At 36.3% G+C, this 140,104-nt stretch overlaps 10 protein-coding genes and 1 pseudogene across 12 annotated transcripts; 5 read left to right on the top strand and 6 right to left on the bottom strand.

The window, feature by feature from the left end:
* Positions 1-5,942: 5,942 nt before the first annotated feature.
* Positions 5,943-9,142, top strand: LOC133871812 (glycine-rich RNA-binding protein 2, mitochondrial-like). Its single transcript, XM_062309239.1, has 5 exons — positions 5,943-6,084; positions 7,625-7,758; positions 7,856-7,924; positions 8,474-8,580; positions 8,689-9,142. The coding sequence occupies exons 2-5, from the start codon at positions 7,635-7,637 to the stop codon at positions 8,839-8,841; spliced, it is 453 nt and encodes a 150-aa protein (XP_062165223.1). The 5' UTR covers positions 5,943-6,084; positions 7,625-7,634; the 3' UTR covers positions 8,842-9,142.
* Positions 9,143-26,108: 16,966 nt separating this feature from the next.
* Positions 26,109-27,457, top strand: LOC133858604 (glycine-rich RNA-binding protein 2, mitochondrial-like). The gene is made up of 4 exons (XM_062294083.1): positions 26,109-26,236; positions 26,334-26,402; positions 26,939-27,045; positions 27,117-27,457. Exons 1-4 carry the CDS (start codon positions 26,113-26,115, stop codon positions 27,276-27,278), a joined length of 462 nt encoding a protein of 153 aa, XP_062150067.1. The 5' UTR covers positions 26,109-26,112; the 3' UTR covers positions 27,279-27,457.
* Positions 27,458-35,190: 7,733 nt separating this feature from the next.
* LOC133871804 (UDP-glucuronate 4-epimerase 6) lies at positions 35,191-36,966 on the bottom strand. Its single transcript, XM_062309231.1, has one exon. It carries the CDS (start codon positions 36,691-36,693, stop codon positions 35,329-35,331), a length of 1,365 nt encoding a protein of 454 aa, XP_062165215.1. The 5' UTR covers positions 36,694-36,966; the 3' UTR covers positions 35,191-35,328.
* Positions 36,967-43,565: 6,599 nt separating this feature from the next.
* On the bottom strand, positions 43,566-49,881 carry LOC133858574 (3'-5' exonuclease). Of its 2 annotated transcripts, XR_009898527.1 has the most exons (7): positions 49,471-49,881; positions 49,157-49,339; positions 45,400-45,530; positions 45,089-45,250; positions 44,101-44,211; positions 43,826-44,039; positions 43,566-43,740 (listed from the first exon to the last, which is right to left on the bottom strand). XR_009898527.1 is itself a non-coding variant. In XM_062294053.1 (6 exons), the coding sequence occupies exons 1-6, from the start codon at positions 49,682-49,684 to the stop codon at positions 43,962-43,964; spliced, it is 879 nt and encodes a 292-aa protein (XP_062150037.1). In that variant the 5' UTR covers positions 49,685-49,881; the 3' UTR covers positions 43,785-43,961. The 2 variants fall into 2 exon arrangements, 1 of the variants encoding a protein (XP_062150037.1); XM_062294053.1 differs by lacking the exon at positions 43,566-43,740 and having other exon boundaries at positions 43,785-44,039.
* Positions 49,882-51,246: 1,365 nt separating this feature from the next.
* On the top strand, positions 51,247-71,534 carry LOC133871796 (DNA repair protein RAD50). The gene is made up of 27 exons (XM_062309219.1): positions 51,247-51,510; positions 51,617-51,703; positions 52,269-52,436; positions 52,741-52,916; positions 55,153-55,267; positions 55,708-55,936; positions 56,102-56,280; positions 56,370-56,540; positions 56,751-56,855; positions 56,949-57,056; positions 57,157-57,368; positions 57,469-57,561; positions 61,732-61,859; positions 62,086-62,200; positions 62,312-62,441; positions 62,609-62,818; positions 64,460-64,668; positions 64,912-65,113; positions 66,787-66,956; positions 67,034-67,358; positions 68,053-68,178; positions 68,266-68,318; positions 70,447-70,597; positions 70,719-70,781; positions 70,861-70,994; positions 71,078-71,206; positions 71,353-71,534. The coding sequence occupies exons 1-27, from the start codon at positions 51,388-51,390 to the stop codon at positions 71,390-71,392; spliced, it is 3,951 nt and encodes a 1,316-aa protein (XP_062165203.1). The 5' UTR covers positions 51,247-51,387; the 3' UTR covers positions 71,393-71,534.
* A 3,759-nt stretch (positions 71,535-75,293) lies between these two features.
* On the top strand, positions 75,294-80,896 carry LOC133871781 (disease resistance protein RPV1-like). Of its 2 annotated transcripts, XM_062309206.1 has the most exons (6): positions 75,556-75,661; positions 75,749-75,869; positions 77,329-78,430; positions 78,589-78,867; positions 78,966-79,877; positions 80,001-80,896. In XM_062309206.1, the coding sequence occupies exons 2-6, from the start codon at positions 75,787-75,789 to the stop codon at positions 80,595-80,597; spliced, it is 2,973 nt and encodes a 990-aa protein (XP_062165190.1). In that variant the 5' UTR covers positions 75,556-75,661; positions 75,749-75,786; the 3' UTR covers positions 80,598-80,896. The 2 variants fall into 2 exon arrangements, with proteins under 2 accessions (XP_062165182.1, XP_062165190.1); XM_062309198.1 differs by having other exon boundaries at positions 75,294-75,869.
* Positions 80,897-84,452: 3,556 nt separating this feature from the next.
* Positions 84,453-87,548, bottom strand: LOC133871771 (serine hydroxymethyltransferase 4). The gene is made up of 4 exons (XM_062309193.1): positions 86,791-87,548; positions 85,583-85,973; positions 85,387-85,488; positions 84,453-85,020 (listed from the first exon to the last, which is right to left on the bottom strand). Exons 1-4 carry the CDS (start codon positions 87,466-87,468, stop codon positions 84,776-84,778), a joined length of 1,416 nt encoding a protein of 471 aa, XP_062165177.1. The 5' UTR covers positions 87,469-87,548; the 3' UTR covers positions 84,453-84,775.
* Positions 87,549-103,509: 15,961 nt separating this feature from the next.
* Positions 103,510-106,067, top strand: LOC133871762 (adenosylhomocysteinase 1). The gene is made up of 2 exons (XM_062309182.1): positions 103,510-104,291; positions 104,975-106,067. Exons 1-2 carry the CDS (start codon positions 103,581-103,583, stop codon positions 105,719-105,721), a joined length of 1,458 nt encoding a protein of 485 aa, XP_062165166.1. The 5' UTR covers positions 103,510-103,580; the 3' UTR covers positions 105,722-106,067.
* A 7,597-nt stretch (positions 106,068-113,664) lies between these two features.
* On the bottom strand, positions 113,665-114,448 carry LOC133858506 (protein RALF-like 24). The gene has a single exon (XM_062293981.1). It carries the CDS (start codon positions 114,419-114,421, stop codon positions 113,867-113,869), a length of 555 nt encoding a protein of 184 aa, XP_062149965.1. The 5' UTR covers positions 114,422-114,448; the 3' UTR covers positions 113,665-113,866.
* A 3,857-nt stretch (positions 114,449-118,305) lies between these two features.
* Positions 118,306-122,230, bottom strand: LOC133871752 (heat stress transcription factor A-5). The gene is made up of 2 exons (XM_062309172.1): positions 121,893-122,230; positions 118,306-119,915 (listed from the first exon to the last, which is right to left on the bottom strand). Exons 1-2 carry the CDS (start codon positions 122,127-122,129, stop codon positions 118,698-118,700), a joined length of 1,455 nt encoding a protein of 484 aa, XP_062165156.1. The 5' UTR covers positions 122,130-122,230; the 3' UTR covers positions 118,306-118,697.
* A 10,115-nt stretch (positions 122,231-132,345) lies between these two features.
* On the bottom strand, positions 132,346-138,738 carry LOC133858585 (disease resistance protein RPV1-like; annotated as a pseudogene).
* Positions 138,739-140,104: the final 1,366 nt, after the last annotated feature.

The following is a 140,104-nucleotide window of genomic DNA, read 5'->3' as shown; positions in this document are numbered from 1 at the left end:
ATCGAATATAATCGACCACCCCTAAGTTTTTTTTTATTTATTTATTATTATTATTATTATTCTTGAGTTGGGTTAACTTTTTTTGAGTTGGATTCAAAACGAGTTAAGTATAACCTAAGTACAATTTTAACTTGAAAACCGACTTAAACAATTTTTTCAAACATAATCAAATATAAAACAAAACCTAAATATAAATCAAATCACAACCTAGGGGCTAGATATATTTTTTCCCTTAAAACTACAATCAATATATGCAATAATTGTTTTACAACACTTAAAGCCAAATACATCATTAAATATCCAAACACGAGGAACTTTTTATCCATTTCAACTCTCCTTCACCCATTCTCCCAAGAAAAAAGACTCATTTGTGCAGGTCTCTAGAGATATGGGGTGAGATCCATGTGGTGGGACCTACCCATGTCTCTACAAAGGTGCACAACAGTTGCACAACTGTTGTGCACCAATAAGGTCTATTCTCCCAATCCAATATGTATGTATTTTTATATATATAAATACTGAAATTTAATCCAAATCAAAAATAATTTTTCTCTATTTTACATAAAATTTAGGGGTAATTACCTTTCCCCCCATGAACTACCGGCCTGTGTCATTTTGCCCCCACGAACTACCACTTCGACAAAAAAAGAGTATCAAACTACCATCTTTACATATTTTGCCCCCTTCCGTCAGAAAATCCCGTTAACTTTGATGGAATATGCCATTTTTTATCGTTAAGTTCGATTTAAAGACCAAAATGCACTCTACAGTAATTAATAAAAAATATTAAAATTAATATATTTTTTTAAAAAAAAAAAAAAAACTGAAGGAAAAGGGGTGGCGGCAGCCACCCCTGAGGTGGTCGGGTGGCTTGCGAGCCACCCTAGGTCTTTTCTAGGGTGGCCGCGCGGCCACCCCAGAGGTGGTCGGAGCCACCTTTAGGGGTGGCTTGCGGGCCACCCACGGCCTTTGGGGTGGCCACGCGGCCACCCTAGAAAAGACCTAGGGTGGCCGTGCGGCCATCCCAGGTTATGGGGAGGTCGTGCGGCCACCCCTTAGGCCGGGGTGGGCCACGAGCCACCCCCTTTTCCTTCAGTTTTTTTTTTTTTTTTTTTTTTTTTTTTTTTTTTTTTTTTGTTTGTTTAAGATGATGATATTTAGGTAATTTTTTAAATTGAGTTAGGGCATTTAAGTCTTTGCATGAATTAGACTGACGGAAGGTGTCACGCCCCCGTTTTGGGATATAAGGGAAACGCGAACTTGAGTGCTAAGAACATTTAAATGGAAGCGTACATTTACAACATATAAATTTAAATCTCCTACTTTATTAAACCTTTCTATTAATAATTCTTTACAAGGTCATGAACTCCAAAAAGAACAAAACATACTATACAATACTAGGGTTTGGCCGGTTCATCACGAACTAATGCTCTTAGCGAGGTCTACACCCTTACAAGGAAAAGACTTCGTCTTACTGTTTGTCATCTGGAAAGGGGTGAGTTCGACAACTCAGTAAGGAAAATACAACACTAGGAAAATAAAACATGCTGTAAAACCTTCTTGACATACTCTTTAGTCATTGACATAATGACAGATTTATTCTACTCACTGATAAGAATTAATTTCATATATGATGAATTGCATAATGTAAATTGATTTACAACCTAAACCAATAGTATGTTGATTTTAATTTATTTTAGATGATTTAAGTGTTTTTGAATATATTAAGATTACGATGATGTTTAGAAGTATGAATATGATATGTGATTTTGGATTGAGTATAAGTTAGAGATTCAAGTTATGAAAAATTGTCTGAGAAGTGATATACTAGGCTGTTTATGTTTTATAAGAAAACACATATTAAATCATGATTCATAAAATGAAATGTATTGTTTTAGGACAGGTGGCATAGCATATGAACAATTAAATAGAATTTGAAAAATATGAATAATGGTATAAGAATGACAGTTTATGCAGATTAACAAGATGAACAATTAAACAGATTTTCTAATGATTCAGTAAATTCTTTTTATCAGTTTTCTCTTTAATCCTTTATCTGTGGTTTATCCCTTTATAGACTCTACACCACCAGTTCCCGTGAGCGGTGCACGTTGGCTTTGTCCAAAAGACCTATAGACTCAGCCTGTCGTCACAGAGAAGAGTCGCCGGGTTGGGGATCTTCCCTAGGTGAAGGCCAACCCCGGCCAGTAGCACACACCGTATTTTAGTATGCTTGCCATGCTACCCTATATGGTACCGAATCTAACTATAGTAGTGCCTCAGGGTTAAACAATTACTGCACATGAACGTTTTCTGTAATATTGTAGGCTCTGTTATAACTGTAAACTTTATTTCAAAACTGTAAGAGCCGCCTTTATAACTGTAGTCATGTGCAGAATTTAACTTTAGATTCTCTTTCCTTTCAAAACTGAATTCATGAATAGAATCATATACTTTGAAATTCTCTGTAATCATATCTTTGAAATGCTCTTTATTATCTCTATGAGTATGCATAATTCATAATTCTTAAAAATGCTCTTAACCATAACTGTGATTTATGCTCAAAATTATTAAACAATATCATATGAGTAATAAAGCTTGGCATTAAAATCACATGAGCAACGCTTTGTAAAATTCCCTAACACTTTTTCAAAAGATTTATAGTAAAATCTTGTTGGGGGTTTTTCGGTGTTGTATCCCCTTACCTGGACTTTCCATTAGCATCGGGATCGAGCTTTTACCTAATAAATTGAAAGAAGAAGCTTAGAAGAATATTCTAAAATTCGAAATATCCTATATAACATCCTACGTACTGCATAATCATAATTATTCAGATACTTTCTATTAATACAAAATCTCTACCCAAATTACCACAGATATCTGAAATTATAACTTATGACTTTTCTTGAAAATCAGAGTAATCTAACTAACATCACTACCTTAGTGAACTAAATCTTCAATAGTTAGCAATTCCAACCTATAAGAAGCAAGAAATCATTTGGCCTATTCACATAAATCCCCAAAAATGAACTTTCTTAAATCATCAAATCCATAGTCCAAAACTCCATAATTCAAACCAACCAATATTAAACCGAACTCATAAAAAAAATCCACCCAAACATCAGTCCATACTCACGGCCCTCCACAGTGAACACACCAACACTAACCGGCCAGCACCTCAACACAGAAAATCCTCCACAGTAAAACACACCCACTCAGCTACTCCAAATAAAACATCTCAAAATAATTCTAGCAACTAAAGTTCAACATGAAATATTACAAGTCTAACAACTACACACACTGCCAAATTAGGAGAGTCTACCCAAAATTAAAGCATGGCCGAACACCTCCAATCAGTCCATCACAGTCACAACAGAGACAATTTTAACCTCAAAACCATTTGTCCAAAAGCATCATAAATCCAAACACTACTTAATCGGTTAAGACACACAATAACTCAAATCTGCCAAAGCACTCATACACCCACTGAATCAGCCAAGAGCAGAAAACAAAGTACCACAAACACCCAATCAACCTATTTAAACACAATCATTTGAAAAGCCCCAAATTAATCAAACCCTAATTCCATAATAAGCAAATTAACCCCTAAAAATAAAACATCATAGGCTATAAGAAATTACCCCAAGGATTTTCATAGAAAATCCACCGGAAAAGCCATTGATTTCGCCGGTAAAGTCGCCGGAAAAATGCACAAGAAGAACCGGGTTCTCCTCTCGGGTCTGGCGGGTCACCGGGTCGGGTTTTGGATAAGGGGCTTCGGGTCTTCTTGGATCGGCCGGAAAAATCGCCTTAGCCCGCCGGAAATCGGCGTTTGGCTGCCGGACATGGAGAATCGGACCTCCGGAAGGTTTGGGTTGCACGGTTTCTCCCGGATCCGTTGGGTTTGGCTGGCGGGTCGCACGGGTCTCGGTCACTCGAGTCCTCCACGATCGGCCTGAGCTCCACCGGAATCGCACTGCCTCGCCGGTTTTTGGTTCTGGCCATCGGTATCGCACACCTGGGTCGACGGGTCACGGCCTCTTCCCACTTCGTCTCTCTTCCACTCAATCTCTCTCGGGTTCTCTCTCTCCCGTCTGCATCTCTCATCTCTCAGCTCTCAACTCACTCTCTTTCTCTCTCAATTTCTTGATGGGTCTGGCGAGAAGAAGAACAGAAGAGGAAGGAAGAAAGAAGAAGAAATAACTAAATGAAGAATGAAGATGATGAGAAAAGAAAGAGAAGAAAATAAATAAAAGAGAAAACAACTTGCCGTGCAAGTTGTGGACTTTTTTTTTTTTTTTTTTTCTACTTATTGAGTAAGTTACTTACTTAATAAGTTATATATATATATATATTATTACTATTTGTTTTATAAATATATTGTCTAATAAAAATTTGGGGTATTACAGAAGGGGGCAAAGTATGTAAAGATGGTAGTTTGATGCTCTTTTTTGGTCGAAGTGGTAGTTCGTGGGGGCGAAATGACACATGCCGGTAGTTCATGGAGAGAAAAGGTGATTACCCCTAAAATTTATCTAATGCTCAATTTGTTTTGAGTGTAAAATAAAAAATATTTTATGTATTTTCCAGTGTTTAGTGTAACCGAAAATGATGGACAACGAAAATCATTTTTAGTGTGACCGTAAAAGCTTATTTAATTTTTGGAAAACAATTTACAGCTTTGGAAACTGTAAATCGTTTTCTGGATATAAACTATTTTTTATTCTTGCATGAATGTCTGTGGGAATGCACCATCGCCAAATATTGAAGTTTGTTGGTAGCTCAAGTCTACCGCCGAAGGTCCTCGAATTTTGTTATCCGATTGTAGGAATCTGGCGGCATTGACTGGTTGCTGGAATCCGAAAAGCCAGATTCTTGTAAAACAGGCCGGAATCTGGTAATTTGTGCTGAAATCTAACGACGTTCGACCACCGTTGCCAAATTCTGACCAAACTGGCCGGAATTTGACCAGTACGATGGGAATTCGACTGTACTGTGCTAAAATCTGACCAGTACGACCAGATTTCGGCGAAACCATTGCCGCTCGATTTTTGGCCTCCATCGCCGAAATCCGGCAACAGTAGCCAGAATTCTGTAAAAGTGGCCAGAATTATGCCGGTCAATGATAGAATCTCGTTACCGGTAATTTTTTGTTGTTGGTATTTTTTCGTAAGAGCCAAACACCAAATTTTTTTTCTTCAAAAATATCGTTTTACATCGAAACAATCATAGCACTAATCGGAAAATACTCTCTCTCGTTCAATTTCTCTTTGAAGTAAGCAAAGCATCCTATAGTGCCATTTTATTTTGGGATAATTGCACCGTTGGTCCCTGTAGTATGCCATAATTATTTTTCACTCCCTATGGTTTAAAGAGTTCATGGGAGGTCCCTGTGCTATGCAATAATTACAAATTGATCCCTAACGTCAAATTCTGTTAAATTTTTTAACAGATTTCATCAAATGCCATGTCAGCGCCACGTGTCGCCAATAAGATGGCGACATGTGTCCATCTTAATAAAAAATATAAATTTATTAATAAATAAATAAATAAACTTTTTTTTTTTTAAATAAGTATTTTTATTTATTTTTTAATAAATTTATATTTTTTTATTAAGATGGACACGTGTCGCCATCTTATTGGCGACACGTGGCGCTGACATGTAGAGCTAACAGATTCCGTCAAAATAGTGGACGAAAAATCGACCTAGGGAGTAAAACATAATTATTGCATAGCACAGGGACCTCACATGAACTTTTTAAACCATAAGGAGTAAAAAATAATTATGACATACCACAGGGACTAACGGTGCAATTACCCCTTTTATTTTTGGGGGCAATGGAGACACTTCGCTACATTTCAATTCATACATATCCCACATCAAAATTCGTAGCTCGTACATCTGAGAAATGTGTCAAATGCGAACGATTACATGCGAACCAAACCCCCACAGGCCACAACTTCACCTCTTTAAAACCCCAAGACATATTTAGCCGTCTCTCCCTCGCTCGGGTTTTCTCTTTCCTTAAACCCTAGCCGCCCCCGCTCTTCTCCGTCGTCTCTCTCTCTCTCTCTCTCGCTCAGGTAAAGCCTTTTACTAAAACCTAACCTCAATCTCTTCGTAAATGGACATATAAGTATTTACATTTGTGGATTTAGTTGTTCGTTTGGTATGTTTGGCTCTTTTGTTTGTGGGATTTTGTTCACTCTTTGTTTGGTTGCCCAGAAGCCTTGGGGGAAATGGAAGAAATTAATGCTCTGTTTGGATGCCGAAAGAAATCAAGTAGAAATGATGGAAATGAAACCTTAAGCTGTTACCTTTGTTTTTTCTTCGTTTAGCTTATGAAAGATGGGAAATCTATGTGTTGCCGTTTTTATTTTCTTCTCGGGCGATTTATATCTCTCAACAGGGAAAAACATTTTGTTTTTCTTTATGTGTTTGCATATATTTATATATACATGCATGGCATACACGTATTCATATTTGTGTGTGTGTGTGTGTCTTTCCTACAAAGAGGAAATTGAAAAATCCACCGCGGATAGGTTGGCCCTCTCAAAACGGTGTCTCCATGATTTATCGTGGATGAACCGTGTTAACTACTTGTAACAAGCCGCCTGATGCTTACTTAATAATAACTTTTTAAATTGCTGCCCTGTTCTAATAGGTTGAAGTTTTAAGACTTGGTTTCCAGCTCAGAAAATCAAGGAGAAGAATGGTTTTGGAAATTTTTAAAAGCTTGTCTTTACTATGATGCGTTGTGTTCATTAAATTTACGATTTTGCCTTTTTGGAGGTGTTTAGCTAACTTAGCTGGTAATGTCTGTTGTCAATATAGTAAAGATTTGAGATTTAATTATGTCTTCACCATGGAAATAACTACTACTGCTGGGATCAAGTGACCTACCCAACAATCTGTTCTCGTTTTCTTTTCTGTGGTTCGCTCACAAGTTGAAGTTGAAGTGCTGTTATATTGATCAAGTCAAATAGTTAAAGTGTGTTTGAAATCTTGTTAGGCTACACAATTAACCATAAGATACAATAACTAATACTTCTTGGGATTGTGTTTCTTTAACCTTGTTTGTGCTGTATGGAACTCCTAATATCCTGCTTGTTAAGCCTGATCCTTTCTGGGTTTTTAAAATTTGTTGGTAAGGTTAATTGATTCTTTGCCAAATTCAGGGTCTTCTGCGCTGGAAAATAAAATTTGGATAGCTTGATACTTGATAGGTTCCTGTTTTAATTGGCTTGCCTGCTCACGTTGATAGGTTCTGACTAGCCTATCTTTACTGATTTAATATTGACCCTATTTCTTGTCAATGTGTCTCAGTTAACTCATTCTACTCTTTGCGGCAATGTTTGTCGCTGAATTGTGAAATTTCATACTTAGTACTTGAGGTGGATTGAGATGAGATGAATTATAAAAAGTCATTTATTAACTCTTAAATGAATGACCCTGTGTTCATGTCTATCAATTAGTTTTTCTCTATTGGAAGCAATATTTAGAACTTTGCATGATTTGGTGTATCTATTTTCAGTTTGCTTTTCTTTGTTTGATATCCCTGTCATGAGTTATTAAACTGATTCTATTTTTGTTGCTGCTGTTGTATGTGGTACCTGAGAATAGTCAAATATATATGGCATTTTGTAACAAAGTTGGGAGCCTTTTGAGGCATAGTGTTTCTCAGAATGGACAAGCATCCATCGCATCTATGCTTAATTCTGTTCGCTACATGTCATCAAGCAAGCTTTTTATTGGAGGTATTAGTAAATGTTCTTACAGCATTTTGATTATAGATTTTAGTAGAGTTATGATATGAAGTCTTTGAAACTTGTTCTTATAACGGTGGTTTTTAAGGTCTTTCATACTCAACCGATGATCAGTCTCTTAAGGATGCATTTGCTGGCTTTGGTGAGGTGGTTGAGGGTGAGTTTTTTTATGTTCTGTGTTGGTAGTTTTTTCATATAATCAACCGATGATTAGTCGCTTAAGGCTAGGTTCTATTATATCACAACATGCATCAATTCTTTAATAGTTTTTCAAGCCCGGCTTGTATTTATTGCTTGGTTTTGGTAGTAATAATATATTCACTTAAATGCTGCATGATATCTAAAATATTGACTTATGTTGGTGATTACCTGTCAGAAAAAAGAATTATTATTCCCAACTGGTAAGAGTGTTGCCTTTCTTATTAATGAAAATTTATTGAGTTTGTGCTTGGCTGCATGATATACGTGATTGGTGCCGACTTCCATAAAAGAAAACAAAGAGCTGGTTATTCTGATTTCATGCTCCATTTACTTTTGTTTTCTTCAATCTTTATGTGGGATATACAAAAATAGTAGGCAAGAATCTTTCTTTCTTCCCTTCTCCCGCTCTCTTTTTCCCTCTACCCTGAAGTTAAATTAGGCTCTGTTCTATTGTCAATAGTGGTTTCCACATCCTTGTATTCTCAGTGGTGGTTTTGCTGTGCAGCAAGGGTTATCATCGATAGAGAGACTGGTAGGTCTAGGGGATTTGGGTTTATTAACTACTCCAGCGATGAATCTGCCACCTCAGCACTGTCTGCGATGGATGGCCAGGTCCGAAATAAAGTCTTTAGGAGATGTTAGCTTTTGCCTAATTATGACTTACATCTGAAACTACTTATCAAAAAAAAAAAAATTATGACTTACATCTTAAACTTTCAGGAGCTAAATGGGCGAAACATTCGTGTGAGTTATGCCAATGACAAACCGTCTGGCCCTCGATCTTTTGGCGGCGGTGGTGGTTATGGTGGTGGTGGTGGTGGTGGTGGTTATCGTGGTGATAGAGGTTTTGGTGGTGGTGATGGGGGCTATTAAGAGGTTGTGGTTATGCTGCAAATGTGCTTGTTTTTGTTGCTAGTTGGTGCTCCTTCAATATTATGGTTTCTTGAATTTTCAATTGGATAAGTTATCTAAACTTTTGAGTAGGAGGGCTGGTTGATACAATTTGTCTTGGTTATTGCTTATTACATGTATGAGCAGGGTAAGTTATCATAGAGCTGTGCATTCTGGCTTTAGTTTTATGTTGCATGTGATGCTTGTGAAAAGCATAATATTGCACTCTCTTTACTGCTGGTCAAAGTGGCTTTCTTTGCAACAAAGAAATTTCTTGTGGTCTTGTTCAGTTCCATCTGCTATTTTTTCATCGCAACTGTCATCCACCTATGAATCATTGCGGTTTGAAATTAGTTTGCTTGGCTCGGGATGCCCCTCTGTTTTTTATTCGTGTGTTTGGTGGGAATACTGCCGCCTATGAGCCTTACTGCTCTCAGGCATCATGGTTGATTGAAATTACAGTGTCTGGCTTGTACTTCCCAAAAAAAATTAGAGTCTCTAGCGTGTTTCATGGAGTAAATTAATTGGTCTATTTCTAAAAAAAAAAAAATCCTGCTGCTGATTAGCTGCTCCATTCATATTTATGCATTTTTTTGCTCATTTGTCGGGAGTCAAAATTGTTTTGCCAGGATTTGTGAAGCTAAATTTTGTGGCCTTTCACCATTACCCAGAAGCTGAGTACTATGTTGGTTGTGTATTTATCTTTTGAAGAATTTTATTTTTCCAGCATTTCTTTTTGGTGGTGAGGGTTTTTTTATCAGCTGCACTCTTAAGGGGTGTGCAGTCTCGTTGCATCCCAGCCATACTTTAATTGGACCGGCGCCCATTGTAATTGGCTGTGTCAACCTATAACCTCAACTATTGATTTTTTTTTTTTTAAAAAATAAATAAATCTTCCCATCGTCTTCTCTCTCAAACATTGAAAACAATGAGAAGTCCAGAGAATTCGAGCTTAAACTGCTAAGATTTTTTATGAGGCCAAAGCTGGCTTGTAAAGCTACATGAGTTTCTTGAAGCTCGGGTAGCCGAAACCCTAAGCTCATTGACTCATTGTGCTTCTGCGTTATTCGAGCTTTAAATCGGTCCAGAATCAACACTGTACAGGCTTCCACCTTGCGATCTGTATGGTCCAGGACCAGTGCATAATGCATTCCATCCTCAACTACTTGCAGAGAAAAGGATATTACATGCTCAACATGCAAATTTTTGTCAGCACACATCTTTTGACATATTATCTTTGAAATTATAATTCCAAAATGGATTGGACATTGTATTTGATAAGCTCATTAGATATTAATTACAAATAACTTCATCCAGGCTTGTGATGATTATAGCTTCTTAATACTGAGGCATTTTTACCAGTCCTAGCAGAAACAACATCCAATGTGGATGGGTTGAGGGGAAGTATCCCACTAGCTTTGAGTCCGGCAAAATAAGATCGGTTGAACTATTAATCAAGCCAAACAAATTTTTAAATCCCTTAATGCATCTAGCGAGTAACGAAGACCAGATCTGGTGAGATAGAACAAAACAAAACACTAAAAAGTAAAGTGACTGACCTCCGGCGAGAGAGAGATTTCTCAGCGATATTCCGGCGAGAGAAAGCCTGCTCTAACGAGATCCGTAGAGAGAGAGAGAGTTTTCGGCGAGAGAGCGTTTGTGACAAGAAGAGAGAGAGAGAGAGAGAGAGAAAAGAGTGATTTTTGAGTTACTGTAGCAAGTTGTTTTTTGAGTTACTTTTGTGAGATGTAGCAGAGAGACTTTTGCAGATGAATAATGTTTCTTACACAATTTTTGTTTAATTTTTGTACAACTTTAACAATTATTTGTTAATATTAACCATTAGATATTTATAGTCCACATGTAAAAAAATAGATCCAATGGTTGATCATAAAAAAAAAGTTTAGAATTGTACAAAGTTGTACAACTATCATTTCTCTTTGTAGAGAGAGTGGGATGGCCCGATTTTTTTTGCGATTTTTTTTTGCTTTTCTTTAGTCCACGTAGGAAGGGGTGAGATTGTAGTGTATACACAAGCATTTCTCTTTTTGGTTTGCTTCATATTAATTTTGAGGTGGTTAATCCACCCCTGGACACCTAGGGGTGGTCCGGCCACCACGGGGTGGTCCGACCACCACCCTTAGATGCACATTGGGTTTTTATTTATTTATTTTTATTTTTTAGTTGAGTTAGTTTTTTTAGTTGGATTAAAAAGGGTCGGGTAAAACCCGAGTACAATTTAACTTGAAAAACTAACCAAACAAAATTTTCAAAATAAATATAAAACAACACCTAAATATAAATCAGATCAAAACCTATTGGCTAAATATGTTTTTATCCAAAAGACTACAGCACATATGCTGTAATTTTTTTACGGCACTCATTAAATATCCAAACATGAGGAACTTTTTACCCATTTAAACTATTCTTCATCCGTTTCTCCCAATCCAAATCATTTTTTTTTTTTTTTCAGTAAAAAATATCAATAAATTAGAGATGCAGTAGTAATTTAGTAATTCTTAATTGACATAAGTTTGGTAGACTAGGTTTTAGTTTAGACCATCTCTTTAAATATGGTAGTAGTCGCACATTTCTCTTGGTTTTATATCAGTGATTTTAAAATATAATCACTTCTATCAAAAAGTACCAACAAGTGGGGATCGTCAAATCACCCCCAAAAACATCCTTAAGAATGCATGGCTCGACACTTCTCCCCACTTTAATAGGGATAGTTTGACTGACCTCAAAGGTTTCACCGGAGGGAGTGGGCCAAGTGGCAACCACTTTCACCCCACCCTACTTTGGCCTAGTTTTGCCCCCACCCCCCGGTACATAATGTGATCTTGTTAGTAGGTGTAATGTGACAAATTGTCCACATTGCAATTGTGCTATCAATTATTTAGATAGTAGGTTAACAAAATGGCCGATTTGAAAGACATAAACTTTAAGAACATAATTGTTGAAATTTATAAAAGATCATAGTCATAGGTCCTTATAATTTATAAAAAATTGTTTATAGTCGTAAATGGAACTGACAAATCCATATAGATTATAATATGCCAACCTTAACGATCTATCTTGATTAGGAAAATAATGAAGGGCTTCGGGTTAATATTTTGGTGTAAGAGCAAGGTAGTGTCATGCACCAAACAGACTACGTGAGTCATCATTATTTCAATATTGGGATAAAGAATGATGTACGTGCACGATGACTTATAACAGTTACCCTAAATCTTGAGAAGATTGTGAACTTAGATGTAAAGTGTAGATATCTTTGATGCTTAAGAATGAGATCAAATCAGTGGTTGACATATCTGTGCATTGGGTGATTGCATGTAGCATTGTATGAACGCTTTCTTCGAGAAGGAATCCAAATCCTTTGTCATGGAACAAATCAATAAGGAATATTCATCTTTATGTAGATTTAATGGAAGTGATTATCCTAAAGCTCGGGCTGAGTGTTTCAATGATATTTACTGAAACTTTGTTTTGAGCAAAGTGAGATGAAATCTTACAAGGTATAAAAATAATATATCATGTAATTAATTTAGGTTATCAAGGAAAAGATGTAGTGAACAAAATAACAATGTATTGACTTTAGTTCGATTACGAAATGATTCTATAGAGGAGTAATATGTAATAAATACATACGTCACGTGGATTGATTAATTAATTTGAAAATACATATTAGAGTGCAGTCACATTTGTTTAGTGGAATCAATTGTGATTAAAATTGTGTCGTGTGATATTGTCACAGACCTATTTGAAACTAATTGCATTTTTTCCTTTAGGTTCTTCTTTGAGCTGATATAAATTGACTATTTGTTTTGAGCCTCGGCTATGCATTTATTTATTTGGATTGTTTTATTTAATAAAACATGGGCTAAAGGAATTTGATTCTTAAGTGGCTCATTACTTAGAGAATATTGGGTTTCTGAATTTATTTCCCAAGGGCTTAAGCAATTAAAGAGTTTTGGGCTCGTAGAATTAATTCCAAAAGGCTTAAATAAAGTTAAATGAGCATTTGGCCTTATGGGATAAAACCCAAGCCCATGCTTGAGAGTTAGTAGCAGTGGGCCTGTAATGACCCACCCCCAATGACACAATACTGTCCGCTTTTGGCTTTCCAAAAACAGACTTCCTAGGAGGTTACCCGTCCTTGTACTACTCTTGCAGAAGCACGCTTAATTGCAGAGTTTTGCCCCCTTGTGCTTCGTTTTTGTCACAGTTGGTACCTGGACTATAGAAAAAGACGGAAATAGTACATTCGTTCAAATTTTCGTCAAAAAACTAAAGGTTGTTCACGTCAGCGCCACGTAACACACATAAAAACGCGACACGTGTCTAGATGCCACGTAAGTCTCCACATCTACACTGACTTGGCTGCTGCATATATATCTTTTTATTTTAAGGCTTAAAAAAAAAGATTGAACAAATCGTTAGGAGCCACCCCTTTGGGCAAGAAAGCCACTCCCAATGGCAAAAAATTAAAAAATTAAAAAATAAAAGGGGTTTAGCCCTTGGAGGTGGCCGAACCACCCTCAATGACTGCAAGAGTGGTTCGGCTACCTCCAATAACCAAAGAAAAAAAAAAAAACAAAATTTAGGGGTTTGGCCCTTTAAGGGTATGGGTGGGGTGGTTCGGCCACCTCAAACAACACTCAGCCACCTCCATTGCCAAAATAGGGGTGGTTGGCCAACCCCATCTTGCCCAAAAGCCACCTCTAATGATTTTTTCCATTCTTCTTCTTCTTCTTCTTTCTTTCTTTCTTTCTTTCTTTCTTTTTTTTATATTTTTTTTTATTTAATTTTTTTAAAGCCTTAAAAAAAATGTGGTAGCCAAGTCAGCATTGATGTGCATCTGGACATGTGTCGAGTTTTTATATGTGTTACGTGGCGCTGACGTGGACAACCATTAGTTTTTGGATAGAAATTTGGACGGAAGTATCATTTCCGTCTTTTCTCATGACACAAGTACCAACTGTAATAAAAAATGAAGCATAGGGGTAAAAAATAAAAAAATGAAACCACATGTACCAATACCCTATTTAACCCCCCAAAAAAGAGAGAGAGAGAGAGAGAGAGAAATGAAATTTTTTATATTTTTTTAATAGTTTGGTGAGTGAACAGTACTCATCAAAATTGGCGAGTACTGTTCACTCACCAAAATCTTTTGGCTAAATTGGTGAGGCTGTTAGGAGTGATTTTTGTGTATTTTCAGCAAATTGGCTCACCAAAATAGCCAAAAACTATTTTGGTGAGTCAATTTAATTTGTTAAAATAGTTCAAAATGAGTCCCCAACAATTTAATAAAATTTTCTCTCGCTTCTTCTTCTTTCTTTTTTTTTTTTTCTTTTTTTTTTTAATTTTTATTTCTTTCATCAAACAAACAACACCCCCCCCTCCCCCCAAAAAAACTTCACCGCTTTAAAACCCCAAGATATTATTAGCCGTCTCTCTCACTCGGGTTTTCTCTTTGCTTAAACCCTTGCCGCTCCCGCTCTTCTGTGTCATCTCTCTCTCTCTCTCTCTCTCTCTCTCTCTCTCTCTCTCTCTCTCTCTCTCTCTCTCTCTCTCTCTCTCTCTCTCTCTCTCTCTCGTTTAGGTAAAACCTTTTAACTAAACCCTAACCTTAATCTCTTCCTAAATGGACATATACGTATTTACATTTGTGGGTTTAGTTGTTCGTTTGGTATGTTTGATTCTTTTATTTGTGGCATTTTTTTTTTTTTTTTTTTTTGGTATGAACTAACACTTTATAAACCAAACACTGTACGTACAATCTCTCCAGTTAAAACTGGAATCTCACCAAAAAAAAATCAACACAAGCTAAACTAGCCTTACAGTAAAGCAGCCAGCAATCTACCAACAGCTCAAAACAACTACAAAACATCTACAATCTCCAAATTTGCATCAGCCGAGTAGCCATGGCCGATCTCCCACCCTTCCGTCGAAACAAAAGTCTACTTCTCACTTCCCATTGAATTTGGGCAACAAGAGTTTCTTCGGTCCTTGGGGTATTCCCATGACACAAGTCATTCCTCAACCTCCGCAAATGATAAATAACAGCCGCCAATCACAACTTACAAACTAGAACCTGCAAGCTACGACCTTTAAGGGAACACGACCAACTCACAACATCGTCCCATTCGGTAAAAGGCTGCTGAACCAAGCACAAGGCCATCAAATTTCTCCAAATACGCTGACAAAAGCTACAATGGAAGAAAAGATGATCCATAGACTCTTGCCCCCCATAACAGAATCTGCATAAAGTGTTGCCCTCATAACCCCAACAACACATTCTCTCCTTGGTAGCGAGAGCACCCCTGAAAACAAACCATAAGAGAAACGCATGTCTAGGGCTTGCCAAGGGAAACCAGACCACATGACTCCAAGCAACTTCCGTAAACTTAGTCCTAAGACGGTTCCATGTTTCATAGCAGGAGTAGATCCCTTTAGAAGTCTTCCATACCGGAATGTCTCTTTCCCCAATAGCAACATCAAACAACCGGTTCTGAGTCTCCACAAGGAGATCAGACCGAGTGGGAGGCCAAACCCAACGCCTATCAATAAGAACTGAGGAAACACGAGCATCTAGATTACTACCAGTGTCATACACAATGCGGTAGCCATAAGTGTCCAACAATCTCCCAGCTGGATGCCAACAATCAAGCCAAAGAAAGATGGAATGACCCTCTCCCACTTTGAAACTGATGAACTCCTTAGCCAACTCACGGAGATTGAGCAGTTTTTTCTAGCTCCAAGAACACACTTTGGGGATAGCTATATTCCACAAGCTACTCCCCTTAAGCCAATAAGAATGCACCCAAGCAACCCAAAGAGATCCGGATTGAGCAAAAAGACTCAAAATATGTTTCAACATAGCACCCCTATTCCATTCTTCAAGCCTCTTGATGCCAAGAACCCCCTCAGTTTTAGGACAGCATAGGTTATCCCAAGCCACTTTAGCCTTGGCCTTAGAATCTTTTCCACACCAAAGAAATCTATTAAACTTCTGTTCAAGGAGCCGGATGATCTTCTTTGGCAGAATAAAGATTCTAGTCCAATACACTTGAAGGCTAAAGAGCACCGAAGAAATCATTTGTAATCGACCTGCAAAGGAAAGATGCCTCACCAACCAAGAGTCAATCCTCCCCGAGATACGGGCTACTAAAACCTCACAATCAATAGCCGATAACTGCTTAGTAATGAGAGGAACCCCTAAATACCAGACAGGAAGAGATCCCTCCGGCATTTGCAACACCTCTAATAAAGCAGCTTTATCATCTTTTGATACACCCGAACAGAAGAATGAGCTTTTAGAAGGATTGGCTTTAAGTCCAAAAAGTTCTTCAAACTCACATAAAATACTATGAATAGTTCGAATGGACTAAAGCTCAGCAGCAGAAAAGATCAAGAGATCATCAGCAAAGCACAAGTGTGTGAGCTTCAACTTCTGGAATTTAGGATGAAACCTAAAACGCTCCACATCCATAGAGGCCTCAGCCAACAGCCTAGATAACACCTCCATGGCCAACACAAACAAATAAGGTGAGATCGAATCACCTTGTCTAAGCCCTTTCCTTCCTTGGATATTGCCTACCAAAGAACCATTAAGAGCAATAAAAAAGAGGGGTTGGAAATGCAAGCTCTCACCCAAGTAACATACTTTATAGGGGCACCAAAACAAGACAAACAGTGAAGAATAAACCTCCAGCTAATAGAGTCATAAGCCTTCATGAGATCAATTTTTAAAGCACACCTAGCCTTACCTTTGCTTTTATGATAGTCACTCACGAGCTCCTGGGCAAGGAGGATGTTTTCTGCAATACTCCTCTGAGGAATAAACGCCCCTTGATTCCAGCTGACTATATCATTCAGACCTGGACGTAACTGATTGGCAAGGATCTTAGTAATCACCTTATACACAATGTTACAGCATGAGATAGGCCTAAAATCACCCATCACAGCAGGCTATTTCCTCTTAGGGACTAAGGTGATAATTGTAGCATTAGCCTCTCTCAGTTACCTCCCTGAGTAGAAAAACTCTAGGATTGCATCAGTAACATCCCTACCAACAATAGGCCATGCCTTCTGAAAGAAACCAGCAGAAAAGCCATCCAGGCCCAGGGCTTTACTGGCCTTCATGGAAAAAACAGTCCTCCGCACCTCCTCCCTAGAAACAGCAGCTTGCATGCCATCAATGCAAAAAGTAGAAAACCTCTTCTGGATAAGTTGAAAGACTCTGTCAGCTTTTGAATCCGAAAAGAAATGAGAAGAATGACCAAGGAGTTTCTCATAAAAGCGAACAGTAAGCTCCTTAATAAGATGAGGCTCCGAGACAGTAGAACCTTGATCATCCTTAAGGACTTTCACAAGATTTGAAGCATTTATGACTTTAACAAGATTGTGAAAGTAGGCTGAGTTACCATCCCCCAAATTTAACCACTGATTCCGGGATTTCTGTTTGAGAAAATTCTCCTCAACATTTACAAGAGAAAGGTATGCATGAAGGCAATCCTTTTCTCTAAGAGACCAATCCCTGCTCCCATGAGAGTTAATGAAGCCTGATTGAGCCAATGCCAACTCACACCTAGCTCGATCAACCTTTTGACGTCACCCCCCAAAAACCTCAAGATTTTTCAGCCACCCAATCCAGGAAAGACTCATGATCAGCCCAAAAGTTAAAAAATTTGAAAGGCTTGGGATTTGTGGGATTTTGTTCACTCTTTGTTTGGTTGCAAAGAAGCCTCGGGGGAAATGGAAGAAAATAAGGCTCTGTTTGGATGCCGAAAGAAATCAAGTAGAAATGATGGAAATGAAACCTTAAGCTGTTACCCTTTGTTTTTTCTTTGTTTAGCTTATGAAAGATGGGAAATCTATGTGTTGCAGTTTTTATTTTCTTCTCGGGCGATTTATATCTCTCAACAGGGAAAAACATTTCGTTTTTCTTTATGTGTATGCATGTATTTATATATACATGCATGGCATACATGTAATAATATTTGTGTGTGTGTGTGTCTTTCCTACAAAGAGGAAATTGAAAAATCCACCGCGGATAGGTTGACCCTCTCAAAACGGTGTCTCCATGATTTCTCGTGGATGGTGTTAACTTGTAATAAGTCGTCTGATGCTTACTTAATAATAACTTTTTAAATTACTGCCCTATTCGAATAGGTTGAAGTTTTAAGATTTGTTCCCAGCTCACAAAACCAAGGAAAATAATGGTTTTGGACATTTTTAAAAGCCTGTCTTAACTATATGATGCATTGTGTTTGTTAAATATACGATTTTTCCTCTTTGGAGGTGTTTAGCTAACTTAGCTGGTAATGTCTGCTGTCAACATACTAAAGTTTGAGATTTAATTATGTCTTCACCATGGAAATAACTACTACTGCTGGGATCAAGTGACCTACCCAACAATCTGTTCTCGTTTTCTTTTCTGTGGTTCACTCACAGGTTGAAGTGCTGTTATATTGATCAAGTCAAATAGTTAAGTGTGTCTGTAATCTTGTTTAGGCTACACAATAAACCAGAATATACAATAACTAATACTTCTTGGGATTGTGTTTCTTTAACCTTGTTTGTGCTGTATGGAGCTCCTAAAATCCTGCTTGTTAAGCCCGATCCTTTCTGGGTTTTTAAAATTTGTTGGTAAGATTCATTGATTCTTTGCCAAATTCAGGGTCTTCTGCATGGGAAAATGAAATTTGGATAGCTTGATAGGTTCCTGTTTTAATTGGCTTGCCCGCTCATTTTGATACGTTCTGACCAGCCTATCTTTACTGATTTCATATTGACCCTATTTCTTGTCAATGTGTCTTGAAAATTGAAATTGACTTCTAAAAATAAAGTGTGTGCATAAGTGTCAACAAAAATTAAAGCACAGCGGAAAATAAATGACACGCAGATTTTGTTGACGAAGTGGAAACTCAATCAAGAGAAAAACCACTCCGAGGCAGCCAAACTCAGGAATTCTACTATTCAGAAGATAAAGCTAGATACAAGATAGTAACACTCACATATACCGATGCAGTGGTCATACCTTGATCTCTGACGTGTAACCTAACACGAACGCTTCCCAACCAGGTTCTTTTACCTGAAGGGGTCTTCAATGGAATCCTTTATCTTAGAGCTGACCTCTAAGATAGACTTCGGTTTATAGCACAACACATTTGTAAAACAGCTTCAGAGGGATTGATGACTTCTCTGAGCTCTAATGGAATTCACACCGAATTCTTGCAGTTCTCAATGCCCAGGGGCCTCTATTTATAGGCTGGGGGCTCAAATGAGCGTCAGGCAAAATATACCTGGGCGCCGTCCGAACGGTGGACATGGGCCGTCCGGACGGACAAGAGCTATATTTACTGAGTATTGTAGAGATGTAGCAGGTGGTTGAGAGAGAGAGAGAGAGAGAAAAGAGTGATTTTTGAGTTACTGTAGCAAGTTGTTTTTTGAGTTACTTTTGTGAGATGTAGCAGAGAGACTTTTGCAGATGAATAATGTTTCTTACACAATTTTTGTTCAATTTTTGTACAACTTTAACAATTATTTGTTAATATTAACCATTAGATATTTATAGTCCACATGTAAAAAAATAGATCCAATGGTTGATCATAAAAAAAAGGTTGTTAGAATTGTACAAAGTTGTACAACTATCATTTCTCTTTGTAGAGAGAGTGGGATGGCCCGATTTTTTTTGCCATTTTTTTTTGCTTTTCTTTAGTCCACGTAGGAAGGGGTGAGATTGTAGTGTATACATAAGCATTTCTCTTTTTGGTTTGCTTCATATTAATTTTGAGGTGGCTGATCCACCCCTGGACACCTAGGGGTGGTCCGGCCACCACCCTTAGATGCACATTGGGTTTTTATTTATTTATTTTTATTTTTTAGTTGAGTTAGTTTTTTTAGTTGGATTAAAAAGGGTCGGGTAAAACCCGAGTACAATTTAACTTGAAAAACTAACCAAACAAAATTTTCAAAATAAATATAAAACAACACCTAAATATAAATCAGATCAAAACCTATGGGCTAAATATGTTTTTATCCAAAAGACTACATCACATATGCTGTAATTTTTTTACGGCACTCATTAAATATCCAAACATGAGGAACTTTTTACCCATTTAAACTCTTCTTCATCCGTTTCTCCCAATCCAAATCAAAATTTTTTTTTTTTTCAGTAAAAAATATCAATAAATTAGAGATGCAGTAGTAATTTAGTAATTCTTAATTGACATAAGTTTGGTAGACTAGGTTTTAGTTTAGACCATCTCTTTAAATATGGTAGTAGTCGCACATTTCTCTTGGTTTTATATCAGTGATTTTAAAATATAATCACTTCTATCAAAAAGTACCAACAAGTGGGGATCGTCAAATCACCCCCAAAAACATCCTTAAGAATGCATGGCTCGACACTTCTCCCCACTTTAATAGGGATAGTTTGACTGACCTCAAAGGTTTCACTGGAGGGAGTGGGCCGAGTGGCAACCACTTTCACCCCACCCTACTTTGGCCTAGTTTTGCCCCCACCCCCCGGTACATAATGTGATCTTGTTAGTAGGTGTAATGTGACAAATTGTTCACATTGCAAATGTGCCATCAATTATTTAGATAGTAGGTTAACAAAATGGCCGATTTGAAGGACAAACTTTAAGAACATAATTGTTGAAATTTATAAAAGATTATAGTCATAGGTCCTTATAATTTATAAAAAATTGTTTATAGTCGTAAATGGAACTGAAAAATCCATATAAATTATAATATGTCAACCTTAACGATCTATCTTAATTAAGAGAAGAATGAAAGGCTTCGGGGTCAAAATTTTGGTGTAAGAGCAAGGTAGTGTCATGCACCAAATGGACTACGTGAGTCATCATATTTCAATATTGGGATAAAGAATGATGTACGTGCACAATGACTTATAACAGTTACTCTAAATCTTTAGAAGATTGTGAACTCATATGTAAAGTGTAGGTATCTTCGATGTTTAAGAATGAGATCAAATCAGTGGTTGACATATCTGTGCATTGGATGATTGCATGTAGCATTGTAGGAATGCTTTCTTCGAGAAGGAATCCAAATCCTTTGTCATGGAACAAATCAATAAGAAATATTCATCTTTATGTAGATTTAATGGAAGTGATTATCCTAAAGCTCGGGCTGAGTGTTTCAATGATATTTACTGAAACTTTGTTTTGTGCAAAGTGAGATGAAATCTTACAAGGTATAAAAATAATATATCATGTAATTAATTTAGGTTTTCAAGGAAAATATGTAGTGAACAAAATAATAATGTATTGACTTTAGTTCGATTATGAAATGATTCTATAGATGAGTAATATGTAATAAATACGTACGTCACGTGGATTGATTCATTAATTTGAAAATACATATTAGAGTGCAGTCACATTTGTTTAGTGGAATCAATTGTGATTAAAATTGTGTCGTGTGATATTGTCACAGACCTATTTGAAACTAATTGCATTTTTTTCCTTTAAGTTTCTCTTTGAGCTGATATAAATTGACTATTTATTTTGAGCCTCGACTATACATATATTTATTTCGATTGTTTTATTTAATAAAACATGGGCCAAAGGAATTTGATTCCTAAGTGGCTCATTACTTAGAGAAGATTGGGTTTCTGAATTTATTCCACAAGGCCCAAGGGCTTAAGCAATTAAAGAGTTTTGGGCTCGTAGAATTAATTACAAAAGGCTTAAATAAAGTTAAATGAGCATTTGGCCTTATGGGATAAAACTCAAGCCCATGCTTGAGAGTTAGTAGCAGTGGGCCTGTAATGACCCACCCCCAATGACACAATACTATCCGCTTTTGGCTCCCCAAAACAGACTTCCTAGGAGGTTACCCGTCCTTGTACTACTCTAGCAGAAGCATGCTTAATTGCAGAGTTTTGCCCCCTTGTGCTTCGTTTTTTGTCACAGTTGGTACCTGGGCTATATAAAAAGACGGAAATAGTACATTCGTTCAAATTTTCGTCAAAAAACTAAAGGTTGTCCAGTCAGCGCCACATAACACATTTAAAAACACGACACGTGTCTAGATGCCACGTAAGTCTCCACATCTACACTGACTTGGCTGCCTCATATATATATATATTTATTTATTTTAAGGCTTAAAAAAAAAAAAGATTGAACAAATCGTTAGGAGCCACCCCTTTGGGCAAGAAAGCCACTCCCAATGGCAAAAAAAAATAAAAATTAAGGGGTTTAGCCTTTGGAGGTGGCCGAACCACCCTCAAGGACTGCAAGAGTGGTTCGGCTACCTCCAATAACCAAAGAAAAAAAAAACAAAATTTAGGGGGTTTGACCCTTTAAGGGTATGGGTGGGGGTGGTTCGGCCACCCCAAACCACACTCAGCCACCTCCACCGCCAAAATAGGGGTGGCTGGCCAGCCCCATCTTGCCCAAAAGCCACCTCTAATGATTTTTTCCAATCTTCTTCTTCTTCTTTCTTTCTTTCTTTCTTTCTTTCTTTTCTTTCTTTTTTTTTTTCTTTTTTTTTTTTTTTTTTTTTTTTTTTTTTTTTTAAGGCTTAAAAAAAAATGTGGCAGCCAAGTCAGCACTGATGTGGCATCTAGACATGTGTTGAGTTTTTATATGTGTTACGTGGCGCTGACGTGGACAACCGTTAGTTTTTGGATAGAAATTTGAACGGAAGTATCATTTCCGTCTTTTTTCATGACACAAGTACCAGCTGTGATAAAAAATGAAGCATAGAGGGTAAAAAATAAAAAAAAAAATGAAACCACATGTACCAATACCTTATTTAACCCTAAAAAAAAAGAAAAAAAAGAGATAAATGAATTTTTTTATATTTTTTTGGGGTAATTACCTTTTCCCTCCATGAACTACCGGCCTGTGTAATTTTGCCCCCACAAACTACTACTTCGACCAAAAGAGAGCATCAAACTACTATTTTTACACACTTTGCCCCCTTTTGTCAGTCTAATTCATGCAAAGACTTAAATGCCCTAACTCAATTTAAAAAATGACCTAAATATCCTCATCTTAAAAAAAAAAAAAAAAAAAAAAATGAAGGAAAAGGGGGTGACGGCAGCCTCCCCAGAGGCCGTGAGTAGCCCGCGAGCCACCCCTAAAGGTGGCTCTGGCCACCTCTGGGGGTGGCTCGCAGGCCACCCCGCCACCTTAGGGGTGGCGGCAGCCACCCCTTTTCCTTCAGGTTTTTTTTTTTTTTTTTTTTTTTTTTTTTTTTTTTTTTTTAATATATTAATTTTAATATTTTTTTATTAATTACTGTAGAGAGCATTTTGGTCTTTAAATCAAAATTAACGGTAAAAAATGGCATATTCCATCCAAGTTAACGGGATTCCTGACGGAAGGGGCCAAAGTGTGTAAAAATAGTAGTTTGATGCTCTCTTTTGGTCGAAGTGGTAGTTCGTGGGGGCAAAATGACATAGGCCGGTAGTTCATGGGGGGAAAAAGGTAATTACCCCTATTTTTTTAATGGTTTGGTGAGTGTACAGTACTCATCAAAATTGGTGAGTACTGTTCACTCACCAAAATCTTTTGGTTAAATTGGTGAGGCTGTTGTGAATGATTTTTGTGTATTTTCAGCAAATTTGCTCACCAAAATAGCCAAAAACTATTTTGGTGCGTCAATTTAATTTGTTAAAATAGTTCAAAATGAGTCCCCAACAATTTAATAAAAAACTAATAAAATTTTCTCTCACTTCCTTTTTTTATTTATTTATTTATTTAAAATTTTGATTTCTTTCAAACAACCCCCACCCCCCACCTTCACTGCTTTAAAACCCCAAGATATTATTAGCCGTCTCTCTCACTCGGGTTTTCTCTTTGCTTAAACCCTTGCCGCTCCCGCTCTTCTGCGTCATCTCTCTCTCTCTCTCTCTCTCTCTCGCTCAGGTAAAACCTTTTAACTAATCCCTGATTGGCAAGGATCTTAGTAATCACCTTATACACAATGTTACAGCATGAGATAGGCCTAAAATCACCCATCACAGCAGGCTATTTCCTCTTAGGGACTAAGGTGATAATTGTAGCATTAGCCTCTCTCAGTTACCTCCCTGAGTAGAAAAACTCTAGGATTGCATCAGTAACATCCCTACCAACAATAGGCCATGCCTTCTGAAAGAAACCAGCAGAAAAGCCATCCAGGCCCAGGGCTTTACTGGCCTTCATGGAAAAAACAGTCCTCCGCACCTCCTCCCTAGAAACAGTAGCTTGCATGCCATCAATGCAAGAAGTAGAAAACCTCTTCTGGATAAGTTGAGAGACTCTGTCAGCTTTTGAATCCAAAAAGAAATGAGAAGAATGACCAATGAGTGAGTTTCTCATAAAAGCCAACAGCAAGCTCCTTAATAAGATGAGGCTTCGAGACAGTAGAACCTTGATCATCCTTAAGGACTTTCACAAGATTAGAAGCATTTATGACTTTAACAAGATTGTGAAAGTAGGCTGAGTTACCATCCCCCAAATTTAACCACTGATTCCGAGATTTCTGTTTGAGAAAATTCTCCTCAGCATTTACAAGAGAAAGGTATGCATGAAGGCAATCCTTTTCTCTAAGAGACCAATCCCTGCTCCCATGAGAGTTAATGAAGCCCGATTGAGCCAATGCCAACTCACACCTAGCTCTATCAACCTTTTGCCGTAACCCCCCAAAAACCTCAAGATTTTTGAGCTTTAAAATGGCCTTGACAGCTTTGAGCCAGACATAGAGCTGATACATAGAGTACCCCTCAACTTCCGTAGCCCACCCTTCAGCCACCCAATCCAGGAAAGACTCGTGATCAGCCCAAAAGTTAAAAAATTTGAAAGGCTTGGGATTTGTGGGATTTTGTTCACTCTTTGTTTGGTTGCAAAGAAGCCTTGGGGGAAATGGAAGAAAATAAGGCTTTGTTTGGATGCCGAAAGAAATCAAGTAGAAATGATGGAAATGAAACCTTAAGCTGTTACCCTTTGTTTAGCTTATGAAAGACGGGAAATCTATGTGTTGCAGTTTTTATTTTCTTCTCGGGCGATTTATATCTCTCAACAGGGAAAAACATTTCATTTTTCTTTATGTGTATGCATGTATTTATATATACATGCATGGCATACATGTATTCATATTTGTGTGTGTGTGTGCGCGGGCGCGCCTTTCCTACAAAGAGGAAATTGAAAAATCCACCGCGGATAGGTTGACCCTCTCAAAACGGTGTCTCCATGATTTCTCGTGGATGGTGTTAACTTGTAATAAGTCGTCTGATGCTTACTTAATAATAACTTTTTAAATTACTGCCCTATTCGAATAGGTTGAAGTTTTAAGATTTGGTTTCCAGCTCACAAAATCAAGGAAAATAATGGTTTTGGACATTTTTAAAAGCATGTCTTAACTAAATGATGCATTGTGTTTGTTAAATATACGATTTTTCCTCTTTGGAGGTGTTTAGCTAACTTAGCTGGTAATGTCTGTTGTCAACATACTAAAGTTTGAGATTTAATTATGTCTCCATCATGGAAATAACTACTACTGCTGGGATCAAGTGACCTACCCAACAATCTGTTCTCGTTTTCTTTTCTGTGGTTCACTCACAGGTTGAAGTGCCGTTATATTGATCAAGTCAAATAGTTAAGTGTGTCTGGAATCTTGTTTAGGCTACACAATAAACCAGAAGATACAATAACTAATAATTCTTGGGATTGTGTTTCTTTAACCTTGTTTGTGCTGTATGGAGCTCCTAAAATCCTGCTTGTTAAGCCCGATCCTTTCTGGGTTTTTAAAATTTGTTGGTAAGATTCATTGATTCTTTGCCAAATTCAGGGTCTTCTGCATGGGAAAATGAAATTTGGATAGCTTGATAGGTTCCTGTTTTAATTGGCTTGCCCGCTCATTTTGATACGTTCTGACCAGCCTATCTTTACTGATTTCATATTGACCCTATTTCTTGTCAATGTGTCTCAATTAACTCATTCCACTCTTTGCGGCAGTGTTTGTCACTGAATTGTGAAATTTCATACTTAGTACTTGAGATGGATTGAGATGAGAAGAATTAGAAAGTCATTTATTAACTCTTAAATGAACGACCCTGTGTTCATGTCTATCAATTAATTTTTCTCTATTGGAAGCTATGTTTAGAATTTTGCATGATTTGGTGTATCTATTTTCAGTTTGCTTTTCTTTGTTTGATATCCCCATCATGAGTTATTAAAGTGATTCTATTTTTGTTGCTGCTGTTGTGTATGTGGTACCTGAGAACAGTCAATTAATATGGCATTTTGTAACAAAGTTGGGAGCCTTTTGAGGCATAGCGTTTCTCAGAATGGACAAGCATCCATCACATCTATGCTTAATTATGTTCGCTACATGTCATCAAGCAAGCTTTTTATTGGAGGTATTACTAAATGTTCTTACAGCATTTTGATTATAGATTTTAGTAGAGTTATGATATGAAGTCTTTGAAACTTATTCTTATAACGGTGGTTTTTAAGGTCTTTCATACTCAACTGATGATCAGTCTCTTAAGGATGCATTTGCTGGCTTTGGTGAGGTGGTTGAGGGTGAGTTTTTTTACGTTCTGTGTTGGTAGTTTTTTCATATAATCAACCGATGATTAGTCGCTTAAGGCTAGGTTCTATTAGATCACAACATGCATCAATTATTTAATAGTTTTTCAAGCCCTTGGCTTGTATATATTGCTTGGTTTTGGTAGTAATAATGTATATGCACTTAGATGCTGCATGATATCTAAAATATCAACTTGTTGATTGCCTGTCAGAAAAAGAATTATTATTTCCAACTAGTGAGAGTGTTGCATTTCTTATTAATGGAAAAATATTGAGTTTCTACGAGGCTGCATGATATAAGTGATTGGTGCTGACTTCCATAAAATAAAACGAAGAGCTGGTTATTCTGATTTCATGCTCCATTTACTTTTGTTTTGTTGAATCTTTTTATGTGTGATATACAGCAATAGTAGGCAAGAATCTTTGCTTCTTTCCTTCTCCCGCTCACATTTTCCCTCTACCCTGAAGTTAAATTAGGCTGTGTTCTATTGTCAATAGTGGTTTCCGCATCCTTGTATTTTGGTGTGCAGCAAGGGTTATCATCGATAGAGAGACTGGTAGGTCTAGGGGATTTGGGTTTATTAACTACTCCAGCGATGAACCTGCCACCTCAGCAATGTCTGCGATGGATGGCCAGGTCCGAAATAAAGTCATTATGAGATGTTAACTTTTGCCATTATAATTATGACTCACAGCTTAAACTTTCAGGAGCTAAATGGGCAAAACATTCGTGTGAGTTATGCCAATGACAGTCCGGCTGGCCCTCGATCTATTGGCAGTGGTGGCGGCTATGATGGTGGTGGTGGTGGTGGTGGTGGTGGTGGTTATGGTGGAGGTAGAGGTTTTGGTGGTGGTGATGGGGGCTATTAAGAGGTTGCGGTTATGCTGCAAATGCGCTTGTTTCAGTTTCTAGTTGCTGCTCCTTCTAAATTATGGTTTCTTGAATTTTCAATTGGATAAATTATCTAAACTTTGGAGTTGGGCTGGTTGATACAAATTTGTCTTGGTTATTGCTTATTACATGTATGAGCAGGGTAAGTTGTCATAGAGCTGTGCATTCTGGCTTGAGTTTTATGTTGCATGCGATGATTGTGAAAAGCATATATTGCAGTCTCTTCACTGCGCGCTGCTGGTCAAAGTGGCTTTATTTGCAACAATGAAACTTCTTGTGGTCTTGTTCAGTTCCATCTGCTATTTTTTCTTTAAAACTGTCATCCACCTATGAATCATTGCGGTTTGAAATTACATTGATTGGCTTGAGATGCCTGTCTTTTTTTTTTTGTGTTTGGTGGGAATACTGCCGCCTCTGAACCTTAATGCACAGGCAACATGGTTGATTAAAATTACAGTCTCTAGCTTGTTTCGAAGTGAATTAATTCTGTGTTTGTTAAGAGTCTCGTATTGCCAAGGTATGCCTGGGTTGTAGGCTTTATAAGCCTTGAGCAAACATCTTTCTTTAAGGTGCTTTTTGTGGAAGAGTAAAGTTCAATCGGCTTTATCAATTTCTACAAAAAAAAGACCTGCTGCTGCTTAGTTGCTCCCTACATAGTTATGCATTTTTTAGCTCATTTGTAGAAGTCAAAATTGTTTTGCCAAGATTTGTGAAGATAAATTTTGTGGCGTTTCACCATTACCTGTATTTGAGAGGTTATAATACTTGAGCCCCAGAAGGTGAGTACCATGTTGGTTGTATAATATTTATCTCTTGAAGAATTTTATTTTGTCCACCATTTCTTTTTGGTGGTGGGGGGGTTTTTCATGAGCTGCACTTTTAAGGTCTGTGCAGTCTCGTTGCAAGCCACCCATACTTTAATTAGACCGGCGCCCATTGTAATGGGCTGTGTCATCCTATAACCACAACTATTGATTTTTATTTTTAGTTTTTTTAGTCTTCCCATCGTCTTCTCTCTCTCTCAAACATTGAAAAGTCCAGAGAATTAGAGCTTAAACTGTAAGAGATTTCTAATGAGGCCAAACCAGCTACATTAGTTTCTTGATTCTCGGCGAGCCGAAACCCTAAGCTAGCTCATTGACTCATTGTGCTCCTGCTTCAGTGGAGTCTAAATCAGTCCAGAATCAACACAGTACAGACTTCCACCTTGCGATCTGCATGGTTCAGGACCAGTCCATAATCTGCGTGTTCTTTAAATATTTTTTGAGTGACATTTTTTATTTTTTATTTTTTGAGTAACATTTTTTTTTTTTTTTTAAATTTTTAACCACTTGCTATAAAGTTATAAAGCTTTCATTTTCTGTTAATTTATGTATAAAAATAGTTAAAGAGCAGATTTGTTTCCGAACAAACTAGATTTAAGACAAGAATATTCAAATAGGATAATACTAAAAAAACATTAGTTACATATTGGTTATACATCCACTCGCACATGAGGTGGGATTCATCACATGTAGGTTTCATCTCATGTGAGAGGAGGGGTGTGTAACCCGTATATAACTGATGTGTTTTTAAGATCCCATTCAAATATCATAAAAAAAAAAAAAAAAAAATTTATTAAATCATCATCTTTTTAGGAGTATTTGACCATATTTTTGGTATTTTGTTAGTTGAATAAACTAATAGTTTAAAGTAATGTTCTCCGCCTAAAATGCTGTACGAGGGACAGTTCAACCATTCAGGGTTTATTTGTATATAAATAAAAGTAATTGTGATAAATAAAATATAATTTACCATTATTTTTTATTTTCAAGAATTTTTTCAGTATTATATCAAATGTTAATTTTTACCATAATTCAGTTTCAGACAATTACTTAAAAAAACGTAATGGCATGTTTAGAGGTTCGATTTTTTAAATTTAAATTTAACTATAATTTAATATTCAAATTTCGGGATAAATAAAATTAAAAAAAAAAAAGTTTAAATAGTTTGACTTTTAAAAAATAAAAAAATAAATAAAACTTAATTTGTTTTTGAAAAACTCGAATGCTTTAACAAATAGAGTTAAAATTCTTCTTGTTTCCAAAGATTCTTGTTCCTCAATTCCGGAGTAAATAAACCGACAGGAGGGGCTCATGGGCCTTGAAGTCATCCTTTGCAACGGCTTTTCGTTTTTTTAAAGTAATGTCGCGTCGAATGCCAGCAAAAAATTTGAATAAAATCAATGGTTTTGAAAAATCAGCCGTCAACCTGGTGAGTGGTGACCTACGACGACGACGACGACGACAAGTATATGGTCCGGCGACTTGCTAAGTATAGATGGATCATGGATGGGGTAGATATTTATTCGCATTTTCTGGCAATTAATTTATTATGTTATAATATTTGTTTTTATTTTGTTCTTGCTTTATTGATACAATAATAATAATAATAATAATAATAAAAAGATACACGTAAGCTTGTAGCGGGGTCCATGTATAGATTGTCATGAAAGTTGTCTTATCCTATTGTTTTATTTATTTATTGAAATATGAAATTTAGAATAAGTTTGTAAATTGCATTAAATGAAGTGAAAAAAGAAGAAGACGACGACCATAGTTGAGTTGAGAGCTCGCTCATTAAATGAGTTATAGGCTATTGCCGGCCCCTTGAAGATAAGGGCAAGTTTTTCTCTTTTTTTATTTATTTGTAATTATCCGAAATTGAGCAATTTCGAATGGTGTCGGTGAGCATCCGAAACATGTTCGAAATGAGTGTGAATGTGGGGTCTGCATACGTGGAAACAAGTTGAGGTATGTGTGGACACGGTTACTGGTAGGTCTCCGTCAATCGTCCCACAAACTTTTATCCAATTATTTATTGCATTCAGAAAAAAAAAAAGAAAAAGAAAAATGAAGCAACCTTTTTCAGTGTCTTTTTCTGGTATGCTTCATATTAATCTGTGCAATCCTTTACTAAAAGATTGACTTCTCTCAGTTGCTCTTTGTGGTCCTTTGCATACACCGTACCTCTCGTCCTCTCTCTCTCTCTCTCTCTCTCTCTCTGTGTATGAAAACGTTTTAACGTGACTGAGACACGTTCACTGTTATCCTATTCCTACCCCCTCTTCAGTCTTCACAATCTTTAATTTTGTGTTCCATGTAAAAATTGACTTGGATTGATGATTGCAATTTTTGGCTGTCTGTAATACAATGCGCATTTTCACGTGCCAAATTACCATCTTTTCTCACTCAAAAAAAAAAAAAAAAGAGAAGAAAAGGAAAGATCAAGGGACAAGGCATTTTGATGACCTGTTCTTCTTCTTCGGAAGAATATGAATGTTCTTTATCTTTCTTAAAATTATATAATCATAGCAGACATGATTGGAAGAGGCCAGTAGGAGATTTGCAGCCCCATATGAAAAAGAGAGAGAGCTCTCGATCTCTCTGGATAGAGAAATGCCCCACCAGACCCCCTCGATCACATCCTCTATCCAATTACAACCGACATGTAAAATTTCGACCGTCAATTTGACATCCACGTACTAAAGTTTCTTTTTTTTTCTTCCATGCATCATAAAATGATAGACGAAACTCGATTTTAATATTTAAATTTAATTGTGAGTGAAAATCCAAGAGAAATTTTCTTTTGATGAATGAAGAGAATATTAATTATTATATATATATATATATACTCCCTTCAATTTATATATGCGTAGTATCGCCAATCAATCAATATACTTAATAATTTGTTTTCTTGATACGTACACTTTGTCCTTTAGTTTTGAAGAAAAGAACATGGTCCTTTGCTCCTGTTGTAAGCTTTTTGTTGAATAATTTGATAGGAGAGAAAGAAAATGATCGGACAGCTCAAACCGATTCCTTACAACACAATTATAAAATTAATATGCGAAATAATATTTTAAAGAGAAAGGAGAAAGAGAATATAAAGAGATTTGAGGTGGTTTAATCTAATTATAGAGAATTAATTATATATGTTATAAGACGATATATCTTAATTAATTCTATTATTTTGTATTTTATATAATATAAAGTATTTATAAAGAGTTTGGTATATAAGATGCATATGCATATATTATAATCCGCAGTTTTGTGCAAACTAAAACCTGCAGTAATCTTGGTGTATCTTTGGCACTAAATCAGTTTGACTTCCTTTCTTCAAATAATAATAATAATAATTCTGTTTGACTTTCTGTATATATCCTCACTAATAATTTCTTTCTATAAATTCTATTTTTGTGATTAAAGAAAAAAAAAATAAAAACCTACATTGACCAGAGGCCAGAGTCCACTTAGAATAGAAAAAACACGTACGCCATCCTTACCTGGATCTGTGGATCATACTGCTAAGTGCTAACCCACCCCGAATCTATCTAACAAATGCAGTGTGAGATTTGAAACACGGATTATTCTTAATTTGACCTTGAAATTGAAATTAATTACAAATAAATCTCAAATTTTAAAGAATAAATCAATTGATTTCAGACAAAATTAGAGTCTTCATATATATATATATATATATGATATCCCCCATCCACGGATTTCTGCAAAATTTGCGGGCTTAAAGTCAGAAATATACACGTCCAATTCAACCCAGTGTCAGCTCCAAGCTAAGCTAGCTTCTTCATCATTTTACTTTATTATATTTTATTTCATTTCAGTGCTACATTGTTGGCGAATATTCTGCACTCATATATGCGCATTCTCCTAATTTATATATATATATATATATATTTTCTTTTTTGGCATCACTCACTTTGTCATGTAAAAGAAGATTCATGAGTTTGATATACACGACCAAACATTTGTCGAGTTTGTTTAGATCGACATCGGAAATTGCCACAATAATGAAGAAAAAAAAAAACATAAAAGGTCAAGCTAGCATGTCCAAATTTTGGAATTAACTCAAAATTGACAAATCAAAATTTTGTATAACCTAATTACCAGTTCCATCCCCATCATAATTAAAGATATTGTATTATATATGATTTAGATTGGATTATTCTGGGCCTCAATTGGCAAGTACGTAGGTTGTTGGTTGAGGATCAAATCTCTTGACTGACCTAGTACTTGAGTTTGTGACAACTTAGGTGCTCAAGATATAGGGTAGATGTTTGAAGAGTTGTACGTGTTCGTAAGCTTTGCTTTGGGGCAGCTGTGTATCGATCACTTGTAGTAATTGTAGCTTCAAAGAAATGTTGTATTTGTTATAAATATATTTAAAACTAGTTTTATAATTTGATCTTAAAGTGTTTTGACCGTTTATTTTTTTTCTTCTTAACGAATTATGACAATTAGTCATAAAATCTCAAAATATAATTGATTTGTGTTTACAAATCATCAAATGTTGCTTTAACCGTTTGGCCATTAAAATGCATTAATATTTTAAACCTTTTTTTTATTAGTCATTAAACCCATTGATTTGTTTTTTACCGTTTGTGACCGTTTTACAAATTTGGCTTTACATTGTTTTACGTACCGTTTGGCCATTATCAAGTTTTATTACTCTCGATTTCTAACGGATATGACTGTTTGTCATTGATTCACCCTCATAATCCTTTGAAAGTCAACACTTATTTTGTTTATAAAAGAAACAAATTTTCTTCAATCACAAGTGGGTGAATGTACGTCTTACACTGTTACGTAGAAATTGTTTCTTCTTGTTTTTTCAATATCATACAGTGATCAAGTGATAAAGCTATTTGGTACATTTTGAAGCCTTCTATTCACTTTGATCAAAGGGTTATTCTATATGATTTTCGTTTTCAGAAGTGTGTCATTAACGAAGATAGACACTACAATCTAATCCTAGAAGGTTGCATGTCAAGAGATCCGATCACACAAAGTTATATACTCCTGGAGGCACGAATCAACCTTTAAGGACAATGCTATTGCGTGATTTTATAGCATTGTGGGATATTTTCTTGTTTTATTTTTAATCTCTTGCACTGTATTTATTTTATTATTATTACTTCGGATTAATATGGTCTACTATCAGCAATAATATTTTCAACCAATTATTTGTGAAACAATTATTTATTTATTTGTTCATTTTCATATTGATATTATTTTATTTCAATCAGAATTTTATGTACCATCCAAAATTATTTCCAACAAAAAATGCTATTCTTCATGGAAAAAACTCTTAGAACTGAGGAGCAGATTATTTCCAGAATTAGATGGGAAGTGAGGACCCGGGTTTTGGCCAAATTTTTGTCTAGAATGGCTCCTTTGGTTTAGTTTTGTCTGTTCCTGCTTTGGAGTTTGTTTAGCTCAGAAGCTGGTTAACATTGTATAATCTTAATTATGGTTAATTGTGCTACATATAAAACAATTTAATTGGTACGTAGGTAGCTAATTTACATTTTCCATTAACTAGCTAGCTTTGGGCTAGTTTGGAGAGTAGGAGATTTAATTTTCAGAATTTTAAAAAGCTCTTTGAGAAGCAACGTCCTTAATTTTTTGCTTCTTAAAACTCCCCGAAGTTGCACAAGCCGCTTTGTAAAGAGTACTTAATTATGAACTCAATTAAACTAAATCTTAATCCCAATTAAATTGGGACCGACTCGATCTGGCCGGATCCATATCAGTCAATCAGGCTCCATCATATGCATTCCTTTTTCTCATTCTATCCCGCCTATAAATATATATCTTAATTAAATCCTTTTTTACTTTAATCTTTCTCTTCTCTAATTAATATTCCTATATATCTATTTATCTATCTTATTTTCATTTTATCCTATATGCTTGTGTATATATTTTCTATAATACGCATCCCTCTCTCTCTCTCTCTCTCTCTCTATATATATATATATATATATAGGAGTACTGGCCGGGGGGACATGACATATATATATTACATGTAGTTGTCAAATTAAAGATGAAAGCAATAAATTATGACCGTTTGTATATATAAGACATATATTACATGTATAGTCTAATCACGTATACTTTTGGAAATCATTCTAAAAAAAAAAATTCCTAATTAATAAAGCTTACTCGTAATAGAAACTCAGGAATATTACTAAAAACGGATTAAAACTGCTATTTGTACGTATTAGTAATTTGATATGAGATTAATGCAATAATATTACCAATAAAAAGAGAAATTACTGTACGTGATCAGATAACTAGTTAATGAGAATTACACATCGCCTGTCAACTTAATTCAGTGAAAAAGATCGATTGACAATCACATTAACCAAATGGATCGATCGAGTTCATTTTACGCGTAAAAGTGGGGCCATGAAATCCAAATATCCAATCAATTCCATCTTGGTAGAAGGTTAATCCCCATCGCCCGCCCCTTTTGTATCCTAATTTGTTTTCCTTCTTTTTCCTAGCTCCCTATTTGGTTCTTTTAACCGACATCTAATATTCTAACGTACTGTAAACTACCTTCATAATTTGCCATCTTTTTACACCAAGGAGTTTGACTATATATATATATATATATATATATATATATATATATGTATATATATCACGAGAGCATCTTCAAAAGCAAATTGAAATTAGCTTCTATTAATTAACCAAGTTATATATATATATATATATATATGAACAAATTAACAAAGAACAAAAAGGCCACAGATATATATATATATATAAAGATATATAATAAACAATTATAAAAAAGCATACAAGATCCTTGAGGCCATCGATCGTTATCATTGTTGTTGTTCAATCACAAATTTCTTTCTTTTATATCAAAGCAACGGCTGAGATCTGCAACCTTTTTTAGCAGCTAGACCCCACCCACATTATTACACCACCCTCCCCACCCCCACCTCAGATCTACACCTCCATCGATCTCCCTCCCAACAAATTATTTCATCGATCATCTCCTATAACAAATTTATATCTCTATGTTACACCAAGAACAGCTTCAAGTACAATTTGATCCCCATGCAACAATAACTTAATTACCAAGATATATTTAAGAAGAAAAGAAACTGAAATTAATTCAACAGGAAAAACAAAAAGTCACCCGGCCGGCCATGTGATGATCGATTACGGAGATCGATCATCAATCGGATTCTTCCGGATGCTCATTGCTGATCCTGCTTGCCTTCTTTATCTTCGATTCAATCCCATAGTAATTGACATACCACTTGACGAACTTCCTCAATCCGGCGGCCAAATCCGTGGTGGGCTTGTACCCGAAGTCCCTTAACGCCAAGCTCACATTGGCATGGGTATAGGGCACGTCTCCGTTCCTCGGCATCTTGATCACGTGCTTCTTCGCCTTGGTGTTCAGCAAACTCTCCAATATGGACACCAACTTTCCGACCGGCACCGGCGACGTGTTCCCCAGATTGTAGACTCTCAGCTGCGCCGGGCCACGCTTCTTGCCACCGCTGCCGGTGCTCTTCTCCGCCGTGTCCAGCGCCCCGACGCATCCTTTCACGACGTCGTCGATGTACGTGAAATCACGCGCCACCTCCTTCTCATCTTGTGTCTGGTACACGTCAATGGTCTTACCTTGTAAGATGTCCTTTGTGAAGAAGAAATACGCCATGTCCGGTCTGCCCCAAGGCCCGTACACCGTGAAGAATCTCAGGCCGGTGAGGGAGAGGCCGTAGATGTGGTTGTAGGTGTGGGCGAATTCTTCGCCGGCCTTCTTGGTGGCAGCGTAGAGACTGGCGGGCTGGTCGGTCCGGTGCAGTTCGGAGAATGGGTTTTCGGTGTTGAGGCCGTAGACGGAGCTGGACGAGGCCCAGACGATTGCCGGTTGAGGATTCACAGCCTTCGCCACTTCCAGGAGATTCACAAATCCAGCAATGTTGGAGCTCACGTACGACTGCGGATTCTGCATGGCGTACCGAACGCCAGCTTGGGCGGCCAGGTGGAGGATGTGCGTGAACGGAACGACGTCGAATAGCTTGGTGAGCAATGGGCCGTCGTTCAAATCTCCCTCCACAATGAAGACTTGGTGTCTGAGCAGGAGCGCTTGCCTGGCGCGCTTCAACGAAGGGTCGTAGTAGTCGTTGAAGTTGTCGAGGCCGAGCACGCCATCGCCGCGCTTTTTCAAGGCGAGGGAGCAGTGGGCACCGATGAAGCCTGCAGCGCCGGTGACAAGGATGGACATGCCGTTGGGGCGGCGCGGGGTGGACGAGTGGCGCACTTGTTTCTCCCAGGCGGCGCCTCCGGATCGGCTTCCGTAGAGGGCTGTGGAGAGGAAGTTGTGGTGGGCGTGGACATGGTGGGGGTTATCGGAAAGTGGTGGGTAGTTGATTGTGAAGTAGAAGATGAGCGCAAGGGCGATGAGGAGGGTGGCTCGGAATAAAATCTTGGAGGAGGCGTTGAGGAGCTTTGTGCTATTCACTCTCCGGAGGTAGCTGTTGTACCGCTCTAGCTTTATGGTCTTGCTTGTGTCTGGTGGGGAAGCCATAATTTGCTAGCTGCTAGCTCCTCTGCTTCTTGTCTTTTCTTTTTCTTTTTCTCTCTTTTTTTTTTTTTTTTTTCTGCCTCTTGTTTTGTTTTTTGTTTTGTTTCGTTCCAAAGAGAGAAAGGAACCCAAAAGTATGTATGACAGTATGAGTGAGTGTGAGTTTGTGAGAGCTGGATTGAGGTTGAGCCCTGAGGCTTTGAAGGGTGTGGAAAGATTAATATATAAAGGAGAGAGAGAGGGAGAGAGAGAGAGAGAGAGAGAGATGGGTTGGTGTTGGTTGGACGCCACTTTCTTTTTCTTCTTCTTAACTCCCTTCGCGATCTGCTAATTACAGATGGAAAGTGCCCTATAAAACGTGCTCAACAAAATGCCCCTCATTCATACCCCTATTTACCATAATAACCCTCCATTATATATAAACAGTAAACTGATAGGGAGTGCTTCTTTTCTATTCCATGAAAGAAATTGTTGGGAATCCGGCCCAATATGCGGACCTAGCTAATTCCTTAGTTAATTATCCGGAGATCCACTCGGATAAACTCATTCATGATCGGAGCTCGTTAACTGCTCTCAATTATGAAAAAATAATCCTCTATCGTCGACCAAGGTCACGCCTCATCGATTAAAACTCGATCAACATGACTGATTGATACAGGCCCTGATATGCAGGGGACCGTGCCTCCTTTTTTTCATTAAATAAGTGTATTTTAATGTAAAAATGTCATTTGATGTAACATCAAATGACATTATCAAAGGACATTTTTGCATTAAAATTTATTATTTTAATATAAAGAGGGGGTTGGGGGACCGTTAGTTGTCCACCACAAATTATTTCCCTCAATATAAAGACTTATTTGTTGTTCGGTAGGTAAAAAACTCTTACAATGATTTGACAAGACTTTCATTATATACATATATATGATCTCAGGATACTAACATGTCACATATAGAAGTAGCTTATAGTGCTTGAGTGTAATCAGTCTACCTTGAGTTCTTTAAATCAAGGGAAAACGTTATCATGTTAGGTAAATATACCGAATTTGACCGCTTAACCACCAAACCTAAGTATAGGGAATGACAGGAAATAGCTAGCATGGCCACTCTGAACGTTTAACTAATACATATAAGCGAGGGAGAGAAAGATAAGAAATCTCTTTTTAAATATTCTAACTTCCTTTAATTCTTTACGCCATATCTCATACATCTGACTTAGGCATTAGAGTTATCTTCTGTCGGTCCTCTCCGACAAGCACTTTTATCTAATTTCTCTTCTTTTGCAAGACCTTAAAAAGTAAGGATACGCACCCCCTTCAAAATATCTTAGTCCAACACCTAAAAATTGTTTCAACAGAAAATGAAAAATACTAGCGAAAAAAGAGAGAGAGAGAGAGAGAGAAGGAAATATATCAATCTTACCAACTTGTGGGTAGTCAGCTGATTTGAAACAATGGGAAGTGAAGCTAGGTAAGACTAGTTGGAACAGCTAGTGTTAATGAATGTCGTAGAAAACAATAGAAAAACCACGTGTGCAAGTTGCATGGTTAATGGCTGCTACTTGAAGTCAATGTTAAAGTTTTTTGCATTATTGACTGGACGATTATCTCTCTTAACTTATTAAGGTTGTTAGTCTCTGCTGACTGTTTGTTACCGACATGGTTTTTTAAGGTTTTTGGATCAACTCGAACGGGGTCTTATTTTAAGCAATTTCTGACAATAACTTCTGCATTATTCTACGGCGCCATTTTCACCGTAAAATGAAATGTCCTATATTCTTTCCCCCTCCAGGTCTGTAAGAGATGAAACTCAAACTATAGACCTAGTAACTGCTGTCTAGACGAGGACCGGTTATTAATGGTCTTGAAAATCGGAATAAAATTACATTATACGAGATGTGTTTGGTATATTTTTACATTTTTTTTTTTTTACAAATACATCATTAAAGTTTAAATCTGTAAAATTTAATAATAAATTTACATATTTTAATTTCGTACGAAAAAGATAGACAACATAATAAAACCTAACATTTCTTTTTACAACAAAATATTTATTAGGTTCGTACGAAAAAGATAGACAAGATAATATAACCTAACATTTCTCTTTACGAAAGTATTTACTAGGTTTGTTAGAATAGTCTTTCATTTATATATATAAAATATAAGAATTAATGCAGTAGCTTTCAAGGCTTTTATTAATTGTTCCACCAATCACTCAAAATCTTAAGTTTGGTATATTCAAATCTAGATAGTGATTTGTTTCTTTTACTGATTTGCACCTACATTTGTCTCAAACAATCCAAAACTTCAATAGCCGTCGAAATGACTGATTATGATCCTTTATAATTATTTATTCAAATTTAAGAGAATTCGAGCAAATGATGATAAGAAACCACTTATGATCAAATAATAATTTAACTGTTTAACTATTTATTCGGTCAGATAAATTTCATAAATAGAGTATTTCACAATCATCTGTTTAAATTCTCTCAAATTTAAACAAATAATTTAAAAGGCTCATAATCTATAAATGTTGTAAACTCAAATGAATGAGTTAGCTATAAGAATTTAAAACCCTTTATTGTCATCAGAGCAATTAATTCTAAAATTGATAACAATTATTATTATTTTTTCTTTTTTACTTTTCAGAATAAATAATTGAATAGGACTTAAAATGAATGAGAAAAATTTGGAATATACACAATTATATTTCACATCACTCCCATCAAAATAATTACTACTTTTTATTTATATTATTTCTCCATCGCCATAATTGCCACGTCTGTTCCTGCATGTGATTAGATAAATCACATCTTCTCCATTAACCTCACCGACGACATCCCACATGCCAGTATAAAACAAAAACATGTAAGGTTAACTTTGTAATTTCCAGCAAATCCTAGGGTCTATTGATTTCTGATAATGCCACCGGGACCAAATCAGTCCCCCCCCCCCCCCCCCCCCCAAGGTTTTTTTTTTTTTACTAGTTTATTATCGTTATTATTATTTGTACTATTTGTTGGCACTCAACAATTTTTTTTTTTTTTTTTTGGTCTGTTTTTATTTAGATTATGTAATTTCTTGTAATATGTTCTGCTTATCTTTTTTTACAAAAAAAAAAAAAAAAGGACGATAATAAATAAAGGAAAAATAATTGGGGTTGAAGAGTTGGGACTTGGGAGGGGTCCACAGATGGTACCCACATCATGTGCTTTTCCAATTGGTGGAAGATGCCGGAAGGGAAACGAGAGGAAGGTTCATCGATAGCACGCCTTTCCTTCCTTTCTTTCTTGGGGGGGGGGCCTCCTGCCCTATCATTCCGTGAGAAGTCGGTCTCTCTGTCACATGGGTTTGGGGCACTTGGGGGGGAAACTGGAAAGAGAGAGAGAGAGAGACCCATTAATATTCATTATTCACTCACATTTTATTTGGTGATATTGAGTCAAATTGAAAATCTGGAGTTAAATGATATTGTACTTCCCATTTTGTTACAACCCCACCCGGACCCAGGCACTTCAATATAATTGGTTCACATCCTTTTCAAAAGCTCTAAATGGGAACAGAAAATGTTTAACTCTAATTTGTTTAAATATAGAAAATGTACTTTAATTACATTTTTAATGTTAGGGGTTCATTTCTTGCAAGCTTGAAGGGATATGGATTCGGATTGATTTTTTATTTTATTTTTGATTTTTTTTATTTATTATGCATGAGAGTGTTAGGAATTGGGAATAACTAATTTTTGACTACTTACATAATCTGCAGTACTACACTTTTATCCATCTCGATTTATTGGAGTGATGTGATTTTGTTTGTTGAGAATAATTCTAAACGTCATACTCATGTTCTTCTTATACTATTTTGATAAAATATTTGGTTATTTAAATTTATTTTTTAATATTAGTTTAATGGATTGACAATGTCAATTTAGCTTAATGATATATAACATTACTCGAAATAAAAGACGTCCATTAACCCTTACATGGGGTATGGGAAAAGAAGCAAATTTTTAATGGGTCAATTATAAAGGCAGATTATTCGTTGAGCTTATCATACTTATAAGGCAAAAGAATGATTAAAAAAAAAAAACAGATCCAATCGCTTATCCCGAAACAAAATTTCCAGACCATTCAGCGAAGGATTTCATTTGTTTTATATTTTAGCTATGGCTTTTTATTATTCATGGACACTTTGGAAGAACTTTATCTTTTACTAAAAGAAAAAAATAGGTTAATTTATTTTTAATTTGAAAAAAAGGAAAATTATGAATGACTTATATGTTAGTAGCATAAAGAAATAATTGAAATTCATATAGAATCTATGGAAATGTATAAGATTCAAGACCTTGTATTTGACTATTGAAAAAAGGGGAAATATTAATTAAAATTGGAATTGGGTCAATTACAAGGCAGATTATATGATGTTCATATTGAGAGGAATCAGGGTGCTAGTCTGCTAGATTAGATATGTGTGCCGCTTCCGAGCAGGAGGATTAATGTAAGGCATGCGTTTGTTAAATATGTACGATAATGAATCTGTCGTGCCTGGAGGTTGTCCTTCTATTGGCCCCCCACATATATATATGTACGTTATGCAACGGCAGGCTACGGAAATTGGAATACTTTTTTGTGATAAAAAGACCACAAATGAAGATGCCTGGCTGGTAGTGGTAGTGGCGGAGCCTCAATTTTTGACATTTTTGCATCTCCTTTTCAGACAATGCCACGTGTTAATCAATAATTAGTCCCCTCTCTCTCTCTCTCTCTTCCTCTCATATTGTCGGTAGACTGGCTTCGAGAGATGAGAAGCGTATCTGATCAACATTTGAGTGGGGTAATCGTGTATTAATTACCGTCAATTGCTAATTAAGCCATTAACCTAAGGCAAGGAGGCAGAATCTTTTGCCTATATATGTTCGCTAATTGTCGGTATCACGCGCGAAGAATTTATTAAAATATTTTTATTGGATAACTAAAATAGTTAATCCAGCTGTAAGTCTTTGGTGGACAAAATGGTTGGTTTGACTAATTAAATCCATGTAATTTCATTCTTCAGTTCAGTTGTCTTTTATTTATTTATTTATTTTATTTTTCAGTTCAAATGTCAAATATTCCATTTAAATATTATAAGTGGAAGCTCTCTAAAACTCATATTAAAAATTAAAAAAATGTCTATATTTAGTATTCTTTTTCAACTTAGTTATTGTTCTCCACGTCATGCATTATGTCACCACTATTTATAATAATTATTATTATTATTTTTTCATTATTTCTACTCATCTTATTTTTTAAAAACTCTGTTCATTCTTTACATTTTACAAAAGAAAATAAAAGACTATATATATATATATATATATATATATATATATATATATATATATATATATATATATATATATATATATATATATATATATATGTATATTCTTTTCATTTTTGGTTATTGAAAAAAGAAAAAAGAAAAAGGTTTGAGAGAATATGAAGAGTAATTAAAAGAGTACTAGAAAATGAACTTTAGTACTTTTATTCCTCGGGCCTATCCTTGGAATGTCTTCAATCGTATTCCTATGTAGCCCACAAGCACAAAGGGCCTCCAACGAACAAAATGAAAAATGAAAAAGAAAAAGAAATAAATAAATAAATATTAGTTTAACAATACTATACTTATATTTCCAAAATTCAATAATACTGTTGTTGTGTTGACTTTCTCGGTGGATAAACAACACTAAATGGCAGTGTTCATTTACCGATTCTAATATTTATAGTTTCTAGAATTCAAAATGTTACTTATCAGTAATCATCCTTAAAAAAGTACATTATATAGGAAGAAGACTTCAAATATCTTTACAACTTTTAATCTATTACAAAAATGACCTTTTTTTTTTTTCTTTTTATTTATTTATTTTATTTTATTTTTTATTTTAAGGAAAAGGGGTAGGAGGGACAACCAACCGTAGCTATTTTACCCCCTTCCCTCTTTTTTATTTTTATTTTTATTTTTATTTTTTTTTTGAGAAAATGGTAACTTCATTAAACAATCAAATAGTTCATTGCTTAACAAGGAGTACATTCCGAAAGAGTAAATGACAATCCTTCCTTCAAACTTCATTCAGAGACTGTGAAAGAGCTAACTTGGCCAAGGCATGGGCAACAGTATTTGCCTCCATTCTGACATGATGAAAAGAATAACACTGCATCCTATGAAAGCATGTCCTAATATCCCCAATTAGATGTCCAAAGCTGCTCCAACATGGCCAATCCTTCTTCAGAGCTTCCACTAACTGTAGCTATTTTATATGGGCAACAATATTTTACTTAGGCGTGTTAATGGGGTATAGTATTTAGCATTTCTCTTTATTTTAATGTTAAAGATTATGTAAATTACTATGCACGTAATTTTATAGTCTTAAGTATATAGGCGCGGTCATCATATTTTTTACCATACGGTAAATTCAAAACTATCACTCTACAAATTTGTGTATAACTTTGCCCCAAGCCATTTTTCATCCATTGTTGCCTAAACTGTGTATCCAAGGATTGGAGGACTCTGATTGGTTTCTATGAGGGGGAATAATAGCAGTAGAGCAGCTGGATCAAAATGCGAATATCTTATTGCTTTGGACCAAACTTGATAAACAAGCAACTTTTGGGGAAACAACAAGAATCAATTTTGATTTCTCTTTTGTATTGCTCTCAATTGGTTGAAAGTTGAAACCTAAAAAATTAAAAAAGTAGGAAGACCCTTTTGGGGAAACGACAAAATTGGTAACAAATAAATATATAGAATGGTAACAAATGTCATGTTGGATGTCATCTGTCCCATCACATGCTCACCGCAATACCCATGAGAAAACTGTGAGAGAGAGAGAGAGATTTGATTTAATTCAATGAGACGCCATCGCCATGTAGCGGCAGGCCCACGCACATGCAGAGAGGACTAATAGTGTACCTTTCCCATTAAGCTCATTAGTGCAGCATGCTACGGTCCAATTTGTGACATTTTGGAATGTTCATGAAAGAAGTTCAGATTTTGGATGAATCTGAGTTTCATTGACCTTGGTGGAAAATAAAAAGAAAATGAAAATACTATTCAATTGTTAATCAAAATCAATTTCTCATTTCAAAACAAGGGAAACTCACATCAAATTCAATACCAATCTTCTAAATAAGAACATGCATGCATGAACATGAGCCTCATCTGCTAGTCAATAAATGATTTGAGGCCATTCAAATATATGGCTGAGTTTGATAAAAGCAGAAAAGGTTTTGCTGAACATTATGATGCCACACTTTTCAAATCCTCAATTCCTTTGTCTGGAGCAACATCTTCTCTGTTTGAGAGGCCTTTTAAGACCTGTGTAATAAGAAAAATTTAGAGTTTTTCTTTGGTTAACATGAGAAGATGAAGTGGTTACCTGATAGAGATACCAAGAAGCAAAAGCATCAGTGGCAGCATACTCTAATTGCTCCTTCGACAGAAATTTAGTCTCCCAGTTTCCTAGCCTAATTTTGTCGGGCTTTTGAAGCTGCAATAGTTTTGAAACTCTAGTGAGATCCAACCCAAGCTGTTTACCTCTATCTGCAAAGCAGATTATGATGCTAATACAATGAAGGGGCTAGAGAACTCAAATGCATTTGTATACTATAACGGTTCGATTCGCTAGTTATGGTGGTGTCAACATGTCCACAAAATTCTTTCGACTAAGGAAAACCATGGGTTAGGTTAGGATTACAAATAACCAGAGAGAGAGAGAGAGAGAGAGAAAGAGGGCAAGATGGATATTGGAGATGAAAGAGTGGAGAACATTTTCAGGTGATTTGTATAGTATATCACTTGTCTCATAGTTTGAATTTTCAAAATGATCCTAAAATTTACTAAACTTGAGTCCTACTCATTTTAGAATTTCTGGTAAAACAGCTACCAACTACAACAAAGTGCTAGCCATAAATTTGTAATTTTATTTTATTTTATTTATTTATTTTTGTAAGTAGCCGTAAATTTGTGATTAATTGCTACATCAGCAAATACTCACATGTCCAGCTATCAAAACTTTCTCCTACAAACCCAATATACCCATGGCGGATGATCTGCCAGTGAAATTTTGCAGGAACTACCCTGAAAATTAAAAAAGATCCTATTTTAATTTTTCGCTTTTGGGATCTCAAGGTCCCAGGTAAAATTTTTCTACCAAAAACGAATGTGCCTCTTATTAATGATGGGCAAGAGTTTGTTCAAGTTAATAGTGTGGATGGGTCTTTTAAGAGAAATAAATGTGGATATGGGCACAATTGGTATCTATCTGTTCAGTAACTACTTGAGATTGCAAAAGAATAGAAAATATAATCAATGTAGAATTGCAGATAGTAAAGAAATCAATTCTCAAAGAAAACTAGAAAGATAACCTCTTTGGATATAAGCATCTCAGTTAGGGATGCAAGACTCCATTTCCGGGGATCGCCACCAAGCTTTTGGTTAGCGAGATAGGAAAGATCTTCCACAGCTTTTATGGATGCATTATAGTCTTTAAAAACCTTGACAGCATCATTGGCAATGCCGACTCCAACCTGTGCAGCTATCAAACGTTATATTATCCAACTATAAATTGCATATAATCCAGCCTCAGAAAATAAATAAAAAATGAAGATGGCAGTATTCATGAAGAAAATGCAGACAATTTTTGGATAAGAGATTAGATATGTTAGAACTTAGAAACCTTCAAAATAATAGGATCCTCAAGGAGAAATTGCAAACTTTGAGTAATTCCAGAATGAAAAATATGCATCACATGGCAATGACTAGTGTCCACACATATCTGCAAAACTGCAGCCTTCCCAGTCGAAACACCTGCAGGGTAAAGGTTATTTCAATGATGACCCAGCAACAAAAATCTATGTTAAGACAAAGCTTTTTATTATTTAATTGGATTGAATCTCACAAAAAGTTGGGTTTCATAACCACTCAGCAGCATTTCAATTAATATCCCCTTACTCTTAATTCTGTTTGACTCAGTGCTAGACCACATGTTGGAAATGTTTATCCAAAACTAACAATTGGACATTCTGCTCCTGTTTTATTCTAAAATATCTGCATGGTCAAAAAGCATAGCAGAATTTCATAGCGCTCTACCTTGTCTGCCCCCATATCCTGGGAGAAAAGTAGACACAGTGCTTTAGTAGTTCCGATGAAAATCCTTATTGGAGAAAAAAGGATGCGCAATGTAAAATAATAGACCAATAAGCAGTCAAACAGAAGGTCATCAGCTAACTTCTCAGTACCAATACAAGAAGCAATGGATTGTTAATCATTAGTGATGACATTTTATGGGCTCCTAAAGCAAATTCAAGGTGTTCTTCTGAGCCACAATCCAGGATAAAACTTCAAATATGAGAGATGGCGGGATACTGGCTAGAGATGCTATAAAATTTGCTCGAGCCCCAAAGTATCTATATACTTTTATTTTCAATTATTATAGCATGCAAGTAAATAACATGTTTTTGCTAAAAGTGTTTCCCTGCTTTTTTTTTTTTTTTGATAAGTAATAAAAGAATTTTATTAGAAAGAGAAAAAACTCATATGTATAATGTATATACAAAAGGTCCACATAGAGATTACAACTTAAAAGTAAAAAATTCATGAAAACCTAAAAAAGAAGAAACACAAATACTTAAGGCAGTCATCCAATCATACAATGACTCAAGAAATGGGAATCCATCTCAATCCTAGAAGCTCTACACCATTGAACGACCGATTATTCCTCTCTCTCCAAATAGCCCAGGTGAGACAAAGAGGGATAACATTACATGTACAACTAGTAATGTACCACCAAAACATCCCTTTCTGACTGAAGTACTCTTCAATAGCCTTCAAAGGCATAAACCAGTGTACCCCCAATAAAGCAAATATTAACAACCATAACTCTCTTACAACGAAACAACGTAGCAGAAAATTGTCAATTGACTCACTATTAAATTTGCAAATGCAACAACTGTTCCCTAATGTAATATTCCTTTTTACTGAGGCTATGGTTAAAATCTTACCCAAAGTATCTGTCCAAAAGAAAAAAGCAACTTTCTATGGTACTTTACCACGTCATGTACTCTTCCATGGAAAATGTATCGTATTGGTTCCTCTCAATGCCTCATTCAAGAATGGATATCAAATCCCAGTCCAAGAATGCATATGAGTTAGAGAATATAAGAGATTCTATCGACCCATCCACCATATAGAAGATCAAAATATAAGAGATCAAACAGAGAGTCGACCAATAAGGGTTCCCAGTCCAAGAATGCACATAAAAACTTTGGAATATAATATAAGAGATCAAACAAGAGTCAATCCACACCGCATTCATGCCAAAAGCATACCCTCCTACTATCCATCCCCCTCCACATTTGATAAAATCCAAACAAACCCTCTCTAACCAGCCTTACTTATAAAAAAAAAAAGGTCTCCACACCAAGTCTGACGTCACCTATCCCTAGGACTCCCCATAATTCTGATGGCACATCACTAAAGGTGATGCCCCTCCTCACCACATCACTGAAGGCACTCAATTTTCTAAGTCCCCAGTCTGCAGCCTTAATAGAACAACAAACCACCCCCAACACACTAATTGACATTCTCTTCTACTTTCACCAATCTATCAGCCAAATGAGAATGAATAGTAAACAGGGATAGAACGTAAGTGGGTAAACTAGCAAACATACTTTTGATAAGAGCGGGCCTTCCTCCTTTAAACAAGTATAATTTCTTCTGACCTGCCAACTGCCTCTATATCATTTCTAAAATTGTTTCCATATTGCATTAGCCTTCAAGGAGATTTAAATGGCAACCCAAGATAAGTCGGGGGTAAAGAACCCGCTTTACAACAAAAACTTTCGTAAGCTCCTCAACCCCTGCAATACTAGTTGTCAGGAAATTTATCCTATTTCCCAAGACCCGTAAGATGCGAAAAATAAGAAGAAAGCAAAAAAACAAGCAATCACAAAGACACCAAAATTTAAGTGGTTCAGTTTAACAAGCCTATATCCACTGGCGGAGACGACCTGAAGGAAATTCACTATTAAGGATGGAGTACAAATAGTAGAGAGAAAATCACTCAAAACCTAAAACCCTAATACACCCAAATCTCACTATCACACAATAGAGATTATTCCCCAAAGGAGAATACAAAAGACAAAAATACAAACTCTTCTTTTGCTGAAACAGATGGTGGCTGATCTCTCTATTTTTCTCTCACACTGCCGCAAGATCTTTGTTGTTTCTCTCTTGTTTCTTGGTGCGTCCCCACAAGGACAAACTCACTTTTACCTATGTTCACCTTCAAACACAAAACAGCTGCAAAACAGAGGATAGACCTGATTTAACCAAGATTTTTAGTAGTAGCATTGCAAAACAATACGGCATCAATAGCAAACAAGAAGTGAGTAGTTGTTATAACTCCTTTAGGTCCATGCTCAACCTGGAATCCATATAAATAACCACCATCCACTGCTCTAAACAAAATTTTACCAAGGATCTTCATGGCTAGAATGAATAGAAAAGTTGAAAACAGGTCGTCTTGCCTCTGTTTCTTCCATCTCTCTTCAAAACCAAAAATCCCCAACATATAAACTAAGCAATCCCAGGTTATATGGCCATAAGCAGCTCCAGTTCGCCTGATAGTCTAATATCATTCTTCCCCCAAACAGATTTATCAAATGTGTAAACAGAAAGTACATGCTCTAAGACATGCACTCTAGGACTAAAGAAAAAGCAGATAACAATCTCTGTAACACTATGGATATAATGCTTGCCCAAAGTTCTCAGCCAGCCAACTATAGAAAGCACACTTAGGGATAATGTTTTATTACCAAACGAAGTAAAACCAATGAACAGCATGGAAACAATCCCTAATAGCAGTCCAAGCTGAAGCAACTGACTGTTGATCTCACTGTGGGCAACCATTATGATCCAATTTCAACTCTTGGCATATATGGAAGATCTTAGTCCAGCATAACTGGGAATGATACTGTTATAAACAACCATAAATCAACAGCTGGGTTAGCAGGAGCACAAAAAAACACAACAAAGAAAGGACCTTTCTCCGTTCCCAACAACAATACTTACCCACTATACAGCCTAAGTCGTCATATATTTTCTCCCAACTCCATTGAAAACCCATAGCGGGTACACAACAGGGATTAAAATCAAATTCTCAAGATTAACAGCATAACCAACCTTGCATTATTCTCTCTAAAATTCTGAAGTACTCTCCAAACGCAAGTTAGAAAAGGATACCCGATAAGATATCTGATAAAAATCCTTGCCCTTAATTAAACCACCCAATAACCAAAACCCACAAAACTTCATAAATTCAAGCGCTACAATGACACATTTGCCTTAAACAATATGAATATGCACCAACTTGCAGAGACTAGACCCCAATCAACAAAAACGAAAGAGTGCCCCAGGGAAACTACTGAACTGACCTCTTTGGAAAGTGGGTCGCCACTCAATGTCGAATCCAAGTACGACTTGACCCGACTCTCTTTTCCCTGCTTCGAGGTTCTTCAACAGCTCCTCTGCAGCATTCTCTACCTCGATGGCGGTCCTGCTGTACACAATGCGACCCCCAAACTTCAACGCTGGGTATCTCGTCCTCACATTCACCGCTTCATAAAACAAAACAAAATAAATACTCAAAGATGTTGTTATCTTTTCCTGCTGTCCCCAAATTTCTCAACAACCAAACCACAAAAAGAAAAGTAAATTTTCAGCTATCATAAATATGATATATGAGTACCTTGGCAAGGGGATAGAAGTGGATTTGGGTGTTGGAGGGCGGCAAGGGAACTGGGCAATCGACGGAGAGTCTTGGGGGGATCAGATATTACGGCGTGGTCTCGGACATCAGGGCTGCATCGTTGTTTCTTGTTGCGAAAAGAGGAAGTGGCGGACTGTAAGGCGGCGTCGATGGCTTGGAGATCTTGCTCTGTCAAGGGTTGATCCCACTCCATTTTGTAGCAATCCTTTGTGAGAGTGGAGGGGAAGGGATTATTTGAATCAAGCGCGAGATTGAGAGCTTCAGGTATTTTTCTTCATTTGTTCAACCAAATTGAATTATATGCTAACGAATCTACAACAGAGTTCTCTGTGTAAATTTACGATTTGAATAGGAAATGAATGGAAGGGAACAGGGAAGTATAAACCTTGTTTGAGAAAAACAAAATGGAGGGAATAAACGACTCCATTTTCCCATTTGAGCAAGTTAACGTCGGTTTGGTTTTGGGATTTTTAAAAAATGCTATTTAAAAATAATAATTTTAAAATGTATTATATGAAAAAAATATTTTTAATAATGCAGTTAAATGTTTAATAAAATTGTAATTTAACTTTTAAAATTACATGTTAGCATTTAAAATTATGCGTTTTAAAAAAAACATTTCATTACCTGCGATTTGAAAAAGCAGTTTTTTACATTTTCAAATCGCAATTTTTAAAAAACATAATTCCAAAACGATTCATTTTTTATGATTTTGTTTATAATCGTTTTTTTTTTTTTTTTGTGAGATCGCAATCCCAAACGCAGCCTAAATCTTATATAAGACATTTTTTTTATTATATAACTATAGTATGTAGCGATCTAATTAACTCTTTATTTTTTATTTTTTTTAAAAAACAATAATCGATCCAAAAGACCTTTGCTACTCTAGCATTACTCTATAAGATTAATGTTATTCATTACATACATTTATCACATCCATCCATCGACTCATGCGGCATATTTTAGGTAAAGCCACTTAAGAAAATCAAATGAAAAATCACTTAAAATGAATGTAAAATGAGTGTAAAAAGTAAAATTACTCTTTTCATTTGTCAAAAATTGGTGTATTCGCACTCGTTTTTTATTTTTTGTTTAACAAAATGCTTTCTTTATTATTTCTTGATGAAATAACAATCAAACAAGGGTCAATTTTAACATTTATGATATGATATTGTCAATTAACTTTTAAATGAATTATTATTAAATAATAATAATAATAAAAAGTCCTAATAGATGGTTGCAGTGTCATATTAACATTGTTGTATTAATGTTAGTTAGAATTGTAGTACATAGCATTTTTCTTGATAACACACGAGAAAAGAGTAATTGAATTAAATATTATATAACTTATATTTGTGCTTTCTACTTCTATTAATTGAGAGGAGAAGTACAACTTTACTATTATTCAATCAAAATATATCAAATTATCACCGGGCTCCGTTTCGAGGATGTTTTTATTTTATTTTTGTTAGAAAATATGTTATATTGCAAGCTAATGATGAAAATAAGTTTTATTTTTGTGTTTAAATTTATTTGTTAATATTTTTGGTTTGGAAACATAAAACAGAAGTGAAAAAGATAATAATTTAATAAAAAGAGTATTTTTCACAACAAATAAGTTTTTTTTTTTTTCAAAACTTTTTTTTTTTTTAAAAAAAAGCACTCCAAGTTTTTTTCTCCCTTTTATCTTTTAATTTTATTTTTTCTATTAATAATTCATAAACCTCGAGAGTAGAGACAAGCAGTAATAGTCGGCCCCTTTTTCCCTCCTTCGCCGTCCCCAACAGTACTCCCTGCGACACTTTGATGATTGTTATGTTCATCATCAGCTCAGCTCCTCCAATCTCACATTCCATTCTGAAATAATAGAATAGAAAGTAATAAGCACTAAGAAAGATGAGCACCGTGGATAAGATGCTAATCAAAGGCATCCGGAGCTTCGACCCGGAGAACAAGAACGTCATCACCTTCTTCAAGCCCTTAACCCTAATCGTCGGCCCCAACGGAGCTGGCAAAACCGTAATTTCCTTCTCAACCCTCGCACTCCTTCAGGCTTCATGTATATTTTATAATATTTGTCATCGTTCTGGTGTGTTTTAAGCGTTTTTTGGATTTGATTCTGCAGACCATCATAGAGTGCTTGAAGCTTTCGTGCACCGGGGAGCTGCCTCCCAATGCGAGGTCCGGCCACAGTTTCATTCACGACCCCAAGGTCTCTTTCTCTCCATTCCTCATTCACTATGATATTATTGTTCCATTTCTGTCTGGCTGTCGGGAAAACTGAGGAAAATGATAATATTTAGCCTATGGTTGTTTTTATTTTCCTAAAAACTGGGTACATACTTAACTGACTTATTTGAGCTCAGCATTTATATCAGGTTCAGTTGAATGGAGGTTTTAATGTTCTTTTTTTCTTTTTGGGTTTTTCGCGCAAGCAATTTCCGTTTTCGTTGTTCCCTGGGGCCGTCTCAGCTAACAAGTGGGTATGCTCCCATATTGTTGGCCAAGGTTCGAATCCCTGACTTCCTAGTGTTTGGGCGAGAGAGAACTCAAGTGCTCATGGTTTTAGTACAATATAATCCCTGTGTGGGTAGCTGTGCGTACGGGTTTTCCGTTGTTACCCAGAAAAAAGGACATCCTTTTTCTTTTCCTGCAATTAACCAAAAGGAGCTTGTTTTAATTTATTTTTAAGTCTTCATTTAACCAAAAGGAGCTTGTTTTCATATTACTTTGTCTTCAAAGAGGCCCTATATTTTTCCTTTTGGGGATGATTTTAGGTTGCAGGGGAAACAGAGACAAAAGGGCAAATTAAGCTTCGATTCAAGACAGCGGTGGGTAAGGATGTGGTGTGCATTAGGTCGTTTCAGCTGACGCAGAAGGCGTCGAAGATGGAGTATAAGGCAATTGAGAGTGTGCTTCAAACAATAAACCCTCACACTGGTGAGGTAAGTTTTTGGTCTGCCCGTATCTTTTCTGATTATAATTTATGCTTTTTTGACAAACTGGATTGGATAGTATTATTCATGATTGACTAAGTGCTTGAATTGAATTGATATGTTCGTTATTATTGCTGTACTCAGTTACATCTTTAAATATACTACACTGTCCTGAGAGAAGACTTTATCATTGCCAAAGTAGTGTGTATGTTGTATTTGGCTAAAATGATTATCTATTTTTATGCAATATTTTTGCTGTTTTCTGTAAGTCTAACATCAACTGGAATTTATCCTCTATGTGGCTGAGCTGCAGAAAGTTTGCCTTAGCTATAGATGTGCTGACATGGATCGGGAGATCCCCGCTTTAATGGGTGTTTCAAAGGCTATTCTGGAAAATGTGGTATTTGTACACCAAGATGAAGCTAATTGGCCATTGCAAGATCCTTCCACATTAAAAAAGAAGTTTGATGATATCTTCTCTGCAACCCGGTATTGTTTATCTTCTTTGAGTCTTTAGAAAGAAAATGAGGTAACTTATATAGTTGTACATCATTTGTATTATCTTGTTTGGACACCATCAATTGTCTATATGAGAATGTTAAAAAAGTTTTTGTGAATTATGCTATGTTGAAGTCAGTTTATATTAAGGCCCTGTTTGTTTCGGTGTAAAAACATTTTTAGAAAATGTTTTCTCCACTTCCAGGTGTTTGGGGCAGCTGAAAATTTTGGTCAAATGAAAAACATTTTCGGTTGACCAAGGAAAACAAGGATAATGGGGCGTAAAATGTTTTATGCATTTCGTTTTCGTAAAACATTCTCCACCAACCAAAGAGACCAAGGACTTCCAATACACCACCACAACAACAAATGACGCCATCTCAGTCCATTTTCAGGTTTGCAACCAAACACCGGGAAATAACCAATTTTGCCTAAAGAGTGAATCGATGACTTACGCCTATTTCTTAGGGCGTTTAAAGAGTGTGACTCTTGTTTTTGAAGCACTATGTAACTTACGTACAAAAGGTACGGCAGAGAAGAATTAGGGAACCTAGATAATTACACGCCCTCTGTCCTAATATTGAATATTAGCTAGATTAGATCCTCAGGTACACCAGAAAATAACCAATTTTGCCTGAACAGTGAATCAATGACTTATGCCTATTTCTTAGGGCATTTAAAGAGCGCAACTCTTGTTTTTGAAGCACTGTTGAACTTACGTACAAAAGGTACGGCAGAGAAGAATTAGGGAACCTAGATAATTACATGCTCTCTGTCCTAATATTGAATATTAGCTTGATTAGATCCTCAGGTACACTCTCATCTCATCACTCATACAGTCATGTCATGTAGTAGATGTTCATCCTTTTTACATTTTTTTTCCTCACATAAGTTCTAATGCAAAAACTTTAAGGTCTAAAGTTACAAAGGGCAAAAACATCCAAAAATGAAGAAGTAGATAAGCTACTAGTTGTTGTCGGCGAATCAAACAACGATCTCAGAAACAGCATCTTCAACTTCGTCACTAAGAGTTCAATGTCTTCAAACGTCCTTCCTTTTAGCTTGCGCCAAATATGCTATGTTAAACATAAAGGGGCTGCATTCAATATCACTCTATTTTGGTGCTTATTAAAGCCAACTGCTGTCAGATTATGCACTGTCAGAATTTTCCTCTAGCTGTTGTTCATTTCAACGAAAAAAAAAGTTACTTTTACTGGAACTTTGCTTGCCAAATATTCCTCCATTGATTGCTTGCCTGCAAACCACCTCTCAAAGTCTGATAATAAGATTCTATCTCAAACTTATTACTCCTCGTCAAACTCCAGCACCCCTTGTCACTGTGCTCCCTATTGATGTTAACAGACTCTACTCCATAAGTTGCTTCATCAACTCAATATCTTGTATATCCGTTTAAAACTGTGGATGCCAAAAGAGTCTACTGTTGAGTTACCAGCCATACATACATTTCTATCCTCCGTGTACTGAAAAGCTCAGGGACTTAAAGAATTTACTGGAATCTTCTACCACCATAGATCATTTCAAAAGGGAATTCAGTGCCCAATCCCCACTACAAAACTAATATGCTTGGAGAACTCCTCCTAGTCCCCCTCTTAATGCTTTTCTGTCGTACACCTGTGTCGCCACTCGTTTCCATATTTCAGCACCACTACCCTCCAAAAAATGTCTCCACTCTGTAGCATATCTCCCAAGCTACTTGCCCAACTGTGCTTGATCAAAAGTACATAGCTCCTTTACACCCATGCATTCTGATTGAATGGGAGAACAAGCTGTATCCCAATCTATCAAATGATACTTATTCATCACTGGCCCCTCAAGAAATTTCCTTGTCATGGCTCTAATCTTTTTGCTACACCCACCGGCATAGGGAATAGTGACATTAAATAGGATGGCAAACTTGAAAGAGTACTTTGAATAAAAGTAATTCCTCCTCCTTAAGATAAATTCATCTTTGCTTCCACCCAGCCAACCGCATTTTTGTTGTTTTCAATGATAATTATAATCACAATTATTTCTTTGAAACCATTTGCGAAAACTTATATAATTACTGCACTCGGAGCCTGCTGGTATAACCTTCATGCAGTCCTACATGCATTTTTTTGTTTCAATTTTTCCTTCTGTTTTCCCATGCTTACTTTATTTGATTTTGTTAATTACATTGGTGTTTATGACTTTAAGTAATTATACATGGTCATGTATTATTAAGCAGATATACAAAGGCATTGGAGGTCATAAAAAAACTTCACAAGGATCAGGCTCAAGAAATCAAGACCTACAAGCTCAAATTGGAGAATCTTCAAACTTTGAAAGATGCTGCATATAAGGTTTACTCTTCTTTGTCTTACTAAGACAATTTGATAGACACACACACACAAATATTTATATATTTGCAGGTTATCTGTTTTTGCTTCACTTCCGGCTTATAATGAATTCTTAAGCTTGTATTAGGATATAAGGCAAGTGATTGTTAGCATTTAAGTTTCTATCATTACACAAGTGATCAACTGATTCTTAGTCTTATTAATTTATTAAAATTCCTTTTTCTGAACTTTTCTTTGGTGGGTGGGTTGGGGGGGGGGGGGGGGTGGGGGGGGTGGAGAGTTGTAGAAGTGCTGATATAGTTTCTTTTTATCCTTGCTTTAGTTGTTATGAAACTTGATAGTTTTTCAGTTGTACTGTTTATACAAGAAAATTTTGATGTTCAATATCCAATGTGCCCAGATTTTGATGGAGTGGTTTTGTTGATGATGTTGTGTTCTTACAGCTTCGGGAAAGCATTGCTCAAGATCAAGAGAAAACAGAATCTCTGAACGTACAAATGCAGGAATTGGAGGAAAGCATCCAAAATGTGGATGCTAAAATTCATCATACTGAAACAATGCTGAAAGATTTGCGGAAACTACAGGATCAGATATCAACAAAGACTGCCGAAAGAAGCACATTGTTTAAGGAGCAGCAGAAACAGTATGCTGCTCTTGCTGAGGAGAATGAAGGTCTTTAATGCTTTAAGCATATGCGGGATAATCTGTCTCAATTCTTGCAATTTATTTTTGCTGGTGTTCTCATACTTTTTTTCCCCTTTGTACTGGTGCTTTTTGTTATGCTGTACTTTTGTTTCTCTAGGGACCAATTGAGGGATTCTAAACATTTTTTTTCAGATACTGATGAAGAGTTGAAGGAATGGAAAACCAAGTTTGAAGAAAGGATTGCACTTTTGGAATCTAAAATAAGCAAGTTAGAGAGGGAAATGAATGACACAGAGACTAAAAGTTCTTTTCTTAAGAAGACAATTAATGAATATATCTGGGAGATTAGCAAGCTACAAACTGAAGCTGAAGTAATTCAAACTTTTTTTTAAAAAAATCTAGAAGTCATCCAATTCGTGTGGAATGTGTTTCTGATCATCTCTTTTACTTTTTACTTCAGGCTCATATGTCCTTGAAGAATGAACGAGATTCCACCGTTCAAAAACTTTATGCAAGGCATAATCTAGGGTCTCTTCCAAATACCCCCTTCAGTGATGAAGGTGCTTTGAGCCTCATAAATCGAACCAAATCTAGGTTGATGGATCTTGAGAAGGATATGGAGGATAAAAAGGTGACTTTTTTTGGCTAGATGTATATTTCTTTGTAGGAGTATACATATGTATGTTCCTCAACATTCTTTTTTGAAATTAAACTATCAGAGATCAAAATGATTTTAATTTAACTCAGAAAATGAATTTACCCTTTAAAATCCAAGATAAGAGCTCTAATGCTTTATAGCAACCATTCTGGGATGCATTGACTGGGAATGATGTTATTTCAGAAATCAAATGAATATGAACTTAAGACAGCATGGGACCGCTATATGGATGCAAATGACAGATGGAAAAATATTGAGGCGCAAAAACAGGCCAAATTAGATATCAAGGTTTGTGCTTAAAAAGTGCATATGTTTTATAACTTTTGCAATTGCCAATTCCTACACATTTCATGTAGGGTTTTTTCTTCGTGATCCATGCAGAGTGGCATTTTGAAACGCATAGAAGAGAAGGAAAATGAACGGGATTCATTTGAACTCCAAATTTCTAATGTTAATCTTTCTCACATTGACGAAAGAGAAAAAAACATGGTGAGGTGACCCTGCTTGCTAGTCTCACTTGGAATTCACAGCCTTAATCTTACTGAACAGATTATGTTGTATTCAAGTAATGCTTCTCCTTATCATGCAGCGTATTGAGGTTGAGAGAAAAACGAATCAGCTTGCTGAAAGAGAATTTGAATCAAACATACGTCAAAAGCAGAGTGAGCTATATAGCATAGAGCAAAAGATTAAGGCTGTTAATCGAGAGAAAGACATTATGGCTGCTGATTCTGAGGACAGAGTGAAACTGTCTCTGAAGAAGGCAGAGTTGGAGAATCACAAGAAGAAACACAAAAAGATGTTAGTCAGATCTCTTTTCTGCTTCTTTGCTTAAGTTTTCAGTTACCTTGTATTCTCGTGTTTTGAAGCTGGTGGTGTTTTCTTTCTAATTTCTTTACAGAATCGATGAGTACAAGGACAGAATTAGAGGAGTCCTGAAAGGGAGGCTTCCACCTGATAAGGATTTGAAAAAGGAAATTACTCAGGCCCTAAGGTTGTTCACCTATTTGTTTTATCGATTATTGACTTTTCTATAAAATGATATTTCTGCAGTCAGTTCTCTGTTAATGTAACTCTGGCCCTGTGAATCTATTACTAAGATCAGAATCAAATAAGGTTCCATTACGTGACTTAACCTATAATCTACCCTTTCTGTTTTCATTATCATTTGCGAAGCTATTTATTTTTTTAATAAGTGCAAATTTTATAAATAACAGTATAAGGTGCGCCTAGTATATGAGAAACAAACACCTCAACACTGACTCGCCCCAAACAACATCCCACAAAAAAATCCAAACCCCTAAGCTCTCAACCCACAAGTTTATCCTCCTGAATATGCTCCTCATCAAGGGCAGAGAGAAAAGCCAGAGTCTTATCCTCTTGCCCCTTGGACCCGAACCCCACTATGGAGCATAATAGAGATCACTCCAAAGGAGAGAAAAGCTAGACACCACCCGCAGACTCAACCACCGAAAGAGCATCAAGCAATGAGCTAGAGAAGTGGGACGACGCAGAATCGCCGCGATCTGCCAAGGAAGGAAAGGACGAGCTCGACTTGAGAAACCCCCACTTGAAAAAGCCCACATCATCATGCTCTCCTTGACCCACAACCAACTTCGGCTTCCTCATGTCCTTGCATTTGCGCTTATACTGAATCAAAGTCTTAGGTGTGGAGTCTTCTTCCAAGGATAATTGTGCAGGAACCCTACCTTTCGGTGAACCCACCTCAAGCGAAGATTGAGGAAGAGAAAACCCTGAACCAGCAGAACCCAAAGCAGATCTAGCACCCAGAACCAGCCCTGCTTCCTTCCTCTTCCACCACCCAGCATCAACATTTTCCAATGCCACAGCCTCCTGAGCTACAGGAGGGGGCATACTCGTAAGGCCAAGAGTACCTGACAACCACTCTTCTGTGGCAGCACTAACAACCACCTTCGGACCTCTCTTAGCCTTGGACTTGCGGAAGTAGAAGTTTAGAGGCTTAGACATCGCCAGCCCACGCCCCAAATCCACATGACTGTGTACCTGGGGGTTAATCATCGTTTGATTAGTGAGAATCTTCTCCTGAACAGCCACCGAGGAAACCACAGAAGTAACCTGGATCTGAAACTGCATTTGGACCTGTACTGGATCCGAAACTGAACTCGGACCCAAACCGGACTCTGACACTACAGAAGTGAGCTCACGCCCTGCAGTTACAAACCCTCTAGCCTTCTTCAGGATGGGCTTAAACCCAACCCGAGCACTTGACACCTAGAGAGAGTTTCGGCTTCAGACCCAGCCCAAAGAACTGGGCCATGGTCATTGAAACCCGGTCCAAGTTTGACCTGAGGAGCCCGAGAAGCTTCTTCCAAAATCTAGGATACTCTAGCTTCATCTTCCTAATGTATTATTTCTCACATTTTCCACTACATCACGTTTCTGTTGTTATCCTGCCAATATCATTGGAATGCCTGGTACTCATAGGTCTTCTCCCAGGCTATGCATTGCCAATAATTAATCAAAGTTGCTGTTGTTGCCATCAATTGACACTATTTAGTCACTTGAGGAATGTGTTTGAAATATAACTTTTCAGAAGATCTGGTTAACTACAGTTGGGGAATCACCTGTTGAATATATTTGGATTAGCTTTGAACATATAAAGGAGAAGATTATGGCTATGAGAGAAATTTTCGTTTCACAAGTGCTCTTGATCTTTCACTTCTATCTTGTGGCTGTTTTATTAGTCATAAGATTTTTATTTGAGAAAAAATTCATAGATTCACTTAGGTTTTTGATCGTTTGTTCATTTCTTGCCTATCTTCCACACTGTTGAACCAGGTTAAACCTTTCAGGTTGGAAATGGGAACATAGCATGAATAACAACAATAAATAAAAGAGGGTTGCGTTGTAATCAGTATAGATAGCAAAAGTTCCATCCAGGGGCGGAATTTTCTTAGCTTCAAGCATATTCTTGCAGGACTGATTGGAGCATTAATGTCAGTTGTTTATCTCATACACCCCTTTGGGCTTTGGCCTCTTTGATGTGGCTTGGGACTGGGAAGGTGAAATGCCAAATCAAGGATTTGTAATAGACTTGTTGGATGTCTCTGTGTGTGCACACGTGTATAAGCTATAAACTTCCTAGCATCCCACAACATGAAGACTTTGCTCTCGAATTCTCTTTTCTTGAAAAATCTCTCATTATATTTTTTCTGTTATTTTTAGTACTATTTTCAAAGCATGTACCATAGTTTGATCTAGAATTTCTTTGTAATCTTTTTTGGAAAAAAAAAAATTATAAGTTCTGTAATAATAATTATATACTAACAAAAACATATAATCAAAATCATTATGATGATTGGTAATTAATTTTTTGTTTTGTTCTACGTAAGTTTAAGATGAAGCGTGGCAAGCGCATACACACACATGCATACGCACGTACTATTACGTACGTGCGCGCGAGGCAACTCATCTGTCTTCTTTCCTTGTGAGTTTACTTACGTAAACACCTCGCCCGGGCGCACTTAATGGAGTTAAATATGTTACACTATTTCTGTGTGTGCAACTCCATCAACTAAATAACATATCCGAAAAGAGGATTCGAATTTCATTAATGAAAAAGAACGACGATCAACAAACGATCAACGAGAAAGCTCTACCACCCGGGATAGGAATGAATGGCGGTGCGCTGATGTATCTGCTGGCTTCGGATTCAGATTTGGATGTGAATGCTTCTTTCGTACTTCCTTCTTGCCCTTATTCTTATTAGCTATGGGTGCTATCTTTCGTTCTTGCTTGCTTTCTCCCATTTAGTCGAGAAATAGTGTAATATATATTACTCATATTTCTCCCCATTAAGTGCGCACACGCGAGGTGTTTTACCACATCTGGAAATCCCTAAACATCACTAATAGATGTTTGAGCTGATTTAAGGAATCCATAAGCGATCTATTACAGTCCTTGGAAAATCTAAACTAACCAAAGATAGGTGATAGGTGGCTACTCCTCTATAGAACTAGTTACAATAATGTTTTTATTCTTGGGCTGCAGTAAGTAGATCAAGGGTCGAGCGGCCATCCTCTCTCCTCCGCTGAGGGTGGCCGTGGTAACCTCTATTTTTTTTTTAATTTTCTTTTTTAAGAAGTCAACCTCCACACCTGCAGAAAAAAAAGTGTGTTTTCTCAAAATAAGCATGTGTAGTGTTTGCTTCTTTGAAAACACTAATCACTAAGAAGTTTACCAAACTATATTTTTTCTTTGGACCTCACAGGCAATACTTTTCAAATATGGACCTCGCCGAAAACACTTCTCAACCTTCTTTCACATAAAAAACTTTTTCAACTCAAAACACAAAAAAAAAACACTTTTCAAAATCATTAGCAAACATAGCTCCAATTAGGGCCCAATTTCATGAGTCCATAACACTAACCTTTCATTCTGTCTTGGTGGGCATCTTGGATTTTCCCATGCAAATAGAGACAATTGGAATTTTTAATAGATCAATTGGAGTTTTTGGAGACAATTGTATAGATGAAGAGATCATTAGCATTTGATTCAAATGATTTTTATTTTTATTTTTTTTAAAAAAAAGAAAGTAGGGAAGCTATTTTAGCGTAATTTTTCTCAGAGAATCAAAGAGTTTATTTCCTTGGAACATATGGATAAGGCTGTAAAACAATGAAGTCTAAATGATTAATTCCAATCTGATTCTAGAATTTGTGCTGGTTTATGTGCAAGTGTCAGATCTAGAGACGAGGCTTGGGAGCAACTATCAATTTGCATAACAGTTGGTCTTTAGGACTCTAGGATCCTCTTTCTGACCCTGATCTTGAAACTGTGTGATAGATCCCTGCTTTAACCTGCCGAGGTCTTGTTTGAAGGACCTGCTTAAATCCCAAACTATTGTCAAGGCATTTCAGTTTCGATAGGCACTTTTACGCTGTTCCTTGAAAATTTGCACTCATATTCGTTGCATGTTTCTGTTTTCACTATCGGTTATTTAATTTTAAGTGACTTGTTTTATGGTTGTCTTGTGCTGGAGGGTCTTAGGTCTTATTAGAGGCACCTGGCAAACTTTATGGGTGTTCATTACTCTTGTTTTGAATCATGCTTATTATTATTATTATTATTATTTTATATATGCATTACTACTTCTCTTAAGTTGCTATGATTCCTGGTGTAGGGCCATTGGAATGGAGTTTGATGACTTGAATACAAAATCCCGTGAAGCTGAGAAGGAGGTGAATATGTTGCAAATTAAAATACAAGAAGTTAATACTAATCTGTCCAAATATTCCAAGGATATGGAGTGTAAGTATTACTCACAGCTTCATAACAGCTCTTTGTTTCAGAGATTTCCTGGGATACTACCAGTCTTGTTGTAGTAATTGTGTAATGCCAACAAATCTAATGTCACTCTACTTATCTGGTAACCGTGTAACAAACATTTGTCATCCATATATATATAAATGACTAGATTAAATAAATTCACCAAATCATTTGCTCCATAATGCTTCATAATTTGATTTTCATGCAGCAAGGAAGAGATTTATTGAATCCAAACTTCAGTCCTTGGATCAGCAATCTCTTAGCATAGATATTTACCTCCGAGTCTTGGAGTCAGCTAAGGAGAAAAAAGATGTCCAGAAAAGGTGCCTGGTATTTACTTCATAGACAATGATATTTGATGCATATCTGAATGATCATACATCACTTTTGTGGTTGTTAAGGTGCTAATACCGTATGTGGCGCATCTCCTGCAGCAAATACAACATTGCAGATGGTATGCGGCAAATGTTTGATCCTTTTGAAAGGGTTGCCCGTGCTCATCATGTTTGCCCTTGCTGTGAGCGCCCTTTCTCTGCGGAAGAGGAAGATGACTTTGTTAAAAAGGTTGGTATGTTCATTATCCAAAATTTTAAAGCAGGTTTTTCATTGGACTGTAGTGCACACACTATTTTTCAAATGCTTGGTCTTCCACTGGGATTTCCGTTAACTCAGGTCGCTTTAGCTCCTTGAGATTCTTATAGTTCTTGCTGATATTTCCCTGTGAATTACAGCAAAGAGTGAAGGCAGCAAGTTCCGCTGAGCATATGAAAGTGTTGGCTGTGGAGTCCTCAAATGCTGACTCTTATTTTCAGCAGTTGGACAAGCTTCGTATGGTTTATGAAGAATATCTTAAAATTGGAAAGGAAACAATTCCTAATGCTGAGAAAGATTTGCTTGAGCTGACTGAAGAGCTGGATCAAAAGACTCAGGCCCTTGATGATGTAATTATCAATTCTGGCACATTTTGCTTTTAAATATCTCTCCAAATACTGCCAACTTTTAGGGAAGCATGTGACATATGTGCATTTTTCACTATAACCTCCAAATGTTGAAGTTCTATTTTTAGTACTGTATTTTCCCTTACTGCATACTGCCTCAGTATCTTAGCTTGTAGTGTGTAAAAGAATCGAGTATCTGCTAGCACATGAAACTTGATCATTTTGCATATTGTTTTTCACCTCATGTTGCTCAGTGTGTTGGGTTTGTAAAGTTTCTTCTCAAGGATGACTTAACTGTAAATTTGTAAGGATATGGTCACTTCTTCATGTGATTTTTTTCTTTTTTTTTGGGGGGTGGTCGGGGGGCGGAGGTTAACTCTTTATTGCACTCAAGTCTTAAAAAAATGTATTGGCTAAGATAGTTTAGATTGATCAACAGAAGTTTTAATAATACCATATACAGTTGGAAATTGCCATGTCAATGAAGAAATAGAACTTCGGTTAAGAGTAGGTGCTTTTTTTTCTTTTCTTTTCTTTTTTTTGTGCATGTAACACAGAGAGAGAGAGAGAGAGAGAGAGAGAGAGAGAGAGAGATCTGATTATCTGTGTTTTGAGGATGATTATGATGATTGTGTCATGTTCATTAAGACCATTGCTTGTACACCAAGGAGTAACTTGGTTCAACTTAGAGTCACTACAAGGACTGGAGGAAGGGCTAAGAGGCTGTCAGTTAAGGCTGTGGAAAATGACCTTCAATTTCTTTTGATCAAACAGATGACATGCACCTTGATAGAGCAGAATGTTGAGAAGTATTTGTGCTGCCGAATGCCGATACAAGAGTGTTTCAGATGAGGCACCGATGGGTTGAGTTGTCTATATCATTGGTAACCTATAAGTATGCTATGGTCATTTTACTAGAATTCAACTGTTTTCAAAACAAACAGAAAAAGTACAACCAATGGTACTTCTAGTTAAGAGCAGGTGGTTGCTTAGTTAAAAAGAAAAAAGAAAGAAAAGAAAAGATCTTTTTGCATCATGTTTTGAAGATGACCATGATGATCATGTCATGTTCATTAAGATGTAACATTAAGGAGTGACTTGTTTGAGTCATAGGCACTGAGAGGACCACAAGTTGGTTGAGGCTGTGAGAAATGATGCAATTGCTTTTGATCAAACAGAAGATACATCCCTTGATTGAGCAGAATGGTGTGAAAATATTTCTTCCACCAGCACAAGAGTAAAGGACACATGGTTCTGATGAATTGACTTTATTAGTTGTGGCATTCAGTATGTTATGATCATTTTGCTAGAATTTGAATCAAACAAACAGAGATTACATCCATAACTGCGAATGAAGGAATAAACCCCTTTCCTACTCTATCTCAGAACTAAAACAATTTGACTGCTGTTTCCTTTCGTTCGTTCTCCTCCTTTTTCTCTCTTATCTGTAACTTGTCCACAAGAGGGGCATGTGGAGTGCCTCATGAATGAGGTTTCCTTACATTGCTTTAATATGTGTCAATATTGTCTTATTTGACATTTTTTTTCATTGTGCAGGAAGTTTCTTTATTTGCTAAGTCAAAAAATCTTTTTCTTAAAACTGTCATGTGTTTCAGCTCCAATAATGGCTGTTCTCCTGTGTAGGTGTTAGGTGTTTTAGCTCAAGTAAAGGCTGATAAGGACTCAGTTGAGGTCTTGGTGCAACCTGTTGAAACTGCTGACAGGTTCTTCCAAGAAATTCAAAATGGGCAAAAGCAAGTCGATGATTTAGAGTATAAGCTTGATTTTCGAGGGCAAGGCGTGAGAACCATGGAAGAAATTCAGTTAGAGCTGAATACGTTGCAAAGCACAAAGTACATGACTTGAACTTTCCTCTCTTTTTTTCCTCAGCCAATTTGATTATGATCATTTGTAAGCACATTCAATTTATGTGACATGGACGTAGATTTGTTAATTATTTCTTAGTATTTAGCTCCACATATTTTTTTAATATGTATTTATTATTGAATTCTTGTTGGCATCTTGCAATACTTTATTGCTTCTGTTTGCATTTGAGATTTTTTTTTTTTTAAACTATTTTAATTGTTGACTACTAGGGATGGTTTGCATAATGAACTGGAGAAGTTGAGGGATGAGCAGAGGTATATGGAAAATGATTTATCCAACATCCAAATTCGGTGGCACACTCTAAGGGAGGAGAAAGTCAAAGCAGCTAATACATTGCGTGATGTTAAAAAGGCAGAAGAAGAGTTAGAGCGTTTAACTGAGGAAAAAAGTCAAGTTGATTTTGATGATAAGGTTGTTTGTCCATCTAAGATATTTATTGGTATTAGCTATATCATTTGTCAATATTTTGCTTTTGTCCGTGTATAATTCTCATGCCAATGGTAATTGTCTTCACATATCATAGTAATCTATCAGCATTATATGTATGGCTTACTCCCCTACTATTGGTATTTTCATGAATATATGATCGTCATGGATAATTATTTTTGTAGGGAATATTACTAAATGTATCTAGAAATACAGTGAAAAATTCCTACTTGAGTTGAACTCGGATTTGCTGTCTCTTTGTGCATTTCAAGAATGTAATTTTATATAGTGTGTTTTGCATATGGATATCTGTTTCCCTCCAAATGTTTCCATTTTGTTTTGAAAAAATAGTTAGTTCTTTCATTACCCACAGTTTAGCAATTAGTGATATTTTGTTCTTGTTTTTTTTTTTTTAATTTTTTTTTTCCTTCTGTTAAGCTTGAATCCCATTCTCCTCTGTATTGACAAAACTTTTGTTGTTTCAATTTCTCTTTTCTTAAAATAATAATAATTTGACACATTGGTGGGCTTGGTATTTAATCTGTTGATCTTTCACAGGGAAGCTGGATAGTCAATTCTTATTTTGAAAATTGAGGTAAAAAAAGAAAAAAAGACAAAAAAAAGGAAGAGAGAGAGAGAGAGGGAGGGAGGGAGGGAGAAGCTGTGCACTACAAACAGAATCGTGTAGAAAAAAGGTGATCAAAGAGTTTAATTCTCATGAAAATCAATGATTGTGTCGAAAAATTACCTAGTAAATGAAACTGGAAAACTAGTTTGGATGGACAGTATGAGAATGAGGAAATAACATGTGGGAGTCTGACTAAGAAACAATTTTCTGAGATCTGAATTGGTATGCCCTTTCCATCAAACTTGTCTTGGCCTATCTGTTGCTTCCTCCCATCCCCACCCCCTGAAAAAGAGTCACTCTGTTATTGGCTTCAATCATCATTTGCACATTGGACGATTTTTTTTTGTCAACGTGAGGGTATCTATGTAACTCAACATGAAATTCCATCCTCAGACGTGTAATAAATCTACTTGGTTGCTTTTTCAGTTAATGGTATTCATGATCATATCTATGGTTATGTAACTAGGTTCTGAAAAGGTTGAATGTGACCACCCAAAAAATGCTCAAACTCTCGTAGAGGTTGCGAGGCTCTGAAGTGATTTTTTTTTTTTTTTATTGAGAATATTATTTTTGTGGGGAGCTCTAATTTCTCTCCATTTATGCTTGTCCACTTTATATCCTGAGAAAATTGGGGCTTTTGCATAAATACATGAGGTGGGTTGGATAAGTAATAGTTGAAGTAGAGATAGGGTTCTTTTTATTTTTGTCGTATAATAGAGTTTGTAATTCTTTAGTTTGTGATGCCATTGATTAAGGGATGCATCAGTTAATTGCAATGATATGCATATATATTTCTAATTTTCCATTTCAGTAAGTTTGGTCACGTAGGTGGTTTTGCTTGTCTTTAGTTATATGTGAAACCTAGCTTAATACTTATTGGTGTATGTCTCTTGGGGCCACAAGTTCACTAACCTAGGCCTCTTTGCTCTGCTGTTTCTGATATTTCCATTTATTTGTGCAGTTTTCTTGTAAAGAAAGTTTTGTTGTTGTATTGAACTGCATAATGCACTGATCTTCTTGTTAATTTCAGCATTTGGGGGAGGCTCTTGGCCCTTTATCAAAGGAGAAAGATAAATTACTGAGCGACTACAATGAATTGAAAGCTAAACTTAATTGTGAATATGAGGAGCAGGCTGAACAAAAAAGAAATTACCAGCAGGAAGTCGAGAGTCTACTTAAAATTGCTTCTAGAATTAAAGAGTAAGCATTGTGAACCCGAGATTTGATGTGTAAAGTTTCTAATGCCATTGATCTTGACCATCACATTGTTCAACCAGGTATTATGATTTAAAGAAAGGAGACAGGTTGAAAGAAATGCAAGAAAAGCAATCTCTATCAGAATCTCAACTTCAAAGTTGCGACATTAGGAAGCAGGAAATTTTAGCTGAATTAAACAAAAGTAAAGACTTGATGAGGAATCAAGATCAGTTAAGACGAAATATTGAGGACAACTTGAATTATAGGAAAACAAAGGCTGAAGTAGATGAGCTTACCCATGAGATTGAATCACTGGAAGAAAGAATATTGAAGATCGGTGGGGTTTCAACATTTGAAGCTGAACTTGGAAAGCTCTCACAGGAAAGAGAGAGACTTCTTTCAGAGGTATTTAAATCCTACAGACACCATTTTTGTATGTTTACCTCCCTTTAAGTAGTTGATGTCCACTTCTTAACATGGACATATAGTCCTACTTATCAAAAAGTTTGTCCCATATACTTATAAAAAAAAAACATGGACATATAGTCCTACTGACGTGTTGATTCGGGAGTGGTAACATAAAAAACTGAATTGTTCGCCACCATTTAATGTTTCTGAACTTTATTTGGGACTTCACTTTTCCATCCGAAGGAGAAGAGAGAGAGAGAGAGAGAGTGCACTTGGGTGGGAACAACCATTGGAAAAGCTTGTTAATACATCGTTGGTAAGTCTCTTTGGTTCTTTAGTCCTAGTTTTGGTCTACCAGCTATACAGACATACGGAGAGAGGAGGGGGCAAAGGAGAAAAAGTAGTGGAAGGTAAGTTTAATTAACAAAGACCTAATTACAGTATCTAAGAAAGTTGTGGTTGCAATGTTCACACATTCTAAAATGCTATGAAGTCTAAGCTGAAAAGTCACTTGAATGTGGCAGTTGTTGGATGCTTTCTTGTTATTGCAATGCATATTTATTTATGAGGTTTCTATCTTGTACAACTCTTTTATGCTTTTAAATTTACTTCTCATTATTGTCAAATTATTGTCTTCAAGCCACTTTCTTTATTTAAATGAAAAGATTTAACACCTTAATTTTCATAACAGTTACACAGGTACCAAGGAACGGTGGCTGTCTACCAAAGTAACGTTTCGAAAAACAAAATTGATCTTAAACAGGCACAATACAAGGATATTGACAATCGGTACTTTAATCAGCTAATCCAGCTTAAGGTTAAATGTTTTTCTCCAGATTGCTTAAAGGTGTTCTCCTTATTACTCAAACCAGTGTATTAATAACTGGAAAACATTTTGTGACAGACATCTGAGATGGCAAACAAGGACCTGGATAGATACTACAGTGCACTTGACAAGTACGCTTAATATATATGTCTTTTTTTAAGCTATTATATTTTAAATGTGTTTTAAATTCTTTCTAAATTTTGTTCAGTTAAGGTAGGTGATGCCAGAATTCTTAAACCAATTTTTTTGTTACTTGCGGTAATATAATTTATCTTTGCATTTTAGCCAATGAGCTCTAGCTCAAATGGCAACTCTTCTTGTAAGTACAAAATGGAGGGTTCGTGAGTTCAAGATCCACCGGGTGTGTGTAACTTATTATTAAGAAAAAATAAGTTCTCTTCGTATTTTACTCAAGGAAAACTCTTAGCTGTTGGAATTGTCTACATGTATTGTTTTTACAAGTCTGCTCCGTCCAAGGTGTATCCTCTTTAGAATCTGGTATCGTGTTGTATATTTAATATACATTGTTGTCCTGCTTCCTAATAACTAAAACTTTTTTCTGATGTTTCACCGACAAGTGGATAGACCCTTGATGTTTATGAGGTCCATAGTTCATGTCTTAGTGACCTCTTCCTGGTATATTCTCCCACTCCATATGTACAAGGTCCGTATCTTTTCAGGTTTGCTGATAAGCTTGCATGTGAAGGGCGTTTTAGTGTGTGGTATGCTTGATACACATTGTTAGCCCTCTTCTTAACAAGTCAAGCTTCTGTCAGTGATGGTTCACCAAGGTGCAGTCTTATTGTTTATGAGATACCTTACCTTGAGTCTGTGATCTTCTAGTAAATTCTTCTATTATTATGTATGTGTGAGGCCCACAATTGTCTGGTTTGTTGGGCTGGCCAAGACATGAAGAGGGTGTAGTTTGTGGTATGCTAAATAATCATTGTCCTCGTTCTTTCTTAAGGCTTCAACATTTTGGACCAATGGTCATCCAACAGTCATAGGACATCATCCATCTCTCTGCCGTGATCCATGCTTTTTTTGCCCACCAATCCTTCTACTTTACTGGTTTTGGCCAATGAGCTCTAGCTCAAATGACACTTCTTTTTCATTTAAGAACAAAGTGATTGTAGAGTAGCCATTCAAAATCCATCAAGTACGCATGTAACTTACAAATCAAAAAGAAAAAGAAAAGGGGAAAATTAATGAATCGATCACTTTGTTTTGAGACTTTATCAAATCACTCGGTTTCTATTTTTATCTTTAGCTCCTTGAATTTGTCCCGGTTATCAAATCGATTATTCTGTACAAATTCTGTCAATTTTCTTGACAGACTCTATATAAAAATATAATTCTACCTTTATTCAAAAGAAAGTAAAAAATAAAATGGCCCAAAAATCAAAGGAGTGGCCCATGAGTTAGGGGGTGGCTGTAAGCCACCCCACACTGTTGGGGGTGGCCGCGCAAGCCACCCCTATGATTTTTTTTTTCTTTTTTATTTTTTTCTCTTTTGAAAAGGGTAGAATTATAATTTTATATGAGCTCCATCCAAAAAATTGACGGGATAACATGTACAAATTCAAGGAGCTAAAAGGGGAAAAATAGAAACTCGGGGAGTGATTTGATAAATGTCTAAGACTCATGAGTGTTTCAATAATTTTCCAAAAGAAAAAGAAAAATCAGTTACTAGACTCAGTTTTTTCCATCAGTATTGTCCACTAACGGTGCTACTCTGGTTTTCTTACAAACATAAATATCTCTTTTCTCTATCTTACATTTTTGTGCATCTATCTCAACTTTGTTACTGCAGCCTGCAGGTAAGTTCTTTGGGACATAACTACGCCCAGTTGATGAGTGTTTGTTTCTTAGTTGTCTAACATATTTTGCTCACCATTTTTGATGCTTTAAAATTAATCTATCAATCAGGCCCAATATTTTTACATAACCTCGCATTATCGTTTTAAATGCACCGTTGATAGTGGATCCAGTGGGATGACCCATTTATTTCTGGTTGTCTGTCCATCTAGTGCTCAGCATCATATTGCAACTTCTAGAACACGCTTCTTAATTATCTAATTTGTTTTTATTTTTTTACTTGATGGAATTCTCTTGGGCAATAGACAGCTCGTGGTGGATTAGATTAAGGCATAATATTATAGTTCTAAGTACTGATGCTAAACTACTCATGAAAGTATTTATGTAAAATGACATTGTTTTAGTAAATAATTATGTTTTCTTTGATCCGTTTCCTTTCAGAGCACTTATGCGATTCCACACAATGAAAATGGAAGAAATAAATAAAATAATAAGAGAGTTGTGGCAACAAACATACAGAGGACAAGACATAGATTACATTAGCATCCATTCTGATGCTGAAGGTTCTGGGACTCGCTCCTACAGCTACAGGGTATGGAAATTCTTTTCAAACTGTTCTCATCGTCTTCTTTTTTTCCTATGATTCCTCGGCAGAACTTTTTATTCTTTGTTAATTGTTAATTCTATTTGTTTCTGTCACATTTTTTATACAGGTTCTTATGCAAACTGGTGATACTGAGTTAGAAATGAGGGGAAGGTGTAGTGCTGGGCAGAAGGTGAGTGATCATTGAACGCTTTCTTTAATCTACCACCTCTTTCTTTTACAAGAAATGGGAAACTAATGGTTTAGTTCAGGTCCTTGCTTCCTTGATCATACGGCTGGCTTTAGCCGAGACTTTCTGCCTCAACTGTGGTATACTAGCACTAGATGAACCAACCACGAACTTGGATGGCCCAAATTCCGAGAGTCTTGCTGCAGCTCTTCTGAGGTATGAACATACTATATCTTCACTTGAGAGTCCATTACCGGACGAAGGCCGGCATTTACCCATCTTCTGTCGTCTTCCTGCAGAATTATGGAGGACAGAAAGGGCCAGGAGAATTTTCAGCTGATAGTGATTACTCATGATGAGCGTTTTGCCCAACTAATTGGTCAACGGCAGCACGCAGAAAAGTATTATCGGGTCGCAAAGGACGACCAGTAAGACCATAATTTTGTCTTGATCTGATTTTACTTCCACTTTTTTTTTTTTTTTTGGTTTCTTTGTTACTTTTTTCTGTTGGACTTGATTTCATCTTTATGCATGGAGGCCAATCACCCTAACGTGTCCCGCTCTCATTTTTCAGTCAGCACAGTATAATTGAAGCCCAGGAGATATTTGATTGAGGTTTCTCCAAACGAGTCTTGTGTGTCTTTTGGGATGCAGCGGCATTTGAAGGTTCTGTACAGAATACGCAATGCTAGAATTATGTATTAGATCAGGGTGTTACAAATAATATTCATTTTATATAAAGAATGAGTTGGTTAATTGAGCAGGTCAAAAATAAGTTCGAGCTTCTTCAAAAAATAACTGAATCAAATTTGAACATTATATTTTAATTTGATGATAAACTTGAACTCGATTCGTGTACGAAACAAAATATAAACGAACTATAGTTAAACATTCAATATTCAGCTAGCCCTAATAATGCCAATTACACTCTGCCTCTAAGCTGTGGCGAGGAAGTCACAGAGCTAAGAAGTTGTTGGAGACGTGACAAGAATTATGGCAATTTGACCATGGGTTTGGTGGCCGAGATTAGGTATTGTGGGATCTGTTATTAGCTGTCGGATAGACTATTGTTTTTTTTTTCTTCCCTTCAATTTTATGGCGGAGAACCCTCCAAGGGAGAGCTGGGAGCAGGTTACTTTGTGCATCCACTCATAAAAGGCAAATCCTTGAATCATGCAGGGCTCTCCCTCTCTCTACCCACATGAATGGTAAATCACGGCTTCGTCGCAGGTGTGGCCTCTAAAGAATTGTTTGTGAACCTTAAACTTGATAAGGATGCTTTCAAGTCAAGGCCTTCACTACTTCAGCCAATCTCTTGAGGTTAACACTTAACTCATTCTCTCTTTCCTTTTTATTTTATATATATATATATATATATATATATATATATGTATATAAGTCAAAACATTAACAAACAACTTTTTATACAAAACACTAACAAAAAATTCAAAACATCTTCCATTTCGTGAAAACGCCTCATAAAAAATTATAAAAGAAAAATAAATAAATAAAGGTTATCAAGACATATCAAGACACAGGCCTTAGAGCATTTACATTAGATTTTTTTTTTTAATTTTTCTTAAATTTATAGAATAAAACTACTTTTTACTTCTCTATCAAAATACACTTCACAATAGTTTCATTTATCTTTTCTTATATCAATTAAATATTTTTTTTATATAAATATAAGTTTGTAGCTACCCTCACAGTTTTCACAAAATTTCAACACAATCCCCAATAAAAGGCAAAAAGATGAGAGATGAGAGCATTCCAACACCTTCCCTTCCCTACATATAGGATAAATGCAAAAAAAAAAAAAATCACAAAAAACTATCCACAGCAGATACCCTATCAGTTTCCTAAGCATTGAGAATGCTACACTTCTACCCAATGTGTAAGGAACCAAAAGAGTTTTCTTATCAATTATTTTAATACAAAATGTTTTTCTTTCCTCTTTCCTCTTTCCTCTTACCTCTCTCATCTCTCATCTCTCATCTTTTTACCTTTTATTAGCGATTGTGTTGGAATTTTTTTTCGCTTTTCGCTATATTTGACTCTAATATGTATTGGTTTAGGTAATACTTGATGTTAATTACTAGTTAATTAATTTGAAGGCGCTACGAGTAATACTTTAAATTAATTACCATAATTAATTAATTTTTGGGGTGTTACACCCTAGACCCTCATGCTGACGATATCTAAGACCTTCCCGAATGGCACCTTTTCCCGGTTCTCGCGCCGACGGATCTAAAGACCTTCTCGGCGAGGCATAGTACTCCCTAGACTTTGATCCGATTGATGTGTACATCTCTCTGAAAGGCGAAAAGCGAAAAGCGAAAAGCGAAAAAAAAAATTATTGGTTAAACAGGTTCAAAAGTCTATTTTTCCACCACATAAGCAAGGTGGTGAAAAGTTGTATCTTTGAGTGGTCTTCAATCATTACTCTAAGGTTAATTAATCTCCTTAATAAACTATTGGTTAATTAAATAAGAGAAGTTTTTTACTTAATTCTTACTTTGATGGAAAGTAGAATTAATGATGATAAATAAGGGAATCGGTCATCTCTCAATCTTATAAATATGCACAATATTTATCAACTTTGTATATCTTAAGAAAATCAAGTGAAAAAAATTATTTCTTAGTGTTTGAGCTTTGAGAAGACTTTCATTACTATAAATTATGGTATATTTCTTTTATCTATTGATTGTGAAAATCAAGATAAATAAGATTTTGAAAGTTATAAAATATTATGTAGATTACCGTTAACAAATCAAACTCTTTTGTTTTTTTTTTTTCTTGTTTTTTTGTGAGATAAGAAATGAAAAAGAAGAGAGAATTTTTTTATTTTTTTTTAACCAATGTTAACGCCGGTTTTGAGTAAAATGAGAATTTGATTTGATTTGTGGTCCCACAATCCGCAACCCCTAAAAGCAACAACGTACGACACTAATGGTGCTTTACTGCTTTCTTGTGAACTATGCATCCTATTTATGGCGGTAGTTCCGAGTATTAAATGTTTAAGTTTAATTTGTTGATTTTTTTTCGAATACGAGGAGTTCGACTTTATCATTAAACTAAATAATTTGTTCAAATTTTATTCATTTATTTTTTTAATGAATTTGAATTTGTTCACGAGCTACTCAATTTATTTAGTCATTCCATAGATAAAGTAAATGTCACGATTGTTTAATTGTTTTTAAAATTAATATTAATTATTAGTTAATTAATTATGGTTAAAATTTATTGTTTGAGTAATTAGATAAATTAACTCAATCTTAAATAATCTAATATCAATTTTATATGTTCATCTTATAATATATTTATACATTCATATATACATAAATGCACTTATATATATATATCTATATCCAGATTCACAGTTACAATAATTCAACTTATGTATATTACATTACGAAGAACATTTTTTTTTTTGTTAAATACTTAACATATTCTTATTACAAAATTAAAATTAATATCATAAAAATATTACAAATGAAGTTATACGAGCCGGGCCTAAATTTATACAAGCCTGAATTTTTTGTTCAAGCTCTGTTCGTTTAATAAACGAACTGATCCTGAGCCGAGCTAATCTGATCCGAACCCGAGCATGTTCACGAGTAGTTTTACTCGCTTACGGCCCTACATCCAACTCGTTTTCAGCCACATAAACTTTTTCTTGTTTATATATTTATTTATTTATTTGAACTTCTATAGACATAGACAAAACAAGAAAATAAGCAAAAAGAAAATAAAAAAAATTGCTGACAACGTAGACAAGAGTAAAAAAGAATATCATGTCTCTTTTATTCATCACCCTTATTATTAATTCACCCAATTATTTTCTTTTTTTTTTTATTTTAAAAATCACACCACATCACCTATAGAAAATGTGTGGGAATAATGGAGTGATGAATAGAATTACTTGGGACAATTATTTTGTTACCCATTTTAAAAGAAAAATTTAAAGAATAATCAAGGTTGATTAATTGCTCTTCAAAAAAAAAAAGGGTTGGTTAATTGAATATATTAAAAGAAGGCAATATTTTTGTTTCTCTTTATGGACACCAAACAAGGGCTGACCGAGGGCACCATAAAAAGATATGAGAATAATTAACTCCCTATATTATATCAGCCCAAAGATAACTAATGTTGTAAATGTTAATATACATTGAAAATTCTTGTGTAGAAACAGTACTATATCAATCGTTGTTAAATTTATTTGCTAGGACTTTTTATTGATGTTTGTATTGTCAACAATACAGAAATTAGAGAATATTATGAATAATTTCTCTATTATAGCTTTTTGTATTTCTCTAATACAGGCAATTTAAATACTTAATAAATCATTACCCTTGTCTCCTCGAAGAGATGCAAGATTTGCAAGTAAAAAAAAAGAAAAGAAAAGTAAATTGAAAAGAATTGCACCAGTAAAAGGTATTACTTCTTCAATGTACGTCAAAAAGAAGAAAAATTGTTGATTTCACGTGCTATGTGCTGGCTCTACCAGTCCACCCATCCTATAAACTCAGAAGAGCCCCCTTGCGCAGTCCAGTCAACCTCAACTTTAAGTTTACAGCAAAGCACCTGCTTATCCATGGCTGCTCAAACCCTTCCTTCACCTTCCAAACCTCGATGGAATTACGACGTCTTCTTGAGTTTCAGAGGTGAAAACACCCGCAAAACCTTCACCGATCACCTCTACACCGCCTTGGTGAAAGCTGGAATCCGCACCTTTCGAGATGACGACGAGCTTCCTAGAGGGAACCACATCTCTACAGAACTGCTCAAAGCTATTCAAGGATCAAGGATTTCCATTGTTGTTTTATCCCAAGGCTATGCTTCTTCCCGTTGGTGCCTTGATGAGCTTGTGGAGATCCTAAACTGTAAGAATTTCATAGGCCAAACTCTTCTTCCCATATTTTATGACGTGAACCCTTCAGATATGCGAAAACAGGCCGGAACTTTTGCAGAAGCATTTTCTAGGCATGAAAAGCAATTTTGGGCGGAGATGGAAAGGGTAAAGAAGTGGAGAGCAGCTCTTACTGAAGCTGCAGACTATTCCGGTTGGGATCTCCAAAACGTTGCAAACGGGTATTATATGTTACGGTCTCTTATGCTTTTTGATGCATTATTAATTTTTATTTTATTTTGTCTTTTGTCTTTTGTTTTTCTGTTAATGTTATTGATAACAAAATAAAATTGAGGTTGAGCTAAAACTAGATTGACACAATTTAAAGAACAAAATCTCAAGGTTATTTTAGCTAGAATCCAATGGTAATCTAAACTTCCATCAATCTAAATTAAATAAGTTCAAACTACTGTGGGATGCTTCAATCATTCTCGAAATACATCTTTTATTTAGACAAAACCTAATAAATGATGAGTAACTGAGACTGCGATGACTCCTGTATCATCATTTCTGTTTAACTTTATGACTCCTGATCCACATTTATCTTTGTTTATTGGAAAAGTAATACAAATTTTATAGTGATAGGCAATTTTGGATCTCAGATCAAGATGCATAGAGTTATGGGGTATTAGATTCTATCAAGTCCTTACGTTGTTCTGAAATTAAACTCAATTTTAACAAATCAACATTTACATGGTGTTGGTCGGGATTGGGGTTAATCATCAAAAAGATATGTGGACAGGTTTTCTTCCGAACTAGGTTGGAGGAACTTTCTCTAATTCAGTTTATAAAAATGTTATGTATACTGTTTGCATATGAGAAACACATGATTTTTAAATTGTAAGGGCAGAGTTGAAAGAAATTTTATTAAAAAAACATGTGTCTCTTCCTACTTTATACTTACTATTTAAAAATGGACATAAATTTTCTACAAACTAGCTTTTAAAAGTGACATGTGTCATTTGCATATGAAAAGTACATCTTATTTTAATAGCATGTCTTTCTCACATACTTTTTTAGTAGCTTAAATGACACATGTCACTTTTAGAAGCAGATTTGTATGAGTTTACTACAAACGTCCTATAAAAAAATTTATTTCTCACATGCAAAATAGACAAATGACATTTTTATAGACTCGGTTGGAGGAGATTTCTCTAACCTAATTTGGAGGAAATCTTTGTTCGTATAGTTTCCCATTGTGGTTTAATTCAATTGATTATGACTTACCAAAAAAGTAAACACAGGTAAAGACATTGTTAATATAAATGTTTTTTTTTTTTTTTTAAAAAAAAAAAAAAGCTATTTTTTTGAGTTGTGGCATTTTCCATTTATGTCTCTGTTTTTCTAATTTTTAAAACTAGAAAACTGTTTCATGAGAACTACTTAAAGCTGCTCCTAACTCTATCCATTCTATTCCCACTTAATTTATCATGTTGTTTCCATTCTTTGGGCAAGATTTGTGTTTTTTGTTCGAACAAGACACCGGAATGGGCTTGTGTTTACCACGAAAACTAGTCTCAAATGACTGAAATGATAATATCCTTTTGACTCCTATGACTCATATAATTTTCTTCATTTTCTTTTCTTGTGCTTATGTTGTTCTTCTGTTTTTTTTTTTTAAAAAAAAATTATAATTATCAGGTACGAATCTAGGTTGATAGAAAAAATTGTTGAAGAAGTTTTGTGTAGAGTGAACAATGCCTGCATGGATATTGCCAAACATCCGATAAGTATGGATTATCGTGTTGAAAAGATGAAAGCTTTATTAAATCTTGGAACAAGTGATGTTCGCATTGTAGGCATCTATGGCATGGGTGGAATCGGTAAAACAACCTTAGCCAAAGCGGTTTATAACCAAATTTTTAATGGGTTTGAAGGAAGCAGTTGTCTTTTAAATATTAAAGAAATTTCAGAACAGCTCAATGGTTTAGTTCATTTGCAAGAACAACTTCTTTCTGATGTCTTAAAAACCAAGAATTTGAAGATTGCCAATGTTGATAGAGGAATCAATTTGATTAAGGCAAGATTTCGTTTTAAAAGAGTTCTTGTTATCCTTGATGATGTGGATCACATCAAACAACTCAATTCATTAGTTGGAAGCTCTGATTGGTTTGGTCCTGGAAGTAGAGTCATTTTAACAACTCGAGATGAACATTTGCTGACTAAACTTGGAGTACACGAAAAATATAAGGTCGAGGAATTGGATCATGAGGAATCTCTTCAACTTTTTAGTTGGCATGCCTTTAGGATGGCTCATCCAATAGAAGATTATTGCGAGCTTTCAATTAGTGTAGTTAATTATGCGGGAGGGCTTCCATTAGCTCTTGAAATTTTGGGTTGCTCTTTATCAAAAAGAAGCACAATTGAATGGAAAGATGCATTGAAAAAATTACAAAAATTTCCTAATCACGAGATTCAGAAAATACTTAGAATGAGCTTTGATTCACTACATGATGATACTGTGAAGGACACATTCCTTGATATTGCGTGTTTCTTTGTTGGTATGAACAAAGATTATGCCATCAAAATATTTGATGGTTGTGGTTTTTTTCCGGATATTGGTATTAATATTCTCATTGAGAGGTCTCTCGTGACAATCAATGACGAAAATGAGTTGAGTATGCATGATCTAATTCGAGATATGGGAAGAGAGGTTGTTCGTGAAAGGTCATCCAACGATCTAGAAAACCGTAGCAGATTGTGGTTTCGTGAGGATGTCTTACACGTGCTAAAGAAACAAATGGTAAGAATCATAATCATTTATATACAAACAAATGAAAATATTGAGATTGCTCCAAATCAATGGTGTGTAACTAATCCTTTTAATTATAGTGAAAATATCTAGGCCTACGTAACATGAGAATGTGAGTTACTAATCCTATATGTTGTCTATTTCTCCAGGGATCAGAAGCAGTGGAGGGTCTCATACTAAATATATCTATACTTGAAGAAGATGTACATTTTAAAGCTGAAGCATTTGCAAAAATGAAAAAATTGAGATTGCTCCAAATCGATGGTGTAAATCTCTCAGGATGCTATAAACATCTTTCTGAAGGGCTAAGATGGCTTTGTTGGCATAAGTGCCCTCTTAAATTTCTACCATCAAATTTTCATTTAGAGAATCTTGTTATCCTTGACATGCAGGCTAGTAATGTCAAACAAGTCTGGAAGGGAATCAAAGTACAGTAAATCTTACATTTCCTTTTATTTCGGCGGTATTGTTAAATATATAAGTCAGAATTTTCTTTTCTTTTATTTTAACGATTTTGTTTTGACAGATACTCAACAAGTTGAAAGTCCTTAATCTCAGCAAGTCCAAACATCTCGTCGAGTCACCAAACTTCTTACAAGTCCCAAATTTGGAGATACTGATACTTGAAGGTTGCACAAATTTGGTTAAGCTTCATGAGAGCATTGGAAATCTAAAAGGACTCATTTTGCTAAATTTAAAAGGATGCCAAAACTTAAGGGATCTTCCACGGAGTACTTGTAACTTAAAATCTCTTCAAACTCTTAACTTGTGTGGCTGCTCAAAACTTGATAAGCTGCCAGAGCAATTCGAGAATATGATGGCTCTAACGGAACTGAATGTAGACGAAACTGCTATTATCCAACTCCCTGCCTCATTTAGCCTTCTGAAGAATCTCAAAACTCTATCATTATCGGGATGTAAAGGACAAGCCTCAAAATCTTGGTCATCGCGTTTCTCATCGTGGCTATTGCCAAAAAGCTCCAATCCCACGCATTTGCTCCCAGCTTCCCTTTCTGGACTATGGTCTTTGAGAAAACTAGTTTTGAGAGAGTGCAATCTGTCTGAAGATGGGATTCCAATTGATCTTGGGTGCTTATCTTCACTAGAGGAATTGGATTTAGCAGGAAACAATTTTCGTAATCTACCTCATTGCATCAGCCACCTTCCTAAATTAACAATATTGTGCTTATTACAGTGCACGAGTCTTCAATCAATTTCAGAACTCCCCCCAAGTATAAAAAGGTTGTTTGCAGGGGGATGCACATCAATGGAACGAGTTTCAAATCTGTCGAAGCTGAAAAGTCCACAAAGATTTATATTTTATCGCTGCGACAAACTGGTTGAGATCGAGGGCGTGGAAAGTTTGGAATCTGAAGCTGTCATTGACATGGAAGAGTGCCACAATCTAGGATATGATTTTAGGAAGAGGCTTCTCCAGGTTCTCTCTCTCTCTCTCTCTCTCTCTCTCTCTCTCTCTCTCTCTATATATATATATATATATATATAACGTTTAATATATATCTATTTTTTTTAAAAACAAAAAAAACAAAAAACAAAACAGAGTCTGTCCAAGCGTGGTGTGAAGCTTACCATTTTGCTCCCTGGTAGCGACGTCCCAAATTGGTTCAGCCATCAAACAATTGGATGGCGAAAAAAAAAGTGGTCAGTATCGCTTCACGTACCTTCACTTTCAAATGGTGAAATCCAGGGGTTGCTTGTTTGCGTTGTCGTTCTCCGAGACAGGCGAAACTTTGTGGGTGGCATTAGTATCGCAAGCCGCCAAAATATTTTTGAGTCAACATTCTATTCCGTTCCTTTTTTCCTTGAAAGTGATCATTTGTGTCTCAGCCATCTACCATTGAGAAAAGATCAAGCTGAGATAGCAAGTGGAAAGGAAATCGAGGTGTGCATCAGTAGTTTGGAACCCGTTCGAGTGAAGAAGTGTGGAATTCACCTAGTAGTTGATGAGCCAAATATAATAAATAAACATGCAAGTGTGGTCCAATACATCAATTCTGATACTGCTAGAGATGGCAAAATGGGTATGGTGGGTGACAAGAGAGGTCGTGATGATAATGAGGCAGGACCAAGCAATGATTCGTCTAATGAAGAAAATTGCCCTAAAAGATCAAGGATGGAGTCCGGTGCACAAGAATGAACAAATGCGGCTTTGCGAGCCCTCTCAATTCAGAAATAATCTTTACGACTTCGATCAACTAAAGCTCATATCCTTGGCTTCTCTTTTTCGGATTTTTTTTTAGTGTCACTGTCACTATATATATGGATTCCCCCGCTCCCCCTTTTGTGAGTAAATGGTCCAAAGGGAGGTGATCGATCATGACTCATGAGGAGATTGGAACTACTAATCTCTACTTTATAAAACCTAATCCAATCGATTGTCCCAATAGATTATATTCTACTACTCTTTGGGATTGTTGGTTAAATTTCTTACAATAAGTCTTGCCAAACAAAATGCTATAATGCTATACAACTTGAAAAATGCTAGAAGTATCAATTTTTTTACTAAGAGATGAGTACCAAGATGATGTGGAGCTTATCCATTAGAGATGATTAAAACAATTAATAAAAAGAAATGCTACGGGTACCAATGAATAAGCTCCACATCATCTTGATACTCATTTCTTGATAAAATAAAATTGATACCTCTAGCATTTCTCATACAACATAGATGAAAAGAATGCATTGAATAGAAACGAAGGATTTGTTAAAATGCTTATTCCAAATTGAGTTTTGTTCATATATGTTACGCTACCCTTGCATGCATATCTTATATTCAAACAGATTTATAGTACCCTCCAAATGACCTGCCTCATCCATGATGGTGTTCCTTGGGGCTCTTTCTATATTATGAATATTCCAAAAAGTTACCACCAAAATGAAAGAAAAGACTATTCAATAAATAGTGGGTAAGAAGAAATTCACAGACAAGTTTTTCTTCCTTTTTTTTTTTTTTTTTTTTTTTTGAGATTAACATCTTTTTTTCTTTTTTAATATGCCAGAGCTTTGCTATTTCAGGTACTGGCTAGTTTAGGACTCCTAAATGAGCCGGGTTAAAAAATGCTTCTCTGAGCTCTGCTCAATTGAGCTCTATTCGAACTTGATATCGAGCTTGTTGAAAAAAAAAAATTCGAGTCGAGCCTGGTCTACGCTCCGCTCGGCTCAAGCTCAAGCTCAAGCTAGAACATTTATTTTTGGACAATCTTATCCGAGTCCAATTCAAGCCCAATCTCAGTTTAAAAGCCCGTTCGAGCCTTATTTGGGCAGCTCGGCTCTATTAGGGCTCGTTTAGGCTCTTTTTGTATTTTTTTTAAAATTCTATAAAAATACAATTGAAAAACTCATAAACTTAATTCAAAAAAATACCAAATAATATATTAAGAAATTTCGGCCAATTACAAGAAAATTAAAAATACTTGAATTACAAATAAAAAATAAAAAAAAAATAAAAAAAAAACTATATATATATATAAACAGACTTCTACTCAAACAAAAGGGTTAGATTTGCAAGCAGACAGAAAATTCAAAAATTTTGAGTAGAGGTTTATGAACCACTCAACTTTGAATCTCCTATTAGATAAAGAACCCTAGCCAGATCACGTCTCGACATTCCTACTGCCAACACGAGCGACGAAACCAGCTTTAATCGGAGCAACTGATCGTCCAGAACCAAAACCACACTGCAAAGATCAAAAAAATAAGCTAAAGAAAAAGGAAAATAAACATGGTATCTACAAAGAAAAAGAACGCAAGTTATGCAATCTTAACACTATCTCCTACACCAATAACAGAAAAAGAATAAATAAATTGAGAAGAAGCATATATTAGGAATGTACTGGTAGTTGCGGTTAGCAGTTATTCTCTTTAGCCGTAAACAACAACCGCTTCGCTTTAGACAATTAACGGTTTTACAATAAACGTCGGTTAGATGTTTTTTAAACTCATAACAGCCGTGCATAACCTTTTTATAGAAATTGGTCTTTGGGGCCTATTTTGGGCTTTCCTTTAACTTATATTCAGGGCCTATGTTATACAGTTTGAGGCTTTTTAAATAATTAGAAGGCTTCAAGATGTAACAAAGCTTAGGAATTTTACCAATCAACCTCCCAAAAACTCGGGGTATTTTTTCCAAGACATGAAACTAACTGTAGAAGTTTTTCTGGCTACGAAATTAGATACAAACGACGTACAAAGATAGGAAAAAAAAAAAAAAAAAAAAAAAAAAAAAAAAAAACCCTTTGTGTAAAAAACACTAAACAAACGATTGATAATCGGGAGTGACATGAAGAAAAATGAATATAGGTGCATGCCAAATGTTTTATGGACAACAACAAAATATTTGGGGATTCTTTTACAACAATTACTTTGTGCTTCCTAAATATATACATAATTAAAGGTGTACATGCGAATGAGGATGCGATTATTTGCAATATCTGTAACCGCTTTTGCAAAATACAGATATCACTTTTAGATATTCGCATCCGCGTCATGTTTTTACTAACCGCGTCCGTGTGGATATTATTTGCTATCTGCATATTATGTAATGGGTATTTTTTGCCTTTTTTGGGCCTCTATTAGGCCATATTTTAAATAATTTTGAAAATAATGTATGACAGTTTTTAGTGTTTTGGGCTTATTTTAATTTTTTTAAAGCCTTGTTTTAAAAATGATTTCACAATATTTTTGTCTTTTGGCCTAAGTGTTACACTAGAAAATAACACAATCAATCAAACAAATGTAAATATAACCTATACCTAATTCAAAACGACATTATTTTGGTAAATTTATTATTATTATTATTATAAATGTTATGCAAATGCGATTATTAACCATATGCGTAACCGCATCTTCATATGCTAAAACCGTTATCCGCATCCGTATATGTAAATAGTAATTTTTGCTAACCACGTATGCATGTACGAATAGTTAATAATTACGAATGTGGATTGTTAATAACTGTCTGCATGTATACCCCTATACAGAATCGCTCACTGCCATATAAAAAACAATTCAAAGATCCTCGAAGTAGACTAAAATAACAATTTAAGATGCGTTTGAGATTGCGATTTCGTAGAGAAAAATTGCGATTTTAAATCAAATCGCAGAAAATGAACTATTTGAAAACTGTGTTTTTAAAAAATTGCGATTTGAAAACGTAGAAAAGTACTTATTCAAATCGCAGGCAATGTGGTACTTTTTTGAAAATACAGTATTTTAAAAGGCTAACCTGCGATTTTAATGACTAAACTGCGATTTTGCCAAACGTTTAATTGCGTTTTTAAAAATCATTTTTTTAAATCGCACATTTTAAAATCGCTATTTTTAAATCTCACTTTTTAAAATCGCAAACCCAAATAGACCCTTAGTCACTGTAGTCAAATTTCATCAAAACACTTTACGGATTTCATTAATGTATCACTTCATCACCAATAAAATTATGACATGTGTCACTTTTAATAATAAAAAAAAAATATAAATATATAAAACTTAAAATTTTAAATTTTTTCTTTTAAAAAAAAAAAGGGAAGAAAAAAAAAACTTGAATTAATTTTTAAAAAAAAATTAATCACTTTTCAATTTTTACCCTTTTCAAAATTCAAAACCCAAAACCCTCCACAAAACTTTGCCAATTTTTTATTTTTTTTTTATTGTAGGGTACAAATTCCATCCATTGTAGTAACTATCCACCCAAATGTCAATTACTATTGAATTTAAAATGATCATTGTTAAATTTTAATTCAATGATAATATAAAAGTCCCATGACGTTTGAAATGATACAAATCATCCTTAAAACATTACTCATTTGCACAAGATCAACATTGGACATAAACAAGTATATAATGGATGAAATAAGCTGCGAGCATCATGGAAAAAGGGCCAAACGGTTAAATGACAACGCGTTGAGACAAATAACGACCGACGCTTCTAACAAAAATCGAAATCGAAATCTCATTTTACCAATCACTGCTTCCAAAGAATAAGGAAAAGAAAAACTAAACAAATTTGCAATTTATTGACCATTAGTACGGAGAATTAGGACAAGATTTCTACTCATTTCCCCATGAGACAAAAGAAATATATATTTTTTTTTTATATAAAAAAAAAAAAAACAAAAAAAAAAAACACAGGTTGTTATTGAGAGGATATGATCGATATCAAACTCTCATAACGCACACAACAACAAAAGGCACAAGACACGAAATAAACGGCAGGCTAACCTACGATGCCAAAAAAGCAAACGACGCTTTTCTTTTCCCTCCTTTTTCATGCACCTTATAACAACGAGCTGTAATAATGGCAATGAATAAGCTCTAAACCTAATCCTTGTACTTCATCTCAGACGTCAGGAAGCCGGGCATGTCAAAGGATGCCGAAAACTTCTCAACATCAGCCTTGAGGGCCTCAATGTCCTTGTTCTTCACCAGGCCCTTGTTGAAGTCCTTCAATAGCTTTCCATACTCCTTCTGGATGTTCAAGGTGATGCACACAGCTCGGTGAAGAAACTCTGCTATCTGCTCGAAGTCCTTCTCAACCAACCCTCTTGAAGTCATGGCCGGGGTACCTATCAAAAAAACACGAGCAATAATTGCAAAGGATATTTTTTTGATAAGTAATAATTGCGCAAGGGATATTATCAAGTGAGAGAAGTAGTTTAATTGCCATAAGGTGGTTTTGACAGAAATGTCGAAGAATGTTATCTTATTTCAGTATAATATAAGACATCGAACTGTCATATAGCTCAAGTTCTGTCTTAAAAGTCATTCGCACAAGATATGCATACAACCATTAACAGAGAAGTAATGAAAGACAATGATCCTTGGGAGGATGAGAACCTAACAGCATAATTTATGAAATCCTTGGCTTTTTCTCAAATACAATCATCAAATAACCCCAAAAAATCAAATTGTTTTTATACGGTATTTCTTACCAATTCGTACTCCTCCGGGAGCCAAGGCACTGCTGTCACCAAACACAGCATTCTTGTTCACAGTAATATTACACAAGTCACAAAGCTTTTCCACCTTATTGCCTGCAGGAACACCATTGATAAATCAGAACTGCATTAGTGAAATCAATGCCCACAACAGTTACTTTTTCTAAACCAAGTAACTCATTTCTTTTACCAGTCAACCCAAGAGGCCGAAGATCCCAGAGGACAAGGTGGTTCTCAGTTCCTCCAGTGACAAGCTTGTATCCCTTGCTCATCAGGTAGTTTCCAAGGGCAACTGCATTGGCCTTGACTTGTTTGGCATAGACCTTGAACCCAGGAGCCATGGCCTGCTTCAGAGCAACAGCCAGAGCACCAATCTGGTGATTGTGAGGACCACCCTGAAGGGAGGGGAAAACAGCAAAATTGATCTTGTCTTCAAAGTCGTAAACGGCATCCTCTGGCTGACCCTTCTTGGCTGGTTTAGGCCCCTTCCTGTAGAAGATCATGCCAGCCCTAGGACCCCTCAAGCTCTTGTGGGTTGTGGTTGTGACTATGTCACAGTATTCAAAGGGGTTCGCAGCTTCCTACACCCAACAATAAAAGTAACCATTTTAGACAAGAAACACCCAGATCTTGAAAGGTCAGGTAGGAGACTAAGATCCATAGACACGGTAAACAAATGACAAAGCAAATGTTTCAAAGCTCTAATAGATTGCAATCCGAAGATGCTATGTATAGGGAGGAGGGATCCAATAAGCTAATTAATTGTTTGCATGTAAGATTTAAGCATTGAAACTTTGAACATACTTCCGTTCAAAAATTCTGAGACTCAATTTATATTCAATATATAACTTGAACCTGCATTTTTTAAAATTTTCTATAGATGGGATTTTTCTATGGCAGGTCTGAATCTGCATGTCCACCACCGCATAGCAGTCTGATAGGAATCACAACCTATTAATAAAGAGCTACGATCTACCAACACATTTATTTAATATCCGGCACTACAACACAATCATGCAGTCCACAATCAAGGATATTCACCCCTTTTCCTCCCACATCATATATTTAACATCGACTCAACTCAAAACAATTGAGAGTATCCAGAAGATGCACAACGATTTCGCATTATAAAATTGTCACTTGGTTTTTAAATGTGTATAAACGAAAGTAAGAGCTCAAATGCAGATCTACACAACCAATCACTCAATTACAGCCGAATTAGATTTTTTAAAAAAAATAAATGAATAAACCCAGATCCAAAACATGCTAAACTTTGTTCCTCCCAAAATCAACCAGACTCCAAGTAACAGGCAGATCTAAACCCAGAGCACACAAAAAGACCCAACCCAATCAAATTCAAACATAGATCAAACATCAGCAATCAATGAACAAATGTACCTGAGCAGCAACAAGGCCACTAATGTGAGCCATGTCACAGAGCAAGAGCGCGCCGCACTTATCCGCAACAGAGCGGAACCTGGCGTAGTCCCAGTCCCGGGGGTACGCACTACCACCACAAATGATCAACCTGGGCCTGAAATCCAAGGCCTTCTCCTCCAACTTATCGTAGTCGATATACCCAGTATCGAAAGACACCTTGTAGGGCAAGCTCTCGAAGTAAATCGAGGTCGCCGAGATCTTCTTCCCTCCGGAGGTGTAGTACCCATGTGTGAGGTGGCCGCCGGAGGGGAGATCCAAGCCCATGATGCGGTCGTGGGGTTGGAGCACGGCCGTGTAGGCAGCGAAGTTGGCAGGCGAGCCGGAGTAGGGCTGCACATTGACGCCCCACTTGGTGGGGTCGACGTGGAAGGCCTGGAGGGCGCGAGACCTGCAAAGGTTCTCGATCTCGTCGATGAACTCGTTGCCTCCGTAGTACCTGTTGCCAGGCAAGCCCTCTGAGTACTTGTTGGTGAGGGCGCTGCCCAGGGCCTCGATGACGGCGAAGGAGGTGAAGTTCTCCGACGCGATCAGCTCGATGCCTCGGCATTGGCGCCGCTTCTCCTTCTCGATGAGGTCGTGGATTTCTGGGTCCACCGCATGGAGGGGTGTGTTTCCCCAGTCGCTTACGGGATCCATTTCGGCCGGGAAGAGAGAAAGAGAGGTCGGCTCAAAGGAGAGAGGAAGAGAGGAGAGAGAAGAAATGCACCGATTTTGGTGGTGGGAATTGCGGGGAGTTTATAATAGTTGCTTTGGTTAAGAAAGTACGAGGATACCCCCCTATCTTTTTTTTTTGACTAAATTTGCTTTTTTATTTTGTTGGTGGAACTTGGAGATGTGCGCGCGTGTGGTGGTGGCCCTGCCACGCGGGTACATTTTTCCTGTGTCCATTAAATTTCTATTTTAGGAGCTTTTACACCCACAAAAAAAAAAAAAAAAAAAAAAAACATTAAATTTTAATTTTGCAAAGGCATTTATAAATTTTAATATTTAAACTACCATTTTTGTAATTTATCAAAATACACGAAAATTACAAATATGGCGCACACATGCAAAATTTTGATTTAAAAGCGTAAAAGCACTCACTCTTCTGTCAAAATATTAAAAAACCTATTTTTGTCCATTTGATACCAAAATCTAATAAAAGTACAAATTGCAATAAAAGAGCAAAAATATCACAAATGATATAAGTTGAATATATCTTCGTAAAATAAGTGTTACTTTGGAGAGTTAAGTACAATTTTGTCTTATATTGTGCTTTTTCTGTGGATGATTTTTATTTTTATTTTTTATTTTATATAGCTTAGGTAAGAAAACATTTAATATCTAAACCAGACCTAATAAGATTTGAATCAACATATATTGTGGATGTCTTACCTAATTAGATCTGGGTTCAAGAGGATTAACTAGTCTACAAGCTACCTCTTGTCAAAGCTTACGTGTCGTCGTCGGTTCACTGACCTTTTATTTCGGTTAGGATCCAAGCTACATTCCATAGAATCATAGATGCATGTTTCTCGCCACCAGTTTCTTTGACTCGTGTTACTGCCTTTTATAAAATATTAACATCATTTTTTTTATTTTATTTTTTCTGAGTATTAGAATGGTTAGGGGTGGGCAATACCTTATTGTCGCCTCCTGACTTCCGGTAGTCGGTAGTAAAAAAAAAAGAAAAAAAAAAAAAAGATTGTTCCGATCGAAATTGGTTCGGTTAACCGACTTTGACTCTCAGCTTTTTGTATTACTTGTTTATCTCAAAAATATGTCTAATAAACACTTGTTCTAGTTGTTTAACCCAAAAAATAACCATTTGCACCAAAAAATAAGACATTTTGACACATAAAAATAAGTTTGACCTAATATAAAAATAAATAAATAAATAAAAAAAAAAAACCACGACTAGCTGACTTAACCGACTTCACCGAGTTAACTGCAATAGTCAAAATTTATTCTTGTCAATATGAAGTTGGTTAATTATTTTTTGGTTTGATAGGCAAAAATATTCCTACCATCACCGACAAAACCGATACTTACACATCCCTAAGAATGGCATTTAATCCTTAATTAAAAAAAAAATTAAAAAAAACTTGTAATAATTTTATTTTCTTCAAATATTTGGGAGAGAGAGGGTGCTAGCAACATCCGTCCTAGGTTGTGTATTCCTACTACCGTAGTTGCTTACCCTTTATTCACATCCTTATAAACCTAGCTCTAGGAGTAAGCATCAATCCTTTAGGTCATGAGTAATGCTACATTTTTTATTTTATTTTTTGTCTCTTAAAATTAATATGGTTTTTTAAAATCATCACTGAATTTTGATTTAATATTGATTTTAAAAGTTACATTATTTTTAGAGGAACACAAGAAAGATATTTAGCATTATTCTTATATCAGTATTAATTATATTCTGATAATAGAATTGACAGTACGTAGTATCGATAGACTTGAAATATGGAGGCTGATAAATGGTTTGAAGCTTGGAAGAGATGGAATCGAAGGATCATTCCAAATATCAATATTTTCATTATTGTCAATCAGATGGCAAGCACCTCTACTAACCAGCTGATTATTTTTCATAATGCCCTTCCAAAGCTAAGAGGCTTGAGGTGGGTTTAAGAAAAATATATATAATTTTTTAGATATTTGATTTTTAGGCTTTTGATCCAAAGAACATCTTTAAGATTCTCCATCCCAATTTGGCTAAAAGATCCCTATTTTGACTCATCATGGATCTGAGCCTAAACCTCCCCATATTATTGGGAGTACAAATGCTACTCCATGCTAAGGGAATGAAATTGTGTTTCTTATCATCCTTGAAACCCCCATCAAAACCTTTTAAGAATGGCATCAATTTGACTATTTGAGAACACAAGGTCTTGGGAAGCAAGAAAGTAGACATGGTGTAACATAGGAAGAGTGGAAGCAAGAAAGTAGACAGGAAATCACCAAATTCCTTTTGTAGCCACAAATTAAGAACCCACTATAAATCTTATATGTGGGACATAAATTTTTTTAAAAAAAATTGTACGAATAATCATTAACGCTCAACCTTTCAATTCTTGACATTCTTTTCTTATTATAATCTCACACTTACTTCAGCATTAGAGACGGTGCCGCTGTCATCTCACTTTTAGAGCGGTGCTCTACCACTTGCCCTTTTTCTATTTTGTAGGGTTTCACTTCGTCAACTATCAGGAGTGGCAACGGTAAGTCTGTATCAACCGTAAGCAATAATTTTTTTAAAAAAAAAAAGAAATTATCAATAGAAACTTACAAAAAAAAAAAAATCAATAGAAAAAAGAAAAAGAACGAAAGACACAATTCACTTGATGGGAATAAATGAACGAATGATGTCGTCACCATGTCATTGTTTGGAGTTGGTAAATGGTAGGAGATTCTGGTTTGGAAACTCGGACGGACGTCGGGAGTTTGTCGCGGGTTGGTGGTAACTGGTAAAGACCCAATTTCGTCATTTCCATATTACCAACCCCCTAGATACTGACATTTTCCCTCTTCCCCCCGCTAACTCCTTTTTGCGGTCTATGTGGCCGTTGCCCGTTGGCTGTTGCTTCTATTTCAATTTTTTTTATTTTTAAAATAAAAAATAAAATACTTTATAATTATTTATTCAAATTTAAGAGAATTCGAGTAAATGATTGTGAAAGATTACTTATGAAATTTATATGATTAAATAAAAATTAAATTATTCAACTACTTATTCGGTTGAGTGTGTCTCATAAGTGATTTCTCATGATCACCTATATGAATTCTTTTAAATTTAAAAAATTAATTATAGAGGATTTTAATAAAAAAAAAAAAAGTAAGATGAAAGCCATAAACATCAATTCCCTATGCTTTTCGTGCATGTGTTTATTTAAGCCATCAAAATCAGTGGTTCCTGAGAGCCATGTTATTTCAATTGAAGGAGTTGGGACTTTCCATGACACCCTCACCTAACACACCAACCACAGCTTTGGAGTTTTGGACAAGTGAACACCTCTAAAAGGAACATAAACAAGTGAATAATTAGCTTTGCTCAATTCAATTCTCTAAACATAAACAAAGTTATTAATTAATTAGCTTAATTTATAACTTATGCTCTGTGCCAACTCAATTCTCTAACAAAAGGGAGCATATATAAATTTGAAGCCTGGCTCATGTTGCCTAGATTTTGATCATCTATAATTACCACATAAACTAAATGGTCTTTTGTATGGTTTAACTTAGCTTTCATTGAAGGGTTCGCCAAGGCTGAAGAAAATTCCTTTTCTTTATCTGTTATAGAAAAGTCAGTCTAACCAGATAGCCTACCTTTGAGTTTACAATACAAATTTATTTATTTATTTATGGTCAGAAAGATAGGACATAACCCTCATTATCACAACCATATACACATCCAAATCAGAGACTTTTTAGGGCTGCTAATAGGATAAACTAATTAGGTTTTGTGTGGTCATTCTTGCCTTTCAGTGAATGCTCCTGAATAATACCCCCCCTCCCCCCCCCCCAACTCTATTGTCTCACCAAATTCAGTCTAACATATGTTTTTAGGTTTGCGCTTTAAAATAACGATTTTTAAATCTGCGATTTGAAAAAAGTGATTTTTAAAAACACAGTTAAACGTTTGACAAAATTGCAGTTTAGCATTTAAAATCGCAAATTAGCCTTTAAAATTCTGCGTTTTCAAAAAAACATCATCTTACCTGCGATTTGAAAAAGTATATTTTTTGCGTGGTCAGAAAGATAGGACATAACCCTCATTATCACAACCATATACACATCCAAATCAGAGACTTTTTAGGGCTGCTGATAGGATAAACTAATTAGGTTTTGTGTGGTCATTCTTGCCTTTCAGTGAATGCTCCTGAATAATACCCCCCCCCCCCCCCCCACTCTATTGTCTCACCAAATTCAGTCTAACATATGTTTCACCAAATTCAGTCTAACATATGTTTTTAGGTTTGCGCTTTAAAATAACGATTTTTAAATCTGCGATTTGAAAAAAGTGATTTTTAAAAACACAGTTAAACGTTTGACAAAATCGCAGTTTAGCATTTAAAATCGCAAATTAGCCTTTAAAATTCTGCGTTTTCAAAAAAACATCATCTTACCTGCGATTTGAAAAAGTATATTTTTTGCGTTTTCAAATTGCAATTTTAAAAAACGCAGTTCTCAAACAATTTATGTTTTGCGATTTGGTTTAGAATCGCATTTATTGTCTACAAAATCGCAATCTCAAACGCACACTAAATAATATTACTCAAATAAAATACTTTAGAGTAATGCTTAAGATTATTCTTTTACGAGCCAAAAAGGTTGTTGCAACTTGCAAGCATCTAGAAACTTGGTAGTGCTTAACAAAAGAATAAGGATAATTTTATTTAAAGACTCTTGTATAACTATTATATAAACGGGATAATGTGACAGCAAAAATCAGTCATTAGATATGCATTTAGAATTCTTTTATTGGTTTTTTTTTTTTACAATTTTAAAAATTGATTTCTACTGCCACATCATCTAATTATATGAAATTATACAAGATAAACATCTAGTTGTATGGAATTAAATTTAATAATAATATGATTAAATTGATAAATATCTTATTAAATAATAATAAGGGGTGTGTTTGGTAAATATTTTTTTTTAATAGTAGTATAAGAAATGATTGATGTGATATAAATGAGTAATTCTATGAGTACATTAAGTGTCTATTAAAAAATGAGATGACTTTTAAAATCACCATTTGATCAAAATAATCATTTAATCAATCACACGCTCACTTATAATTTTAAAAATACCTCGTTGTTTGATGGACATATAATGAACAATTAATGTATATGTAAAATTACTAGATATAAAGTATAAAGAAGTTACGGATGTTTGTAAGGAAAAGTTCAAAAAATTAAAATGTTTTAAAAATGACTATTTTTTAAGAGAAAAGTTAGGGTAGAAAAAGTTAACCAACATAGCTAAGATACTTCAAGACTGGAGTTCAATAAGTCAAAATCCAAATGTATAGTAAAAGTTAATTTGTTGCCTCCTGTATGTATTTTAACTGAGTAATTTTAAAAGTTTATAATATGTCACTCTTGTATTTATCTAAAAATGAGGTGACTTTTAAAATTAACATTGAACTTATGATTGAATACTATTGAATTTTGATCAAATTGTTGATCAAATGGTGATTTTAAAAGCCACATCATTTTTAGATGGATACAAAAGTGATATATAATGGACTTCTAATTTTAACCAATATGAATTAATATCGGTGATTTTTAAAATCCTAATTATGTGGGAGATAAATGCTACAATTTATAAACCGTGAATATTTAAACTGATGGTAGGGTTGACTTGAATGATGAAAATCCTAATTATGTGGGTGATAAATACTACAATTTATCAACCGTGAATATTTAAAGTATTGAATAGTGTGATGAAGATCTATGGATCTTATTTAATAGTAAGAAGAGCTCACGACCTCACACTAGCTTCTCCCTCTCTCAACAGTCGCCGTTGGCACGTGCACCCCACTGACCCACACGCACATGGTAATGTTCTCCTGCTGCCGCTTCTGCTGCATCATGCTAGTAGGACCATTCAGAGTCTCAGGCACCCTCACGTTTTAACACGATCTTTAATAGGATAAAAATATTTAATTAAAAGTGTTTTTTTTTTTTTTTTCTTTCTAAGAGATCTTAACAAGAGTAGCCAAAATAATTACTGAAAAAGTATAAATTTTTATTTTAACTACTATTTTTTTTCATACATTCTTCAACAAATTTTTTATTCTACTTTATATTTTTTTTAAATATTACTTTTTGTGGGAAAAAGTGAAGAAAAAAAGGAGATAGAGTGAAAGAAAGAAAGTGAAAGATATAATAATAAAAATTTCTTTGTAAATTTTATTTATTATTCACACTAGAATGAGAAATTCTATGTCTATTTTGCTGGAAAAGGAAAATAATTTATAATAGTCAAATTTAATTATTATAAGGTATTTACCTATTCTACTTGAAATGCTATAATAAGATATATGTATTTTTCATATTATTGATTTGGGATTTAAATTTCATAATTTATCCGTATTCAGCTTCCCTAAATATGGATTGACACCGGTCAATTTTGAGAGGTTTTATCTAAATCTAGAGAATCAGTATTTTTTTAAATAAATAAATCCTAATTTCCTAAAAGTGTTCAAAGCACCGACACGAATACATTATTTATTATTTATATTTTTCGAAGAGACAACGACTTTACTTTATTGGAATGGTAGTGCATTTAGGGTGACTCACATTTTAGGATGGTACTTTACGTATTAGGAAGCGGGACCAACATGTAGAGGATCAAAACGGCGGTGCAGAACGTGTCGTCTGCACTCTCCGGTCCCAGTTGCATTTAACTTTAGAGGAAATATTCTCGCATATAATTCGTGCACACATATGAGTTTTATCTGTATTTTATGTTGTTGTATAACAAATTGTTCATTGCTGTTGTGAGCCAATCATTTTTCTTAATTTTTAGGGCGGTGTAGGCAGCTGGGGCCCACCGGGAACAACCGACATAAATGTACTTGTGGCGGATCTGGTACTCCGTCGGCGCGTTTTGAAAGCAAAAGATTGATTGCATGAGCTGGATCTTGAGGTACTCAAATCAATACGCGCGTGAGGAGAATTGAGTAGCAGTCGGTAGCTAGGTTTGGGAGATGAGTAGAACGTAATTAAGGCGTCATCACCGCTACAATTATCTACTTTCTTCCCTTTGGGTAATGCTAACCTAGGTTTGTGAACTAATTATAGAGTTAAAAGTCTATAAATATTAGTTGGAATAAGGTCAAATATAATAATGTTGTTAATTGTTATTTGACAAAAAGTCAATAACATATTTTGTAGTACTGGTTCTGGATGGATGACTTAAAATGTCGTGTGATTTTGAGCTCTCATGTTGTCGATCCTACACTTATTACACTTTGGTTTCTTCCTGGGATACGATTATATTATATTTTATTTTATTTTATGAATCAAATATTCATTCATGCTAGAATCTAGATACTATATATTTTTATTTTTTAACTGTTTAATAATGTTGAAATGGCATCTAATTGTCACATTTTTACAGATTTGTTTTATCCTTGACGATCATATTTTTAAAAATTTATTTTATTCTAATAGTTATATTTTTTTAATTTTTTTTAACGGTAATAATTTTTTAAAAAGTTCATATGCTTTCAATATAAATGTTGAGCATATATATATGTTAAGAAACAGAGTGGAAAATGAATGTTTGTTTTTAGTGTGAAAAAGAAATAAGAAAAGGAGAGACAAATTTTATTATTTTTTAGGGTTAAATACATATTTGCCCCATGTACTTTACGAACTTTATTTTTTGCCATCTTAGTTTTGTTTTGTATCAAAATTAGTACCTGTGGTATAATTTTATTTATTTATTTATTTTTTTAAAAAAAACCTTAAAATTAAAAACTATATTTTTTTTTTTCAATATATACTCCTGTGGTTTATACATTTCATGATGTGCCCCATGTGGTTTTAATAAGTACCAGAAATGATACTTTAGTTTTGTAATTATATCATAAATGGTACTCTATACACAAATAATATTTGGTATATTTGGTATGCCTGTTTTGAACAAAAAGTAACATGTATGCCTGTCGTGTATCAAAATAACATGTTGACAAGAATTGAACCCTTCAAAAAAAAAAAAAAAAAAGACAAAACAAAACGCAATCAGTCATGTGTAACAATTGGAAACACAAAATTATATGCGTGACCAATTGATATAACCCAAAAAATGACTAAATGTTTGTTACTTAAACACAAATTATTTTTTTTTCCATATATACCCCTGTGGTTTTATAAATTTCATGATGTGCCTCATGTGGTTTGAATAAGTATCAGAAATGGTACTTTGAGCCACCCCCTTGGCCAAAATAGGGGTGGCAACCACCACAGATTTATTATTATTATTATTATTATTATAATATATAAGAAATCATTAAAATAATTATTAAAAAATGGTAGCCACGTCAGCGCTGAGGTGTGCCACGGGGACAGGTGTCGCGTATATACGCCGACACCCGTAGGACGACGTGGCTGGAAGTTAGTTTTGGACAGAAAATTGGACGGAGGTATCATTTCTGTCTTTTCTCATACCACAGGTACCAATTTTGATACAAAACAAAACTGAGGGGGCATAAAATAAAGTTCATAAAGCACAGGGGTGTCTAGCCTATTTAACCCTATTTTTTATCATATTGGTATTGTTCACTCACTATACAAAAGTCGCCATCTATATAAAAGCAATATCACGTCATGTATACTTGAGCGCAGAATAAACTATTTACAAATACAAAATAGATTGATTGCATTTTAAGTCTTTCTATCATTTTGGGGCCATTGAGATTCAGAATATATCACCTTTCACAATAGGTGTCCTTTTTATGAGTGCAAGACCACATATTAAATATACTCAAAACACTACCAATGTAAATTTTCTACACTACTAGTGCTATCATGAAGAATTTGTATGCCTGATACATAATAAGCTTCACTAAGATCATTCATAACAAAATGAGAGACAACACCTGCTTTGCATCAAGTAAAAGCTTAATGTCATTTGCTACGAGCAATATAACATCTACATCAAGAACAATAAATATGTATTTGCCCTCATTGACCCCCAAAGGTATGCATATATCAATAATGTTAATGCTATATTGAAGCTTGCTTAAGCTCATAAATAAACCTCTTGAGCTTGCATATTATATGTTATTTTCTGTTGGAATAATACGATACTTGTCATGTTTGTAATAGAATATTTTTGTAATATCATCAGCATATCACGAAGATATTCTCCTTTCAATTACGATATTATTTGATATTATTGTATAAATATGTAATTACGATATTTTCCTTATTTCTTTGGCTTCATTCAACTATAAATAGACCATTTCATTGTACAAAGTATTCACATCATAAATACAAGTTTATTTCACAATTATAGTCTGTTCTATTTTTCTTCATGGTATCAAAGCTACAGACTTGTGGCCTATGGGATTTTTCCTATGTCCTTCCGACGAATTTTCGACGATTTTCTAGCGTTCTTTCTGCCTTTTCCGACTTCGCACTGTTCCGGTCACTACCACACCAAAGTTCCACCACAGTTGGAAAGCCCATTCCAAGAGCAATTTAATGACGCCGAAATCGAAGCCATCGAACCCCGCACGTGCCCCCACGCGCGCTTGAAGTTTCTGGTGCGCCGCCCACGTGCCTCACGCGCCGACCTGCAATTGCACGCGCCATCAATCTCACACTCTGCCATGTGTCTCATTCTGCACATGACACGTCAGCCCTAGCGCCAGCTCATCGACACCTCAGCCCTAGCTGCCAGCTTAGCCACGTCAGCCGTTAACCGTTGACCGTTGACTTTGGCCGACGTTGACTTTTTGGATTCAGGTGTTTTCTACTCAATTTTTCGTCCTGATTTCATTTTTGAGATCTGTTTTTGCATTTGAAGCTTCAGTATGTCTCAATCTGCATCGACTCTTGATTCAATTGTTCGTCTTATTGATGTAATATTGGATGGATCCAATTATAGCATGTGGGCTCAAAATATGAAGGTTTTCTTGAAAGGATGCCGATTATGGCATTATGTGACTGGAGCAATTCCTAAACTAATGTAGAAGGACAATGAGAAAGAAGAATTTGGATCCCATATGGAAGAATGAGATAGTATTCATTATAAAATTCTGTCTTGGTTCATCAACACTTCCATTCTGTCAATTAATAGTCTTATTCCAAGACTTGAGAATGCTACAGTTGCTTGGGATTCTAGCCAAAAAATACAACTGCACCTATGATGCTTCCTTGGAGTTTCAACTGGAAGCTAAACTTTATCAGATGCGTCAAGAACCAGGTCAGTCTATTTCTGATTTTTATTCTTAGACTAATCATCTTTGGGAACAATTATCTGCAGCAACTCCGAAGTTGGAATGTTCTAAAGACATTCAAACGTTTGCTACTTGGCTTGATCGACGGAAGTTTATGCACTTTATGATGGCTCTTCAGGATGATTTTGAATATACTTAAGCCTCTCTTCTTCATCGTCAACCACTTTCGACTTTAGACGCTGTAGTTTCTGAACTCATCATGAAGAAATTCGTCGTTCCACTATGAAGATGCAATCATCTGATATGGTCCTTACCACTGCTTCTCGTGGTACTTCACAGTTTTCTACTGGGCGTTCGTCATCCCAATCCACCTCCAAGACTGGCTTTTGCAAGTGGTGTAAACGCAATGGTCATACCATCAATGAATGTCGCAAGTTCCAGTATTATAAGCAGCAACAAGCTTCCCAACAAACAGCTGCGGTCGCTTCCTCTGCTTCCTCTGCCCCTGAGACTCCATCTCAGTCCATTTCTCTCACTGCAGCTGACGTGAAGGACTTAATTCACCAAGTTTTGTCCTAATCCTCCACTGCCTTGTCCGTCACCCCAGGTAAATCTCATTGGTTTATAGACTCTGCTTGTTGTAATCATATGACATCTGATTCCACCATCTTCTCTCATAAAACTGTTCTTTCTCCCAATCCTGCTGTATACACTGTCGATGGTTCCCATATGCCTATTAGTCATGTAGGGTCTATTTCTACCTCTAATTTATCTATTGGTGATACTTACCTTGTGCCTAAATTATCCTCAAACCTTCTTTCCGTTGGACAACTTTGTGAGTTAGGTCTTGAACTGAAATTCTCTAACAAGGGTGTTGATGTACATGATTCACAGATGGGTCAGTTGCTTGGGACAAGTCGTCAAGTTGGACGTCTTTTCGAGCTCTCATCTCTGCAGATTCCTTCTTCAACAACAACTTCCATGGTTGCTATCACAATCACTTCCAGTTTGTGGCACTCTTGGTTGGGTCATGCCTCACTTCCATGTGTCCAGCCCTTGGCCTCTCAGGGTCATTTAGGTTTAGTTAATTTTTTGTATTTTGATTGTGTTTCATGTCGTCTTAGAAAACATACACATTTTTCCTTTAATAAAAGTGAATCTTTTTCCTCTGCACCTTTTGACTTAGTCAGTTCTGATATTTGGGGTCTTGACCCGATTCTGATTGAGGGGGGATCTCGTTATTTTGTTCTCTTTGTGGACAATTACAGTCGTTATACTTGGATTTATCTTTTACAGCATCGGTTTGAACTCACAAATATTTATCAGAATTTTCACAAAATGGTGCAGACTCAATTTTCTTGTACCATTAAAACTTTTCGTTGAGATAATGCAATGGAATATAACGACAAGTTGTTTTTTACCATCTTACAGCAAAATGGGACTGTCTCTCATCACTCTTGTCCATACACCTCACAACAAAATGGTCGAGCAGAACGTAAACATCGTCACATTCTGGATACGGTAAAAGCACTTCTCATCTCTGCTTCTCTTCTAGAACGCTTTTGGGGTGAAGCTGCTCTTACTACTGTCTACTCCATCAATCGTGTTCCCTTACCCACTATACACAATAAACTCCGTTTGAGCTTCTCCATGGTAAGGTCCCTAACTATTCATTATTTCGAGTTTTTAGTTGTGTTTGTTTTGTCACTCTTCCTACACACGAATGCACCAAACTTGAACCACGATCCAGACTCTATTGTCTTCTTGGTTATGGTCTCACTCAAAAAGGTTATCGTTGCTATGATTTCATAGCCAAGCGTTTTCGTATTTCTCGTCATGTGGAGTTTTGGGAACATAAGATGTTTACAAGTATTTTCCCTTTTCCGCAATCCTCTTCCAGTTATACTCCTGTTTTTACTGACCCATCAATTGCTTTAGTCCTTGACTCCTCTGCAGAGATGCTAAGCTCCTCAAACGCTCCTTCTTCGACTGTTCTTGAGTCACCTAACACATCTGCTGATACTCCTATTCCATCAATTGTACCCAAGCCTGTCCAGGTACTTGCACTCATTCAATCCACTAGAGTAAGAGCCCCTCCTCCTCATCTTCAAAATTATCATTATTATTATGCCATTGCTACTCTTTACGAACCTCATAGTTATCGTGAGGCTAGTACTGACCATTTTTGGCAAAAAGCTATGTCTAATGAATTAGATGCTTTCACTAAAACTCATACTTAGGACTTGGTGGATTTGCCTTCTGGAAAGTTTGCAGTTGGATTTAAGTAGGTGTACAAAATCAAGACTCGGTCAAATGGATTAGTGGAACGATACAAAGCTCGACTTATTGCAAAGGGCTTCTCTTAGGAGTATGGTATTGACTATAAGGAGACTTTTGCTCTCGTTGCTCGTTTTACCTCTATTCGTTCTTTACTTGTAATAGCTGTTGTGCATCATTGGCAACTGTTTCAGATGGATATCAAAAATTCATTCTTTAATGGTGATCTTGTTGAGGAAGTTTATATGCATCCTTCACCTGGCTATGACCATCCTCCTCACACAGTTTACCGTCTTAGCCGTGCTCTCTACGTTCTCAAACAAGCTCCCTGAGACTGGTTTGCTAAATTTAGTTATGTCGTTGCTCAGCAGGGCTTTGTCCCTAGTGCCTATGACTCTGCATTTTTTCTTCGGAGTATTGGTGCTAGTATTATTCTTATCATTCTTTATGTTGATGGCATGATCATTATAGGGGATGATCCCTCTGGTATTTGAGATCTTCAGCACTTTTTAAGTCAAAATTTTGAGATGAAAGACTTAGGGAAGCTTAACTACTTTCTTGGTCTTGAGGTTACTTTAAGTTCAGATGGATATTATCTCTCTTGGGCTAAGTATGCGTCTGGCTTGCTTTCCAAAGCAAGCTTGACGGACAGCAAAACATGCACTTCTCCATTTGAACCTAATATTCAGCTTCTTGCTATTAATGGTGAATCTCTTCTAGATGCTCCTCTATACAGACAACTGGTCGGTAGTCTTATCTATCTCACTATTACCCGCCCAGACATTTCCTATGCAGTTCACTTGGTTAGCCAGTTTATGAGTGTACCTCGCTCTACTCACTATGCTGCCGTTCTTCGTATCTTACGCTATGTCAAGGGGACTTTGTTTCATGGCCTTCACTTTTCTTCGTGCTCATCTCTTGAGCTCTGCTCTTACTTTGACGCTGACTAGGCTGGTGATCTTACTGACCGTCGCTCCACCACGGGTTATTGTTTCTTATTTGCTCTTACTCTGACGCTGATTGGGCCAGTGATCCTACCGACCGTCGCTCCACCACGGCTTACTGTTTCTTACTCGGCACCTCTCTCATTTCTTGGCATAGTAAAAAGTAGATTGTTGTTGCCCAATCTAGTACTGAGGTTGAGTACCGTGCACTTGTCGATGCTACAGCTGAACTTTTGTGGTTACGATAGCTTTTGACAGACATGGGTGCTCTTCAGACGACTAGTTCCCCTCTTTATTGTGATAATCGGAGTCGTCTAGATTATTCACAATGATGTCTTCCATGAGCGCACCAAGCATATTGAAATTGATTGTCACTTCATTTGGCACCATCTTCAACAGGGCACTCTCCATCTTTGATCTGTCTCCTCTAAAGATCAACTTGCCGATATTTTCACGAAGTCTCATCCTCCTTGTCGACTACATGATTTTTTTTCCAGACTCAAGTTTACTTCATCATCTCGAGTTTGATGGGCGATGTTGGAATAATATGATACTTGCCATGTTTGTTGTAGAATATTTTCGTAATATCATCAGCATATCACGAAGATATGCTCCCATCAATTATGGTATTATTTGATATTATTGTATAAATATGTAATTACGATATTTTCCTTATTTCTTTGGCCTCATTCAACAATAAATAGGTCACTTCATTGTTCAGAGTATTCACATCAGAAATACAAGTTTATTTCTCAATTATATTCTGTTCTCTTTTTCTTCATTTTCCATTCACTTAAAAACTATCTGGATGCTCTATATACACATATTCTAATAGATGTCCATCGAGAAAAGCTGTATTGACATCTAATTGGATATAACTCTAAGTAAAAGAGTTGTCAATGCTATGATTATTTGAAAAAAGCCATGGATAGAAACAAATGAGAATGTACCTTTATGTCGAATCATGTATGATTTTGAAAACCCATTTGCAATCGGCCTACAACCATTTGGTAATTAAACAAATTTCACACGAACGTCATCTTATCATGCATGGCCTCTACAAAATACTAGAAAAAGAACCATCAACAATCTCTTGAAAACAAGTTGGATCAAGATACATTCCAACACTAAATTCATGCTCCTACAAATGGATTATATAGCATCAGTCACAAATCACAAGCCTAGAAGTCGTCTTTGATATGTTACTTAACTATACTTTAAACCAAAAACTTGTAATTGATCCATATCACTTTTTCTAAATCAAACTTTTAGAAGGTAATAGTTTGTTACGTGTTGGGGAAATAATTTGCCTTGAAGCCACGTGGCCCCCAAGTCAAGTCGGAGTTTCAACCCATAGGCCCGACCTGGCTCGGTAAGAACACCTCGGATGTTTGTCATAACCTTCTACGAAGAAATTAACTCGGGGTCGGAGAGCCTCAGACTATGACATGTCTAGAGAGATTGAACACCTCAGACTTCAAGACTCTGTAGGGTGCGGAATAAACCGAGATCTCCAAGTCTGTATGGAGCCAATACGTCTTAGATATTTCCACCTCGGAGGATTGGTCTGTGTACAGTATAAGCGTCGTAAAGCTATCTTCTCAAATTCGGCAACTAAGTATCTGATAACTATTAGAAATCTATATCCATGATTCGTGAGATGTTTGTTAAGTACCCAATCCCAAGATATTCGGAATGTATTTATATTATCTCAACATTAATGGGATACATATCCTTATCAACGTGGAATTCAGCTGAAAGAGGCGGAGTCCTATCCAACTTGTACTCAATTCAAAATTTTATGAAGATAAGGTTAAAACTTAAACGATTCATGGCTAAGACTTCTAGTCCTTTAAGAACTCCAGTAAGTCTATAAATAAGACTACTACACCAGGTCTTTTAATATATATATATATATTCTCTAAGCTCTGAGATTTTTAGTTTTTCTTGAAAGTCATAAAGTTTATACTGACTTAGTCATTAGAGTGGGTGTAGTCGGTGCCCCTGACTAGTCGTTTGTTATTTTTGCAGATCTCAAAGAAGACAAGGAAGAGAAGAGTTTGTTTGACGAATCATAAGGCGATACGTCTCCATACCGAAAATTGTACCAATATTACGTATTGTGTTTATCTATCTCTCTTTTCTCGACGACATAGCATAATAATTTTCTCAAAAAAATTCCTTCTTGTATGATATTCAATAGTATAAAAAAAATCTTATAAATAGCAAATGGCCACAATTGATGTGTTGGGTTAGCCTTAATTAAGTAAAAGCAAAACGACCCAAGTGAAACAGAATCGGACCCGGTGCAAGAAAGCACACAAAAGCCCTAAAACATCTTAAGCATCCAACCAATGCAACCATGACGCGTGTCGAACATTGCAACCTACGTCCTGTATCATCGTCCATCACTTGTAGCCACACGGGTCCCCGCATCATCTTCCGTGTCCAACGCTGAAACGTTTCACTTTCATTTACCAAATCCACCAACCTTGCGCAGCAATCCTCACCGTCCATTTCAAGCTCTCTAACCTATTTATAAGACCTCTTACTCTCACACTCACCCTCGTTCACAACTCCCACCTTCAACCCAATCACCCATCTTCTAATCTCCCACTTCGTTGAAAATGGCTTTGCTGGTAGAGAAAACCACCAGTGGCCGCGAGTACAAGGTGAAGGACATGTCCCAGGCGGACTTTGGCCGCCTGGAGCTCGAGCTGGCCGAGGTGGAGATGCCTGGACTCATGGCCTGCCGCACCGAGTTCGGGCCCTCCCAGCCTTTCAAGGGGGCCAGGATCACCGGCTCGCTCCACATGACCATCCAGACCGGGGTCCTCATCGAGACCCTCACCGCGCTAGGCGCCGAGGTCCGCTGGTGCTCTTGCAACATCTTCTCCACCCAGGACCACGCCGCCGCGGCCATCGCGCGCGACTCTGCCGCGGTCTTCGCCTGGAAGGGAGAGACCCTGCAGGAGTACTGGTGGTGCACCGAGCGGGCCCTTGACTGGGGTCCCGGCGGCGGGCCGGACCTGATTGTGGACGACGGTGGGGACGCCACGCTTCTGATCCACGAGGGCGTGAAGGCCGAGGAGATCTTCGAGAAGACCGGGAAGGTCCCGGACCCGGCCTCCACCGACAATGCGGAGTTCCAGATCGTGCTGACGATTATCAGAGATGGACTGAAGACCGACCCCAAGAGGTACCACAAGATGAAGCAGAGATTGGTGGGAGTGTCGGAGGAGACTACCACTGGGGTTAAGAGGCTATACCAGATGGAGGCCAGTGGTACCCTCTTGTTCCCTGCTATTAACGTGAACGACTCTGTCACCAAGAGCAAGGTACGTAATGCTTTAGATCTGTGTGATTTTGGTTCAGATTTGGTTGATTTTCGTTTGTGTTTTTTCCTTTGGCTATTGGGATTTTAGTTTAGATCTGTTGGGTTTTTATGCTTTGAGTCATTTGAGCTGATTTTAGTTCTAGATCTAATTGGTCCTCTGGGTTTTGCATCAGATCTGTGCATAACAGCTCGGTTTTTACTGTGGTTTATTTGTGTTCACTTTGCTTGTTACATTTCGATTTTCGAGGAAAGTTGTTTTATTTTTGATTTGTTGACGCCACGGGAAACAGAGTAAGAAAAATGATCGTGAATTTTGGAATCTTTGCTATGTTTTGTTTGGTGTCGGGGAATAAGTAATTACAAAGACTATCATGCTTATTATTCTATTAGATCGTTTTGAAATATTGTTTAGTACGATTTCGAATCTCAGATTCAATCTTTGCTTTGCTTTATGTTTTAGTCTTGTAGGGCGAGAATAATTGTTGGATTCATATTCTTTTAGAGAAGTTTGTTAACTAGCAATAACAAGCATATCTTTATACTTTAACATGTTAGTGGTTGGTGGGATCTGGCCCAAACCGAAGTTCCGACTAAAATTTTTAAAATGCGAACTCTTTTATTACTGCTCGATTTCTCTGTCATGTTTGATCTAATAACGGCCGTGAACTTGGTGGACACGTACAGTTCGATAACTTGTATGGATGCCGCCACTCTCTCCCTGATGGCTTGATGAGAGCTACCGACGTCATGATTGCCGGCAAGGTTGCTGTTGTCTGTGGATACGGTGATGTTGGCAAGGGCTGTGCTGCTGCCTTGAAACAAGCTGGAGCCCGTGTGGTTGTGACTGAGATCGATCCAATTTGTGCTCTTCAGGCCCTCATGGAAGGTTTCCAGGTCCTGACCCTTGAGGACGTTGTCTCTCAGGCTGACATCTTTGTCACCACCACCGGTAACAAGGACATCATCACCGTACACCACATGAGGAAGATGAAGAACAATGCCATTGTTAGCAACATTGGCCATTTTGACAACGAGATTGACATGCTCGGGCTCGAGAGCTACCCCGGCGTGAAGCGCATCACCATCAAGCCTCAAACAGACAGGTGGGTCTTCCCCGAGACCAACTCCGGCATCATTGTGTTGGCGGAGGGTCGGCTCATGAACTTGGGTTGTGCCACAGGGCACCCTAGTTTCGTGATGTCCTGCTCGTTCACAAACCAGGTGATTGCCCAGCTTGAGCTGTGGAAGGAGAAGGCAACTGGGAAGTATGAGAAGAAGGTGTATGTTTTGCCAAAGCACCTTGATGAGAAGGTTGCTGCACTTCACCTTGGCAAGCTTGGGGCTAGGCTCACCAAACTCACCAAGGACCAGGCTGACTACATTAGCGTGCCTATTGAGGGTCCTTACAAGCCTATTCACTACAGGTACTGAGAGGCTCACGAACAACGACAGATGGAGAGAGAACAAATATATTTGATATTTGGTTTGATCGTTTCTTTTACTATTCGAGGATTTGTAGTAGGATCGTAGGTTTTGTTTCTTCTAGGTTTTTTTTTTTTTTTTTTTTTTTGTTGTGTTTGGCGGTGGAATGTATGGGAAGAAAGAAATCGATTGGTCTCTGTTGAAAGAAGACCTGGGGTTTGAATGAATAAGGATGGATGGGGCTGTGTGTGATTATATTGCAGGCTTTGCAGCAGCTGCTCTTTTGAGTTTCGCTGCCTTTGTTATCATCGAAAAGAAGAAAAAAAAAAAAAGAACTACTATTTTCCTCAGGTTATTGATTTGTTTTGGTAACATTATTGTTTCTTGACTTTTTTTGTTTTATAAATAGGACAGTATTACATTATTTTTCTTTCTGCATCTTCTTCTCCACTCACAAACAAACGTGCGAGTATGACAGAAAACGCATATAACGTGGAAATCATGACCCAGCATCCAATTGGTAATCCATGCCACGGTGTGGATGATGGTAGTAGGTTAAAGTCAAATCGTGTGGAATTTTGTTTCATGCTTATCTAGTTATCTTTTTGACTATTGTTAAATGATAATCTCTAATAATTTGTTTCTACAGAGAGGATATATTTGTCTCCTTCCTTTACTCACTGCTCCCTATCTACTTTGCTTTTTCTTGAAAAAAAAGAAAAATAGTGATGAGTAAAAGATAAGGGAAAAAAGTGACTTTAAAGTCTATTTCATTTTGAGATGTTTCGAAAGGAAAGCTGTTGGGGGAAATTATCATCCCCTCCCTTAAGCTAAATGGGCCTATACCTAAACTAGGACCTAGTTGATCTTGCTGGTTCAATTTGACCCGCTTATTCACTAAGGTTTAACAGAGTCTTGTAATACCTTGAAGGTTATATCTAGAACACATGAAATAAAATATATTATTCAAATATCCTATGAAGAGTTAGTGTCTTACTCAAACTAAACTATTAGAAGATTGGTCTAAATACATATAGGAACGGAGAGAGGAGAGGAGCACTTCTTGAGAGCATGGTTTTCTCTGGGAGGAGATGGTTTTCTTGCCTCCCCCTTCCGGTGGTGATTTCCCTCTAACTCCTCGTGAGTCAGAGATTTTTTTGTTCCCCCTGAGTTGGTTCAGCGGGGTTAGTTTTTTTCCTAACCTTTAGGGTTGTGGAGCTTTTGTTCCTTCCGGCTAGATCCGGTGGAGGCTAATCTTCCCCTAGCCTTTCTGGGCTATGGTGGTTTTATGTGTCGTTATTTGTTTGTTTTCTTTTGTTTGACAGGAATTTTCATCTCAAGTTGTCTTCTTTGGGGAATTGGCTGAGCGTTCGTGTCGTCCGCGGGATGTTTTTGGCCGTTCTTTCACCTTTTTTTTTTTTTTTTTTTTAGATTTTGGAAGCCAGATCTGCTCTTCCTCGCCCACTTCTGACTGACACGCGCCCCCTTGCCGCGTTCTCCGCCGCCTTCCGCCCCAGCCGCCGCTAGATCCGGCCTTGTCGGTCACCGTTGACCGGCGCGTGGTTTGCTTTTTGGTGCTCGTGTGGGCCATGCGCCGCTTCTTTTTGGCCGATCTCGGCGGTTTTCGGTCGGCCAACGTTGGTCCTCCGTCTGGGTGGCGCCGGTGTCGGCGCGTGTCCTTCACGCGCCGCCGTCCGGCTTCTTGGCCCTTTTCCTCCACTGCCGGCAGCTTGTTTTTGGGTGGTTTCTGCTTCAGTGTCGTGTGTTTTTTTTTTCTTCTCTTTTCTTGGGTCACAGTCTGCTTGTGTTGGGTTCAATTTTTATGGGAATATTTGTTGGCTAATTGCTAGATCTAGTCTCTTTTCTTTAGAAAGTGAGCGTTAAAAGAGGCTCAAAAAGTTGTATTTCTGCTTTGGCAGCTGTTTATTAAGCCAGATTCTTCTGGTTTAGAGAATGGTGGGCTTGTCCCTTATTTTCAAGTTGTAAGCCTTGGGCTGTTTACCATATCAATAATAGATTATCGTTTCCGTTCAAAAAAAGAAAAGAAAAAGAAGATCGGTCTAAATCCCACAACATGGGGAACAGACTCCTGATAGAAGTGCATAAGAGCACTCCAAGTAGTCTCCTCGATTTAATCGACCTAATTTCGAGTCGGCCAATTGAAAGGGCTAGACGTCATGCCTCGATAAAAATTGACATGATTCAAGTCGGCCAAATAAAAGGGCTCAACCTCATGCATCGCTTTAATTGACATGAGTTGAGTCGGAGAAGTCCGAGTCAATCGGCATGATGTGCCAAATGAAAGGGCTCGTCATCATGCTTCGATTTAATCGACAAGATTTGAGTCGGAGAAATCCTTCACACCTTGAGTCAATCGGCATGATGGGTCAAACCGCCTAATCCTGCCTCGAGATTACTCGGCACGATTCGAGCATTACAGCCTCATCCTGCCTCGAGATTACTCGACATGATTTGAGCACAAAAAGGCCCCGACACAAGCCAAGCCGCCATAAGTCTCGGGCCACCATAAGCCCCGAGCCACTGTAAGCCTCGGACCACTAAAGCCTCAACACCAGTCCGAGCATCCAAAGCCTTGACACTAGTTCGAGCACCCAAAGCCTTGGCCAAGGCTCCAAACATCATTAAATGCCAACAACCATAGTGGTTGAAAACCGGTCTATCAACTCAGGTATGCAAACTAATCATTATTCAATATATATATATATATATATATATATATATATATACACACACACACATCTGTTCTAACAGATTTCAAGGGTCTTGCTTTGGCAAAAATCATGGCAAAAAATCATACGGGGAGACAATCCCTACAAAAGAAATCATGTGGGGAGACAACTCATAAACCGAATCACAAAAACCTAAGTGATAAGTCTGCATCAGGATTGGGGGGTCATTGCTGAATGATACACATAGCAGTATCCTACATGATCTACATGCCAGAAATATGAGGTCCAATCCCAAGATATGACCCATGAATTCGAAGAAAAAACTCTCAAGAAACCTTATTCATTGTCAAGAAGCTTCCTACCATGAACCATGACAAGAAGGGTATGGGAAAAAAAAAAAGAGTCTGAGAAATTTTTCGAGTTTGAAAGATAGTACAAAAGATCCTGAGGATGAAATTTACCAAGACTCAAGGATATCGAGATAACTGAAAGCTCCAGAAGCAACAAAAGATCCCGAGGCCGAGATGGAAAGAACTTCCCAAGGCCGAGATGGCTTGAGTATCCCGAGTAGAAGATTGTCAAAAAATAAAGATTGCTGTGTTGACGCAGGTAGGAGATCTTTTGATTATCATCCCCTAAGCTAAATGGGCCTATACCCGAACCAGTACCTAGTTGATCTTGCTGGCCCAACTTAACACGCTCAGTCACTAGGGTTTAGCAGAGTCCTATAACACCTTGAAAGATATATCTAGAACACATAGGATAAGATACATTATTCAAATATCTTATGAAGATTAAGTGTCCTACTCAAACTAAACTGCAAGAAAATCAGTCTAAATCCCACAATATGGGAACATACTTTTGATAGAAGTGTAGTAGAGCACTCCAAGTAGTCTCAGAACTATATGCCTATAAAAAGGTTGCTACAGCAGGTACAAATATATACTAAAATATACTCAAAAATCCCGACTCTTAATACTTTTCAAAATTGTCCATTGACTTGGGTATCAGAGAGGGGACGTCTTTTTGACGTATTGTTTGTTCTTTGCAGGTTACCAAGGACAAGACGAATCAAAGATCTACATGTCACCAAACAGAAATCTGTTCTAACAAAAGCGATCAAGATTCAAGAAGCTCGAATGTTATAATTTTTGTTTTAGTTAATGTTAATTATTTGTCAGATAAATAAGGAATTAAGAGATTTAGTCTATAAACAGAGGACTCGGATGTTATTGAATCAAACGTTAAAGAAAAATCAAGTTTGGTTTGAGAGGGTGCTAGAAACTCCAAATATCAGGAGCTGTTTTAATTGGCATACTGCCTTTTAACCTTGAATCCAGCCCACCCCGTGTAGCCATACATTCATCATAACGGCTGACTACATTTATCAGGTTAGATTCTTAATTACGGATAGAATTTTGGGGCACCATATTAAGAGAAATTATGTTAAAGTAGGACTTCATCTAACAAGGTTTAGAGGTTGTTTTTAAGATTAGGCTTATTGTTATTTTATCTAATTGTAAGTCTATTTAGAGATTGGCATATGGATAATAAAGGCATCTAGAGAATTTATAAATCTAAACTTCTGTTTGAATGTTTGAAGGAGGCTCAGGTTCTCTCTAAAAACTTAAAATAATTTTATCCCATTATGCGCTTGACATTCAGGTTCGTAATAAATGGTGTTAGAGCCAATTATGGCGGATGACTGGCTAGATCATATAGAGCAAAAAATGAATTATCTCAACACTAGCATGGAACAAATGATAAGCAAGTAAAAGAGATGATCTGCACAATGAATGCCCCCCTTGGAGCCACCAACAATGCCATCTCCACCATTATCACAACCAAAACCACCAACCGATTCTAGCCACAACCCAGTCAACCTGAGAACCCCACCACCTTGTTTGGCCCTAACTACACAAAACCAATCGCATTACCATCACAATGAAGCCCCAACCCCAAGCGTGGCCATGTAACACGGAGTTGTCTGCACCTTGATTGAGAAGCCGCCCGGAGAGTATGTAGGAGAAAAAAAATCCAAGAAGAAATGCATGGCCGTGCGTGGCAAAACAGGCGCACCTCTTGCAACCCATGCCCAAGCCCAAGCCCAGTCGCCCTGTAACTGGCGTGTACGGCCGAGCAAGGGGAAGATGAGTAGGCTTTGTGTGATAATATACCATGCGTTACAGAGAACCCGTGCGATGCGATAGGGGGTTTTGATTTGATGGGTATTTTTCTCAAATCCAAAGAAATAAAAAACGGGGACGACAACGAAGACCAAGAGAGCTGTAATGGGCTTTCGTCGGTGTCCAAGAAGAGAGGGTCTAATCTGATGCCTGTTTGATATTTTTTGTGGGCCAAGTATGATATCATGGCATCAGTGCCAGCCAAAGACAGAGAATGCCCTTGCTGGCTGCTTTCATTTCCAACCGTGGCGCTCACAATTTCCGCTTGCAAGCTCTTGAAGTACTTGAAAAGTCAAATATCAAGATAGATTCTAATGGTGGTTGCCCTATAAACCGTGATGGAAGAGTGGATAAATAGACATTCTGAAACGCCATCATTAATATTATAAGATTAGGCGTTTATTGTTATTTTATCTGATTGTAGGCCTATTTAAAGATTGACAGAATAATAATAAAGGCATTCAGATAATTTATTATCCAAACTTACGATTAAAGGAGACACAGATTCCCTCTAAAAACCTACCCTAATTTTATCCCGTTGCATGCTTGACATTCAGGTTTGTAACATTCTCATAAAGTTAAGGCGTTTAGGAAATCCAGTTCAACATGAAGAACACAACCAATGCAACCTTGCCAGGGCATGTTTAGGCTCATTAAGATTAAAAACATTGGAAGAACTTTGTGACAAGTGTCTAAATGTTATGATCACATTGACAAAATCTCTCCCAAAGCTTCCTTAGCAATTTGGTGGGAAGAAATTACAAGGTTTTTTGGTTGACGATATGCACTTAATTGAAGAAAGGAAGTTACCTACACAGTTATACCTACATGGCAAACCATTTCACAAATGGATTTCCTGCATAGCAGCATTCTCGCTAGGGATAAGAGGTTCCATTACAACGGCTCCTGTGCAGAGTATACAAGAAAGGTACCCAACTAGGAAGAACTATTTTAAGCAGCCATCCAAAGCATAGAGAGATTTGACATAATAGCTTTTTAACTCGATCACTGATCTATCACAATCTTCATAATTCCAAATACACCACATGAACGATAGAGGAACCGTCCTCAAAAAGCTTAAGCTTATGGGTTTGAGCCCAATTATGCTATATTAATCACTTACACTTATGACATCTTTCTAATGTGGGACTTGAACCTTTCTACACTCACAGCTGCATTCTCAACATCATCTTCTAAGATATCTTATTGAATGAAAATTACATTAGATAAAGGAAAGTGCAAATAAAAAGGAGGAGAATAATAAGTTTCCAAATAGAGGAGGATAGATTTAAGGGAATTGTAACAAAGAGCTGCTAGGAATTTCCCCGAGATGATTTGCTTATTAGTATGAATTGCATAGAGTCACAGAAACCACATTGAAACTAGCAGATGGAATAAAAACAATAAACAATATTGGAAAGGAAATAATCTATGAGGACTCAAAAAAGTGTATAATATGAGGCTTATGAGCAATCAAGTATCATACAACGTGAAGGTCTTGGAATTAAACATGTAGGACATGCATGAGTGTTGGGTAATTAGGGTGAGCTTGCTGAGGCAGCCTAAGGTACTACTACATACAAGATCATTGTCATTCAACTGTGTCCGGCAATTTGATGCACAAGGGATCACATTGATCAATTGGGTCATCAATCCAGGGAGAAAACATAATAGAAATGAGTGGTGATTATGCACCAACAATTGTTAAACTCGAGGGGGAAGAAAGAAAGAAAAGGAGAAACTATGCATATCCAGCAATATTTTCGAGGTCAGGTGAGTATTTTATCAAAGGATCCATAAAATCTAAATTTGCCAAATGGCATAGAAAGATATCAAGTTAAGATTTATTTTGATAGGTATCATGATCACTACAAGCCATGTTATATTTCTATCATATGGCATTAGCACCACCACAGAAAAAGTTACGTTTAACTGATCACCATCTTATTATTTCAGAAGCATGCAAAGTTTTTGTAAGCCCTTAGGAAAAATTCAGAACCTAGACCCAGAATCCACAAATTGCTATGCATTATGTAGAAAAAATGAAATCCCAAAGAGAAAAATAACCTCATCTTAAAGAAAAGATCATCTAGATGCATAGCTCAGAAGAACCACATGAGGACATCGTTGATTATCTCTACTGGAAAATTAAAACAGGCAGAACAATACTGCATAGAATCTGAAATCTGTGACCGATTTTGAGGACAATGTTGAACTCTTTTGAAGGTATTGGTGTTAGTGCCTAGCAATTGTGAGTGAAGCTAGTTTGAGAAGTTCCAGCCTCCAATTCCTGAGTAAAAGTTAGCAATATTTCCTTCTCACAGCAGGAAATGAATTCTTTGATTTAGAGGATAGTGGAAAGCAGAGTGAAGCATATAGCACTAAAGCAGAACAGCTTATGGCTCCCACCACTGTACATGTTAATGAGGCTATCCTCAATTTTTTTATGAGGCAAATGGATATTACCCCTTAAATCAAAACATGCGATATAATGAACAGCTTTACTTTGCATCTTGGGCTACTTTACAATGAAGATAAACATTTGATTCCCATAAAGACACCAAAGCCGGCATGTCCTTCGACCTTGGGCATGGCATGGTGGAAAAGGAATCGGATTGAATGGCACAGGGTGGAGTGGGGTAAGGTGCCAAAGTAACCCTAAGTTAGATTGAATTTGAAAAAGACAGGCCAGCTAATATTAGTCTAATCTTCAGTCTTAAATGCTGATGCAATCATCCTGTTTTCCACTTTAAACATCCACCTTTATATATATATATATATATATAGAAACAATATCTAATCACAATATATCTTCTGGCAAATTTAGCTTTTAAGTTGTGAAGTTCTCAATCTAGCCAAAAGGGAGGAATTAGTCAGAAACAATCCAAGAACCAGCTCAAATTTTATGGTCATGTCTTTGACTGAAACTTCTGTAAATTATTTTTTTAAAAGGAGCAATATTATACGGACTGGGTTCTTCCTCTAATTTACACCTTAAAAAAGGGAGAAAACACACTAAATATCCTCTAGAAAAGAGTACAAAAAAGTGAAATGTAGATGTAGCACTACTCATCAATTCGGCTAACAAGCATTACGCCTATATTCTTATTTCTGGAAAGATCCCACTAGATCTCCCCCTAAAATAAAGCTTTGCATACATTTATATAGCGAATGAAAAGAAAGGTCTAAAATGTACAATCATTGTTAATACCCCAACAACAAAACACAAAAAAAAGGAAAAAAAAGAAGGGAAGTGCTTGAATTTCTCCATACTATCATCAAGTTTTGATGATACCTCTTGCACATCGAGTAATGACTTCACAACCTCTATTGTAAGGATTTGCCACTCCAGAATGGCAATTGTAGTACGGAGCCCCTGGATTTGCGCATGGAGTCATGTCCCTCCTCAGTGTCTCATAGCTTATAAACTTCTTCTGCATCGCCAGAACCCTCCGATTGGTCTCTGAATCCATTTCTGTCTCAGTTAAGCACTCACCGATCGTTTGGGAGCAACCCCTTTTCACCATTACATCCATTTCACTGTTTTTCAGTGAATCCAGGCCTAGAACCGAGACCCTGTTGCAGAATGAGAGTTGGGTGTGGAGGAAAAACAGTACTAGGTAAAGAAAGGTCACGGGAAAGAGGCTGGGTTTCGACATTTTTTTGTTTCCTGTGTGTGTGTGTGGACTATTATTCTTGTTTTCAGTTTGTGTTTGTGTTGTCAATTGTGAAAGTTCGATTCTTGGTTGTTGGAGGGTCATAAATGGAACATGACTTGGCCTACTGTTCCAAGTATTGTAGGTTCTGAAATCATTAGCAAGACTCAAGGCCATGAGCTGTGGAGCATCAACGGATGAGTGCCAGTCCCCCCGTCCCACTTGTTCTTTTGGATCGTTTGAATCGTTTGAAGATGAAAATAATTTTTTCTTTTCTTTTCTTTTAAATGCTCGGATTTGGCTCGGATTAGGATTTGTTCGTTTATTAAACGAATGGAGCTTGAGGAAAAAATTTAGGCTAGTATAGATTTAGGCTCGGCATGACTCGTATAAGCTTATATAACTTCATTTATATTATTTTAAACTTTGTAATGAGAACATGTTAAGTATTTTAAAAAAATGTTTTTCGTAATATAATATATATAAGTTGAATTATTATAATTGTAAGTCTAGATATAAATATAAGTGCATTTGTGTGTATATGAATGTATAAATATACTATACGATAAATATATAAAATTGAGATGAGATTATTTAAGATTTGAGTTAATATTTTTAATTACTCAAACAATAAATCTTAAAACCATAATTAAGTTACTAATAATTAGTATTAGTTTTTTTAAAAATTAAACAATTGCGACATTTACTTTATATATGGAATAACTAAATAAATTAAGTAACTCGTGAACAAGTTCAAGTTCATTTAAAAAATAAATGAATAGAATTTGAACAGATTATCTGGTTCGGTGATAAGCTCGAGCTCGACTTATGTTCAAAAAAAAAATTAAACGAACCGAATTTAAACATTTAGTAATTGGCTTGGTTCGGTTCAATTAGAGCCCTACATGTAGCAATTCATTCTCTAGTCTCAAAGAAGATTCTCCAAATGGAAGGAAAATGTGAAAATATTGCTAGTGGTGCTAACTATAGTGATGTATGGTAAAAATTTGCAAGTACGATGAAGAAACATTTTTAGCTTCATACCCACTGCAGAATTGTGTTAATTTGATGTTTTAGCATTACATTTGAGCATTCCTTAGTCAACTTCCATCTATTTTGAGGAAATTTTAAGAATATTTGTATTTTCTCTGCTTTGATTGAATTCTTTGTCCATGTCAGAAATTGTTTTAGAAATAATAAACAAAAAACAGCTTGTCTTTAAAATTATTCTCTTTAATGTACACTCATATAAAATAAATTAATTTTTAACTAAATTAAAGATAATTAAAAAAAAAAGATTAATATTGTATGGGAGAGCGTAAATCTTATTGGTAAAAGAGAAAAGAACTCAATGGTATGAGTTTTTTTTTTTTTTTTTTTGGGTTAAAAAGAATTAATTTCAAAAACTATTTAAGAATTTGTTATTGTTGTAATTAAAATACTTTTTTTTTTATTTTATTTATTCATGATTTTATGCATTTTTAGTTGATTTTTTTTCAATGAACAATTGAATAAAGTGCGTACGTGTGAAAAGCTTGTAGAGTAAAAACAAAAAGGAGTAGGGGTGGAGTGCAACGGTCACCTACTTGGGTGCTGTGTGGGCATGAGCTTATGAATGATAGCCTGATAGGGACCAACCGGCAACCACCGTGAATGATTCAATGGATATTTGTTACAAGACCCAAAAGCAGAGTGCACGTGCCTTTCCTTTTCGCCCGTGGGAACCTCTTTGGCATCAAAATTGGTGCGTTACAAGCAGCGGTTTGTCGCTATCATCGGGGCCATATTATTAGCACGATTTTTCAAATCAGCCCTATTTGTTTGTCAAAATTATGGCGAAGCCTTAATTACGCACTTAGTAGTTTCTCTTATCAGTTGTTACTTTTCTTAATCTTGAGAATTTTATTATTGAGGGTGACTCTCAAGTTATTATTCTGTCTCTACAACATCCCGAGAATGAACTTGATTCGCGTATCTCATTTGTTATTTTTGATATTATTGACTCTCTTACCGTCCCTATCTCTTTGAGTGCTAGAAAAGTTAATAGAAGTGTATTATAATCTCGAGGTGGAAGTTCATGGAAGCATTTGGAAAGATAAAAGGATTTGACATTTTATTTTGTTGGCATAGATCTAGTGCGGCAAGAACCAAATTTTGAATGTGAGTTTGGCCTTCAAATCAGTCAATGAAATGATGATCCGCTGATGAAAGTGATAACGATCCTGTGTGGCAGTAGCAAGATGTTAGACTCCAAGGTCAATCAGGTGCGATTCATAGCAAAAGCAAATCGTGAGCTTGATTTAACAGCGGAGCTAGTGGTATATAGTTTCCAATGATGGCGGCCAATGAGTGATTGGAAGCAATAGTCATATAAAAGGTTGCTGAAGATGGTGGTAGTCAAAATGTTGCTGGAGGTGGCGGCTAGAAAGTCATCAAAGATGGTAGCAACAAGAAGGTCGTTGGAGACGGCGAAGATTGAAAAATTGCAAAAGATGGTGGCGGCGGCTAGAAAGTTGCTAGAGATAAGACTCCACGTCATTGAAGTTTTTAAGAGATAAACGATCGGTCGTTTAAAGATCAAATCTGTTGAACCACTTAAACGACTCGTCATTTACAACATTAAAAATTATCATTAAATTTAATAATAATTTTTAGTGGGGGTGAAAAAAAAGAAAAGAAAAGAAAAGAAGAGGTATCCTTGAAAAGCATGAAAATAGGAGTTTCCTTAGAATTACAAGAGGACCACTGTCCGAATAGATATTTTGTTGGCAAAGGAAAGGAAACAGAGAATGGGACAAAAAGGATTATTTATTACAGTAGCCCCCAGTTGGGCCGAATAGAGTCAAAATGGGGTTAAACTTGTTTCACATGAACTGTGTCCCCTGGCTTTCGCATTTTTCTCTGCAGTACTAGTGTTCACATGGCCGTGTCTTTGTTGCGTCGCCAATGACGTGCGTTTGGAGATGACAGATGAGAGACCACTTTGGACTTGGATTGATAAATGAGGTAATCGGAAACTTAGAAGACTTACTTTGGACTTGGATTATCTTTTGGGAAATGCAAGTGGATAGCAAAACATGAAAGTGATCGAGAAGGGAAAGCAACAAAAAAAACTGTATTTCTTCTTCTCAATTGTTTACCTCTAATGGTGTACAATCATGTGACAGCTAGCAGACCTTGAAAATTTGTCTCTACAGCGGCACTGTACAGTCGGCAATGGCAATGGCTTACAAATACCAAATACTGGTTCGTCCTCTCTAATCTTCTCTCTATTCAAAATTTTTGTCAAGATTAGAAGTAAAATTGTATTTTCTTAGGGTCTAGTATCAATCAAAAGGGTTATTGATGCTGCTTGGATCCCTTTCAAGACATGTCATCACTGATTCCACTCGATCTCCACGCAGAGAAGGACTCCAACAGGTATTTTCTCTCCTGCTGCACGTCAACAGGTGAGATAGGAGTGTGATAAAATTGTCGTTTTATAGCATAGCATTACTAATAATGCATTGGTAGGTGTGATAGGTAAAATGTACAGAAGAGTCCCGCCACACTTGCAATATAACGTACACTTAACCCGCCATTGTTGCCATTTCTACAACACTGCCAATTTAATGCCTTTTCAGAGTATAATTTTTGACCAACCATTTTTGCTTGTGCGGGAAGCTATCTACCATCAAACTTTGAATCTTTTGGTGAGTCTATCTACCTACCGTGACCATCAAACTTTGATCAAAATTCTCTGTTTGACTTCAAAGAATTTTCTTTTTCCCATGCTTTAATTTGTATGACAAGTTACTAGCATCTGTATTATATATGTTCTCCTTTCCATTTCTACCTAAACCTTAATAGGTTTATATATCACTATAATATGCTTCCTTTGTTCCACCCAGACGACTGAACTTCTCCGGGATAATGTCAATTTAATTTCAATTTTTTCATGAGAAAGAAAGAGAAAGTGAAATTAAATCTAGATCGTTGTAAAAATTATAGCACATATACTATATTGCTAGTTCAGAAAATATCTAAATGAATAACTAATGAAAAAAAGTAAATTCTTAAGAGGCAAGAAAGGTGCACATCAAGTTTAACACAAAAAAAAAAAATTAGAAACTTTTTCTACAAGGTGGAGCAAGGGAATTTATACAATTATGGTCTCAGATGAAGAATCAGCTATTGCCTAACATTTCAAAAGTAGCAAATCTATATTATACACCAAATATTGTTTCCTTATTACATTTTACGCATCAATGCCACACTGTTAATGCAGTCTTTTCAGGACAATGGCACTACCATGAATAATAACCAGCAGCGACCAAGAACGTGTGGCATTTCGACATGAACTTATTCAAACCAATAACAGGCAAGTATCATGGCAAGTTTTGTATCACGTAACAATCAAATGTGATCTTACAAAGCATTGGAAGAACAGAAGTAGACTTCAGAACATTGATGCTCAAAGAGTGAGCTGCTCCATGTTCTTGGCATTTCTGGAAATTCCAAGGCCTGACCTTCCATCATCTTGCTCTTCGTATGGATTGGCCCTATATGTAGAAATGGCCTCTTCATTTTCCGAACAACCTGGTCTTTCAGTTAGGAACTGTTCCCAAAATACATCATTTACTCTAACTGGAGCAGCTGCAGGCTCTTGATTGTTATTTGGAGCCCTTTGAGAGGAAGATAAAGTCGTGTCATCAGCCGGATTTCTGCTCTTTGGAAAACCTATAATAGTATCAGATTCTTTAACATTGGTACCAGTCTTTGAATCTGGGGATTTGCCAATTTCCTCAGCTACTTGGGGCATCCTAGCCGAATAAGGACTTCTGTTGATTTGCATTGGAGAAGACGCCAGAGTTAGATTTAAATGGCAGGAAATATGACCAAGATCACCTTCTTCATTAGAGGTCAAACTTGGCTGCAATGGGTGGAACATTGGGCTTTTCTGAGACACAGTGGAATCTATTTTACGTGTAAAAGATGCTCCTGTATCTGAAAGCTCTAACGTTTCGAGTGGAAATACAAAACCCTCAGTTCTCATCTGCGCACATTTTGGTTCTCCTTCAGATAGTTTCCTCTTTGGACTTGCTCCATCTTCATTGGAACTCTGTGTGCTACGTGAAACCATGTTAATGTCTGAAACAGCTGGTGATAATTCCAATCTCAGTTTATTTGAGAAATCTTGGTGAAAAACATTCCCAAACTCAGTTCTAGAACTACTGAGGTTATCCAGAAAACTATTTTCCACAACTGGCTGTGAATGATCGACTTGAGGCAGTCGTCTTTTTTTATTATATGCTGAGAAATCCTCAATTTTCCGAGCAAGAATTTCAGCAAAAGTAGGGTTCTCAAAAGCCTTTTCTAAGGTGGCCAGCAAAGTATTCTGCCTCTGCTCCATATTATCCACTTGTTGCTTCAGGTCTTCGAACTGAAACTTTGCAGCTGACCACTGCTGTTTGGACCTTAAAACATTTGCTTCAAGTGCAGCTTTCTCTTGTGAAAGCCTCTCTATCTCTTCATCAAGAGCTGCTCTCTCTGGATCGACCGAAGAACCTTGAGGGTGACTGTGGCTGTGAATAGGTTTTCTGCGGTGGATATTTTTAAGAAGATGTTTTTGATCTTTCCCAAAATCTTCATTAGCAAACTCCCATCTCTCAGGATCAATCTTTCGAAATCCCTGGTCACAAAACATTCTTTGCTAAATTAAAACACATCTATACATGGAAATTGTATCCATATGTACCTAAAACCTAAAACGAAATATTATCCAACCAAAACATCTGTATAATTGTACAAGGGAGTAAAAAGCACAAACAAAATTGTGTTTTGATTTTTAGGTGGTCAAATGCTAACCAATTCCACCTACCAAAAGACCATGATAATAAATTGCAGAGGTGATAAAGAAAAATAATAGAATTAGCAACACCAGATGTATCACCATGATAGTGGGTGGATGGAAAGAGGAGGATGATAATAAACTTCTTTAAAGAAAAAATAAAATATTAAAATAAAAAAGGCACAGCTAATTTTTTAGGACATGTATTTACTACCGTCAGGATTGCTAAAGCCTTATTTGAGATACCACACTACCTTGATGAAATAACTCACAGCCACAGCATGAGGCTAATGAGGGGAAAAAACAAAAAAAAAACCTGCCCTTAGAATCATAGTAAAGTAAAAAGTTGTTCACCCAAATTTGCATAGGTTTGCACATACACACACGCACACACACAAAGAAAAAGAAAACCATTTGCCTTCACAGATACTTCAAACCTCAGCTCCTCCTAGGTCTGACTGTGTGGAATTGGAAATAAAGCTTCGCAATGCCATTCAAATTCCAATTCTTTTAGATTTGGAAACAAGTTGAATTACTATTCTGAGTTTTGACTGCCAAAAAAGAACTGATGACAAAAGTTGCAAATAGTACTTATGAGAAAAGGTTGCAAAATATTTTCCATAAGATGGAAACTGGAAAAGACTACTTGACAAATAAAATTTTTGGAAATTTTCAGTCTCAGAAAAGGAAAAAGAAAAACTCAAAACAGAAAAATCCAGTGGTTGAGAAAAAGCATTTAACAAAGAAGAAAAATCGATTGGGTGAGAGTTACATTCAAGCCTTAAAATTAAACTAAAGATATGATAGTTTTATAGAACAGGAAAAAAAAAAAAAAAAATCTATTCTTGCAGTACCACCAAAGTAAAGAACTAGAATCAGGAGGCCCATTTCCAATACCCAACCTCAATTCTGCCAGCCTCCAACTTTGATCTCCAATTGGAGCCTTACAATTTGAATATTATGCCAAATTTCCTTCCAACAAAAGCTCGATTGTTCACTTTAGAGGTCTGACGACTTGTATGCTACCATACCTGAGTATCCTCCCCACGGACATTCTAACTTTTGCCCTCCCTAGAAGATCACAAACAAACCATAACGGACTATAGGTCCCATTTATGTAAACCCTTACAAAATCCTGGACACCAATGAAGAGCACTTCCAGACATCAAATGCAACTCAATAAAAATGGCCTCATCTTCAGCACCACCAAACCAATCCGAGAAAACAAATCCCAACAGTTCCTATCCGCATCAAACATCCTGCCATCCTTACTATAGTATAACACTTGCCTTAAAAAAGAAAAAGAAAAAGAATCTCCAACCTGCCTTGTTAAATCCCAGTTATCCTAAACGTTTAAGCTAATAGAAAATAGTAAACTTAATCATTTAATTGATATTTTAACACGCCCAGCAAACTAACTACCATGCAGATCTCTCAACGAAAAACAACTCCAAAAAAAAATTGAAGTTAAAAACATAAGCAATGAGAATACTTGAAAAGGATGCTACTTTATAGATGCCATAACCTTCTCATAAGCTAAGGAATAAGACCCCAAAAGAAAATGAACCCAATTTCAGAAACCGCCAAAACATACAGAAAACGAACCCAATTTCAATCTGGGAAAACTAACCAAAAAAATACAATTTATAAATCTAGTTTAGCACCAATGGATTCAGCCCATTCAAAATCGCTTAAAATTTACCTACAACACGCTTCCCCTCCTTCAAATAAATTCAACAATTAGAAGCTGAAAACAATTCGAATCAGAAGCGGAATCAAAACAAATAATAAGAAAGCGAACAGAGAGAGAGAACAGACATAGGTGTTGAGCTGGCGGATGAAGCTGGAAAAGTTGTTGTGCTTGAAAAAGGCGGGGAGGAGGACCCGGGCAAACTCGGGCGGGTTCCACACCACGAAGCTCGTCTTGTTCTGGCTCCACGACACGATCTCGTCCGTCGTCGAGTCGTCCACCATGTCGTACGTCTTTATCAGAAACGGCGCCGGGCCGCCTCCCCCTCCTCCTCCGCTCCCGCTCGTCGTCGGAGCTCCGTCCATCTTCAGGTCCCGGATTCCTCGGGTTGGGCTTGGGACTTGAATGGGTGGTTGTTTGTGGACGCGATTAATTAATTGACTTGAATAGTGTGTGTCACAGACAAATGAGACGATGGTAAAACCTGTACGATGGAGGACCTGTTGACTTTTCTTACACACGGTTTCAATTGTTGGACAATTTTTTCTTAATAATTCCGTCTATTAAAATTAACATTTATTTTTAGAATATTTGTTTTCCACGTGCACTTTTAATAAAGCAAGTAATTCTCATATTTAAATTTTAACTCTATATAAGAATTACGTGCTCTAAAAATAGATTTCAACATATATTTTTAGAGTATTCTATTTTCACCTACACTTTTAATAAGTCATGTGATTCTCACATTTGAATTATAAAATACAGATAATAAGAATCATATGTTTTAAAGATAGATGGTAATATTTATTTTTAGAGTATTTCATTTTTACATGCACTTTTAATAAAGCAAGTGATTTGCATTTAAATTTTAAAATACAGTTAAGAATCGCATACTTTAAAGATAGATGTCAATATTTATTTTTAGAGTATTTCATTTTTACATGCACTTTTAATAAAGCATGTGATTTCTAACATTTAAATTCTAAAATATAGGTGATAATTACTTGCTTTAAAAATAGATGTCACTTTAATAGATTGAGTTGAACAAATTTTTTTATAATCTAATTTAAAGAAAAACTTTATCTCAATTGTACTGTTTGAGAAGAAAATAAATAAAAACTCATTAGGGATTTTTAATCTTTGTTGTGGACTCTTTGATGGAATGGATTCATGTATTCATTTTTTATTTTTTTATTTTTTTTAAAATAAGAAAAAACCATTTTTCTATTTCTTGTCCAATTCTAACATTTTTTTTTTTTTTTTTTTTTATAAATTGACTATTAAATATGTAAGACCAATATGTAGAAAAACATATCAAATATATATATATATATATATATATATATAAAGTTTAGGGGCTGAAAAGTCACATGTGATGCACATAGCTTCCATTCCCTTCAAACAAACAGGAATTTTAATGAACGGGCTAAATTGTCATTTTTAGTGTTATGTCATACTGGTATATTAGTTAAATACCTGTTGATAGAGTTAGTTTATATTAGTTACGACAGGTATGCCAGCTGGAAGAGATAGTCAGCGTACAGTTAAGTTAGTTCTTTCATTCTGCAACTTGTAGGTCATTCTTGTATGTATAAATACAAAACTATGTACACAGAATTCATTCATGCAATATACAAGAGAAACACCTTTTCTCCTCAACCTTTTCTCTATGTTTTTCAATCCTGTTTTCCATTCTCAACATTTGATATGATATCAGAGCATACTGAATCTCAAACAATGGAAAATCAAAATTCTGCTTCCAATTCCGCACTCAGCGAAATCTCTGATTCTCCGTAATGGAGACAGTTCGAGTTCAATCCTCGTCTCTCAACCTCTGATCGGCGAGAATTACAATTCTTGGAACCGGTCAATGATGATGGGCCTTAGAGCTAAGAACAAGATCTGTTTGATCGATGGTTCTATGTCAAAACCATCAAATTCTTCTCCAGAATTCAAGCCATGGATGCGATGCTACGACATGGTGTTGAGTTGGATCATCAACTCTGTTTCAAAGGAAATTGCAGCAAGTATAATCTACATCGACAATGCTGAAGCTATGTGGAAAGACCCTCGCATCTTCCAGCTTCAGAAGTCTATTGCTGCTATCACTCAAGGCTCACATTCGGTAAGCTCATATTATACTCTTCTTAAGAGTTTTTGGGATGAGCTTTCCAATTATCGCCCAATTCCTCAATGCTCTTGCGGGCGTTGCATCTGTGGTTGTACCAAGACAATCATGGATTTTCACCATCAAGAATACATTTACCATTTTTTAATGGGATTAAATGATTCTTTTTCAAACATTTGTGGCTAAATTTTGTTACTTGAGCCATTACCTCCCATCAACAAAGTGTTTTCCTTGGTATTACAAGAAGAAAGACAAAAAGACCTTTCTGGAGGGATTCCTCAATCATCTCTTTTTGGAGATAGTTCAGCCTTATTGACAACAAAATCCCCTATTGTTAACACTCAGACTATCAAGCAAGGTTCTCGTAAACCTAAACATGTTTGTAGTCATTGTGGTGTGACTGGCCACACAATTGAGAAGTGCTACAAGATTCATGGCTTCCCTCCCGAGTTGAAGTTCACTCGTAACAAGTCTGCTGGGACTTCATCCTCTGCTAATCACGTTCAGATCATAAAGAGTTCACCTCTGCCATTTACCCAATCTCAAGTTCAGCAATTGATGATGTTCATGCAGAATATGCAAGCCAATTCTTCATCATCTGCTCTTCAAGCTGGTGGTGTCTCAAACACTACTTTTGATTGTTTGAATTCATCAAATGCAGGTAATCCTTGCTCGGTTTTTCATCACACATTGCTTTCTAATCCCAAATACTTAGTTTTTTCTTCCTGCCATATATCTATTTTGCCTCAACCTCATACATGCATTGTAGACACTGGAGCTACTGATCATATGATCAACTCCATTTCTCTTTTCACTTCCATTACAACCACTATTTTTTCCAAAGTAAAATTGCTAAATGGCAAGTTTGCTCTTGTCACTCACATTGGAACAGTTAAGATTTCAGCCCATTTAACACTCACAAATGTTCTATGTGTTCCATCCTTTTCTTTTAATCTTCTTTCGGTTAGCAAGCTGGTTCAATCCTTTAATTTTTGTTTCATTTTCTTTGCTAACTACTGCTTTATACAGAATCTAACATCATGGATGACGATTGGAGTGGGTAGAAAGGCAAATGGACTTTATTACTTGCTGGATGAACTTGCAGTGCCTGCATCAGATGTGTTTTCATCTTCCTTTTCAAATTCTGTACATTTTCCAATTTCTACTCATGTTAAGTCTATTGCTACAGACCTTTGGCATTACAAAATGGGACATTTGTCTCATTCTCGACTTAAGCTTTTACATTCTAATAATCCACAAATCGTTTGTGATTTGCTGGATACACCTTGTACTGTTTGCCATTTGGCTCGATAGAAAATATTATCATTTCCTCATAGTGTTTCATGTTCTCTTTCTATTTTTGCTTTAATTCATTGTGACATATGGGGTCTCTTTTTGGTTAGTTCTAGGAATGGTCATCATTATTTTTTAACTATAGTTGATGACTGTAGTAGATTAACATAGATTCATCTATTGAAATCCAAAGACCAGACCCGAACCTACCTCAAATCCTTCTTTCATTTTGTTGAAAATCAGTTTGACTCTAAAATCAAAATCATATGTTTGGACAATGGTCCAGAATTTCATATGCCTGATTTTTATTCTGTCAAAGGGGTTCTACATCAACTAAGTTGTGTAGAATCTCTCCAACAAAATGCTATTGCTGAAAGGAAACACCAACATCTTCTCAATGTTGCTCGTTCTCTTAAATTTCAATCCAATCTTCCTCTCAAATTTTGGGGAAATTGTATCTTGACAGCAGCATATCCTATTAATCGTATTCCTACACCCCATTTGTCCAATTTTTCTCCTTATCAATTGCTTCATGATAAAATTCTTTCTCTTGATCATATTCGAGTTTTTGGATGCCTTTGCTATGCTTCTACACTTTCTAGACACCGCAACAAGTTTGCTCCTAGAGCTAAACCTTGTGTGTTTCTTGGATACCCTTTTCAGCAAAAAGGCTACAAACTTTTGGATCTTCATTCTCATTCCGTGTTTATATCTAGAGATGTCATCTTTCATGAGTCAATCTTTCCTTTTACCATTGATCTTCTTAATTTTTCATTTGATGGTGTTCTCATATCTTCTGAATTTTCTCATTCTTCTTCTGTTTTACCAAAAGAAGTTGCAAATTTTTTAGCTTCTCATACACATCCTGCATCCTTTTCACCCGAACCTCAAATACAACCTGAAACTCAAACACAATCTGAATCTCAAACACATTCTGACCCTTAAACTCCATTTGAACCTTAAACTCAATCTGAACCTCAAACACAATCTGAATCTTCAACACCATCCGATACTCCCACACAATCTGACACTCAAATACAACCTGCCACTCAACTACAACCTGAACCTCACTCAGTTCCTATTATTTCCTCTCATCATCATTCTGTTCCTTCATCACATCTAAGGAAATCATCTCGTGTTAAGCATAAACCAGGTTACTTATAGCTGTATCATTGTCAAATTGCTTCTCATCATGCTCCATCATCAAATTTCATGAAGTCTGATTCATATAAAACATTCTGCTTACAAGTTTCTTCCACATATGAACCTCAATTTTTCCATCAAGCCAATAAATTTCAGCATTGGCGTGATGCTATGAATACTGAAATTGTTGCACTTGAAGATAATCACACTTGGACTATTACTGATTTACCTCCAAACAAAGTTCCAATTGGATGTAAATGGGTATACAAAGTGAAACTTAAAGCAGATGGATCCATAGAACGTTACAAAGCCCGTCTAGTCGCCAAAGGTTACATATAATGTGAGGGCTTAGATTATTATGAGACATTTTCCCCGGTTGCCAAACTCACCACAGTGACATGCCTTCTTGCTCTTGCTGCTTCACATGGCTGGTATTTACATCAACTTGATGTAAATAACGCATTTCTTCATGAAGATTTTAATGAGGAAGTCTACATGAAATTGCCACCGGGATATTCTATTAAGGGGGAGCATCAAGTCTGTCGGCTCACTAAGTCTCTGTATGGACTTAAACAGGCTTCTCGGCAGTGGTTTGCCAAGTTCTCTACTACTACCTTATTATCTCATGGTTTTACTCAGTCAAAATCTGATTATACCTTGTTTGCTCGTTTTCAAGGTTCAAGCTTTCTTGCTCTTTTGGTTTATGTGGACGACATTGTGTTGGCTAGTGATTCTGCTGATGCTGTCAAACAGTTTATTCAATTTCTAAACAATGAGTTTAAGCTCAAGGATCTTGGTGATTTGAAATTTTTCCTTGGTTTAGAAATTGCTCGAACTCAAAGGGTTTATCTCTTTGTCAAAGAAAATATACTTTGGAGATCTTGGAAGATTGTGGTTTGCTTGCTGCCAAGCCTTCTAAGTTTCCTATGGAAACTAATTTGAAATTGTCTCGGTATAGTGGTGATGTTCTTGATAATCCTACTAGTTATCGAAGACTTGTTGGCCGTCTTCTTTATCTCACCATTACTCGACCGGACATAGCTTATTCGGTGCAGACTTTGAGCCAGTTTATGGATACTCCTCGGCAGCCTCACATGGATGCAGCCACTCGGGTTCTTAGATACCTCAAGTCTTCTCCTGGACAAGGACTTTTTTATCCTGCAAATTCAGCTTCTCATCTTAAAGCTTTTTGTGATTCAAATTGGGCTGGATGCCTTGATACTAAACGTTCAGTCACTTGTTACTGTGTATTCTTGGGGGAGTCTTTGATTTCTTGGAAATCAAAGAAACAGGTTACTGTCTCTCATTCCTCTGCAGAAGCAGAGTATCGCTCTATGGCAGCCACTACTTGTGAGATTACTTGGTTACTACATTTGATTAATGATTTCAAGATTGATCATTCTCAACCAGCGTTATTATTTTGTGATAGTCAAGCAGCCCTCCACATCACTGCCAATCCAGTTTTTCACTAAAGAACTAAACACATTGAAATAGATTGTCATTTAGTCCGGGATAAGATTCAAGAAAATGTCATCCGGACTCTACATGTGAAGTCTATGCATCAACTTGCAGATTTATTCACCAAAGCTCTCGGCTCTAATCTTTTTCATTATCTGTTATCCAAGATGAACATCATTAATATTTTTAATGTTGTTTCCTCTTGAGGGGGAGTTTTAGTGTTATGTCATACTGGTATATTAGTTAAATACTAGTTGACAGAGTTAGTTTATATTAGTTACAATTGGTATGCCAGCTGGAAGAGATAGTTAGCGTACAGTTAAGTTGGTTCTTTCATTCTGCAACTTGTAGTTCATTCTTGTATGTATAAATACAGAACTATGTACACAGAATTCATTCATGCAATATACAAGAGAAACAACTTTTCTCCTTAACCTTTTCTCTCTGTTTTTCAATCCTGTTTTCCATTCTCAACATCTGATAGTCATAGTTTAGTAATTTGTGAGGTTTAAGTGTCATTTGTTTAAGCTAAAATGCAGAAATAGTAATACGTTCAAGGATTAAAGTATATTTTCTCAGAAAAATAAATAAATTTAAAAGAGAGATGTAATCGTACAAGAAACCTCAATGGAAGATGGATGGAGATGCATGACAAAGGCGGATCCGAATCCTCTCCAGTTCATTAGAACTGGAGAGGAGAAGAGATCCAAGGCCAAAAATAAGCCACGTGGCTTAAGAGGAAACAAAAAAAGAAAAAGAAAAAACACCGGCATGAGTGGCACTAGACAATGCAGAATCCCAATGCAACTTCTCCTCAGCTCAACCCACCTTCTTCCCTATCAAACTTTCTTCTCTTTTTATCTGGCTTTCAACTCAATCTCTCGTAAAAAAAGGGTTCTTGAAATCACAACTTTCAGATTGAAATTTTCAATTCCATTTGCAACCAACCCAATGACCCATTTGTCCATTTTCTTTGCAAATTGAGCTGGTGTTTAATCTTTTGTTTCTGTTTTGTTTGTAATAGATTAACAGCCATGAAATTCCCATTTCTCAACCGAATCCCACACTCAAATTTCACTCTCATTTCCATTTTATAGCCTACTTTTTTTGTCTGTATTTCCACTCCAAGATCTATTGCCCCCAATTTGAGCTGCTGCTAAGTCGAGAAATTAATCTTGAAAATCCATTGAGCTAAACCCACGTTTGTATTCTACTTTCTTTTCCATTTCATGGTTCATTTCATTGGCAAGTCCTCACCCTAATCCAAATTCGCCTCGTCTTCTCTCTTCTGATGTCCAAAATTCTTGAAAGAGAAGATGAATCTAACCCACACAACCCATTGTTTGTGGCCGTCTCTAGCGAAGCCCGTCAGCCGGTCTGGCGATTTCATTGCGCCAATGAAGCAGTCGGTCCGCCCTCTGTTCAGCATTCTTCTGCTCCCTGTATTTGCCGTCACCATCAGCTTCCCTTCCCCTCAAACAAGCCAGTGTCTCTTTCCCTTGCCACTCACGCTGGTTCCACCTCTCACCCGCTCTTCCAAGACCCGGAATCCATTCCTGACCGAGCCAGAGATCGCCGCCGAGCAATCCGATTGGCGTGGGAGAAGCTACTTCACTGGTCTCGCTCTTGGCGCTCCAAGGCCAAGACCGATGTTCTTGAGCGTACTAACAAGGTCTACAAAATGGGTTTAAGTTTGGTTTTTTTTTTCCTCGAGCCACGTGACTTATTTTTGGCCTTAAATATCGCTAAAGAGATTCAAGCCATCAACCGGCTCCTCTCCATTTCAAATGAAATGGAGAGGATTCTTTTCCGAATGAAGGAGAGGGTACAACTACAAGGGTTTGTTATAAATTTGAGGTAGTCTCCCTCTCGACGCTCTGTTCAATGTCATCGTTTCTTTGTAGAATAAACTACTAATAGCATACTTGTTGGAGTAGAAGTACTATTGGTATTCAGGGTTAATTCGATGAATTTTGAGGCTTATGCTCCGTTTGTTTCGGTGTAAAATGAATTCTGAAAAATGATTTCTGTTTGACCAAAAATACTTAATAAATTTTGGAAAATGATTTACGCTTTTCAAAAGCATAAATTATTTTCCGATGATGCCATACGCATTTGACCCATTTTAAACGATACAGTCGACCTTCACGTTCAAGCAGTCGTCCATCACCGAAATCTGATAACATCCGGTCAATGTCTCTGGAATCCGGCGACTATTCTGGTCGTATTCCGGCCATCTGGCCGGAATTTGGCTAGAACGGCCATGGCTAGATCTGGCCAGAACGGCCGGCTGGCCGGACAGATCTTGCTAGAAAATCCCGGCTAGAACAGCCGGATTCCAATGGTTTTGGCAGGATTTCGGCCAGTAGGCCGGAGTTCGGCCGTTCTGTGCCGAATTTCGGCAGTTTTGGCTTGAATTCGGCCACTTTTGCCGGAATCCGCCCAATCCAGACTCTGACGAAACTGTTCGGATTCCGGCATTTATCTCGGATTCTGGCTATAGTAGCCAAAATTCGGTAAAAGTGGCATAAACCCTGTCGGTCAGTGACGAAATCTCGTCACCGGTAATTTTTATATTATTTTACATTAATATTTATATGTTTTGAATAAAAATTGATTTTTACAGGTTAATATGATTGAATAAGAATATAAAAAATATATGTGATTTTCCGTAGACGCCAAACACCGAAAAATGCTTTCGGCGAAAAATATTTTTTAGAAAAATGCCTTCTTCAAAACCATTTTACGACGGAAATCATTTTACGTCGAAACAAACAGAGCATTAATGTAATAAATTTAAGTGTAACATTTTTATTATATTTAAATATTAATTAAATAATATTTATTTTAGTTTTATATTAAAGTTTTTCTAATATTTCATTCTCAATTGAGAAGACATATTACATTTATCTGATCTTCTGAAACATATATATGGGATTAGCCACTTCAAAAAAAAAAAAAACAAAACAAAAATCTCTTCTTTTCCAACTCTCCTTACCATCTAGCTCCCTCTCCTAACTAGTTTCTTAAATCAACATTTTTATGAACATTTTGTAAAATAATTCTCTATTTTTATAAACATTTTCTTAGCCAACACTTGTGCATAATTTTGTTTTATTTGATTGGTTTTATATTAAAAACTAGGGTTAAATAGTGAACACCCCCACGTGGTTTAACTCTTTTATATTTTGTTCCTTGTGGTTCATTTCGTATTACATATGGTACTTTGGTTTTGGCTAAAGACGGAGATGGTACATTCGTATAAATTTTTGTCCAAAAATTAATGGTAGTTCATGTCAGTGTCTCGATACCTATCAGGCGTTGACACGTGTCCTATGCATTAAGAAAAAAAAACTTCAAATAAAAAACTTTTAAAAAATAAAAGCATTAAAAAATAAAAAAAAATGAAAAAAAAAATAGAAGGGTACCCAACCACCGCCATGGCTAGTTCGGGGATGGCCAAACTACCCCCATGGTCAAAGGGGGTGGTTTGGCCATCCCCAAAGAGAAAATGGGGATGGCCAAAACCACCTCCAAAAGCCTTAGGGGTGGCTCGATCGGCCACCCCCATTGGGCTAAACCCACCCCCCAAGCCACCCCCACAAGGCTAAAGAGCGCAAAAAAAGAAAAAAAAAAAAGGGGGTTTAGAGGGTTTGGCCCTTGGGGTGGTTTGAACCACTACCATGGCCATTGAGGGGTGGTTCGGCCAACCCCTTCTATTTTCTTTTTTTTTTTTTTTTAAAAAAAAATTTAATGCTTTTATTTTTTATTTTAAGTTTTTTAATTTTTTTTAATGCATAGGACATGTGTCAACACCTTAGAGGTGTTGATGTGCATGGATTACTGTTAGTTTTTGAACTGAAATTTGGACGAAAGTACCGTCTCTGTCTTTAGCTAAAACCAAAGTATTATCTGCGATGTGAAATGAACCACATGGGGTAAAAAAAATAAAGGAGTTAAACCACAGGGGGCAAAAACTTATCTAACCCTAAAAACAAAGGGAAAACTTCACTTACCACCCTTAGTCTTTCATCACTTTTGCAATCATACTTATAAATTTTGTGTATCATTTTCATTTTTTTTTTTTTTTCAATTTCATAATTCCTTTAGAATTTTTCGTTAAATCATAACGGAGGGGTGTCAAAATTCGTAAAATACCCATACTGTTTATAGGAAAAAAAATTTGTATGGATTTAGGCGTTGATAAGGATTTAATGGAATTTACAAAAATACCCATGCCTCAATTTTTGAGAATTTTAACAGGATTTAACGAAAAATCCTAACGGAGGAGTGAAGTTGAAAAAAATTGAAAGATTGATACACTAAATTGATACTTCTTAAAGTTTAAAGATATGATTATAAAAGTGATGAAATATTTAAGGGTGGTAAATGAAGTTTTATATAAAACAAATGTTATGAAGCATACATTTGTTAAATTTTTGGAATGTTCATGATGCTGAGAGGCCGAAGGAACATCCTCATAAATGAGGCTGGTTATATATATATATATATATATATATATATATATATATATATATATATATATATATATATATATATATATAAATCAAGTACGCTACATATACGAACAAAATTCAATTTATTTGAAATAAACATATATATTAACAAGTCCTTTCATTCTTACGCTTCAGAGTCAACGATCCTGGATCTTTTATGGCAGTTTTTGTCACTAGACGTCTAGACCTATCATTGCTTGATCCAGCCTCATTGTCATGATCATCACGACCTCTCTTGACGGACACCATATCCATTGAATATTCGGAATCCATTATTGCATTTGGCTCATCAAAGAGTAGATGAATTCCACACTTGTTCACTACTTCACGGCTTCCGCTAACATCCCAAGATATCGTCATTTCCATTCCACTTGCTATTTCATCTTCAGCAAATGGATTGGGTACATACATTATGCAGGAATGATCGCTATTAGACGTTACAGGAGTCGAAGTGTAAAGTATCCCCAAAGGGCGGTTGTTAATGTTAATAGAGAGTTGGGTGTAAAAGATGCTTGTTTCTTCTTTGCATGCACAAACAGAACAAAGAAACAACCCCTTGATTTGACCCTTGGGAAGTGAAGGTATTTGAAAGGATATCGAATTAGATCCACTTCTCTTATGGCTGAACCAATTTGGAACCTCCCCACCAGGGAGCACAATGTAACGATGCTTGTCACCACAATTGGACAAGTACTGTTTCGAAAGAAAAGACAGTTCACATGCATCGTAAAAAAAAATGAGAGAGAGAGAGAGAGAGAGAGAGAGAGAGAGAGAGATCGAGGGTACCTGGAGAAGACTCTTCCTGAAATCATATGCTAGACTGCCACATTTACCCATGTCAAAATATGTACATAATCTTTCCTGGTTCGGCACATTTGGGAGTGTCTGCAATGATGAGCACCCACTTGCATACAAGGTTCCTAAACTTGCAGGAAGTTCTGAAATTGATTGGAGACTTGTACACCCCAACATCAGAAGTACATCTAATTTAGGAAGGCGACCGATGCAACGGGGCAGTCTACGGAAATTGTTCCGTGATAAATTCAATTCTTTGAGTGAAGATAAAGTCCCAAGATCCATAGGAATTCCATCTTCAAACAAATTGCAACTACTGAGATTCAGTTTTTTCAAACAACATAATCCAGAAATAGAAGTTGGTAGAAATTTTATGGGTTCCGTGCATTTTGCTGATATCCACGATAAGAAACTTGACATCCATGATCTTGAGGATTGTCCTTTACATCTAGATAATGATACAATTTTGAGTTTTTTCAAAAGACTAAAGGAGTATGGTAGTTGCTTAATAGCAGTTCTATCAGCAAGCAGCTCTGTTAAAGCAACCATATTACCTAATTGTTTTGGTAACTTGTCAATTTTTATGCAGTCAGACAAGTTAAGAGTCTCCAAAGATTCTAAGTTTGAAATGCTTTCTGGAAGATTCTTCAACTTCTCACATCCTTGTAAATTTAATAAAACAAGTTTTTCCAAATGTCCAATGGATTCATGTACCACAACCAAACTGGTGCAACCTTCAAGTATCAGCATACTCGTAAGAAGTTTGGTGATTGGGTGAGAAATTTAGAACCTTTGAGATTAAGAACTTTTAACTTGTTGAGTACCTGTCAAAACAGAATCAAATGAAAAAGAAAAGAAAAGAATTTCATATAAGTTATTCATTCATATTTAATAAGAATATAAAAGGCAATGTAAGATTTGTTTTACTTTGATCTCTTTCCAAACTTGTTTGACATTACTATGCTGCATGTCGAGGATAACAAGGTTCTCTAGATGGAAATTTGGTGGTAGAAATTTTAGAGGGCACTTATGCCAGTGAAGCCATCTTAACTCTTTGGAAAGATGTTTATAGCATCCTGTGAGATATGCACCATCGATTTGGAGCAATCTCAAATTTTTCATCTTCGCAAATGCTTCAATTTTCAATCGTACATCTTCAAGTACATGTAGACTTAGGTTGAGACCCTCTATTACTTCTGATCCCTGGAAACATAGCTGGGTTAGCAATGCATATTCACATTTTTTATGAAGCTAGAACACCTTCAAATTGGAGGTAACCTAGATATTTTCACCATAATTAAATAATAATTAAAAAAAAACTAATGTGATTTATACATGGCCAGAATTGCTTCTTCTTCTTCTTCTTTTTTTTTTTTTTTTTTTTTTTTTTTACTATAGTCAAGTATAAGTTGTTTGATTGATTAGAGAATTGTAGGATTTAAGATCTTACAGTTATGGGTCATATTGATAAAATATTCAAGCTATATCCATGTTTGGCAAAAAGACAAAACTCTCATATAGAAATACTTTCATAACATATGCATATTATGTCTATGTATATGTGCATGTACATGTATTTATATAATATTAATGAATCTACCTCTTACCAAATGTTTGTTAAGCACATCTAAGACATCCTCGTGAAACCACAATCTACTACGTTTTCCTGGAACCTTGGGTGACATTTCGCGAACAACCTCCCTTCCCATATCGCGAATCAAATCATGCATCCTCAACTTATTTTTGTCATTGATTATCACAAGAGACTTCTGAATGAGTATATTTATACCGATATCTGGAAAGAAATCACAACCATCAAATATTTTGATGGCATAATCTTTGTCCATGCCAACAAAGAAACACGCAATATCAAGGAATGTGTCCTTCACAGTATCATCATCTAGTGAATCAAAGCTCATTCTAAGTATTTTCTGAATTTGGTGGTGAAGATGTTTTTGTAATTTTTCCAATGCATTTTTCCACTCAATAGTGCTTCTTCCTGTTAGATAGGAAGCCAAAATTTCAAGAGCTAATGGAAGCCCTCCCACATAATTAACTACACTAATTGAAAGCTCTCAGTAATCTTTTATTGGATGAGCCATCCTAAAGGCATGCTAACTAAAAAGTTGAAGAGATTCCTTGTGATTCAATTCCTCGACCTTAAATTTTTCATGTACTCCAAGTTTAGTTAGCAAATGTTCATCTCGAGTTGTTAAAATGATCCTACTTCCTGGACCAAACCATTCAGAGCTTCCAGCTAATGAATTGAGTTGTTTGATGTGATCCACATTATCAAGGATAACAAGAACTCTTTTACAACGAAATCTTTCCTTAATCCAATTGATTCCTCTATCAATGTTGGCAATCTTCAAGTTCTTGGTTTTTAAGACATCAGAAAAAAGTTGTTCTTGCAAATGAACTAAGCCATTGAGATTTTCTGAAATTTCTTTAATATTTAAAAGACAACTACTTCCTTCAAACTCATTATATATTTGGTTATAAACAACTTTGGCTAAGGTTGTTTTACCGATTCCACCCATGCCATAGATGCCTACAATGCGAACATCATTTGTTCCAAGATTTAATAAAGCTTTCATCTTTTCGGCACGATAATCTATACTTATTGGATGTTTGGCAATATCCAAGCAAGCATTGTTCACTTTATGCAAAACTTCTTCAACAATTTTCTCGATGAACCTTGATTCGTACCTGATAATTATAATTGAAGGAAAACTACACTAATTTACCCCTCCAATGTTTCACCCATTTTTTAATCTTACCTCAAAAGTGAAAATTTTTGTTATGGACCCCAACAAAGTTTCCTAATTTTGCAATATAGCCATTATGTTAGATGATTCCATCTTCCCTAACGGAAATTGCCGCACATGTAATTTTTGTTATCGACTTCACCAAAATGCCCTCATGTTTCAACCGTTGACATTTCAAAAATGACAAAAACTGAAATCACGCTTGTTTTTCAAGCAGCATTGTTCGAAGCAAAAGGGCGAGGGCGTCGTACGTCTCTTTGAGCATTTCCACCAAGCTGTGTTTTCCTTGTTCATTCTCATGACTTACAGAGACATCAACGAGGATGCAATTTGAGAAGTCGAACACATACAATATACATTTCTTGTCAGTTATGCTGAGTTCAGTGTGTTTGCTAGCTGGCTGAGATTGGGGAAGCTTGTCTATAGAAAGCGTTGGCAAAAGTATATAGAATTTTTATGGCGTCAATACGACATCCTTATGCCTCATATTAGAGCCCTACAGAAGTTGAAGCAAGAGAAGGCCGGCAAAGAAGTAGTCAACTTGGTAACATACATAGATACCTTATTGAATCTAGAAATTTCCGAGGGAGCCGGTAAGCATGAGGAGGCCAATGTACTGAGTTTAAGTTTGGAGTTCATCAATACAGGCGTTGACACAACCACAACGATGTTCCAGTGGGTCATGGCATATTTAGTGAAGCACCCACGTAATCAAGCCAAACTTTTTGTTGAAATTAGTCGAATTGTGGAGCAAGGAGCGGAAGAGGTTAAGGAGGAAGATTTGCAAAGGATTCCAAACAACAAAAATCACACGTGCGGCATTTTTCGTCAGGGAAGACGGAATCCTCTAAGGGGTCGGCTACATTGCAAAATTAGAAAACTTTGTTGAGGTCCATTGCAAACTTTTTCACTTTGGAGGCAAGATTGAAAAAGAGGTAAAACATTGGAGGGGATAAAGTGTAGTTTTCCCTATAATTTAAAAGAAAACAGAAGAACAGCGTAAGCACAAGAAAAGAAAATGAAGAAAATTATATGAGTCATAGGAGTCAAAAGGATATTATCATTTCAGTCATTTAAGACCTATTTTTGTGGTAAACACAAGCCTATTCCGCTGTCTTGTTCGAACAAAACACAAGTCTTGCCTAGAGAATGGAAACAACATGATGAATTAAGTGGGAATAAAATGGATAGAGTTAGGAGCATGCTTTATGTAGTTCTTATGAAACAGTTTTCTAGTTTTAGAAATTAGAAAAACAGAGATATAAATGGAAAATGTCTCTAGTTTGGTATGGCTTGTTTTCATTTTTTTGAGAGCCGCAACTCAGAAAAAAAAAATAAAAAATTAAAACAACATTTTTTTTATTAACAGTATTGTCTTTACATGTGTTTACTTTTTGATAATTACTAAAAAATTGAATTGAACCACAAAGGAAAATCATACGGACAAAGATTTCTTCCGAACTAGGTTGGAAAAACTTCTTTCAACCCAGTCCATAAAAATGTTATATGTCCATTTTGCATGTGAGAAGCACTTGCTTCTTAGATAGTGAGGACAAAGTTGAAAGAGACAAATGCTATTTTCATAAAATTTATTCAAACTCTGTTCTTGCTATTTAAAAAGCATATGCTTCTCACGCGAAAAAAGACAATAACATTTTTATAGACCGAATTGAAGAAAGTTTGAGAAAAACTCTATCCATCTTTTTTAGGATTAACCCTAATTCCGACCAAACATCATGTATGTAAACGTTGAGTTGTTAATGCTGATATGACAAAATTGAGTTTAATTTCAAAACAAAAGATTTGATAGTCTAATATAATACTCCAGAATTCCATGCTTCTTAATCTGAGATCCAATATTGCCCATCACCAAGAAACTCGTATTACTTTTTCTATAACAAATATAAATGTGGATCAGGAGTCAAAAAGTTAAACAGAAATGATGATACAAGAGTCATCACAGTTTCGGGTACTCATCATTAATTTGTTTTTTTCCAAATAAAAGATGTATTTCGAGATGATTGAAGCATTCGAAATTAGTTTGATCGAAATTATTTAGATTGATGAAAGTTTAGATTTCCATTGGATTCTAGCTAAAATAACTTTGAGATTTTTTTCTTTAAACTTTAATTTGTCAATTTCTAGTTTTACCTCAACCTCAATTTTATTTTTATCAATTTTTGACTAACATTTAAATGAAAAACAAAAGACAAAATAATAATAATAATTTATTAATGCATAAAAAAGCATAAGAGATCGTAACATATAATACCCGTTTGCAACGTTTTGGATATCCCAACCAGAATAGTTTGCAGCTTCAATAAGAGCTGCTCTCCACTTTTGCACCCTCTCCATCTTGACATGAAACCGCTCTTCGTGCCTAGCAAATGCTTCGGCAAAAGATCCAGTCTGTTTTCGCACATCCGAGGGGTTCACGTCATAAAATATGGGAAGAAAAGTTTGGCCTATGGTATTCTTACGGTGCAAGATTTCCACAAGTTCGTCAAGGCACCAACGTGAAGAAGCATAGCCTTTGGAGAAAACCACAATAGAAACCCTTGAACCTTGAATAGCTTTGAGCAGTTTGGTAGACATGTGCTTCCCTCTAGGAAGGTCATTGTCATCTCGGAAGGTGTGAATTCCGGCATGCACAAAGGCAGTGTAGAGGTGATCGGTGAAGGTTTTGCGGGTGTCTTCACCTCTGAAACTCAAGAAAACATCGTGATTCCAATGTGGTTCGGAAGGTGATAGAAGGGTTTGAGCAGCCATGGATACGGAGGTAATTGAGGTTGACTTGACTGAAAAATGAGGCTCTTGTGACTCAGTTTTAATTTGGTGTAGCCATGGAAGAGCAAAAGGAAGCCGACCGACAATCTGCAAGATGTTTTCCAGGTTGTCTAAATGTTTGCAGTTTCCATCCACCGTCCCTCAAATTTCAATAGTTGTTGAGCAACTTTGCTGATAACGACTTGACAACCACCACAATGTTGACGTTGACCAAGACCATGATAAAAGTGAAGAGAAATAAGCAGTTCCAAATTCTTTGCCACTAATAAATATTAATGAGCGCAAGATTATGACGAAGCTAAAATTGATATTCCAAGTGATTTTCTGCAGTTTTTTAAGATTCTGTCGCCACTTCTGCTGGGAAGTGAAGGCTTATTTTTAACTTATTAATTTATTTGGTCTCAGGAAACATATTCATTTATTTCGTTCCGATTACTTCAGTTATAGATGATGTTCTATCTAAGAGAAATAATTCAATTTTTCATTCTTCGTAACATTTTAAAATTATTATTGAATTTGTGGGGCTGATGTTATCCCACAAATTCAATAATAATTTTAAAAAGTAAAAATATGAGAGAAAGAACCAAGGAAGGATGTATAAGACGTCTCTCTATCTAGAGAGGGAGACAAGAAGTGTTGCGGGTAGCATCAAAGCGGTGCATTTCTTATAGTTATTATAGCTGTAAGTAGCCTATAACTTATATATATGCCAAGCGGTGCAAACCTAAAAGGCTCTTCCCTAAAACCTCTTTTATTCTCTAAATATAAGAAAACATTTCAAAAAGTCACATGCAGCAGATACTTTATACATTTCTTAAATATTGGGTTAGCTACAGTCTACTTAGCTTCTATATTTGTTATTTTAATACAAAATATTTATATCTCCTATTTTTGCCTTTCATTAGGGACTATGTTGGGATTTTGTAAAAAATGGGATAAGGGAACTTGCATTTTGGAAAAAAAAAAATTAGTATTTTAATGGTATAAAGAAATATAAGGAAAGCTATTGTGAGTGTATTTGGATAGCGAAACAACAAGTAGATTCATTATCTAATTTAAAAAAAGTCAAAAGGAAGTTGGAGTGAGTACTCTTAGTTGTGCACTTTTTTTTGGGGAAAAAATAAAAAAAAATTGGGCTTGACTCGAGAAATGCTCATTCTGATGATCACTTAAATTAGCAACTTTATGAGAAGAAAAAAAAAATGCAAAATCAGTTAATGTGGTTGTTGAGACAGTTTCCAGTAGGTGACGTGTCGATCAGCTATTTGTCCTGTTTGCTCCTGCTCCTATCTGAAAAAGAAGACTGCGTCGGGGGGGTTCCGACAACCCCGCTCCGATGCTTAAGTGAATGTATTGTTCTGAGAGTAAATGCGCAGAATAATGTCAAAAAGATTGATCAGCCTGTACCTTAATATCTGAAAGGGTTCTAGTATTTATAGAGGTTTAAGGGC

The sequence above is a fragment of the Alnus glutinosa genome, chromosome 1 (assembly GCF_958979055.1).
Source record: "Alnus glutinosa chromosome 1, dhAlnGlut1.1, whole genome shotgun sequence".
NCBI classification, from domain to species: Eukaryota; Viridiplantae; Streptophyta; class Magnoliopsida; order Fagales; family Betulaceae; genus Alnus; species Alnus glutinosa.
This window is presented reverse-complemented; position numbering and strand designations above follow the sequence as displayed.

What these genes read in the sequence shown, in the direction of transcription:
- LOC133871812 (XM_062309239.1), top strand. Translation starts at nt 7,635, where the DNA reads ATGGCATTTTGTAACAAAGTTGGGAGCCTTTTGAGGCATAGTGTTTCT. An exon ending in AAGCAAGCTTTTTATTGGAG is followed by an intron (nt 7,759 to 7,855) that starts GTATTAGTAAAT and finishes GTGGTTTTTAAG; the next exon opens with GTCTTTCATACTCAACCGAT. An exon ending in CTTTGGTGAGGTGGTTGAGG is followed by an intron (nt 7,925 to 8,473) that starts GTGAGTTTTTTT and finishes TTTGCTGTGCAG; the next exon opens with CAAGGGTTATCATCGATAGA.
- LOC133871781 (XM_062309198.1), top strand. Translation starts at nt 75,373, where the DNA reads ATGGCTGCTCAAACCCTTCCTTCACCTTCCAAACCTCGATGGAATTAC. An exon ending in ACGTGCTAAAGAAACAAATG is followed by an intron (nt 78,431 to 78,588) that starts GTAAGAATCATA and finishes CTATTTCTCCAG; the next exon opens with GGATCAGAAGCAGTGGAGGG. An exon ending in TTAGGAAGAGGCTTCTCCAG is followed by an intron (nt 79,878 to 80,000) that starts GTTCTCTCTCTC and finishes AAAACAAAACAG; the next exon opens with AGTCTGTCCAAGCGTGGTGT.
- LOC133871804 (XM_062309231.1), bottom strand. Translation starts at nt 36,693, where the DNA reads ATGGCTTCCCCACCAGACACAAGCAAGACCATAAAGCTAGAGCGGTAC.
- LOC133871752 (XM_062309172.1), bottom strand. Translation starts at nt 122,129, where the DNA reads ATGGACGGAGCTCCGACGACGAGCGGGAGCGGAGGAGGAGGGGGAGGC. An exon ending in TCCGCCAGCTCAACACCTAT is followed by an intron (nt 119,916 to 121,892) that starts GTCTGTTCTCTC and finishes TTTTGTGACCAG; the next exon opens with GGATTTCGAAAGATTGATCC.
- LOC133858604 (XM_062294083.1), top strand. Translation starts at nt 26,113, where the DNA reads ATGGCATTTTGTAACAAAGTTGGGAGCCTTTTGAGGCATAGCGTTTCT. An exon ending in CTTTGGTGAGGTGGTTGAGG is followed by an intron (nt 26,403 to 26,938) that starts GTGAGTTTTTTT and finishes TTTGGTGTGCAG; the next exon opens with CAAGGGTTATCATCGATAGA. An exon ending in TGTCTGCGATGGATGGCCAG is followed by an intron (nt 27,046 to 27,116) that starts GTCCGAAATAAA and finishes TTAAACTTTCAG; the next exon opens with GAGCTAAATGGGCAAAACAT.
- LOC133871762 (XM_062309182.1), top strand. Translation starts at nt 103,581, where the DNA reads ATGGCTTTGCTGGTAGAGAAAACCACCAGTGGCCGCGAGTACAAGGTG. An exon ending in ACTCTGTCACCAAGAGCAAG is followed by an intron (nt 104,292 to 104,974) that starts GTACGTAATGCT and finishes GGACACGTACAG; the next exon opens with TTCGATAACTTGTATGGATG.
- LOC133858574 (XM_062294053.1), bottom strand. Translation starts at nt 49,684, where the DNA reads ATGGAGTGGGATCAACCCTTGACAGAGCAAGATCTCCAAGCCATCGAC. An exon ending in AGATGCTTATATCCAAAGAG is followed by an intron (nt 44,212 to 45,088) that starts GTTATCTTTCTA and finishes AAACTATTGCAG; the next exon opens with CTTCAAAAGCCCGACAAAAT. An exon ending in CTTCTTGGTATCTCTATCAG is followed by an intron (nt 44,040 to 44,100) that starts GTAACCACTTCA and finishes CTTATTACACAG; the next exon opens with GTCTTAAAAGGCCTCTCAAA.
- LOC133871771 (XM_062309193.1), bottom strand. Translation starts at nt 87,468, where the DNA reads ATGGATCCCGTAAGCGACTGGGGAAACACACCCCTCCATGCGGTGGAC. An exon ending in GTGGCCTTGTTGCTGCTCAG is followed by an intron (nt 85,974 to 86,790) that starts GTACATTTGTTC and finishes TGTTGGGTGTAG; the next exon opens with GAAGCTGCGAACCCCTTTGA. An exon ending in TCCCGGAGGAGTACGAATTG is followed by an intron (nt 85,021 to 85,386) that starts GTAAGAAATACC and finishes TTTTTTTGATAG; the next exon opens with GTACCCCGGCCATGACTTCA.
- LOC133871796 (XM_062309219.1), top strand. Translation starts at nt 51,388, where the DNA reads ATGAGCACCGTGGATAAGATGCTAATCAAAGGCATCCGGAGCTTCGAC. An exon ending in GATATCTTCTCTGCAACCCG is followed by an intron (nt 52,917 to 55,152) that starts GTATTGTTTATC and finishes ATTATTAAGCAG; the next exon opens with ATATACAAAGGCATTGGAGG. An exon ending in CTCGCTCCTACAGCTACAGG is followed by an intron (nt 70,598 to 70,718) that starts GTATGGAAATTC and finishes TTTTTTATACAG; the next exon opens with GTTCTTATGCAAACTGGTGA.
- LOC133858506 (XM_062293981.1), bottom strand. Translation starts at nt 114,421, where the DNA reads ATGGCCTTGAGTCTTGCTAATGATTTCAGAACCTACAATACTTGGAAC.